The sequence below is a fragment of the Apis florea genome, unplaced genomic scaffold (assembly GCF_048593485.1).
Source record: "Apis florea isolate Af1SG1 unplaced genomic scaffold, ASM4859348v1 contig_1794_pilon, whole genome shotgun sequence".
Classification (NCBI taxonomy): domain Eukaryota; kingdom Metazoa; phylum Arthropoda; class Insecta; order Hymenoptera; family Apidae; genus Apis; species Apis florea.
This window is the reverse complement of record NW_028256482.1, coordinates 676,634-820,812: the sequence shown is the minus strand read 5'-3', so window position 1 is coordinate 820,812 and position 144,179 is coordinate 676,634. Positions and strand designations below refer to the sequence as shown.

At 21.1% G+C, this 144,179-nt stretch overlaps 3 protein-coding genes and 1 long non-coding RNA gene across 17 annotated transcripts; 1 reads left to right on the top strand and 3 right to left on the bottom strand.

The window, feature by feature from the left end:
* Positions 1-58,816: 58,816 nt before the first annotated feature.
* brm (ATP-dependent helicase brm) lies at positions 58,817-71,220 on the bottom strand. Its single transcript, XM_031917458.2, has 12 exons — positions 70,945-71,220; positions 67,204-69,134; positions 67,016-67,089; positions 65,998-66,250; positions 63,844-63,982; positions 63,607-63,768; positions 63,189-63,530; positions 62,675-63,103; positions 62,442-62,599; positions 60,371-62,345; positions 60,074-60,248; positions 58,817-59,984 (listed from the first exon to the last, which is right to left on the bottom strand). The coding sequence occupies exons 1-12, from the start codon at positions 71,218-71,220 to the stop codon at positions 59,839-59,841; spliced, it is 6,060 nt and encodes a 2,019-aa protein (XP_031773318.2). The 3' UTR covers positions 58,817-59,838.
* Positions 71,121-123,001, bottom strand: LOC100869715 (uncharacterized). 5 transcript variants are annotated; one of them, XM_086912917.1, is made up of 11 exons: positions 122,479-123,001; positions 122,339-122,387; positions 119,351-119,407; positions 119,220-119,264; positions 118,343-118,492; positions 116,211-116,400; positions 115,160-115,317; positions 114,084-114,365; positions 113,162-113,351; positions 112,118-112,358; positions 71,121-71,257 (listed from the first exon to the last, which is right to left on the bottom strand). In XM_086912917.1, the coding sequence occupies exons 1-11, from the start codon at positions 122,499-122,501 to the stop codon at positions 71,254-71,256; spliced, it is 1,389 nt and encodes a 462-aa protein (XP_086769043.1). In that variant the 5' UTR covers positions 122,502-123,001; the 3' UTR covers positions 71,121-71,253. The 5 variants fall into 5 exon arrangements, with proteins under 5 accessions (XP_086769043.1, XP_086769041.1, XP_012344006.1 ...); XM_086912915.1 differs by lacking the exon at positions 71,121-71,257 and adding an exon at positions 94,494-95,385; XM_012488552.3 differs by lacking the exon at positions 71,121-71,257 and adding an exon at positions 109,947-110,312.
* Positions 77,519-93,905, top strand: LOC116414644 (uncharacterized). Of its 6 annotated transcripts, none has more exons than XR_015293522.1 (9): positions 77,533-77,778; positions 77,875-78,065; positions 80,145-80,576; positions 80,701-80,954; positions 81,031-81,394; positions 86,293-86,457; positions 93,042-93,259; positions 93,413-93,615; positions 93,686-93,905. It is a non-coding gene; the product is annotated as an uncharacterized LOC116414644 (long non-coding RNA). The 6 variants fall into 6 exon arrangements; XR_015293526.1 differs by having other exon boundaries at positions 77,582-77,778; positions 80,234-80,576; XR_015293523.1 differs by lacking the exon at positions 77,875-78,065 and having other exon boundaries at positions 77,519-77,778.
* A 3,156-nt stretch (positions 123,002-126,157) lies between the features above and the next one.
* On the bottom strand, positions 126,158-140,291 carry LOC100869833 (farnesyl pyrophosphate synthase). Of its 5 annotated transcripts, none has more exons than XM_086912977.1 (8): positions 139,881-140,291; positions 139,659-139,736; positions 130,428-130,569; positions 129,005-129,145; positions 128,600-128,797; positions 127,336-127,503; positions 126,994-127,206; positions 126,158-126,914 (listed from the first exon to the last, which is right to left on the bottom strand). In XM_086912977.1, the coding sequence occupies exons 3-8, from the start codon at positions 130,509-130,511 to the stop codon at positions 126,705-126,707; spliced, it is 1,014 nt and encodes a 337-aa protein (XP_086769103.1). In that variant the 5' UTR covers positions 130,512-130,569; positions 139,659-139,736; positions 139,881-140,291; the 3' UTR covers positions 126,158-126,704. The 5 variants fall into 5 exon arrangements, with proteins under 5 accessions (XP_086769103.1, XP_086769107.1, XP_086769100.1 ...); XM_086912981.1 differs by having other exon boundaries at positions 139,960-140,076; XM_086912974.1 differs by having other exon boundaries at positions 139,659-139,801; positions 139,960-140,075.
* Positions 140,292-144,179: the final 3,888 nt, after the last annotated feature.

Sequence of the window (144,179 nt, the reverse complement as noted above, 5' to 3'; positions counted from 1 at the left end):
AAGCAACATTTTGCTTTGCAAAAAATTTTCGTTAGTTTCGTAAGGATTTATTAAGAAAAAACTGGCCTGTAAGCTAATTGATTAGGTAGTTATGTGATTATGTGCCATCGATCATGTAAATGTTGAAAAAAATATATTAAATATAACAAATATTTTTTTATCGATAAAAAATTATATCATAAATAAATTGATTAATTGTTTTTCGTATAAAACGAATAAATTGAATTTAAGCGTTATTTAAAATGAATAATGTAAAATTATAATATAAAAAGAAAAAATACAAAACTAATGAACAATTAATAATACATATATGAATTAAAAAAAATAATGAAAATCATTTTCACTCATCAAAAATTCAACTCAAGTTTTAAAAAATACCATTTCTATATTAAATTAAAAATGAATATAAATTAACAAGAAAAAAATTAATCATTTAATTGAAAATTCAGAAATTCAACTCAAGTTTTAAAAAGTACTATTAGAGCATATATTAAAAACGAACAAAAATTAATGAGAAAAAAATTAATCATTTAGTTGAAAATTCAGAAATTCAACTCAAGTTTTAAAAAGTACCATTACAGTATATATTAAATTAAAAACGAATATAAATTTACAAGAAAAAATTAATCATTTAATTGAAAATTCAGAAATTCAACTCAAGTTTTAAAAAATGCCATTACAGCATATTAAAAAATATATATAGCATATTATAAATTAAAATGAACATAAATTTACAAGAAAGAAATTAATCACTTAATTGAAAATTCAGAAATTCAACTCAAGTTTTAAAAAGTACCATTAGAGCATATATTAAAAATGAACATAAATTAACAAGAAAAAAATTAATCACTTAATTGAAAATTCAGAAATTCAACTCAAGTTTTAAAAAATACCATTAGGGCATATATTAAAAATGAACATAAATTAACAAGAAAAAAATTAATCACTTAATTGAAAATTCAGAAATTCAACTCAAGTTTTAAAAAGTACTATTAGAGCATATATTAAAAATGAACATAAATTTACAAGAAAGAAATTAATCACTTAATTGAAAATTCAGAAATTCAACTCAAGTTTTAAAAAGTACCATTAGAGCATATATTAAAAATGAATATAAATTAACAAGAAAAAAATTAATCACTTAATTGAAAATTCAGAAATTCAACTCAAGTTTTAAAAAGTACCATTAGGGCATATATTAAAAATGAACATAAATTAACAAGAAAAAAATTAATCACTTAATTGAAAATTCAGAAATTCAACTCAAGTTTTAAAAAGTACCATTAGAGCATATATTAAAAATGAACATAAATTAACAAGAAAAAAATTAATCACTTAATTGAAAATTCAGAAATTCAACTCAAGTTTTAAAAAGTACCATTAGGGCATATATTAAAAATGAACATAAATTAACAAGAAAAAAATTAATCACTTAATTGAAAATTCAGAAATTCAACTCAAGTTTTAAAAAGTACTATTAGACCATATATTAATAAAAATGAACATAAATTAATAAGAAAAAAATTAATCATTTAGTTGAAAATTGAGAAATTCAACTCAAGTTTTAAAAAATACCATTAGAGCATATATTAAAAACGAACAAAAATTAATAAGAAAAAAATTAATCATTTAGTTGAAAATTCAGAAATTCAACTCAAGTTTTAAAAAATACCATTAGAGCATATATTAAAAACGAACAAAAATTAATAAGAAAAAAATTAATCATTTAGTTGAAAATTCAGAAATTCAACTCAAGTTTTAAAAAATACCATTACAGCATATATTAAATTAAAAATGAACATAAATTAACAAGAAAAAATTAATCACTTAATTGAAAATTCAGAAATTCAACTCAAGTTTTAAAAAATGCCATTACAGCATATTAAAAAATATATATAGCATATTATAAATTAAAATGAACATAAATTTACAAGAAAGAAATTAATCACTTATTTGAAAATTCAGAAATTCAACTTAAGTTTTAAAAAATATCATTGAGTTATTTTCTTATATATGTGTAAGTTTATTACATAATATTTGTTATTAAAATATGCAAATGTTGAAAGCTAAAAACTGTTTATAATCTATTGTTGAATTATGCTGAATCTATATTCATATCTATAAGTGTTGAAAATGATGAAAATCATTTTCACTCATCAGAAATTCAACTCAAATTTTAAAAATATCATTACAGTATATATTATTAAATTAAAAACGAATATAAATTTACAAGAAAAAATTAATCATTTAATTGAAAATTCAGAAATTCAACTCAAGTTTTAAAAAATATCATTACAGCATATATTAAATTAAAAATGAACAGAAATTAACAAGAAAAAAATTAATCACTTAATTGAAAATTCAGAAATTCAACCCAAGTTTTAAAAAATGCCATTACAGCATATTAAAAAATATATATAGCATATTATAAATTAAAATGAACATAAATTTAAAAGAAAGAAATTAATCATTTATTTGAAAATTCAGAAATTCAACTTAAATTTTAAAAAATACCACTAAGTTATTTTTTTATACACGTATAAGTATAAAATGTATAAGTATATGTATATATATGTAAAATGATAAAAATACTTTTTAAACATTTTCAAAAATGGCAATCAATCTTATTGTTATAAATTTTTCTAATTGTAATTTAATATCTGTTGAATAAATTTATTTTATTTCTAAAAGTTATTGGATTATATTATTTATTTTAATTAAAAGTTGATTGCATTACATTGTATTCATAAAAAAGAAAAACTCATTAATATTATATTTTCATATTCAATTTAAATTCAATTATTATTTTTTTTATACTGAATTATTATTCAATAACTCATTAGAAATATAAAAGTATATTTAATATAATTTAATATAATTTAAATTACATACTAGGCCGAAATGAATTATAAATTAAATTAGAATTTTTTCTCATAAAGATTATTTATTTATTTTTTTTAATAAAACTCTATTCATCGAATTTTTTCTCAAATACTCCCCTTAATCATTATATTTACATAATGAATTTTTCTTCGAAATATATCCATTTTTAACTCATGTGTTAAGGTACTTAACTTAAAACTTTATAAAATGACATTCCGTAAGATCAGTGCTATTTTTGAAAGAACTATATATTTTTTAAAACCACTTTAGCTAGAATGTGAACATAATTTCGAAATGATAATTTTTTTTAGCCATTTTTAAACAAATATCATTCTTCATTCGAAGAAATTTATTAAACTTTATTAAAATTTATAAAACATTGGATCAATTTTGAGAACAACGGATCTATATGCAACATTCCTCTCCAATTTAATTCTAATTTATTAAAAATTATTATTAGAATTTTTTTAAGTTAAAAATCACATAACCAAAGGATAATGAACGTAAAAAAAGTCCAAATATTCTTAAAAATTAAAGGAAAGTTAGAAATTTGTGAATTTTTAAACTATTTGGATTAAATAAACTTTCAATTTTGTAAATTGAGTGAATTTTGTATCACAATGCGCATTTAACATGCGAACAAACATAGAATATTACAATATAATTGGATATTAACTTATAATGCTATGGAAATGCGACATCTGCGGCTCGACAATATCAAGAATTACATCAGAATGATCATTACAACACGAATAATCTAATGGAATGGAAATCTGTTGATACTATTTTGTCAATGAGAGGACATTACTGTTATCGCAACATAAGCCACTATCTAAAATAAGTTTCAATACAAGATAATGTGATTAATTATTAATTAATAATAAATAATTTCATTTTGTTCAAGTATTAATCGAATAACCGTTTTCATAGGTTATACTCGTACAAATATCTACAAAATATTATTCAGAATTATTCAACGATTTCAATATTCGAGATAGCTGTTGAGAAAAGAATTTCTCATTTTCAAATACGTATTGTATTTATACAGATGAAGCGCTTTTTATACGAGAACACAATTTCAGGAACGAAGAAAGTCCATTTACGCTTTGTCCATCGCAGTACAAGTCCATTTGTCTATCATTTTATGGCGATCGTATATGTTTTTGGATAATTCAATGTATAAAGTATTTTTAAGAAATATTTTTCCGGGACTCCTGAAAGAAATTCCATTAGTTATCCGGAAGAACATGATCTTTCAACACCATAACGTAAGAAATATCCGGATCTATTTATGAAATCTTTCGAGATATATAAATTGATTAGATAAGATTTCAGGATTCTGGATATGAATTTTTCGGAATTTTTCTTTTAGGGGATACTTAAGAATTCATCAACATCAGCAAAAAAAATGAATAACAAAAATTCATATTGTAACATCGACATCGATATCACGTAAAAGTTATAACAATAAGAGGGTAGAAGGATTATATCGAATCTCATTTATCATAAAAAAATTATCTCAATAAATTTGTCAATAAATAAGTTTGCTCGTCAAGATTAAGGAAGGCTATTCAAAAGAAGATAATATATTTCCAATTTTGTTAATTGGTGAATTGTTTTTTAATTTAATGTAGATGTAATGTATTTTACTTTTCAAATATGCATTATTAAATTGTATTATTAAATTTTGTAAAAAATGTGATACTATTCTTTTTATAATTTTACATTATTCATTTTTTATCAACTTATTCGATTAAATTTGTTTCATTCGTCTTATAACGATTAATCAATTTATTCGTCGTAATTCGATGTAGATTTTCATCGTTGAAAAAATATTTATTATATCGCGCTCTGTGATTGGCCAATATTTTCGTTAATAAAAAAGCGTAACGAAAATTTTTGCAAAGAAATCCGTTTCTTGAAATTACCTTAAAAATCTTCAGTTAATGACTGTTTCTATATTTTCTAAATACGTATATCCTATAAATATTAATATCAATCATTTAATGATGTACAACATCATTAAATTATGCACGAAATAAAAATGATAATGTATGATAATGTATGAATTAATCTCTTTTTCCTTATGTCAATTATCTCAATTATTTCAATTATCAAGAATCTTTGAGTTTCTTATATCTAACAATGTTTTGAATGAAATGGAATATTTTGTAGATCAATAACAGTTACAAAGAGACATCATAGTCAATGTTCTCAGTCAAAGCCAAGATACGATCCTTGTGTTATATTTTTTACTGGCCAATCAAATTTTCTTCTCTTTCCTAATCATATGTCATATATCATAATCAATATCTTTCAGATCTTTATCCAGATTAGATCAGAGTTTCAATTATTTTCACTTAAAAAGAAGAAATAAGACAATTCATATATCATGTATCAATGAGAAATTTAAGAAAATTATCGCATTCTTTAATTTCAATATTATTTTGATAAGTAAAATTATAAACAAAATTCGAAAATTCAGACTTAAATATTAATTTATCAAGGATACAATTCAACTAATTCTCAGTTCAATGACTTCTACAAGAACGAATTGATTCAAATCGACAAAAAAACTCATCTATTTGTTTTCGAAGAGAAAAGCATTGAATCCTTTGCTAATTCTTAGGCAAATTATCCTAAATTACTCGATCATACAATAAACTGTCATATTTAGACATTAATTTCGTTCCTTTGTGAATGTATGGATTTCTATTTTCTTATTTTTGAACATATAGAAATTTAATTATAAATTTGATTACATTTTTACGATGTAATTGTATATTATACACAATATAATTATATATGTAATAATATAATTGCATGTTATGTATTTTTAATTCTTCATAAAATTATATTTCTTATATTTTATATTTTTAGAATTATTATTAGATTATATTTAGAATGTTTATATGAAACGATTCTATCAAAATTATTCGAATTTTTTACTTTTGTAGATGAGAATTACTTTAAAAAGGAAGATTCCTTCAATATGATATAAAATGAAAAATGATTATAAAAGAAAAGTAACTGTTGTTTCTGATTTTATATTAAATTCAGTAATGAAAATTGATATTCGAAAAACGTGAATTAAAGAAAAATTAAAAAAAAAGCCACTTTGTGATAATTTATCTATAAAATAGAAAAACACTCTTAGAAGTACATTTTGTTATTGTATATTTTTTGTTATTATAAATATATAGATATAAATCCTGAAACTTCGAATAGTAAAATGTTTTCAATTTATATGTTAGAAAAAATCTATTTGATCACAAAGAAAAGAAACAGAGTTGTCAAAAGATCCGGATCAAGATTCAAATTTAATAATGCAACAATTCTCATTAATGAAATTAACATAACAATATAAATATTTGATTGAAAAATGAAAGGAGAAATTGTGATGTGCATCCAACATACTCTTCTTGAAAACAATTATATTTGGATTATTATAATTGAATTATTACAATAACTGTCAAATTTTAACTACAGAATCTTTTTCAACATTTTTACGTAAAGGATTGTATTACTGCAAATAGAAATAATTAATAACATACTGTTTTAAATAGTAAGAATGATGGAAATTGAAATAATATTTAATTATGGTACGGTAGTGATGGACATACAAATATTTGAAGAATCAAAGAATTCAACTATTTCAAACTGTTCTATTATTATAAAAATATTATTGAGATTTTCACTAATTAACAATATAATTATGGAATGATCATCACGATGATCTATATTAGATTTTGCAGATCATTGAAGTTATAATCTAGATTAAAGAAATAGCAAAATATATTCTTAAAAAAAAAAATATCAAGAAATTAGAAATTTAACAAAATTTAAAGCACTGGACTTTGACAATTACGTTAATTTTAATAGTTTACAAATAATATTATATACAAATAGATTAACAAATATAATCTTCTTATTTGAACATTACAATAAATCTAAAAAATTATCACATAAATTTTCATTAAAAAATGAATAAAATTTGTAACAATATATATTTAGTCTTTTTTTTTTGCACTTTCATTCTTCCAAAATTTCATATCTTACAAAATTAGAATAAATAATGATAAATAAAACAAAAAGAAGACCAAGAATTTTTTTCTTTATCAAAAAAAAAAAAAAACAATTATTTTGAAAAAAAATTAAGCTTTAAACTTTGACAATCTAATACTGAAGATAAGTTAAAATCTAATTAAAACCTAACATTTTTTTTTTTTGAACATAGAAAAAATCCTCATGCACATCCTGAAAAAAGAATCGAGGAAGTGTCTTAACAATTCAAAAATTCCCATAGTAACTTTATATATACCATAGGATACTATAGGATTCTAGAAATTCAAAGAATGAATTTGCAATCTTCTATAAAAGAATAGTACTCTCTCCATGCTTTTTTCTGATTTCCATCCATGGCAGTTGCGCAATTCTCCTTCAAATATCAAGCAATGAGGCAATGATTCCTTCCAATGGAACCTGCTTTCATGGACTGGCGTAGATTACGTTTCCTCCAGTCAATGTATTTGTGTATGTCATAGTCGTAAAACTCAAATCATAATATAATAAGTGCTGACTACAGATTCTTAATATTTGTGTACATCTTATGTTGTTGACGAGATATCTTCGTTTACTCTATTTATCGATCGAGTGAGTCTCATGCTTTTTCTATGCATTTTTTTGCATCACTAAGAATTCGCAGAAAGATGTCATCGTTTTCCATTTAATTTCTTAAAATAATAAAGCAGAAGTCTGCTCCAATTTCTCATTAAGGACATGGCGTATCTTTCAGACCTATAATTCAAGTTGGCCTTTTTCTAAAAAATATCCAACCTTTTTTTTGTGACTAAAGGATAAGGTTTTATCCAGTGATATCTAATATTACACATATATTTTATATCATTCAGAAAAGTATTGCAATTGTCATTATGTAAGTCATTGTAACAGATAGCATTCCATTAGCCCACATAACCTAACTTTAAACATTGCAACAGGCGATATTTTAAGTCCTTGGTCTTAGCCAGAATTCATAAACGTTTTACTGGCAATATTTTTCTGAGCATGTGATAATTTCAGGAGGAAAGATTTCCTCTCTACAACGTCATGTGCTGAAACTGAATTATCCAGTCCCAGCAAGTGCATTTCGGCCATTTTAACGAGGCGAATTATCCTGTTTTGGGCCAACAGTCTATTTCTCTTCCATTTTGTTTTTCTTTTGCCTCTTTTTCGTTTTTCTGGGTGGAAGAAAAGACTTATTTGATAACCTGGACATCTGTATCATCATTTTTTCTGACCACTTTTTTCCTTTTTGCTTTCTAACTATTATCTTTGCCCAGGTATCGATATCTCGTTCACTGATCGCCCTGTCAATGTGTTTGCATTGGACTTTTTTTGTTTTTCCTCTTTCGATTCGTCGCCTTCTATGACTGAGCCATTTATCCTAACTTTCTTCAATGAACTCTCCTATCTTATTTATACATATATAGACAGAATTGGTATATCTTCTTTTTATTAAAGAGAGACTCTATTGCTTCTTAGTGAATCTCTTTTCCTGTTATTTGCAATTAACGAGATCAACAAAGATGCAGATGGCTGGTGACTCCTCCAAAGATATTCCATCTTTACTGCTGTATATTATTTATAAATTCAATATTATATTTTCACTTATAGGTTCTCAATTTGGGATTTGAACTGTAAATTTTAAATCTCAAATTCAATTATTGATCTCTTTCTTGAGCTAGTTCAATAATCTTCCATACCAAGGCAATCTAAACACGATCCTTTCAGCTTCTTTGAAATGGAGGTTTGTATAGCAACTAGCCATAAACTTTCTCTTCACTAGAAAATAAAATTTAATGAGAATATTGTTATCAATTCAAGTTGCAATATTCCATTTATTGGAATTCCTTTTCTTTCTGTATAATTTCAAGCAACTGGCGCTTTGCTTACGCCAGTGTTACATATTTTAAAATTCTCCTTTGACATGATCGAAGATACATCAGAATCCTTTCGTCGTCTTTGATCATAAGCAAGAACAATATATGGTTAAATTAACATCAATAAAAATAGTATCCACTTCGATGTCGTTGGCACGATGAATCACGCTTCACTTTGTTACGTTTTTTATTTTTTATTAAATTTTTTTATGAAATTGAACAAATCGCTCATGCTAAACAGAATCCTTTTCAGAATCTTTAAAAGGATTTTTACGTCCGGATAGATGCATGAAAGAAAGAAGAGCATCTTTTCGGCCATTTTTAGCGTGTATTCTTTCAATTTTCAATTTGTTAAGCGCTTTGAGGTTACATTATATGAAATATTTATTTAACGAGGCAGAACTATCGCTTTTTCTCTGTCGTAATGTTCTTCGAACATTATATCATAAATAAATAAATTAATTATCGTGTAAATATTCATAAATAAATTAAACTCATTGTAAAAAGACATCTATTGGAAATAAAGGAATATCTTGTCGAATGCAACAATATTATATAAAATATACATAATTGTGTAGGTTTATAATATGCTGGAAGCTCAAATGCTTCGAGTTCATTAAACCATACTGCAGCCAACAACGACTGACGGAACTCTTGACAGAAATTTAATTTAACATAATTGTCGTAGCTCGTTGACTATTGATATTGACATCGTGTTTGCAGGGAGGTGTAAAAGAAAAAAGTTTTCATTTTCCAGTGTTTCGGTCGGTAAAACATGACTAGTGCAGAACTATTTTTCTGATTTTATCAATCTTTTATGATTTTGAGTGAAGAATAATTCTAAAGAAATTTTCTTTAAAAATGTTTTCGATCTGCTCGTCCAATTCTTTTCGTTTTATAAGTTATCGATGTGTTATTATGTATGTAAATTTATGAATAACGAAGATAGTATTTATCTATTCCTATAACATTTGCACACACACACACACAGTAATCCAATCTTTTTTTAGTTTATCCATCTTCTTAACAAAGTCTTTCGAGGTAAATTCTTCCATGTTAATTTTTGATACATATTAAATATTATTCAAATTATAAAAATGAACATTATTCGTATTAATGTTGTTTTTTTCTAAATTAACTGTAAAATATATCCAAGGAAGGAGAAGTTTCCCTGCTTCATAATCATATTTTACATGGAAGAAGATTTACAATATTATAATATTTTTGAAACATCGTATCCATTTTCGATTGATTACTGTTTTACAATTTTCACTTAATTTTTTAATTTAAATAATAATAAATAGAATAACGATGGAAGAAATAAAATTTTAAATTCACTTTTTTATTTTTCTTTATCAATTCACAATCATATCATATAATGCTTTTTAACACACTCTGTATATTTTTATATCATTGAAAATTCGTGTTAAATTTTTCCATATTCGAAATATATAATTCTTTTGAGATAGGAAAATGTTTGATTGTTACAGAGAGATAAACAATTTCTTTTAAATATAATCTGACGTATTCGCGCAACAACAGGTTGTCAGCTAAAATAATCTGCTAAACAAGAAAAAGAAATCATTAATTTCAGCAGTGAAATCGCTGTAGAAAGTTTATCTTTGTTCCGATCTCATATAATTTAGAACTTTAATTTAGAAATTGTTTAAAAATATTTTCAATATTTTTCGCGTGGATTGAAAAACAAACAAATTGTTATGACTTATTATAATTATTTACTTTTTTATTTTCTTTTTATTATTAAATTTTACTTTATTCATACTTCATAACATGCTAATTATATTATAACTTATATATACCAAATATCGAGATTTATCGAAAATTTTTTATTTATTAGGAATCCAGACAATATTATATTTATTATTATTAGTTAACATGTAAATCAAAGTCATAGAAATAGAGAAAATCATGCCTTGGATTTGATAATCCTTTAATTAATCAATCAATTTTGATCCTCAAGAAAGTTCAAAAATTCAACTTGCATTCACATCAGATCTCTCTTGACAGCATAAGATACAAAAGGTAGAATGCACAGAAGAAAGGTTCAAAAAAGATTCGACAAATCGTTCAAATAAGCACCAAAAATATACTTAAACATACATTTTTTGCTTCTCCTTCTTTTTCTCTTCCACATACCAGCAGATATTCATATATCAAAATAATGTAAACATTAACAATCATTGATCTAATAAATCGATTTACCATTAATTTAATAAGCATTCATTCGAGCCGAATTGGAATTCAAAAGAGATTACCTGGCTCATATCGTCCATAATATTCATCCATCAATAAACTACATAATACAATGAGAGAAGAGGGAGAACAATTTTAAAAGCTTTTAAAATTTTGAAATTATTTGACGAGACGTATTTAACATTCAGTTTCATTTTTTTTTAAAGAATCGTAAGTTCTTTTTATCTCATTATATAGTCTATAAAAATTAATTGAAAGATTAACTGGCATTGAAAGACTTCATTATCTAACCAATAGTATATTGACAGATTCCACAGGTATATAACTTTAAATGCATCGAAAGCCGAGGATCATTTCATTTGAATCTTAAATTCCACCACGTTAATTCATTAATAAGCAGACAGATAAAAAAGAAAACAGCACTATACTTCATACTACATAAATTTATCAACTCGATGGCATGTACATCAAATTCTTACTCAACTTGACAAAAATCTGTCTAAAATCACTTTCTTTTCTTCAAGAAATTAGATTATTTTATAATTGAAATTCTTGATAAATGAACATCACGAACACAGTAATTCAAAGTTATTTGAATTTATCAACTTCAGGAAGCAAGATCGAACATCAAGGACAATTGACTGAATAGAAAAACATGGTTAGATGAATCAAAGGATTGTATTGTTGAAGTAATAAATAATTATAGAAAAAATAAAGTATAAACTAAAATAAATTTAAATTATCTCAAATTATCTTAATTTTTGTAGTTAATTCTAATTTTTCCTCTTCATAAAATGATATTTGTTATATTTTTTTTGCTCATGATATATTATGCAAAATACGATGCTTGCGATAATTTGATACATATCAATCCTCTATTCATGTTTCGATAAAAATCTAAAATCTATTTTCCTACTTCCAAAATAAAACCAATCTTCGAAAAGCAGTAATTGCAAAAACTGCTTCAATTGTCTCCGCCAGGGGCACAATAGCAAGAATCGCATGCACGGTGCGTGCAAAAAATATGGAAAGAAACGTTATTACAAGCAGAAAACAAGGAAATAATCGAACAATTCACGAAAACACCCCAAAGCAAGCTAAACGTTCTTAAAATATTCTTTGTCTCTCTAACTTTATCCTGCTTCCGCCATTTACACCATTCTTTCGTCTATATACGAGATAAAATGAACAAATAAGCGAATAAACAAGTTTCTAATTTTTTTATCGACGAGTCCTTTCAATGTCTATCTGAATCTGAATCTCCTCCGCTTAGAAATGATTTTGCTAATTGCCATTTCCCGATCTAGAATTTCATAAACCAAAACATGTAGATTTGTTAATTTTTGGAGATATTATAATTACTTCTGTGTATTATACGCAGAAATAATTAAAATCGATCGGGAAAATTAATACGTTACAAAATGCGACTGAATCGAGTCTTTGGAGATACTCTATATTCTTGATAATTGATAGCACAGGGAACAATTCTTGACGCCATACAATTTTTTTTTAAATTATCTTTGCATGTGTTTTTTACTTATTCTTTTATCTTTTTCACCAATTTTTTCCATTCTGTATTTGCAACTTATTACTCGAGTAGTAAATTGTACGAAAATAAGCATTCAAAATATTTAATTCATACGTATATATTGGAAATATGGAAAATGAATACTTCTGTGTGTAAGTTTGCAACAAGTTTTTCAATTTATAAGCTCTAAATTGTTTCCCAATAGATTTGGCTTGTCAAATATGATATTATAAATGTCGTAATATATTTTATATATTAATATTATATTGAAAATTTTTAAATTGTTTCATTATTGATAAGATAAATATTCACAAAATTATCAAATGTCAATTGATCTAAAAATTATGCAAAAAGTGTTTGTATTGGCATGTATTATAATTTAAAATTATAAAATCTCCAATCTTATCGCAGGAAAATGAAAATACTAATTATTTTTATTAGATATTAGAATTAAAGTGTAACAAAATTAATGTACATATGTAAAATAGATATAATAAACAATAATCTTAGCACAAAATTCTGAAGTTCCTTCATTTTAAGACAATTTACATCGAGTGTAGCGTTCATGTATACTTTGAAAATAGAGATATTGATTGTCAAATGGTAAACACGATATGCATTCATAGAGTTCTATTTTAAGAATGAGCATACATTAAACGAATGACAGGTACACGAAGCAATAAGGAACATGCGCTCCTCTAGCGGATAACTACATATACAATAAATAACCTATCAGACCTTGAAACGACATCTATGGGATACTTTCTTAGCGCATGCGCAATAATTACATGATCTCGCGACGTATGCAAATAAGAAGTAATATCAATTTTGAAATAGCCAATTATTGAGTTTGAAATTTGAAAATAATTTTCTCATAAATCACGATTTCAAATCGATATTTCTCGGGATAATGGAAGAAGGTTTGTTAAAATAATATTTTTCGCATTTTAAAATTAATTAAATTCTTAGAAACATTTCGTTGCGAAAAATTAATTTCAATTCAATATCAAATTCTTCTTCAACGAATGAGCAAGCAAAAAAATATTTCTGAATGATATTCTTGAAGTGATTATGTAAGATAATGGTGAAAAAGGATGGAAATTACGCAGTATATATAACATTTAATGGATTATCGAAGAAAAAAAAGAATTATATATTTAATTCCTTGGTACAAATTTTTTTCATAGAGATAATTCAACGGTAAATGAAGAAAGTATATTAGAAATTTTTTGATTAATTATTTCAAACGTTAGAATTGTTTGAAATATTTGAAATAATTAGTCAAATATCGAAAGAGATTGCACTTTGTAGAGAAATCGTAGAATATTTTTTGGACATAAAAAGAAGAAGAAAAGAGTACGAAGAAAAAAAGAGCAAAAAAAGAAGAAAAAACGGAAGAACTTTTTTTTCTTCGGCAGAGATCGTTTATGCAACTTCTATGAAACTAAGAAAAGATCAGACAGTGTAATAAAATTATTAGTGGAATACATAATTTTTACTGATTTTAAAATATAAATAAATTTGAACTTTTTCAACCACAAATATCATCCGAAGAAAAATTATCTTTAATCCGTGTCAATTGAGGGAAATATATAATACTCTATGTTGTATTATAGAATATTAAAAGAAAAAATTATTTTATCAAAAAAAATTTTTATAAGCGAATAAAAATGTAAAATGCCTTTTTAAAATTGATTAAATATTAAACGAGTAAAAGTATAATATAAATTATTCATTTATTTTTGTGAAAATGATATAAATTTATTTTGAAAATTTTCATAAAATTTTCCGTTTTACAAATTATAAACAAAAATTAGGAAAAAATAATTATCTTTGTGAAAATGATATAAATTTACTTTGAAAATTTTCATAAAAGCTTCCGTTTTACAGATTATAAACAAAAATTAGAAATAAATAAATTTAATAACGATAAAAATTTCTTTGTTATTTTTTGTATTCCAGTTTCTTTGGATTCAATATTAATAATTCGATTATATTATAATATAAAAATTTTACTCAATTATTCACATATTTTTGCAAATTTATTCGGATAAAATGAATAAATAAATATTTTTAAAAATAGGAAATATATATATATTTTCTTCTTTTTTTTTTTTTTTTTTAATAATCAAGATCGATAAAAGTATGTATTCACTGGTTAATTGCATTCATACTTCATATACAGTACTATTTGTAACACCACTTCTGAAACGAGTTTAAAAGAGTCCATGTAAGAAAAGCTTGTTTAATCGTACAAATTAAGATTATCAATTCATCATATATTCCATTTTTTGAATATTTATTTCATATAAATTAGAGCTAAAAGATGAAAAGTTCTTAAGATATAAAAGCAGTTTTTGAAGAAGAAAGAAGATGATTAGAAATGAATATCTAATAATCGATATTTCCCAAACCAGTATATGAAACAACAAATAATGGAAATAATATCAGAAAATTTTTTATAAATCATAATCAAATTAGCTTCGAAAATAACCGATATAAACCGAGAATATCTAATAAGAAAATTTAAAACTATTCCATAAATTATTATAATAAATACGAGATAAACGTAGAAGAATTCAAAAATTATTGTTTATTGACTTGTCAACTCGTTCTTGGAGCTATGGTATGGTAATAACAAAATTGATTTATTACGAAGTTTCTTTGAAAAGGTTCCAGGTTTCTCTGAAAAGTTCTGAAGTTCAAAAGGTTCTGATGTTAAAAGGATTTTGAACTTACAAAAGTTTTAAGGTTCAAAGAGTTGCAAAATAGTTTGTTATTCGTATTTCGTTCACTCCTTTTTAACTTTCTTCAAGATTTTGAAATAATTTCGCGATTCTGAGCATGAAGCTATCGTTATTATTATTATTGATATTTTATCATCAATATTTTAAAATATGATATATAGTTTCTGAATTTGAAGCACGAAATTACAAAGTTATCAGAAGACAATAAACCAAATAACAGAAGAATTGTTTGATACTTTTTGATTGATTTTATAATATTTTGACAGTCAATGTATATATTATAATAATGACAGTCAATAATTTTATACTTTTCGTTGTTTTTTTATAAAGAAGTGGAAAAAATACATTCTTCCAATTTATAGAATAAATTTTTTTCTTTTCTTTTTTTTTTCATTTTATCAGATGTAACAAAATTGATCATACATTCTACTAAGATTGCTCTTCAAGGAATGAATGAAATCTTTGTCTCCTTTTGTAAATTTCTTCTGTTGTCTCTCCGAGAAAAAAGAAAATGCATGTTAAAAATTTGTTATAGATTATAGTTTTAGTTCAAATTATAGAGTTTAGTTTTTGTTTAGAATTTTTTATATTATTTGTTATTTTTTTAAATATAAAGAACAGTAGAATAATAATAGTATCATTTTTTATAATTTTTGACTTTTTTGCTATTTCTTATCATAGTTTAAATTAAATTAAATCTGTTTAAAAAAGAATATATTCATAGCAAAATTCAAAACATTGTGCGCTATGTAATTAAAAAAAAAATTCTTGAAGTAAGAAAGAATCAACTTCTTCATGAGATTCAACAAGCCATGGTAGATTATTTTATCTATTGAATGAGTTAGTAGAAAAAAAGATTAAAAAGAATAGAGAAAAGATTCTTTTCTTCTGAAGAAATAAAGGAATAATAAGAAATATCATTTATGATTTCTACATTAAAAAGGAAATTGTGTCAAATGGCTCTAAATTATTAACAAAGAAAAAATACATTTCTCATGGAATGCTCAGAAGATCATTAAATTAGGAAGCAACAATATTCATAAAGTTTTATAACAACACTAGATTATATGATAGAACATATAAGTGAAATTCATATAATCAGAATTCTATCGTGTATATTTTTCTATAAACATTATAATTTAATAAAAAGAGTAATAATTTAATAGAAAAATAGAGCATTTGTTTCATGTTTGTTAACTATAATTTTGTTATCTTCTTGTAATTGAAATAATTTTATGACTGAAAACAAAAAAAAGACTTGTTTTAAATAGATTTTTCACTGAAATAAATAAATACTCATGTATCGACAAAAAATGGAAAGCTTTAAATAACCAATTAATAGAAAAAATTTAATTTCAAAAAATTACATTGATACATACACTTCCAAATTGTTTTTTATTTTTGATTTTTACAAGCTTTTGTTGGATTATTTTTTGATTCCATATATTTAAAAAAATAAACGAAATATTTAACTATAAGAGACTTCCGCGTTTTTATAATTTGATACATTGTATTTTGCAGTAATAATATCCATTTTGTAATCGACGTTTCTTTTCTCTGTATATTATGAATGTATTGAAAAATATATTTCGTGCATTTTCTCAAAATAATAGGAATATATATTATTTGTTCTTGTTGTTCTTGAATCTCTCTCATTATTACATTCCATAATTTTTACATTCCAATATTTTGATTTTGATTTCGAAATCTTCCTATTTTATTATTTTTCATGTTTTGTGGAAATAATGAATACATTTCGCTTGTCTTTCGAAACTAAATTACAACTTTTCGTTGTGTATTCTTCCTTCCATAATTTTTTTGCAATAAAATCTTTTGGCATGTTACATCTGTTGTTACATGCAGTATCAATAATTGTTTGTTTTTTCAAATAAAGTTACGAATAGTTTAGACGAAGTGTTATCTAAAAATAAACTGCGTCTTTTATGTAATATAAATTCTGATTGTTGATTCCATTGCAATATTTTTAATAGCATTAATTTTGTTTCAGTTTTTTATATTTTAAAACGATAACAAAAATCAATATTTGCCTCGCATAATTTATAAATTTTTATTTCACTTGAATACACGATGGACGTCTTTTAAATTTCATCAATCATTTATTAATAGATGCATTTTCTTCTCTTTTTCCGTAAATTTTGCAGAACTTTTCATTTCAAAAATTGATTATAATCAATTTTATTTAATCGATCCTATCAGTTGTATCATTATTTTCGAAATACAAATATCTTGAAATTTTTAAAAATCTTGAAAAATGAATATCTATAACTTTTAGAGAACTCAAATATTTTAGATCTGACTTTTACAACCATGATAAGCGAAAAGTTAATTCTTGCTTTAAATATTCGAGATTTCAATAACAATAGATCATAATTGTATTCTTAATATTAGGAACTAAGATGTGAGTTACAATAGAGATTAACAGAACTATTCGAGCATCCACCGGACCTACCTTCTACCTGCCGCACCACCCGGTGCTCAAAACAAGCAGTACCACCACTAAACTTCGGGTGGTATTCGATGGCTCGGCAAAATCCTCGACGGGGGTCTCCCTCAACGACCTGCAGCAGGTCGGACCCCCAATCCAGGAGGACCTCTTGTAGATCCTGATTCGATTTCGAATGTATCGGGTGGTCCTGAGCGCAGATATCGAAAAATGTATAGACGCGGCTTTTGGGGCGAGACGCGACAATCTCTAGAGTCACACGACCACTCGGTTCCCCTTCTTATCACTAGCGATTAGACCTTCGAGCAGTTTATATTACCGATTACGTTTTCGGGCAGTCGTAACACGTTATAAACTGTGCCTCCGATCGTCGGACACGGTCATATCGAGTTGAAACACAGTTTCCAAAAAAGCCATCGTCCGGTGGAGTAGGCCCAACCTCAGCACCGTGACGAAACCATTGGTCAGACGACACAATAAAAATTTGAACATATTTTTAATTACAAATTCATAGAAATTGATAATTAGATATCGAGATTGAAAAGAATAAATCTTCAAAAATTCAGAAATTCCTACTTATATAATAAAATTTCTTAAAAATAAAAATATATAAAATACATATTTTGTTTCAAAATTTTTGTTTCAAAGTGTCGACAAGTATAACTTTTTGAATAATGTTAGAAAAATACATTCGAATACATACTTCTTCGTTACTATTTCATAATTAATGATTAATATAACAATTTTTTGACTAATTTAGAGGGTTAATTTAATAATTAATTTAGTGATTAAACTATTTCTTCTACGAATTACATAATGTCAACCATCGAAAAGAAAAAATACGAGAAGTTACTTCTGATGTATGTAGAAATATTGCAAACTTGCAAAAAGATGCCTCTTTAAAATACTTGCACATGAATTTGAACTTGTCATGTATAACAAAAATTGCAGTACGACAATAAATCATCGTCGAAGTGAATCATGTTATAACTGTAAAAAAAATTAAGAGAATTGGACAATAACTTATACGTGTATTTGTTAGTTTTTTGAATCAACATTAAGCAATATTTTAACAGAGAAGCTTGAATGAAAGTTGTGATAATTCATCAATCTATATATAAAATTGATGATACAAGTCTTTTTTTAATAGTAAAATAGAGATATGTAAATGTTCACTGAAGAATAAATTAATTCAAGAAATGTGCAAGAATGAGCACAAAGAAGTAAAATATGAAGAAAAGTGGAAATACATGGTTGAAAAGCTTCTTATATTGCACAAATGTTCCAAGTTAACAAGAAAGAGAAATGAATATAAATTGAATAACATTATATAATTATATATATTATATTATTATATTTATATATTATTATATATTATTATATAATTATGAGAAGAGATTTTTATTTGAAGAAAAGAAAGAGGAAGTAAATAATGAACTGGAAAAAGAAAAAGAAATAGAATACTTCGATTCATTGTCAATTTGAAAAAGCGAATGTCGCAAACGTTCATGTCATTGTCAAGCAATACAATTCAAAAACATGGAGATGCGTCAAAAGATCACATTTTGAGCAACGTAGTGATGTATGTAAAATGTGTGTAAAAAAATCTATATATAAAAAACTATTTAAAAATTGATTAAATTTGTAACAGTCATATGGACATCTTCATATATTTAACTTAGAACTCTGTTTGGATTCATTTTAAAAATCTCAATTATAATCTTATTGTATACTTGATTTCTTCATTCGCATCTTTTCCAAATATTGGATCTCGATCGTCAACATGTATCCATCTCTCATTATTATTCTCTTATTATTTCTTCATTAAACAATGCTCAATTTCTAGAATAAAATATTACAGATCAATCTTAATATAAATCGGTCCATGACTTATTTGTGCAAAAAATGTTCGAGTTAAAGTTGTGTAAAAAATTTTGTCACGATTCTTGAATCAAATTGATTTTACCAGAAAATAGACAATCAAGAAATATGGTACGAATTACAAATAAATGATCAGAAATAGTGTCCTTCTTCATCATTTTCTACTTTTCTTCTTATTTATTTTCTTCCATTTACTACTTTATTTCTTACTTTATTGCAATCAAATAATTGCTGACTACATTTGTAAATCATAAATAAAATTTGTAAAGAAAGTTCAATTTTGATGAAGATACGTTACAATTCTCAAGAAAGAAGCAGTCTATTACTCGCGAATAATATCTTTTTAGAGTAGAAATTAAATAAAAAAAAAATAGAATTATATAGAAAAAATATATATATAGAAAATGATTTGAATTGTACATTTTATTACACAGTATAAGTTTCCAAAAGAGTAAGAGTTCGCGAAGAATTTTTATTGAAAAAGCAAATATGGTATGGAGGAAAAGATATTAAGATAGCTGTGAAACATCGTGGAAGAAAAAGAAAAAATATAATATATCAAACGAAAATAGATAATATTTTAACCAGAAAAATATTGATAAGGAAGAAGGCATGTTACAAAATGTAATTTTTTCTTATCAACTGATAAATACTCATACCACTCAGAAGAACGGATTTATAGAAAATGCAAATTTAATTATGAACAAGATTCCATACCATACAGTTCAAATTAATTTTCAATAAAATTTTTATTTCAAAAAATCGGTAATGATTGATTAGTTAATTAAAGTAATAATGTTTTGCATGTTGATAACACGAAGAAATATGAATTGATACAATTAATAGTTAATGGACAAATAAGCCTGAAGAAAAGATACATATAAAATTGATAAAATATTGAAATCGAATATTCAAATATTAAGACTCTATGTAATTAAACTTTATAGAATTAGTTTCAAAATCAAGAAAAATAAAATTAAATAATATTGAAACGATTCACTGAATTAGAAAGCAATATATTACAAAAGAAATTATAAGTGAAATAAATCGTCAAAAATTTTATCAACAAATTAAAGACATCGAGAAAAACTTTTGGAAAAAAAATTGTTTGATGTAAAAAATGCTGGGATGAAAACTCAAATTTTGACAGCAACTCCTCGGATTCATAAAAAATTATAATTCCTTAATTTAATGTTAAAATAGTTTAATATTAAAATCTCTTTGTAATTATCTTGATGAAAATAACTCTAAATCCAATTATTTTTAAAACAATAATTAAATAAAATTTTTTATTTTTCATTATAAATGGTCGCGAGCATCATCGCGACCTGCAAATAGAAGATTCGGGAAGCTCTCAGATAATACATCATAATACCGGCGTCTAACTATTTCGCCACGCGACTACGTTAATTCAGCGAATACATTGGTCCTTCGAGCCGGATACTCCGAATAAGCACGGACTTCCGGTATTCACCTTGGCGGTTCCAAGGACGTCGAGAATCCACTATGAAGAACTCCAAGCCACGGACCTCGGCCTTCATCCAGCTTCCAACAGCGGAGACTGAACAGGCGATACCCGTCTTGATCCTATCAAACGTCCGGTGAGTTCAGAGTTTTGTCAATCTTTCAAGTCGGCTCCGTCTACCGACGAACTTCGTAAACTGGTGGAGGAACACGATTGGATTAAGGCGAGCCTGACACGGTTCAAGGCTTACTATGAAGCGAATCGTGATTTGGATTCATGTGACAACTCTGCGGACCTGCTATCGCGGGGAGGAAGGCCATCCACTTACAAGATTCGCGCCTTTGGGATGGTCTCTCCTGGCTGTGGCAGAAGGCCCCGTGCGCGCCGGTACCCGGTGAGGAACACGCTTCGATATGACTGAGTATAACAACTCAACAAGACCCAGAGTTTGATGCCCTTCTATCGTGCAGTCCGTGCACGACTTTCTGGGCGACAACCGACAACAGCTCCTACAAATTCGTTTCCACTCGGGTTCCCCTCTCACTAGGACAGAGATTGACCTCGCGGGGTGGTTACAGACACATACGTTTGTCAGAGAGATCGCGGACCTGAAGTCGAAAAGGGGACTGGCGCGATCCAGAGATGTTTGAGTCCCTTTCTCGACGAAAGGGGACTCCTTAGAGTGGGAGGAAAGCTACAACGAGCGAACCTACCGGCATCCGCTCATACTATCTAGGGGGGAATACCTCACGAAGCTTCTCTTGCGTTGTGAGCACGAGCGGCTACTGCACGCCGGATGCGAGGCAGTATTATCATCAATCCATTGGCCTCTTTTAGCTAGAAGTACACTGCGAGGTGTGATTCGAAATTGCAGTCGGACGGAACCACGGACTACCAGTTATCAGTAGCGAGAGTGCGTGTACAAGCACCCTTTTTCAGTACGAGAGTGGTCCTCATCAAGGAACGAGCCCGAAATAAGAGTACGTCCAAGGCCTAGCTGTGCCTGGCCACCAAGGCGGTTCACTTGGAGACGACCACTGATCTCACCACAGAAGCGTTCTTAAACTGCCTGAGCAGGTTTCTCGCACGTCGGGATCGATGTCGAGAGATCTGCTCAGATCAATTTTGTAGGCGCGTGCAATGAGCTACGTTGGATCCGCGAGTTCCTCTACCATCAGTTATCATGCGCAGTCACACGCACTTCGGTGGGCTGTGAAAGAATGCCGTTAAGTCTGCCAAGAGAGACACTTTCTGCGGGAAGGATAATTGGAGAGACGCGCCTCACATATGAAAAGTTATGCACCGTGCTGGCTCGGGTCGAGGCTTGCCTGAACTTTAGACCACTGCATCCTCTGTCTTCGAATCTCAATCCTTTGACTCCAGGACATTTCCTCACGGGAGGTCCGACTACTGATCTAATCCATCCTGACGTCACTGACGTTAAGGTAAGCTGCCTGTCCAGGTTTCAGCTATTGCAGGCGATACAACAACACTTCTGGCGGAGATGGGAGCACGATTATCTGCACCAAGTCCAACAACGGTCCAAGTGAAAGTACCTTAGACCTTTGAAGTAGGCACAATGGTCGTACTCAAGAACGAGAATCTATCGTCACAAAGATTAGGCCGCATAGTCAAACTGCATCAGGGACCAGATGGTGAGACGCGGGTAGTGCAGACCAGCATTGGCACCCTCACCAGACCGCTGGCAAAGATCTGCGTCTTATCTGTAGACGATCCAGCGCCTCCCAGCCACGCTGACTAGCAGATCCGAACCAACTACAGGAGTTGAACACGAGCGGTTCAAGGCGGGCGGAATGATCGCGAGCATCGTCGCGACTTACAAATAGAAGATTCGGGAAGATTTTGGACAAAGTCTTTCCCGCGACCACGCGACGAGGCATCGGTGAACCTAAGAAAAACTGTAATCTGTATCGCGCCACTATTAGAAAAAAAAAAAACACCTGTGGCTCTTTGTTTACCAGAACGTTCGCTGTGAACATCGAAAATTCCTTTTTGGCTAATATCGCAAATCTACGGTCATTATTGGTTAACGACATTTCCCACTCATAATTGGGACACTCCCAACTAGTCAGGAAGAGAGTCGACCTGAGCCACTTTTTTTCTGGTTAATCGTCATTAATCGTACAAACTCTCGGGCAGAGTAAGTCGTAATCAATTGTAAACCGTGCTCCGACCGACAACTCTAGCTAGACAAGTTCTCAAATAATACATCGCCCATCAGTTAACTAGTCCGCCACGCGACAACGTTAATTCGGCAGCGGCGAAACCAATAAATTATATAAAAAAAAAACTAAAAATTTTTTATCGAATCTAAATGAACTTATTTCGAAGAACATATTAAAGTGTTAAATTTTAAGAGAAAACTTCATTTTTTAAAATGAATCCGGGCAAACTATTGTATAATTTTTTTTTTTCGAATCGAAAATTAGTGTTTCTTTAATTCTAATGTGCAATGTATGTTTTATGATTTTTTTTTTTTTTTTTTTTTTTTAGTTACTATACCAAAAATGGAATTTTTCCATCTTTAGCAGAATTTTCGGAATTGGATACATTTCTTCAATGAATTTTTGATAAAATTAGTTGTCTCAATATATTGGATGTGTTAATTATTTGCAAAATTAGAGACATAACATTTCCAAAATGATAATTCGGGAAAAAAAATGAACGAATATTTTTTCAATAGATTTGAAAATTGGTTTAAAGGAAGATTTTGTTTTATTTAAATTTTTCCATACTGTCAAGTACGACAAATGTGAAAATCTGCAGAAAGAATGAAATTTTTTAAAGAATCTTCATATAAAATTAAAAAACATAGAATGATGAAAAATTATGGATGAAATGACTTTTGTTGTACAAGAAACTCTGTATTCAAGAACAAAGACGCGCTGCTAATCTTGTCAGTAATGAGGTATATGTTGGGAAAAAAAAATAAAAATTCGTAGAAAAGAAATTTTGGAAATTGATGCTGTGGAAATACCTCATTTTCTTACAAGCTTGATAAAAAAGCTTTAGCACATAAAGTACATTTTTTTAATCAAGTTTTATAAAAAATTAAACGTGCTATCATAGAGTTAATGAAAAAAAAAATTAATTTCAATGATTATATTTAAAGGACAAGGTGAATTAAAATTTATTTTTGAATTGCAATGAAAGTGCAGGATACAGCGTATATAAACAAAAATTTCTACCAAAAATAAACGAGTTCCTGTTTATAATTTCTTTTGCACCAGTTAAGTTCTTTAACGTTCAGAATCAAAGTCCATTTTCTGTTTTTTAAAATTATTATATCTTACAAAGTCTTTTTAAAAAATTGAAATAAAGCTAAAATTCAAAATCAAAAATCTCACAAAATTACAAATTGATGAAAAAAGTAATTCTGATAAATTATAAATTATTAATCTTGAAAATGGGCAAATGGTTTGCAACATACTTAGTAAAACGAATTCATCAAATAAGATTTCTTAAAAAGCTGACTTTAAATAAAGAAAATATAGAAACATTATAAAAAAAAATGAATTTAATTGTTAATAATCCAAAATCAGATTTCGATTCAAGTAATAATCGAAAATAAGATTTCTTTTTAAAAAAAAGATTAAAAATTTTTAAAAATAATATAATAATTATAAAAAAGTTACGAGATAAATAATAGTATGGATTACGTGCAATTTTGTATGCCATAAACCAAAATTTTCCTTTTTCTCATATTTCTAAATATTTATTTCTATAAATCTTTTTATAATTTAAGAAATTCTGATTCTCCGAGAATAAAGGCAATAACTTTGTGAAGCTATGGAAAGCAATTTGTCTTATTTGTACTTGCTTAACATTAATTTTAAATCTTAAACTTATAGCAAATTTCAATTCTTTTCTTCTCTATTCTACTCCATTATTAAAATACTTCATAAAAATTAGTGTTTACTTCAATTGTTGACTTGGAGAATATGATACTCACGAGTCTCATAGTTGTGTTAATTTAAGGATGTTCATTGTCAATCTTCAAATATCAAATATGAGTGAATCAATCATCTCTAATAAACCAATTATATAAAATAGACTTTTCTTGTCTAGTTTTACAAGTATTTAATTTGCCAATCTGCAAAAGGACTCGATTTAATTCTCTTTTCATAATTCTCATTGCAACAGCGAAAACGAATAATCAATTTTTTCAACAATAATAAAATTCATATTTTAAACTATTAATCTTAAAAGTTAAACTTTACTATTTCTGGGCGGATTTTAGGAAATCTTAGCGCAAATCTGCGACATTAATAAATGTCGTAATGAAAATTTATAAATTTCATTATTGCGATCACGTTAAAACGGAAATGTTATTCTTACAATTTTTATCGGTTCAGAAAACACAGAATGATAAAATTAGATATTAATTTTGATCTGTTAACATTGCGTTATTTCAGATTCATCAGTTTACACAAAATGCTAAAAAAAAAGACTTAGTTCATTAAATCCAGAAATAAATAAATTATTAAAAAAAATAACAAATAGAAAAAAAAATTATTAACACTATTAAAAAATCATCAGACTCGTCAGAATATCTTTCAAATAATTATGTATATTTGAAATAAAAATCATAGTTTTATTTTTTTCATAGTTTATTTCTGTTTAAATATTTATTGATTAATATATACTTTCCTTTTTATTCTATTCAGTAATTAAATACAATACTAATTTTCTTTTTTAAATTTTATCCAGTTATCATTTATATTTGAATCATTGGCCAATGTTCGAATTATTTTGAATTCATTTTTAAAAATAGAACATCGAATTTTTGATGAAAAGTAATTTTTTTTACGCGGATGTTCTACCTGTCTACATATAATATAAATAATTCAGATAGAGATAATAGGATGATAAATATGAGATTCGATCATGATTTTGATTTTAACCATCCTTCTGAATAACCTTCAAAAGATTTAATGGCAAATCATTACTTTTTAAAAATTTATATAACATTTTGCACTTCTCGACAAAATAATAGCTGCCTCGAATGATCGAATTTTCAATGTCTGAATAAAAATTAATATTTGGAAACATGATAAATTTCCTTATCTTTCTCTACGGCAAGAGTTCTAGACGTTTTCAGTTTTTCTGAATACAACAAGCTCTCGTCACGATCAAATCATCAACCGACGGGCAATCAGTTAATTGAGTAGAATCGTGCTTCGACCATCGACACGATACCAAAGTTGTAACCTTGTGGGAGACACTGCTCTCCAATAGTCACCAGCAGTGTAAAGGATCACGCTAACGTTGCTTCAGGCGCAAACATTGGTCCTTCGAGCCGGATACACTAACCAGCACTGGTCTTTCGGATCTTTGGTGAACTCAATCGACCACCAAGGATCCTGAGGAAATTAACTATTGTGGAGACTCAAGCTGCAAGCGTACATCCCACCAGAGAGAGAGAAAGAGAGAGAGAGATTCCAGACAATGAGGATTGATCCGCGCATCATGGAAAGACGACTGCACAATTTGATGAAATTCGAAAATTCATCAAATGTTACATGTGTTACATGAACAGTATGTAGCGTTCATGCGGGAATACACGACATTGGTCACGTGATCAAATTAACTGCAAATCCGCAATTAACGCGAACTCCCAATTTCTACCTGCCGCATAAATTAATAATAAATATATTAAACAAATAACTAATAACAATTTATAAAATATATTAACACTATTTGCGACATTTATAATTGATAAAATAAAATAATTTTTTTTATAAATCACTTATAGATTGTTAATATGTTCGTGTGGCATCTTTGGAAAGTATTGATACATGTTTGGATGATAAGTTAAAATATCGAAGAGAGATGAGGTAAGATTACTTTCATCTCGTTTCATTTAATACGAACTTTCATTAGTTATAATTTACTTTTAATAAAAAGACTTCAATCGATATTTTTGTATCGATTTTTGTATTTATTTCAGAATCGAAGATTTTTTTAGAAATTAACTCAGCCATTATCACGAAGGAAAGCACGAATAATCTTTCGTTTTCTCACGCTTGCAATCAATCACGATAATTCTTGGGTTTCGTTATTCCTAAAATATTTGGTCCCGATTATGAACTTTTATTTTGCACAGTAATACGTAGAAATATATTCATACATTAAAATTCGTAATAATACTATACTAGATCCAACAAAACGAGAAAATATAAACAAAACGGTTGGATAATTGTATAGAAAAAGTTTTAGAAATCATAAATATCGATTTTATCTTATAAATTATTAAAATATACACCAATTTTAAATTTATTTAGTGAGGGTGAAACAGCTTTTTAAAGGATAGGAAAGAAATTGTCGAATTGAAGAAGAAAGCCAAGTCAATCTACTATTTGAATGAAACTTGGATCAATTTTCAAGAAGAATTCAAAAAGATTTGATCGTAAAGTCAGCTCGAGCTGGACATTTCATTTTATTTGGATCCATCAACTGGTTTAAAAAATTCTTTCGTAAAAAAGAAACGTTTGATAAGTGACTTTATGAGAATTTTAGTAGCATTGTAGACTTTTAAATTAAAAAAAAAATTTTTAATTGGCAGGACAAAATGAACGCAGTGAAATTCGAGAAGTGAAGTTTTCAAAAGTGATTGAAAAGAATTTTCAATTGTAGTTGGAAAAAAAGAGATATTCAACAATGGCTATGAACAAGGAGGTATAATATTCGTAGATAATAGGAAGATAGAATTGCTGCATATCGTCAAACAGCAAAAAATAAATAATAATTATAAATAATTAAATATTTAATAATTATAAAAGATAGCTTATAAAATTAAGAATATCATTTTTAGTTTTTCGATATGAAAAAATTTATTTAAATGATTAATAACAATAAACAATAAAATAACACATAATGAAAAAATGCACGTTATTACAAATTTTGAAAACAAATTTTGACAATTAGACATGATAATTGAATCAACAATAAACCCATTTATAAAACTGTATCATAATTTTATAAACTATAAATTTCAATTTCAACAATTTTAACAATGACATTTTCAATCAAACAATTCAGAAATATTAATAAAAAAGTAGCCTTTGATTTTGTACTTTGTATTTAGCAGAGGATAGTATTTAAACCAATCCTGATTAATCCATGTGTCGGTCATATTTATATCTATTGATTCGTCTCGAATCTTGAATGAGTTTAATGATCTGTATAATTTTAATGTATAATTTTAATATTATTTTGACATTAATCTATGACATAATCTAAAAGTAAGAATGATTCTTTTTGTGTTCGAAAAAAATCAAGAGCTTCTGCGAAACTTTGTGGAAAATAATCTAAAATAATCATTTGGGAAAAGAATAAATATCTATTCAAATAAGTAGTTTCATTTATAATTATATCTTATCTTATCTCATTTATGTATTTTAAATTCTAATTGTGAAAATGAATAGTGTGCGATGCACGTGTTTTTATATGAATAAAAACGTCAAATCTTTTGAAAAAAAAAAATTAACTTATCAATGATGATATGACACGAGTCAATATTTACATTTTCTTTTTCGCATATTTTATTAAATGCTCTCAATTCAAGAATCAACATTTATAATTATAAAATTTTATTAATCAATTGTTCGAAATAAAATTCAAAAGAGAGTTTGTATCGAACATTCTTTAGGGAACGATAAATGGATAGAAAAATAAGATATAAGTCGAGATATAAATGGATAATCTATTTAATAGCGTTAAATCTTCGAAAATGTTAAAAATCTTAGAATTAGAAGTAATTATTAAAAGTAATAGGGATAGAGACATCAATTCTTGACAACTCTGTATCTCTGTTACGAAATAATTCGATTGACTCTTGAAATGTATTAAAAATGACAAATTGAAAAGAATCGAATGTCAAATGAATGTCAATGCCTGCTTAATTTTTATAAACGAAAGATAAATAAGATGTGAATTTCGAAATAAAACACTCCAAAAGTAATTCCAAGTATTGTAATCATACAAGTACGAACAACATTCTAAAAATCTAAATAAGAAATCACAACAATACTTTTCAATTTTTAATATATGAACATGTGTTATATGTATATCAAGATATTGAAAGGAAAGAAAGTGAAACTAAATATTTTCGATGGTTCTATGCAATATAAGTATAAATCAAGTGTGAATATTCAATTTTTATTTGTTTCACTAAGAATGTTGAAAATTATTCATGTATCGAATATATTAATTATTCGCTAATATTTCTAGAAGAGTAAGCCGAAAAAAAAATCATTGGGAGAAAAGTAGACGATAGTATGAATATTATTTTAAATAGATTTGGAAATTGATTTTAAAAATGATTTTGTTTTCAAAGATCTATTATCAGCGGATCTTTAAATAACAACAAATGTAGCATCAATGTGATATCAAATTCTGCAGAAAGACCAATGAAATTTTTTAAAAAATTTTCTTATAAAAAGAAATATAGACTGACGAAAATTATAAATGAAATTTTTATGTTCAAAAACGACGACATGTTGCTAATCTTATCAGTAATGAGATGTATGTTAAAAAAAAAAAAATTAAAAAATATAAATTTTGGAAATTGATGCTAAAAAATACTTCATTATCTTACAAACATAATGAAAAAACTTTAGCACATAAAGTATATTCTTTTTATCAATTTTTGTAAAAAATTAAACATGCTATCATAGAGGCAATGAAAAAAAATTTAAATAATATTACAAATAATATTGAATTATTGAATAAATTGCTTATTAAATTTCAATGATAATATATTTAAAGGACAAAATGAATTAAAATTCATTTATAAATAGAAAAAAAAAAAAGAAATGATTTAATGATTGATAAGTTGAAATTAAGTTTTGATTAAACTATTAAAAGTCATTTATTTTTTAATAAATATATTTAATTTATAAAAATAATAAATATATATAAATTTTTTTTAATAAATTATTTCTAATAAATTAAAAAATCAATTTTTTAAGAATTATTTGCGATTGCTTCATTTACGATTTCTCTTTTCTTTTTCTGTTAAATATAATACTGCCCTCTTGAGTTTAACTCTCTTACTTAATTAAGTATAACTTCTTTACCGATCTTTGTTATGTTTTTCCGTCTTTGATTTACTTTTCTTTGTTAATTCTAATTTCTTTATCCTTTTTATTTCCTAAAATTTTGCTCACATTTTCTTGTTATCTTCCAATATTTCAATATTCTCGAATTTTATATCTATCAATAATTTTTCTATACATATATATAGTTTAATAATATAACCCAAATATATAATATAATGTATTATAACATAATCTATAGTTTGTGTATCTATAACTATTTTTATTTTAATAACAAGCAAATTATAAAATATTCAAAGAACGAAATTATGTTGAACAAAAATAATAAAATTCTTATGTAATAATGAAATAAAAATTATAATTTAATCAAAGAAACTCAACAACAGAAAAATTTTATAAACATAAAAATAAATGTAAAATTAAACTGTTTGTTAAATCAATATACAAAAACTTTTCTTTTGATAATTACTTACAAAATATCTTATTTCCTATTTTATTATTCTATTTTTTTTTTTTTTTTTTTTTTTACATTTACAAAGACTCAATTATACATATATTTAATACGATTCAGCTCATAACAGCTAATTTATGAATTTATGTGGATAAAATAAGAGAATTAATGTTTTAGAAGTGGTTTAAAATAATTTGTATTCTTAAAATACATATTATAAAATAACTAACTTTATACAAAATGTCTTTGTTTCTTAGATAAATAACTATTCATTTATTCAACAAACTTGTTATTGATTGTTATGTATATATAGCGACATATTGATCGTATAGTCATTTATTATTGAAAACTCGCTCTACCATCTCATTCTATGTAACATAAATTCAAAATGCTTATAATTTATTAACTAATCCTTATCAGATATATCATCGAATCATAAGAAAAGAACTTTTTTCATTATTTTGATGTCTAGAATCTTTCCAAAAATGATGTTTTAGATTTTTGTAATTTTGTAATTTTCTTTTACAATCTTTTACAAAGCAAAGACATTTTATAAAATTTATAAAATTGTAAATGCTATAAAAGAAATGAATATAATGCAGATTATTATAGCTTTGTAAAAAAAAAAGCTTTTGCAAGGCATTATCAATGTTGGAATTAATTGAAAAAAACAAATTCAAAACAAGTATTTTAAACTTTAATAAAATAAAGTAAAAACAATTGATGATTATTTAATATAAATAAAAATATCGTTAGAAAAAATTGTTGCAAAACTTACAGTAAAAAATATAAAAATAAATTTATTATAATAAATTATAATAAATTATAGTTATAATATTTTAACTTCCAACTATATTTAATATTTAACTATCTAATAACATTAATTTAATATGATAAAGAAATATATATTAATTTCTTTTATTAGAAATCTTTTAAAATACTGAAAATCTAAATAAAATTGAAGAAAATATTTTTTTTTTCTTAAAAGTATTTTAAAATATGATATTAAAATAGAATAGAAAACACAAACATTATATATTATAATAATAACAATTTGGATACTATTAATTTGTCCATATGAGCATATATTGATATTACAATAACAAATTGAAACTCTATTAAAACAATTAAGTTTCTGTACATTATCGAAACAAATAAATATTTATGAGGCATCGAATAAAATAATATCAAATTTGATAATGCTGAAAAATGAACAATTTTCAAGCACAAATAAATCTATAGATTATTTATATTAAAATGTATTAAAATTACAAATTGCAACTGCAAATTGCAATCATTAACTGATCCATTAATTTCCTAAAATAATTTCAAGCAATTTTCTTTGCAAAAAATTTTCATTACGGCTTTTTTCGTTTTTTATTAACGAATTATTAACAAAGCCATAATGATTAATCGAACCGCAGTAGTGTTGGGTATATACTGTTGATCGAAAAAACAAACAAGTTCAAACAATAAACATTTTTTCATTATGAACAATGAATAAACTATTTAAGTAGAATAAATTATTTAGACAGAATAAATCGAATTTATTCGTTCAAAATGAATAACACGAAATTTATGTGATGAAAAAGACGAATATAAAACTTGTTTAACTTGTTTAAGTCATCGTTTAAATAAACGATGAACATTTTCAAACCCAATTTCAATATAATGATAAGTTACAGCCTATGATAAATTAAAAGTTAACTAAATAGATTAAAGTAATTCACCAAAAATTCAACTCGAGCCTTGAAATGTGCCATTCATCAAATGTGCATCAATCTTCATTATTCATTAATCATTCTCATTTTCATATTCTATTCTAACTAACTAACTTTTAATAAATCGTAATAAAATAACACTAAGCGGATTACAGATGAAAAACGTAATCGAAAAACACGTACAATGCATTGTCAAATCAACATATCTATCGTTCACTTCATTCCACGGTCAGCTAATTACTTGATAAATAATAAATAATTTAATAAATTCATCAAATTTTTTTTATCTTAAACAAGATATCCATCTTTTGCAATAGACACAAGCTAGCATTCTTATTATATGTTTATTCGATTTATTATTGGTCGATGACAATATATCTCGTTCTTTCAAATATCTCCAGAGAAGAAAAAGTCCAATTTATATCAGATGTCTGTGAAAAATTACATTATGGAACCGTCACAGTTTTGTGAATGTGATTGGTAACGTGATATGATAGTTATAGTTCAACATTATGAGAATTGCATCCAAATCATTATATTAATAACAAGGATATTCTCTATGCACAAAACATATATATATATATAGTTAATATATAGCATAGTTAATAATGATCTCTAAAATGTTTTATTTATAAAAGTTTTCTCTTTTAGATTTAGTTCTCGTTATGATTTTGAGTGGTAGAATTCGTATTAAAAATTTATGATTCTGATGAAAGTTGATCATGAAAATGATAGAGATTTCGCTATTGATATTGAATATCATTATACACATTTTTGTCTAGCTTTTGATTGATAATGAAAGATTATTGAAAATTGATATGATAATTCTATATTCATTAACAGAAGTTAATGAATGTTAAGATGTGATGACACAAATCGTTCCATAAGAAGAACATTGTGCATGAGATTTCACATTAACAGCAAATAAAATTCATAAAATACATTAATGTTTTTTTTAAATTATAGTGTTATTATAGAAATTTTGTAGATATTCAATATTGTAAGAATCATAAAATTTTATTAATCTTTATAAATATATTTTTGTAGATGCATATAAACATTATTATAATTAAATAAATCGTAATGCAAAATATAAGCTCTTCAAAATCTTTAAATGCATTATTATTAACGATTTATTCAGTGAAGATATAATTTAGAAATTAATGAAAATAATTAACTAGTAATATAAATAATTTATTATAAATTACTAATATTTGAATAATGATAAAAAATTAATGATCATCCATCGTATGGTATCTTTCGAATAATCAGAAACAATGTAATCCAATTTTAATGAATTTTGTATCCCATTGTTATCCTATATTATTGTTTCATTGCGTTTTTTTATGCAAATTTTATAAGCTCTTGATATTTTTTGCTTTAATATTGAATAGATATATTTTGGAAAATGATCATAATTTTGTGCTCGCAGTTTTAATAATATCTCCATTCGATTCGTTTTCAATAATAATTTTGCTATATCCTTTCTATATTCAGCGTAACTCTTCCTTTGTTTACTTATTATTTTGTGAAGGATATACGTATTGGATAGTTGCCACATCGAATATGCAAAGAAAAAATTTTTCGATATCCTTTCATATATTTTCTTATTACAAGAAAATAAGCTGATAATTACATTTTTAAATAAATGCATGATTATTCTAATCGCTTAGTTCTTCAATAACTTGTTCAACAGATCAAATTACTCTTATTTGTACTTTTATTAAATTATGAAATCCTAGGTTTCTTATAGTCACTCGCCATTACAAATCTACTCAAATGATTTATTTAAAGATATATTCAATTTGAATATATCTTTAGAATACTAAAAATTTGTTGGTCAACATTGACTTACATAATATAACTTTGTCAATTATGAAGATACAACAATGAAATTTACAGAATAATATGTATAAAAAAAAAAATATGGAATTTGATTAAGTATTTTACTCGAAAAAAATCTGAAACCCTTGCATCAATAATATATGTAATTGAGGATTGACTTTCTAACTTCATTTACTGAACATTGCTATAAAGAATTATCATCATATCTAAGATTTAAATGAATTGCGATATTTGTGATATAAATTTTTTAATATTATTTATGAAACACACTTATACCAAAATCTATAATTGACTACTTAATGAATTTTTCAGATTCAGCATCCGTAAATAAAGTCTTTATCCAGATGTATATATATCCAGTGAATAGATATGATGTTCGAACTGTAGAAATATTAATATTTCATAACGAGACAAATAAAGTCTTCGGTGAAGCAAACTTTATAACACGATCATAATGATTATTTCTATAATATCATTAAAATATTAATTACCTAATCGATGCAATTTGTTTATAATTTGTAGCTTTAATGCTGGATAATTAAAGATGTGATATTTCCAAAGACTCGATAATAACTTGTAATGGAACCAGATATCAAGTTTTGAACTTGGAAGAAACCTGTGAATAGAAATATCATCTTATTTTAATCTTAAGCAGTAGTAGTATTTAGAATACAATTAGTTAAAAATTTTATAGAAACAGTCAATTAGTTCAACAGATAACTTGTAATAAAACATAATTAATAATTTCAAAGTTTTGACTTCAATTAATGAAATAATGATAGGAATTAAATCTTTTTCAAAAATTAGATAAAATTTTGAGAAGAGTTGAAAAGCTTCTTTTATATATAATTTATATATATATTGAGAATACACAAGAATTTTGCTATAAAACTATTATATTTTAGTCTGTTGTTCTTTGTTTGTATCTTTATTATTATTATCTTTAAAAAAATTTTAATTTTAAATTTAAATTTCCATAATGAAAATAACACCATATATATTCTACAATATACATTTAATCAATAGAATTAAAGTATTAAAAAAAATAAATAGTCACTGAAAAGATAAATATCAGACTGTCTTATTCACATTGATTTTTAAAACTATAAGCATTCGATAGAGATTATTTTTGCAATTTATACAGTTCAACTATATTTGTATAATTTCATTGTACAATTTCTGTTTCTGTAATTTGAACTATTTGCAGATTTTGCAGTTTCAATGTACAATTTTATTTTATAAAGTGGATATTGTAAAGTGCTAATACTTGAAATCTAGAGACGAATTTATAGAGTATATTAAAACATTTGATCAGCTTTAAACATTAATGCAAACATCTCTGGGAATATGTATAAAAAGAACTGTTAGTTGTAATGAAGAAAACTATGCAAAGTTTACGATATTTTATTTTTCAATGAGAAATAAATTGAAAGTAAATCATTCATATGTATATTCGACAATAGATAACATTTATAATAATTATGATATATTTTTTGTAAAATAGAGATGTTAATAAAATATATCGATCATGCAAAAATAACTATACAAAACTATCTTTGAAGAAACTGTTAATATCAATTTCTTAACAATTTCTAACATGTTGCAGCATTTTCCAAGAGTTTTTCGATAGCTTCGATGATCAATTGTGCTACAAATTTCCAAAAGCCATAATCTAAAACCACATATACATAATATCGACTGACTATAGATTTGATGGATATTCTTGCATCATGTTTCTTTATTTACACATTTCTTTTACAATTAACACTTAATTTTTACATTTATTCATTTATTTATTTTTTTGCTAAACGATGTAATATTCGTTCGAAGAGCAGAGAAAAATTCCAAAAATTTTTTTCGTTTATTTAATTAATATTTCCGATATTAGTAACAAATGTTCCACACTATGATTGTCAATGCTTTCAATGAATATTGAACGATGCTAAAATATATAAACGAAACGATGAACAAAGCGAATGAAGCATAAACCATCGTATTTTCTTTTCTTCAAAAGATTCTATCCTTTCAAAGATGTTATTTCACTGTTAACACTTGGCGGTGTTTAAGGCTTCCGGACAATAGTCATATCCAAAAAAAAATATATTTCTGATGCTGATGTACTGCCTTTGAAAAAGACAATCTTACATATAAGTTGATTATTGATTACAAATGAATACATAGAATTGGAGCAAAGAATAATTGGAAATTAAATATATAGATTCAATCCTGGAGAAATTTGTTGAAAATTAAAATATAAGATTGTTCATTAAACTGTAATTATAGTCTATATATCGCGAGAAATAATAAATTAATTTATTTTTATTGTTTTGAGAAGAATTTCATTCAAAAACTTTTTCGTTTGATTAATATTTCCACAATAAATGTTATGCATTTTCTCTGTCGCAATTCACGTTGTAATGTTCCATACTGTGACTCTGTATAATATCAGTATAGCCAGGAGGAATATACTATTCCTCTGAAAATGTGTACGAGAAGAAGATAGACTTTTGTCAGAGCCAACTATATATATATATTATTTTTTTTCAGAAAAGCAGTAAAATTTTTAATAACGCTAGAAGCATTGTTTGAAACGATGATACTACGTCTGATTGCATAATGTTTTGCATTTAATGACTCTTGTGTGAAAAAATCTTGAATATATGAATATAACTATTTAAAGCTGTTATTTAAAATATGCGATATTTCTTTCGAAAAGAAATATAATATCTTATTTATAAGATTTTAGATTTATTGTGAAACGAAAGTATTAAGGAAAAAAATACTCGAAGCAAGAAGAGTAGTCAGAATGCAGGAGGAACACTCGTCTGAAACCTTTATTTAATCGGATTTTTAAATTTAAGATAATACTCAAAGAGTTTATTTCATTAGTTCGAAAGCAATCCTAAAAATTTTAATATCCCACAAGTTTTCCAAAGAATGATACTATTAATTATATTCCTTAACAGACAAATTGTCGAAAGAATATAAGAGATAAAAAAGTTGGAATCAAAAGTTGGGATTTTTATAACAACGCATATAAAACTTAAGTATTTGGAATGGCAAACGAATGCACGAGTGGTTATAATTCATAAATTAATTTACAAAAATTAAAAATTTCCTCCACACTTGAATTTTTATTCGATTTAAGTATCAATTATTTTTTTTAAATATAGCATCGGAAAATATCTTATTGGAACTGTAATAAATTAAAATTAAATATCTCGTGTTCTTTTTTTTATATCCTGTTTTGAAGGCTCAAGACAAGAATAGAAAATCTTGATAGAAAATCTGATTAGATTAATATAATGCTGATTAAAAATCAAAAAAATTAGAGAATTTTTTTCAAAGATTCCTGCAGAGTTGAAAAATAATTAGGATGATTTTACATGCATACATTCCATTTGATGTTTTTATATATATTTTTTATCTTTTTAATCTTTTATTATTATACTTATATTTATTTATTTAAATATCTTTAATATTACCATATATTATTCTTTATATTTTACTTATCTTTTAGCTTTATACTTGAATAAACTTCCATTCCTTTGAATTATTGAGATATTGATTACAATAAATTGGCTACACAAGTTCCGTACATAAATTTTTTATTGAACAGACGGATCGATCACGTTATATTATTCATGCTTATTCTCGGAAGTAGCGCTTTTCCCTATGCGGAATAAGGAATATACTCGTTTTACGTGTTTCGTGGAGATTGATTTTTGACTCGATCAACATCTGTTTGAAAGATCTCGCATTATCTATTGCTACGTAATCCTATATTTTTCTTATTTCGCGAGAAAAAAAATTAAATTAAACTTCAATTCCTTGGTTCATAAAACTTCGAAGCTTCGTGGTTACACAAAGGATCCTAGGATACAATCGTCACAGGATGGATGGATTGTGGCTCCAAAAAAGTTTGTCCAGGTGGGTGAAACAAGTAAAGCATCTCACTCTCCTTCTGAACAGTCATTGGTGCTTCTCACCCCTCGCTTGAGAAAGTCTACACTTGGCTACACTGTTGCCAATCTGGGAGGGGATACGCCGCCTCTATGTGGAAATCCATTGTCATTGGAGTTGTGAGAGGTTATCGTACGATTTCCTCCCGTTTCATTTGTCGACAATTGTCTCCAATAGCAGGCGAAGTGGTCATGCAGAAGGTAACAATGGGGAGACGAATGGCTGGACAGGGGATGATTACCCTTCGCGGGTGTTCACTTTGGATCCTTAGCTCCCATTGCAAGGGAACAGGAAGCCTGCTACTACGACGCAGCACACATTGGAGAACTGTGTGGCCTGGCGTGAAGAGAGCGATGATCTCTCCTTCTGTTGGCGCGCGCAGTACTGGCGGGGAGGGAACAGTGAATGTCAGGGGGGTGGAATTATAGCCTCTTTACGCCCCAATAGGAGCGTAATACACCCCTCTTACGCGTAGAAGCTGAACTCCCTTGCGAGATATTAGAGATATCTAGAAGAACTAGAGGTTCTGCTGAGTGACACTTATTTACCTCCTCCCCTGTCTTCTTTATTGTTTGAGGCTGTTCGTGTGACGACGTTCGTGGGGCCGTATGTTTCGCAGTGCGCTCTCTGCTCCCCGGTTGGGGGTTTCAGACTTCATGAATACGAAGTTCTAATTGGTAGTTACTTGTTGGCGATACTTGTGGATCGGATATGATAGGTTAAGTGGATGGTTCCTTCTGAGTCTTTCAGATGGGGGTATGAGGATTGTTGGATATGTTCTTCCTCTTGTCAATCATCGTGAAGGTTTAGGTAAGGATAAAAGATCGACTCGTCCAATCACCTGGAGGGATAGCATGTTCTATGAGGATTTCCCCCGTTTTAATTGCCTAGGAATTGTTAATTACAGTATTATTTAATGAATCGCAAAAAGAATATTTCCAATCCTCCTCTCCATAACGTATCTGTCTAAATGGATCATTAGTATGATAATATAATAAATTGTAATAAATGATATTATATTAATCACACTCGTAAAACGAATACATCTAATTCCTGTTTTAATTCGACCAACAGTGAAGGATATAAAAGGAAACGAGGAAGGAATCGTAAGAATTGTAAGAGCGATAAAATATATATCATAGCACGAATTTTGATGAAATTAGAAATGAGAATCGTTCAGCTAAAACTGCCACAATTGCATTGAGCATGCGCAATAAAACAAGGATCTTCATCTTTGATCTCTGCTTTGTCGCTTATCACAAATACCGACGAAGAGAAGTCTGATCGATCGTAGATCACTTGATCGAAAATCTAAAAAGCCAATGATTTCTCACAACAAGGAAATGTATAATGCTCTAACACAAAGCAGGCAAATTGTTGGAAATTATGTTATTAAAGCTTCAATGATGACACGGGCTATGATCATCGATTGAAAAGAGATTTAAAATCGACAACAATAGCAAGAAAAAGATACAGCTATGCATTTGTTCGAAAAGAATCATTATTAAGATAATGATTTTAAAAATTTTCGATTCGAACAAAGACGAATCTTCGATGGAAATCGCAAGCGAATCGAAGAAATAGCAGAAATGTACGTGCTGGGACTGGACAACTCCGTCTCAGCGGGTGTGCGAAAAAGAGATCAAAAGCAGGGAGATTCGATGATCCAAAAGGAGATCTCTTTCTCCTTGAATGAGGAAAATGAGGAAAAAATTTAAATCGATTCCATAAAGAGAAAAAAAGGAAAGAGATAATCTGTAAAAGAAAAGAAATTTCTCTTCTGGAGCTAAAAAATTCCTCTTTCTATGCAGAAGCATCTAAAAAGAATACAATTTTACATAGAGAATGCAAAAGATCTAAAAAGCATGGCAAGACTTCTATTGTTTGGAAAAGATAGGAGCCAAATATTATATATATAGTGCATCCCAGAGATGAAAAGAAAAATCAAATAATCACGTCAAAGTCAACGAAGATATTTTTTATGTTGAAACCTATAAAAAATTTATGAATAAAGATAAGAGATAAGAGAAAAATTTTTTTGAAATACGAATTAATTTAATAAAAATAAAAAATAATTAATAATCGTTATTAGATTAGTGTTGATTTTATATATCCAGCAAATGGAAATTTTTAAGAAAAAATTATTCAGCAGAGCAGTTTCATCAAGAAATCAAAAATCGTAATTTTTTTTAAATCAAAATATAATTTTAGATTATAACCTAAATGGACCATATAAATTAGAATCATTCACACATTTTTTTGATCACCAATAACAGTCAAGATATGATTTTATATTCAGATAGTTATATATCTCATCCTGTATATTATGAATATTATTTTTTTATTTATTAAATGAATGTGAAATTTTTGAAAAAATTAAAAATGCTCCAATAAAAGATTGATTTAACTATCAATAAAATTATATTTTTTATTGAAAATATTTATTATATTTTTTTCAGAAAATATTTCAATGCTTCTTTTTTCTAATAAGATATTTTTTTATCATATTTTGAGACTAACGAAATAACTTTAAATAGAATCCATTATGAAACTGGATAATATATTTTTGTTTATAATTATTTTGCAAGTCTATTAATAAGATTACACGTTGATTACGTTATAAATCTTAAAATTAATGAAACAAATTGAAGCACTAGTTCTAAACTTTAACAAAAACCATACAATACAACTCAGAATGAAGTTAATTATAAATGATTAAGGGAATTTCAAAAATATACACTATTATTGATTAGTTGAAAAACCATAATGGTTCAGACAAATTGATAGACAGACACTAATAAATTATAAATATTTGATGTGGAATAAAATAAATAATAGAATAATTAAACCTCACTTTACTAACGGTACGCAAACTGGACAAAAATACGTTTAATTTTTTGAAAACATTTGTTATAAAGATATATTAGTAAATTGGATCTCTCTGTTCTGGTAATCAACACGATGAATGTCCATCACATTATTCACATAATCTAATATAGATGCTCAATAAAAAATTTCCAAGTTGTTGTATTAGACTCATATCATCATATCATCATTGTCACAGTTCGTTAATCCAACCTTATATTTCTTGGTTTTTTCCTAAAATAAAAACTTTATGAAGAACAACCAGTTATAAACAACACTAGAAAAAAATATTAAGGAAAGAATAGTTACTATTTTTAATATCTGAAACTATTGAAAAGCTATTGAAAATTATATAAAATTATAGAATCTGTCACTTGAAAAATTGCAGATATATAAGGACATCATATTTATAGAAATCATAAATATGCTTATTTACAATCTCAAGTTTTAAAATTTTAAAGTTCAAACTGTTACTTATAAATGAATATATAATATCCATTAATATTCACTTATATATATATAGGAAGAAAAATCATACACATATACAAAAAATTTCAGAGATAATATGGAAAAAAATAAGACAAAAAATTTTTCTAAATATGAAAAGAATTCAGTTTTATAAATATATATCATTAAAAAACGATTATCATTAAAAATCGATGATCTACAATTATTGCATATTCATGCCATTTACAATTCAATAGAAGAAAATATTCCCTTATTTTTGAAGCCAATTGTCAATTTATTTAGACTTATCTTTGTTTGATAAAATAGCTTTCCTTAAAAAAAATAATATATATTCAATTGGGAAAAAATTGAAAAATTATAAAATATGCTGATTGATATGTAAAATAAATACCAAAACTATGACAGTGCTTAATTACATTTTTATTTTAGAACAATTCTAATGTTATGATTCAAAGTATATCGGTTTAGAACAGAACTCAAATATTCCATTAAATAATTAAAGTATTTGTAAGAACAACGGAGTTTGGAGCAAATTTAAAGGTAATTTGATTTCAAATAAAACCATCTATAAAATAAATATACAATAAAATTTTTGAAATGGAACATTAGCTAATGATATTTGATAAAACTTGTGGAAAGAAAACATCATTGATACAGCGAATGTAATGAAAATAATGAAAATTCTTTTACTAGTATGAAAATCCTTCTAGAGATTCTAAAATAAGAGCATATTTTTGGTTAAATAATTTCTGTGTTTAATGTTAAGCCTGACAAAAACATTAAAGACATAAAAGACATAATGCCAACGTGTAAAGGAATCGAATGCAATTAACTTCCAAAGAAGCAAAATTTATCATCGAAAAATAAAATGGATGATTGAAACAATACATAACGCAAGTATTATAGATCATGTTTATTGCATCACACGATAAACTCTTGAAAATTAAATCACTATATGACTTCTTTCTTGCACAATATTTTTGAAAAAAGAATAGAATCAGATGCAAAGTTTGCAAACTTATCTATACGAAAATAGGTTCAAATAATATACTATAATAATCAATAGAAATCCAAAAAATTAAATTGAATAATTCAAAAACTAAGTGCATATAAGTGTAAAGAAAAAAGTTATTCAAAATCAAGTTTTACAATATGTTTCAAACTGATTATTATTATGATACAAATTAAGAGGTTGGCCTTAAAGTAACGCGGTTTAAAACAAGACGATCGTATTGTAGATAGGAAATCTTTTAAATTTTCTTCAAGATTTGAGAAACGAAGATAATGTAATAATAATATCTGTATAAGCAGCATTCAATGTATTAGTTACGTCTAAATAGAAGCAGAATTGAATTATTATCGAAAAGTAATAAAAAAAAGTTAAAACTTAGATTTAGAATCCTCTCGTTCAATCCTTTAAATTAAGTTATGCTTTTAGAGTATTAAATTTTATCCATATCACATATTTCATGATGTCAAAAACTTTAATTTGCAAAATAGTTTAAACTTTTTTGAATGAAAATTAATGTATGATGAATCAACTTTTACAAAGCAAGGATTTAGAGTTAAATACGGGTAAAATTACAATATATTGATCTACTAAGAATCTTCGAAGCTTTGAAATATCGATCTTCATTAATCTTAAAAGATAAAATTAAAAAAGATTTTTCATTGATGACACGTTAAATGGCGAAAAATATAAGGAATTTTTTATCAACAAACTTTTAATTATTGGATGATGTTCCACATCAACAAGGAATATTAAGATCTATTAATATAAGAGATGAATACGACGTTTCAAATAGTTGATGAAAATAAACATGCGATATAAAGCGATATAATATTTTTTCTCGATATTTTTAAAATACTTGGAAAAAAGACATTAATTTGAATAACGTTTAACGTGAAAAAAAAGGGAATTAAATGTGAAAAATCTAGCTCAAGATTTTTTTTACAGAAAATGAATAAGAAGATAAAAATATAAAAATATATAATAAATTTAAAAAATTTACTTCTGAAAACTTATAATAATTTATACTAAAAATTTATAAAACACAACAAAACGAATTATTTTTAAAGATTGGCCTGGAAACTTGTTTAAGCGTTCAAGGAAAAATAATTAAAGGAAAGTTCTTCTTGTAAATAATTATAATATATTATATTTTAGCGGTAAAAATATTAGAAAATTTTCATCTTTTATATCTTCCTCCAAACACAATGACCATATGCAGTCTATGGAGCAAAAAATAATAGAGAATTTAATTTGTATTTTTAATTGAATTAGCAAAAAAAAAAATTGAAAATATAATATAAACGATTATATCGATCTTCTGGATATATATTGACATATATCTTATATATATAAGACAATATAATCGAAGAAAATATTAAAAAATTTTGGAAACACTTAAAATTAATTCAAGAAACGCAATAAATAGAATGTAAAGAAGTAGACAAGCATGATTCTGTTTTATTGCACAAATGTTCCAATGTTAGAAGAAGAAGTTACAAATTGAATAATTTATGGATAAAAAATGAAAAAGGGGAAAAGAAACAAAAAGAGACAAACAAATAATAATAAAAAAAAAAACGGAAAAAGAAAGAAAATAAATCTTCCGCTTGTTGCCAATTCGAAAAAGAAAATGTCTCTAGACCTTGTCGTTGCATGGTCAAAGCAATTTTTCGATCCAGAAAAAGCTTTAAAAATGTGTGTATAAATATGTATATTTTATAAAGATGAAAGATAAAGAAAAATAAAGATTTGTGATTAAATAAATAATTTATTTATTTTTATGAAAATATATATATATATTATCGGGCAATATTAGGATTTTTTGCTAGATAAATAAATTCATCTACCATATATTTCTTAATTAATTTATTAGAATATATATTATTAAGTTTCCAAGTATCATTTAATTTTTTTTTTCTTCTTTTTCACTAATGAAGATTATTAATTCATCAATCAGCGACATTTTGATCAAGCTTCAATAGAATAGAATCAAATCTATCAAAAAAGAACATTCATTATCAACGAATAGCAGCGAAATTATTCTTTGTATCAACCAAGATTAACATCATTAATTTAATTTGAAAATACATATAATCCTCAATAACATGGAAAATAAAAAAAACTTGAAGATTCTACTAATTTTTAATTAAGTTTGGATTATTTTATTTTAATTTATACACACTTCGAAGACTTTGAAAAGATATTTTTTAAGAAAAAATGTCACTCACGTTCATGCAGCTAATCACATATACTTCAAATACATGCTAACTTTTACATATGAAGTCCGATCTATGATGTATTCATTCAAAGATAAAACAACGAAATCGTATATCAAGTATATCAAACTTTTAAAAGAAGTTTGTAAAGAAAAGTACTTCAATCTTTAAATCTGTGATGATTTTAATTCTTTCAAAAATTATTCAATGTTTCATTAGAGTTATTCAAATTTGAAAAATTTTCAGGAAAAAAAAAGCATATTTATCTTTCCACTCTTCTATATGATATCTAGAGAAATATCTCTGAAAAAAATTATTTAACAATTCTGAAAGAAGAAGCTTTATGTTTCAAAATGAGTCAAATCATTATATGTATGATTCTTTTTTTATTAAGAGATACAATAGTTTAAAATAGTTTAAATATCGATAAATTTTTCGGCAAAAATCGAATCATGCTGCTTTAATTTTGCACATCAGTATATTTTTTCTTCAGAGTATTTAAGAAATGTGTCAGAATTGAAAAATAAATTTTCTAAACAGAATTAATTTTATGTTTAAATAGAAAAAATATATAAAGTGTTTTGTAACTATTATTACAATTAGATAGGGAATAAATTATTTCTGAATAAATAAATTATAAATTAGAATAATTTTCAAATATAATTAAAATTGACTATTTTTCAATTACATACAAATATTAATGTACCTAAAAATTTTGTTTTATTCGAAAACTGCAAGCATCAAATGAAGTAAAAATTTTATTCTTGAATACTTTTTCATAGAATCAAACCTTATTTAATTGTTTTTCAGTTATAGGATATCTTCTGTATTTCACGAAGCATTCGACATTTCATTCATTTATATCTCACTCAAAAAGAAAACAAGTAAAAATATTTAATTGTTACATTGTTCATTTTTTTAAGCATAAGTATTATCATCATTCAAATTGATGAAATGATCTCAATCGCATAATTGTTCAAATATGTTTCTCACAAAATGATACTTATACACGAATATAATATCTTAAATGCAAAATATTTCTCCGGTGGAGAAGAAATAAACTTGCAAAAAATATATAATTTATTTCATTAAATACAATAATTAAAAGATACAAAAAAAATATAGATAACGTATTGGAAATGTTAGAGAGAAAAATTGTCGAAAGAGAGAAATTTAATAAAAATTAATAAAATAAAAGATAACATTAATATTTTTGAAAAGCATAACTATGACAATGAAAACTATTTTTTTTTTCTATTTCAGATTTAATTATAAAAACAAAATATAGAGCAAGTGGCCTTTTTATACTGCAATAGCCTTGTGTATCTCGATTTTATTTCTTTTTTTTATTTAATAAAAGTGCAAGTAAGTTTCATTTCAAAAACTGGTTACGATTTTTCTATAAAAATCTATATAACTTTCTTATTTAAAGAACGACAATATATTAAATAATTGCAATTGATCTGCAATTAACATGAAATATATATGTATATATTATTTATTAGGAATATCTGACATTATATCTAATCCCATGTGTCCAGTTTTGATGAATAAAATATAAAACGATATAAATCAACGACATAATGAAATAGGAAATTTTGCCTTAAAGAATTTCTCTCTCAAATTTCATACAAATTCATAAACAGACTATGTAATAATGCAGATCTAGACATGCAAGTCACTGGATATCTTCCATCATATTCCTGTGCAAAAGAATGGGAGAGCTAGAAATCTATATTATTATCTAGATTCTAGAGAAGAGTTAGAGAAGCTAAAAATCTATATATTTCTATTCACACAAGACGAAGCATGGTAAACGAATGATCAATTGTGACAGAACTGGCACTTTAGTAGTAGAGGTCGTTGTTATCAGGCCTGTAGTAGTGCTGAAGAGAATTTCATACGTTCAGAAATTAATAATGAAATTCTCGTTTTTTATTTATTAGGAATTGATTCGAGTATAGCTTGATATGAATGAAGGAATAGATATAATAAAGAGAAACGAAATAGACATATTTTTTTGCTCGCAATATTTCTTTCATATGCATTTATTTTTTTTCTTCGTATTATATTTATTCTCTTTTTTTGTTTATGGAAGTACTAAGAGTGGAAATGAATCGTAGACATTTAATCGATCTTACTTATTTTAGTAAAAATGAACCGAACTACTTAATATTTCGTTACAATTATATATTTAGTTTCATAGAAATTCCTTATCAAATTTCAATGAATCAACGAATGATGTTCTACATTACCAACGACTGTTAATGTAATCATGTAAATTTTATATCAATCGAAAGTGTAAACTTTTCGGAAAATTTAAATTTTATCCATATTATGTTTCATTGGATCAGAAATTTTATAAAATTGATCTTCAAAATCATGTACAATTTTGTAAATGAAATTTACAAAATAGACAAAATAATCCAAATTTTTTTAAATATATTCTTATTAATGAATCAAATTTTCTAAATCAATAAAAAAAAATATAAATATAACATGATTTATTAAAAATCCTCAATAATTTAAAAATATCATTCAACAACTTCCTTGGAGTATTAATATATGGTATGATATTTTAAATGATGAAATTATCATTTTTCACAAAAAAAATTTTTTTTTAAATTATTGATGACATATTAAATAATAAAAAATAGAAATTTCTTATCAATAAATCTCATGAATTATGGATGATATTCCATATCAACAACAAATATCAATCATGTAATGGCTACTCAGTTCATAATCCCAAAAATATACTAATATATTATATATTAATAATAATAATATATTAAATGAAATATTTTCTAATCAATAAATTAGATATGATGCAAATATAACATAACTTGTAATAATTAATAAGCAAAATGATTGATTTTTTTCAGTCATTTGTTTTGATATTTCTCTTTTTCATCTTTATCAATTTATTTTTCATATGAATCAATCAACAACATCATGAAAAATATAAATCTGATATCTTCAACTAACTATTCGAATTTATTATAATTCCATATTTATTATAATTTATTTTTTCAGTTTGAGAGAATGTATTACATATCTAAATTGTTTAAATCTTTAAAATGTTTATAAATCTTTGTTCAAATAATCATATATCTAAAGTAATGAAATGAAAAAACATGATGTTAACAATACATCAAAAATTAAATATTTTTTAATAAACCGATATAAATATTATAAATCGATTAGAAAAAAAGAAAACTCTATGTGAAATTAGATCTTCCAGATTTAAAAAAACAAAAAAACTTAATACATTTTTATCTCGATCTGCTACAAGTGCAATTGATATACGACAAACATCGAAGAAACTTATACTGAATCAATTAATATAATATATGATTCAGAAAATGATAAAGAAATCGAAAGTAAACTCATTATTACAAGATCAATGATCATCAAATGACTTTAACATATTAAAATTAATTAAACTTTTTAAAGAAAAAGTTTTCTTCTTGAAAAAGAAGATACTTTTGACAATAATAATAAAATAAAATAATAATAAAAGAAAATCATCAATTAAAAAAATAAAATGATCAATTTTATTTAAAAAGCGAAAAATTCGCACATATATTTCAAATTAGTTGAACAAAATGCAATTCGAAATTTTAATATAGTTATTGCAAGAAACATGAGAATTAATAAAAAAAAATTTCAATTTCTTTTATTATAATTCTCATAAACATTATGATTATATATAATTATATAAGCCTACTACATATTAGACTGAATCAAATGAAATTCCATTTTCAATATCTTAGAAACATTGATACAATAAAAAGGTTTTTATAGATAATTAAACAATTTTGGATCATTATAAAACAATTAATAATAGTTAATTAATAATAAATTAATAAAAATTGCCACTGAAAAATACAATATAAAAAAATTTTACAATGGAAGATTTTTATGCAATATGGTTACAGTACAATTTAAATTTAAAGAAAATAAAAAATAATAATTATATGAAAATATTGCTTGAAGAGCAATATGTAATCAAGATCCTTCATCTACATCTATGAATGATGCTAAATAAGTTTTATTAAACAAAGATAACAAAATAGAACAGAATTATAGAAATTAATTTTTTCTATTATATTTGGATACATTATGTATTTTAAAAAATTTATATATTTTTTTTGCAACATTTAATTTTGCGTATTTTTTAAGAAACTTTACAAATTTTTATTTAAGATCAATATTAGAAATAAAAAATTCTGATATATTTATTATAATATATATTCAAGGAATATATAAGTTAGAAGAAATATAAAATATTTTAATTGAACTAAAGACACGTTTGAATATCAATAAATACTCTAGATATTGATAAGAAAGTTTAGCATCAAATAAAAAAATGAAAAAACTGAAAAATGAAAAATGAAAAAAATCGAAAAAAAGTTTCTATCATGAGTGATTCTGTAATTAAATTAATACAAATCTGAAAATATTTTAATTAAATAACGATTTTCTGATGAACCACAGATTTCAGCATGTGAAAATTTTTCAGAATATTATTGAAAATAAAAGAAAAACTAAGATAAGATTATTCAATTTTTTATCTATATAATTGAATCAGTATATCACATAAAATAATTTTATTATATTTTAAATTTAGGCTAGTCAAAAAGAATATATAATATTCCTTTCTTCTTTTGTCAATACATTATATAAGAAATATTTTCTAAAATATAAAAAAATTTAAGAACATGAAAAAATTATTTTTATCTCCAATATCTATAATTAAAATGTCTGTGAAGCGAAATATTTATCAAATATTATCATTATATAATAATATTTTAAAAACGATTATCGATTTTATATAAATCTAAAAAATGATGTAAATAAGATAATAGGATAATTAGGTAATTGAAACTTAAATGGTATAATATTTATAAAATATTATATATATAAAAATTTACTGAAAGTATTTTTTGATACGGATTTTTATTTGTATTTATTTAAATTAGTAGATGATTGTAATAAAGAGCTGTGAATAAATTTAACAGTCTTTAATTGTAATAATATATAAACATTTTTCTTAGCCAATAAAACTTTTATTTGTGAAAGAGAATCGTATAAACAAATCGTATAAAACTAAAAATGAGGAAGCTTTAATAAATTATTGATTTTTCATTATACATTTAATTTAAATGATATTAATATAAAAATTATTCAATTACATTTTATTATATTAAATGATAATATTTTATCTAATAAAAATTTCGAAATATTTCGAAGTGAATTTTGCGAAATTTGCAATGCGAGTTATTATTTACGCAAAAATTATTTATAAATAAAAAAATGAATTTGAATAAAATTACAAAAAAAATTTCTAAAATTGAATATTACCAATTTGATTTATCTATTCTGCATTTGTAGATTAAGTTTTTTGAATATCTCATCTATATTATATATGTATCGATTATTATTTCAAAAATGAAAAGAAAATAAAAAATATATTTATATAAATAATAGGCGGAGAATTTAAAAAGAATTTAAATCTAAGCGTTATTATAAATAAACCAAAATTGGTTTCAATAACGATAGTAAGTTTTACTATACTATAGTTTTAATAAGCCAGGAAGTTTTTTAATAATTCTGACATTGCAAATTAGAAAAATAGATAAAAATTTAATATGATTAAAATATAATTAAAATTGTAAATAGTAATACAATACTAAATACAATTAAAATACAATTAATATTTAATACATAAATTTTATGTAATTTTTAGAGTATTATCAAGTTACGAAAAAATAAATATAGATATATTTAATATATTTTTAAGAGAAACTTTAGAATTATATTTAAATAAATAGAATTGAAATTATATGTCTATAAATGTAAATAAGATTTTAATTTATAGTTATGATATTAATTTTTTTAATTTTAATCAGAATAAAGTTCTCTTCTAAACTTTAAAAGCTTAAAAAATTAGAAAATATTAACATTAATTAAATCTCACACGTAAAAGAAATAGATATGAATATATTTAATTTTCTTTATTCGGATCTCTTTATTTCATCATATTGAAAATTAAATTAAAAGTATTACCAAAAAGTTATCAAAAAGCAATATCATGGTTTTATTGAAATTGAGACTTCTTTAATAAGAAATAAGAAAGATAATGAAAATTAAGTATTTCGAACTATTAGTTCAAAAAGTAAATAATATTTTATAAATAATAAAATTTGTTAAAATTTTTTATTATATTTATTAATTTTTTTGTTAAATTTCGAATATTTTTTGTGAATAATACATTATTATTAAATAATATTAAATATTTTTTATTATTAACAATAGATTTTATTAAAAATTTTAAATTCTGCCGCATTGTACAATCTAAAATAATTAACTAACGAATTCAATTTGAATTTTTTTATTTTCAATGTTTTTCGATTATTTCAATGTTTTCCTCAAAAAACTTGAATTACTATTGATAAGTTTATTTGGAATTATTATGTAAGTATGACCAATTCACAATATTTGTTTACATTTTTTATTTCGAGATAACATTATTTATAGGTGACCACTTTTATTTTTGTCTCTTGATATAGCTAATATTCGTTAAACATGTTTTGTTTTGACAAGAATATGAATATTAACTCCAATATTTCGCTATTACTCTATGTACTATAAGAATATATAATAAATAAAACTTAAATGTAGTAACAGTAATATCCATTCGTTTAATATAAAAATAGTATTGAATAAAAAAAATATTAACTTTTTATCGATAAATATTTCTATTATTTGTCCACTTATTTTTATTCACTTATTATTTATTATTGTATCGACCATATACATATGTGCAAAATAGTAATTACATATTATCATATACTTTTCATAAAAATCCACAATTTAATAATAATAAAACGAATATTCATCAGGATTATCTAAATTTTCAATCAATAAACATAATTGCATAAAAAAATAAGATTCAATTCGTTTATTTAAATAACGCGAAAATATTCGTAATTTTCCTATGAAATGTAAATATTTCTTTTTTTATTCTATTATTTATTCTATTATTCTTTTATTTCTAATTTTTATTAAATAACTGCCGAAAATATTTCCTTTTTATATTATTATTGAAAAATAGAAAAATAATAATTTGAGATTGATATACATATAAGTCTTGACATTCAATTTTAAGTATAAAAACTTAAGATACATATTGTGAAACAAAATAAAAACACTTTTTTTTATCTTACTCATAAAAAATGTTTATTTCTTTTGCCTTTCATAAGCCAATGAAATAAAAGAAATTAACAAAATTATTAACAATTTTCAGAATATGTATCGTTCCTAATAAATAACGCAATCCTGTAACATTTAATCAGATACTAATATATTGATCAAACACTATTATTGATTTTATATTTATTAATCTTGAAAGTATTAATATAATTAAAAAAAGTAACAAGGATACTCTGTTTAATTAAATTCAATGTTCCAAAAATTAAGTTAAATTTCTGATAGAATTAAATTAAATTTTTGATTAAAAATTTAAAAAAATAAGAAATACTTGAATAATTATAATCTACAATTATAATCTACAATTTCCTTAAACAAATAAAAAATTATTATATAAATTATTCTGAACAATCTTGAGTAATTTTTGTAATTGAATAAAATTTTTATGATATTTATTATATAGTAAAACTCTGTTGTCCATTCAAATTTTTTTTATTATTTTTAAAATCAATATACATTTTATAAAGCATATATTTTTAAGGTAAGAGATATTAATCTATTGATTAAAACAAGATTAAGATTATTATATAATATATATTATATATATTTACAAAATTATTCATTATGAATATTCTGAAATAAATAATGCTACAAAATGATATCAATCTTTTTTCCTAATAATTTAATCATTATAATATTTATAGAAATAATATTTATAGAAATTAAAAAACAATAATTAAATTAATGTTTTTTTTATTTATGAAAAAGAAAGCTACTACTTTTAATAAAATAATCATAAATTAAAAAAAGTTTTATTCAGAAATTCATAAATTAATTATAATATTATAAATCAAATTTTTATAAATATGCTATATTGATTTATTATTATTAATTCAATCAGAATAATAAAAAATATATATGTATATAATATAAAATATAAAATATAATTCCATTATTAATTCAATCAGAATAATAAAAAATATATATGTATATAATATAAAATATAAAATATAATATCACTGCTAATTACTAAAAATAACCAAAAATAAAGTAGAAAAAGACTATCTAAAAAGAAATAATCATGATGAAAAAGAAATAAATTTATCAAAAATTTATTAAAAACAAGAAAATAAATATATATAATCTTATATAAGAAACAAGTAAAAAAAAAATTAGAAAAAAGTATCATAAAATTGTTAGTAGCTTTGTTAATTTCTTTTATTTCATTGGCTTATGAAAGGTAAAAGAAATAAACATTTTTTATAAGTAATAAGATTAGAAAATAATATTTAGAAAAAAATAAAAGAAAAGATATAAGATATTTAAAAAAGAATTTGGAAATGCAAATAAATATCTCATGAAAAATGTAAAAATTGATAGACAGGACAAAATGTAGAAAGAAAATAATAGAGTGATAAAAGAAAACAGATAGAAAATTAAAAAGAAAGGTGATGCAATAAAAGCAAAATTATTATGATACAAAGTATAATAATTAAATATGTAACATGGAAAGCAATAAAAAGCTGATAAGAATTACTTATTGCAATATATAAAATGAATTAAGATTTGTCAACATATGATTTTTATAATATATGGAATAACGCATACAAATAAAAAAATGCGTGTAAAAAGATTAAGTTCCAATTTTTGAAATTAATTAAAATAAATAAAATTTATGTTTATGTATGAAAAATTATAGTATAAAGAATATTTCTTTTATATATATTTTATAACTTATAATTTATAACAAATTTATAGCCAATTATATAATTATGTAATAAACAATTAGAATAATAATATTCAAAATATCTAATTGCTATAATAAAAGAAAACAAAAATTTTTAATGATATTCTTTATTTAAATTTGAGTTTTTATAAATATAAGATCAGTAAATTCTATAAGAAAAAATTTTAATTAATAACTTAAATTAATAAAAAATAAAATATAATAATGATATAAAAAAAAATATTAAATTGTTATTTCTTTGATTTAATTTTTTAAAAATATTAAAATCTCTACATTTATCTAAAATTAATTTAATTATTTGATGAAAATAATTATCTTGTTAATTTTTATCATAATCATTCTTGTTAATCTTTATCATAAATTCCAATATAAATATAGAATAATATTATGAAGACAAGATAATTTCCTAAACAATGAATAATAGTATTTATAACTTTAGAAATACTTATTTATTTATATTACTTAATTTCTATTATATTACTTTTTGAAGATAAAAAGAATATCAAAAATATCAAGAATCAATAAGTTGAATTTTAAATGATTTATATTTTAAAAAAAAATATAAGCTAAATTGAATTGTAACTAAATTGAAACAAATGTAAATTATACATAAGATATATCTTTTTTCTATCTTTCTTTTTGAAAAATATTATTATAGAAAAATAAAAAAAATAAATATTATTTATTTATTATAGAAAAATATTTTATATTATTATGAACATATTTTAAATTAATTTAAAATAATTTTAAGAATTATAATCATAAAGATTGTCATTAAGATTATCATGATTTTTCTTTAATGAATAAATTTTTATCAAAATATAATATATATATATATATATTTCTACAAAATATAAATTAAAAATTAAAATAATAATATAAATAAAAATAAAAAATATAATATATATATATTTAAAAAATGTTTACATTCCATCTGTGAATTAATATTAATTTAATAAAAAAATATTCATATTGTATTCAAATAAATATAAATATTAAATAATTTATTTAAATTGTATTTTTTTTAAGTTTTAGATTAAAATAAAATGATTTAAAATTTAATATCTCTTTATTTTTATTCGTATATTTTTAATATTTATTTCATTTTATTGAAATTATATTATTTAAATATTAATTTTTACTATTCTGTCCAAAAAAAATATTGTTTTCTTTTAAACGTTTTAATTAAATTAATAATTAAGTAAATAAATGAATAATAATTAAATAATTAAATTATAATTAATTAAATGAATTTATCAACAATTACAACATAAAAATTATACAAATGGGAGCAAAATATTAAATATAATAATTAAAATAATAATTATTATTTATAATATTAAAATAATATTAAATATAAATAATACAATATTTAGATAATTTTTATATAATTAATAATAATAATAAATAACACTTACGTTTTTGCAGATTATTGATAAATTTTTCTAAAATTTTTAGATTTTTGATATATTTAACTTATTGGCTGCTGATTCCACGAAAATTATGTTCAATTTACTTCGCTCTTACTAAATCACTTCATTTTATAATAAAAATATTAAAGGATATCTTTCAAAATACATTTGTGGCGAAAATTTCCAATCACGTGATACGAATAATATATTCCAGCTCTATCAGTATTGGCTAACAATTATTACGTCATCATACGAACTTTGTTTAGTAACATTGTAAACTAGGAGTTTCAGATTAGCAGTTATATTATTCTATCTTTTATTAAGAATTGTAGAATTATTCTGTCGATATCTATTTGGCTTTTTCAACACAATTAAATATATTTATTCTCACATATTTTTGAAAATTATTTTTTAGTTTAATTTTATTATAAAATGTAAATATTTGTAAATATTATTTATAATCTTTATATTTATATATAGTATAGCCTGGACAATCGGTAAAGTAGGATAATAAATATATTATTTATCCTAATGATATTATATCTTAGTTAACATTAATAAATAGAATGTTATTACATTAAATTAATTTACATATATATAATTATTCAATTTACATTAAATTAACGTAATATCATATCACGAACAATACTCTATAAACAGTAATGTTAATTTTCATGTACATGCTTCACTCAACGTTATTTCAAACAATATACAATATTTTCTATATTGAAAATGCAATATGCATTCTATAAACAAATAAACTGAAAATTTGAAGAATGGAAGAAGAAAAAAAGAGCTTGAATATAAAATTTTAACTTTATTAGTTTCTGAAATGCTATCAATAAAGATATATATAAAAGTAAATACGAAGGATTTATACGATAATTACGAAATGAAAATAATGGTAAGACAGAAAATTTGAAGATTATTAAAAGAAAATGACATCCTAATAAAAATTTAATATTATTTATAAGTGAAACAATAAAAATTATAAGTAAAATAATCAAAAAAGAAAGCACTCTTACATAAAAAATTCAATCATTTTTGGAAGATATTATTATCACATATAGAAATATTTAATATAATTATAAGTAATATATATATATATATATATATATATATATACACACTTTTATACAATAATATATGCTAATTAAATGCAATAAAAAGTTTTTGAAAAAAAATCATAAAAATGTTTTTGCCATCAGAAATCCTACAAATCCTGATAAAATAAATCACATGATTCGAAATAATTTTTGAATGAAGATTTATTAAATTTTATTTCAGATTCTAATTTAAAATATTTATAAGTATTTTTAGATAGTTTTTATTATAAAAATCAACAATTTATTATCTTTTGTTTAAAAAAAAACATTAGAAAAAACTGAAAAAGAAGTTTCATATGGCACTTATATTTGAAAAAGGCAAAAAGAGGTAAAAAATTCAGAAATTTATTGATTTTCAGATATTAATAAAAAAACTTTTAATACTACACATTAAAAATTATATATATAAACAGTATTAATATATTAATAATATACTATTTTCATTATAGTATATTTCGTATATTTATCGAGTTTTGAATAAAATAGAATAACCGATAATAACTAGCTATTCCACCTAGCTATTCTATAATCCACCAAAAATCTGATTACTCATTTTCAAGAAATTAAAAATATTTGATCAAATGCCATCATATATATTAATAACATATAACAGATTTGAATTGAAAAACTATTAACAAAACTATGATAATGCGAATAATAAGTAAATGAGTGATTTTTAAAAAGATCAAATACAAACAGGAATAGAAAAAAAACCAATGTATAAGTAAAAACATTTGCCACGCAAATGTGACAATTACACTATTTATTTTAGACACACTTCGAATAGAAATTATATATTGACTATTAGATTAGAAGTAATAATAAAATTTAAAAGGACATTATTAATATTTATATTAATATTTATAAGTTTTTATGGAAATTGAAATTTTTATATGGGATATTCCATAAATATTGAAATCAGTGGCGTCATTACGTCGCCAATTACTCTATGAACTCGAAATTTAACAATAATTATTACAAAAAACTTGTATAATTATACTTAATTGCATAATAATACATTGTATAAGAATACAGAATACACATTTGAATAGACAAAATTTAATATATTATCAATGTCATATATACAGTTTTCAATATATAATATTTGAAAGTTTTTCATTAATATTTTAGAAATCAATAAATTCCCAAAATTAAAATTTTAGATCCTTCTTCTCTTCAAATATCATGCTAATTCACAATAAAATTTTATTCCGAAAAAATAAGATTTCTGACAATAGATTACACAAATTAGAACATAAATCTAGTAGACTTCTCAAAGAAATCTTAAATCAATTCAATATTATAAATCTCAATGATTCTGATTATGTAATCCATCAGCAGAGATCCTGTCAAGTTATATGATCGTAATTGAACACTATGTTTGATTTCTTTCCTTATTTATTTTTATTCATCGATACAAAGCAATGAATTTTTTGAAAATTGATTTAATTTCTAATATTAGGATGACATAATATTAATTTCTGATCAATAAATTGTTGATTTAGTTAATGGAAATCGAATTAATATTGATTCTTTTGGACTCACTGAATTTCTTACATATTTTGCGAATTTAATTAGCTCGTCATATTATCGACATTGCAATCGCTTTCAAAAATATAAAGATATTGGATAAAATAGTTGAAATTTTTGAATCATTTTTCAAAAGAATGGTTCATTTACATTTATAGTTTCTTCTTCTTCTTGCTTCTCACAACAAATATATATGATGTAATAAAAAAAAAATTGACTTTGAAAATCTATGTCAAAATCTTTTTTGAAACAAAAACTTTTTATAAATCTCCAGAGAATTATGCTATTTTTTACTACTTCAGCTAGACTATTCGATTTATGTTACTATTACTGTAATGTATAATAATATACGTTATTGTTTATCATAAAAATATTGTTTAATTTAAATATTTATTAAATAAATGAATTGAAATAAATAAAAATTTTTCTAAAACAAATGCAGATAATTTAAAAATTAAAATACTATTTATATAATACCATTTAAATATATATCTATCACTATATGTACATTCTAATCATAAGAACAAATCATAAGAGAAAATATGTATGATATATCTATACAATCAAATTTGATTGCGCTTAAATGAAGATATAAATTGATTGTACTCATTAAATAAACTATGAATATAAACTAATATGATTTCTTAATAAAGTCAAAATATTTTACAAACATTAATTTTGTAAAAAAAATAAAATAAAAAATTTCTTTTCTATTCATAATTCTTTAACATTCTCTCTCTATTCTTCTTTTATTTTTCATTCAAAATTTTATGCTGATCTTACAATTACCATCATTTCTTTCTCTATCATTTTTCTCTAATGTATTCTAAATTATTCCAATTTATTTTTAGATATAATATATATAATATTTATGATATAGTAAATGTACTTATTTTTTTAGCCTAATTCATTCCACTTTAACTTATATATGCGAAACTAACTAATATGAAAATTTTTTATCAATAAATGAAAATTTATCAAATAAATTTATTATTGAAAATTTATTATTATAAATCTTCAATTGTAATAATTTTTTTCAATATAAATAAAAAATAAATACCATATTTTTTTATTTTTTATTTATTTACTTACATTTATACATATAAGGTATAATCATAGCTTAATGAAAAATCAAACTAATTATTCTGTCATGATCTATAACATCAATATAATCAGCATTTTATCATTCAAGAGACAATCACCAATGAAATATTCTAATCTATTATAATTTTTCCTTATAATATTCAATTTTATATTTAAATATTGGAAGTATTAATTTAAATACCAAAAAATAAAATATGTTTCTATCTATATAAAAGTACATTGTAAGATAATGTTAATAGCAACATTTTTAAAAATATTACTTATTATATATTTATATTTATTACTCAAAATATTAGACAATAATTAATAATATTGAATATAAAATAATTAAAAAATTTTTTCATAAATCAACATTATTTGTTATGTTCGAAATTATTTCAATTTTACTATCATATATGTTTCGAAATATTAGATAACATTTATATTAATTTTATTTATGAATATAAAATTTATTAAGTTGAGAAATATGTTTGAGAAATATTTATTGAGAAATATATATTCAAAATTTATTACTATTGTTACTTCAAAAAATTGACTACATTGTCATAAAATTTGAATATGATTATTTGAATATGATTATTATTATTGAAAATTATATATTAATATTTAATAATGTTAGATCTTACTGTTCATTTTATAAAATGCACATTCTTTGTTTCACAAATAAAAAATGATCTAGTACATATCTTAATTCATGTTTTTTTAATATTAGAGTTCAATTGAGTACAGTCGTCAAGATGTAATTTTTAACGACTATTTGTAGAATAGAATAACTTGACTACAATAATCAAGTTATAATATGATATATATATATGTTATATAGATATATATATATATATATAAAACATAGTCATATTCTTTTAAAATCTCATACAGTTTAATTATGTAATAATACGTACGTTCAGCAATTCAATTTGAAATAACTAAATTAAATAATATCTTAATTATTATCTTAGATAATCTAAAAATGCATCCAACATCTTTAATTATCATCAGCATCATCATCATCATCTGATATATATTTTTTAGTGACTCTTTTTCTTCGTCCTCCTCTACCTTCACCTTTTCTTCCTTTCAATTTAATTTTCATTCTAACACTAGAATCTGCATCTGATCCATCTTCACCATCTTATAAAAATTTATATATGAAATCATTAATATTAATAATTATTGTATATAATAGTATAATAATATTATATTAAATTATAATACTTTACCTTTATCATCTAAATCAGAATTATTTCCTTCTTCTTCGATACGTTGACGTGCATTTGTGAAAACAGATTGTAAAACAATGGAATCTTCATGTATGAGAGAAGCTTCTTCATTATAAATTTGTGCATTTTTGCAAAGCTGCATAAAGTCTTTCTCAAGATCATCAAAGTCGGCATACTATGATAGCAAATATAAAATAAATTTTATCATTATAATAATAGTTATAATACAATAGTTACAATAATATATGCTAATAAATAATAACATATGCTAATATAAAGAAAAAAAATAACATTTACCTTTCCTTCCTCAATTTTTTGAAGTAATTTATTGATAGTTAATGGCTTTTTAATAATTTCATAATAATCTGGTAATTCTCTTCTGGATGGTAATTTCATAAATGGTTCACTAAGGAGCCTACCATCTGTGCTATCAGTATAATTAACAACTACCATAAGTAATTTTTTCATAGCTCGTTTCATTTTTGGATCAATCGAAGATCCTGTTCCTCTTCGTTTTTTTGGCATAGGCTCATCATCTTCTTCGCCTTTTTTCTTTCGTTTTCGTGTTTTCTTTTTCTTTTTATCATCTTCCTCTTCTTCTTCATATTCAGCACCATCATCATCGATTGCTTTGAGCCATTCTTTTTCAGTTAAACTATCAGTATAATCAACTTCTTTTCGTTGTCTCGAGCCTCGTCCAAGGAATCTATCTTCATCTTCTTCATAAGTCCATCTTTCAACTTCATCATCATCTTTAACTAACCAATCGGGTAATTCAGCTTCCTCTAATAATCGAGATTTTCTATTTGGACCTAGCTTGGCTTCTTCCCTTCTTCGTTCTAAATCTAATTTTTGGAATATTTCAAATTCTCCTTCTGTTCGTGCAATCATTTGATTAACTGTTTCATCATCTGGTACTTCATTTTCTTCTTCATCTTCAGCATCATCTTGATGCAAAATACTTTGTAAAAATTGTTGTCGTTCAGAACCAGTAGATTTTTGATCGAACATTCCTGCTTGTATAACCTTTTCATCCATATTCAATTTATATCTTGCTGCAGCCAATATTCTTTCTTCAACTGAATTAACTGTCATCAATCTGAGTACACGTACTTCATTTTTTTGGCCAATTCTATGTGCTCTATCTTGTGCTTGTAAGTCCTGATGTGGATTCCAATCAGAATCAAAGATAATAACAGTATCTGCAGCTTGTAAATTTAATCCAAGACCACCAGCACGTGTTGATAGCAAGAATAAGAAATATTCAGAACCAGGATCATTAAATTTCTTTAATAAATCTCCTCTATCTTCAGCTTTTGTAGTACCATCTAACCGCAAATACATAAATCCTCTCCAACTTAAATAATCTTCCATAATTGTCATTAATTGTGTCATTTGACAAAATAATAATACTCTATGATTTGTTGCTTTTAATTTCGGAAGAATACGATCTAATAATTCAAATTTTCCAGATGCACGATACAAATCAGGACCAGTAATAACACCAGATCCTTGTGTACCTACATGTTCGCAATATTTTTCTTCAATAGCTTGAAACATAAATGGATGATTACATAATTTCCGCAATTGTACAATAGTATTCATTAAAGCTTTAGCGCCTCCTTTACCCTGTTTTCCTTTTTCTGAACCATCAGTTAACAATACACCTTTACTTTGCATGTGTTTATAAAGAACTTTTTGAAGTCCAGACATATCACATTTAATAATATATTCTACTTTATCTGGTAATTGTGATTCAACTTCTTTTTTTAAACGTCTTAATAAGAAAGGACGTAATACTTTATGTAATCGACGAATTATAAGAATAGTTTCTTCTTCATTTAATTCAACTTTTTCACCAGTAGTTGCGAATGGAGCATTGAACCATTGCTCAAAAGTACTGCAAGATTTGAAAATTGAGGGAAGTAAAAAATTTAATAATGCCCATAATTCGGGCAATTTATTTTGTAATGGTGTTCCTGTTAGTAGGAGTCGATGAGGAGCCAGATAGTGAGTATTTAACACTTGAGTTAGCTTACAATGATGATTTTTCATTCTATGTCCTTCATCAATAATCATGTATTTCCATTGTAATTTTGCTAAGACACCCTTGTCTTTAATAACATATTCATATGTAGTAAGCAAAACATTAAATTTAGTTGCTCTCATTTGAGATTGAATAGCTCTTCTACCAGCTGGTGAACCTTTATATGACACTACTACAACACTGGGAGCCCATTTTTCAAATTCCAATACCCAATTTGATAAAGTTCTAAAAAAAAATATCATGATTATAAATATAAAAAAATAATTTTAATTAATTTCTTATATATTTTTTTTATTTATTTTGGAATATAATAATACATACGATAATGGTACAATGATAAGGAATGGTCCGTTAACTTTTTTCTTCTCCATAAGATATGTTACCAAGGCTATTGTTTGAATAGTTTTACCAAGACCCATTTCATCCGCAAGTATACCATTGAGATTATTGTTGAATAAGGAAACTAACCATTCTAGACCCTATAATTCATATAAATTTTATAAATACATATTATAAAAAGTTTTAAATGCAAAACATATATATTTATATCAAACCTTTATTTGATATTCCTTCAATTTTCCATTCACCATAATAGATGCTTGTTCTGTTACTACTTCATGCACAGTATGTGCAATACTATAATATGTTTGTTCTTCTGTTTTGTATTCATCATCTTCTACTTTCGCTTTGTGTATTGTCTTTTTCACTTTTTCTTCTTCTGAATCACCAGTACATTTTTCTTTATTTTCACTTTTCTCTTCGCCTTCATTTTCTTCTTCTTCTTCATCTTCATCTTCTTCACTTTCTGATTCAATTGGTTCCCATCCTGGATGGGATTCTAAAAATGTTGAAAGTTGGCTCATTAGTGGAGCTTCTTCACCAGTTAATGTACGACCAGTAGCTGTTTCAATTACTCCAACACGAATATCTTCATTGGCATTTCCTTCTTCACCTCCTTCACCATCTTGTAGTTTCTTCTTTTTCTATTTAAGTAATCAAATAAAATTTATTGAACTGATTAATTTCATTAATTATATTAAAAAAAAAAATAATAAAAGATATGCATACTTTTTTACGTTTTTGTTCTTCCACTTGTTTCCTTTTTTGCTCAATCTTATGTTGCTTAACCATTTCAGTAAGATTACTAATATATTCGTCTGTCTGTGATAATAGAAATGCTAATCGTTTATCTTTCTTTTGATCAATTAGTTTCCTGTAGCCTTCTTCATCTTCTGCCATAAGACGCCTCATACGTTCTTTTTCAATTCGTTCTTGTTCTTTTTTCTGTTCTCTTTCAGCATTTGCATGATAATTGAGAACAGCTTTATTGAGTCTAGCCAATTTGGCCACATTGTTTCGGTGGAATTCTTTGAAATCTTTACCATGTTGAAGTACTGAACTAAGAAATTCCTTTTAAAATAATAATAAAAATTATAAATTATTTTTCTATTTAACGATTAAAATAAAAGATTACAAATTTAATTACTTGATGCTTTTGTCTACGTTTTCTTTCGGCTTCTAATTTTTGTTGTTTTTCAAGTTTCTCAGTAGCTCTAGCTTCTCGAAGACCTTGCCTTTTCGTACGCTTATAAGCTTTTACATTTACTGCAGTTTCTAAAGTAGTATCTTTTCGAGTACATGCTAAAATCTAAAATTAATAATAATCTAATTGAAAAAAATATTTATAATAATAGAATAATACAATTAATATTGTAATAATTACCTCTGATCGTAACTGTCTTTGAAAATTCAATACTCTAAGCATTCGTAATTCAATTTGCGCTTGAATACGAAGATCTTCTGGCATATTAGTTGGTAAATTGCTCAATTGTTCCATTCGTAATGCTATACGTGCGGCCACTCTGTTAATAATTTTAATATAATATTGACAAAATAAAATTTTGGGATTATTATTGAAAATGTATTTTTGAAAAAAAATTTTCATAAATGTGTTCAAGAAAATAATAAATGATATAATACGATTTTATAAGATATATAAGATATTTCATTTTAATTGATACAATGAAATATTTTTAAAATTATATTTTATATTATGCACTTTTTATGTTAAAAAATATTCCATTTTTATGTTAAAAATTATAGCAGTAATATTATATATATATATAATTGATTTTAACTGACATAAGTTTATAATGATCAATTTAGTTTTTTAAATAGGAAATCTTATTTTTTTATGATGAATTTTGATAAAAATCAAATACCTTTCATTCTTATCAATTTTTTAATTTAACTTTCTGTTCTTAAAATATTGACTTAGACATATTCACCTTTTAATCCTAATCAGTCAAGCTTTTAATATCAAAACTCTTTACTTAATTTAAATATTAATATATAAACTGCAGATATTATTTACATTATTATACAAAATATATATTTTTCATATTATGAATATTTTATATATTTATTCATTTATATAAATTTCATATAAATAAATAAATAATTATATATAAGTGAATGTAATAAATTTTCATTCTCCTATTAATAGATAAATATAAATAAATTTAATTATATTTCAAATAAAACTTCTCATTAAAATTTTAATAATATTGAAAATCAAAAAAATTTTGTAAATAATTCATTCATAGAAAAAAAAGAATAAATCTTAATATAATGAAACAATATATTTCATTAGATATTGCGATACAAAATAAAATTTTTTAATCTTTCTCACAAATAGTAATAATAATTTCTTAAAAGTAATATAGTAATTTATCGGAAAATTTTATATAATGTTATAATTAAAATTTTATAATAAATATATATAATAAAATTAATTACTTTTTCCAAAAATATTTTATAACTTGGCATTTTAAATAATGCCATATATTTTTATTACATATTAAATATTTGAACTTTTAATTGCATAAAAGTTTTCAATTTATTAATGAAATATTTTCAAATCAAAGATGTTATAGTAAGTGTCTTATTATAATTCTTATTATAAGAATTAATTTCCAAATCAAATATTTTTTCAAAAATAAAAAATTAAATTGAAAAAAAAAAATATATAAAAAATATATATAAAAAAAAAATTATCTTTCTTGTTAATTCATCATTAAGAATCATTATAACAAACTATCATAACAAAAATGAAATTTTCATTTAAAAAAAATTAACCATAGTATAGTTACAAAGTTCTTTGTGAGATATATTTTGGAGATGTTTTCATAATTTTATATTATAATGTAAAATAAATAACAAAATTAAAAAAATTTATAATTTAAAATTTATATTATAATTTTATGTAATATTTTAAGTTGTATTGAATTTTTCATAAAAATGAAAATAATTAGAATTTTAAATGAAAATTTAGAATTATATTATTTTTAAATTATCATTTCTTGAAAAAATAAATTTTTAATTTTTAAAATTTTATATATTTATTTAAATATATATATATTTATAAAGAATTTGACAAATGTTTCAAATAAAATGCAATTAAACTATTATAGTACTTTTTTATATATAATAATAATATTTATATTATTATATTTAATTTTATTATTTAATTTAAATTTATTTTTATAACTATTATTTATATTTAATTTAATTATATTATTTCAATTTATATTATATTATATATTATATATTATAATTATATTATATAATTCAATTTAATTTATATTTATATTTAATTAATTACTTAATTTATTATAAATGCATATTTTTGTTTATTTTTTATTTTATAAAAATTTTTAAAAAAGTATTAAATATTACAATTAAAAATATTAAAAATATAGTAATATTACTAATATAATGTAATGTAATAAATATAACTCTCTTCTATCTGATAATATAATTTAAATCAATTTTTTATTAAATTTAATAAATAGTTTTTAATAAATTTAATAAATACCTGTTTTCACGTTCTTGTAAAATTAACAATGGATCTAAACCAGCTGGTTTTGTGACACTTGTCACCCTGTTAGTTTTAGCACCTGGTTGAGGAGGTTGTTGTTGTTGTTGTGGTGTCTGGCAGCTTGGTCTTGGAGGAACTGTAGAACCAATTACGTTTGGTCCTGAGATTTGTGGACCTGTAGCAGGAGTGGGTCCTTGAGATGGATCTATAGGAGTTCGTTGTCCCATAGGTGAAGGAGGAGGAGCTCCACCTATTTATATATATTAATATTAAGCTTATATAAATTGCATTATAGTACATATTTATATAGTTGCATATTTTCATAATATTCTACTATTTTTATAATATGTTAAACATAATTTTTGAAAATTAAAATTTTAAATATATAATAACAATAGCAAACAAAAATCATCAGTTATGTCAACATAAATTAGTCATTATTCATAAATAAATTGTAGAAAATGATTTATTTAAATTGTAATTTAATATTAAATTTGTCATATAAATAAGAATTCAATGTATGTTACATGTATGTACACAAATAACAATATGCTATATATAATTATTATATATTTTAAATGACAAATATAATGTTCATTAATCCAATAAAAAAATAAAAAATGCATATCTAAAATATAAATTATAGTTAGATTTATTATAAGACCTTTAGTTTAATTTAATATAAACAATTGAATTTTTTTACCAAAAAAGTGATTAAAGAAAGTTTATATATAAAAATATTACCAAAACATGGATATTATTTTATATAATACATTATGTAACATTTCCAACACAAAATCAATTTATCAAATATATATAAAAAATATATAAAATATATAAAAATATATAAAAAAATATATAAAAAGATTTGTTTAAAAAAAATTTTTTAAAAATTAGTTTCTTTTTGGAACATTCTATACATATATTATACACATATAAAGCAAACAAAATAAAAAATAAAAAATAAAATAATCACTTAAAATATAAAATTAATAATATATTTTGTCTAATTTACCTTGTACTGCAAGTGCAAGTTGTTGCGATAAGGGTTGATTTCTTGCTAATAATCGATATGCCATTATCTGAACTCTGTAATTAATAACTTATAAAATATTGGACATATATATATTTTTACACAATTAATAAAAATTAAGTTAAATTAGTTATAAATATAATTAATTTATATATAAATAATTTATATACCGTAATTGTTGTAATTGTTGTGAACTCAAAGTTTGTTTTTCTCCCATATTGCCTTGACGCGCTCTTAACGCAAGTAATTGTGAATAACGCGGGTCTTCTTGAAGTCCTTTTTCTTCCATTGAATCAATAGCTTTTTGTAAAGCATTTAAGTTTTCTTGTCCAGCACCAGGTGGACCTCCAGGTCCACTAGGACCAATCTGACCAGGTCCAGTCTGACTCATTTGATTTACAGGTGCATTAGGTACAATTGGCGCTGAACCTCCAGGTATAATTTGTTGATTTTGTGAACTAGGTCCCATTTGACCAGAAGGTGATTGTCCAGCTGGTCCACTTAATCCCATTTGATTGGTTGTACCACCATGACTAAGCTGATTGCTTGGACCACCTGGTCCCATTTGATTACCACCAGATCCCATTTGATTTGTAGTGCCACCTGGTGGTATTTGACTTCCTGGACCACCAGAAACCATCTGTGCTCCAGAATTACCAGATCCTATTTGACCACTTGGGCCCATTTGTGCGCCTGGACCGCCAGATCCCATTTGATTACTTGAACCATTACCTGGGCCCATTTGTCCACCTGGCCCATTTCCTGGACCAATTTGACCACTAGCTCCACTTCCTGATGTCATTGGATTTCCAGAAGGATTTCCAGGTCCCATTTGATTTCCGCCACTTCCAGGTCCTATTTGCCCTCCAGTATTATTTCCTGGAGTTATTTGTCCTCCACTACTTGATCCAATTTGTCCACCAGGTCCACTACCAGGACCAATAGGTCCTCCAGGTCCACCACTGGAACCCATAGGCCCTCCAGGTCCACCACCCGAATTCATAGGTCCTCCAGGTCCACCACCAGAACCCATAGGTCCTCCAGGCCCATTACCTGGTGGTATTTGTGATCCAGGACCACTTCCTGGCATCATTTGTCCAAGACTATTCGGTCCTCCACTTCCTGGGCCCATTTGACTACCAGGTGGTCCGCCTGGTCCCAATTGACTTCCAAGTCCTCCCATTCCCATTTGTGATGAAGGAGTTCCCATATTCATTTGTCCAGGACCATTTGGACCCATTGGTGAAGGCCCATTATGTCCCATTTGTCCTCCTGGACCAACAGATCCCATGAGATTGGGACCCATTGGAGCTTGACTATTAGGGACCATTTGATTTGGTCCACCAGGACCCATTTGATTCGGTCCTAAGTTATGTGTACCAGGACCACCTGGCGGCATTTGACCCGGTCCTGGACCTAAATGATTTCCACTAGCAGTCATATGTCCAGGTCCTGGTGGACCATCTGCATTCATATGTCTTGGAATAGGCGGTCCAGTATTTAGATGATTTCCAGGAGGTCCACCGGCATTCATATGAGTCGAACCTGGTGGTCCTGTAGTATTCATATGTCCAGATCCTGGAGGACCAGTTTGATTAACATGTCCTGATCCTGGTGGTCCATTAGCAGTCATATGTCCGGGTCCAGGTGGACCACCTGAAGTCATATGACCTGGTCCTGGTGGCCCAGTAGCATTAATATGGCCTGATCCTGGTGGACCACTCATATGTCCAGGACCTCCAGGTACCATTTGCGAATTCGGAGGTCCTCCAGAACCCATTTGTGGACCTGGCATTGGCCCATTTCCAGGGCCCATTTGAGTAGGAGACTGACTCATATGAGGACCTCCTGGTGGTCCTCCACTTGTTTGTCCCATATGAGTTGGTCCAATCTGTCCTGGACCACCTGGACCTATTTGTCCAGGTCCACCGGAACTCATTTGCCCTGGTCCATTTGTATTCATTTGATTTGGACCAGATTGCATCATATGTGATGCTCCTTGAGGTCCATTTGGTCCCATTTGACCTGGTACTATAGGTCCTCCAGGAACTAATTGAGAACTAGAATTTTGGTTGACTGATCCACCAGGACCACTTTGATTCTGTAATATTACAAACATATTTCTTTTATTTATCATGAAATTATTTTTTTTTAAAGATATAATTCTTTATAATACAGGAAAATAGATAATATAGTTATTCATGAATAGTGAAAATAAATATATATGTTTATTGTTAAAATTTAAGAAAAATCTTTCTAACATAAATATTAAATATTAGAAAATATATTTATATCTATATAAAATATAAATATATTTATATTTATATATTATTTATTTTTATATTTATACATATATTTTATATTTAGAAGTAAGAAAATATATTTCTTCCTTAATGTAATATTTATAACATGAAAATTTTATTGAATAGAAAAAAATTTTATTTTATTTTATATAATTTTAAATTATCTTAATGTTTTATTTCCTATATCAATAATTCAGCACTTTATTTTTTTCAATATTGATTAAATATTTGATTTTTATTTCTCTCTTTAATAAAAGAAAAAACTAGAAAATGAAATTTGAAAAAGTACATATTTAATATTTATAAGTATATATTATCATATTAATTTAAATTAGATAAATATTTATGTTAAATATATATTAATGTCACTCAAATAGAAAATATTAATTTATAATTATGATTCGATATAAATTGATAAAATTACAAATAATGTAGGAATAGTTATATTTATTATATTCTATAGTATAAATATTTATTTAAATAAAATTACATGTAATAAATAAGACTTATTTTAATTATAAAATAAATAAAAAAAATTATAAAATAAAAAAATAACTAATTAATTTTATTCATTTATCAATAAAATCATAATATAAATTTAGAAGTATTTTTAAAAGTATAAATATAAAAGTTGGCATAAAAATATTGATTGTTGAAATATTTATTAAATTATAAACAATTGAAGTTTGCAAACAAAGCAAGAAGAAATAGATTAAGATACATATTTATTTATTTTTGTTAATACATAATTATATAATATTTTGTATAATAATTAAATTATCAAAACGCGAAAAAATCTAATTTTTAAATCCATTCAAAGTCAATGGAATTAAAATACATATTTTTAAATATTCAAAATTCAGAATTTTTTTGAGAGCTTTCAAAACAGAAAAAAATGCATGGATTGCAAAATTACATTGTTTTCTGAAATTATTCAATTTTACATTATATATTTTTATTAGCAAAAATTTATTATATAAAAATTTATTATATAAAATTAAAAATATATTAAAGAATAGATTTTTAATTATAATATATAATAATTATGAGAATATATGTTTTTTTCAAAAAATATTTTAGAAATAATTTTGCATAAGAAACATATATTAATATTATTTATTAAAATGGATAAAAATTTTTCACCAATATTTATCTCTTTGAAAATTATAACAATAAATGTTGTAGTATATATATTATATCATATAATATATAATGAATATGTAACTGTCTATTATGATCACATATCATCATGAACTTAGATAAATGCTTACAAATTTTTTAAAAATAAAAATAAAAAATACTAAAATTTATAATAATTTTATGTAACCCTTAAGAATTAGATACCATAAACTGTGTGTAGTCCTATATTTGAAATAGTCAACAAAAATTCAGGATATTCTATTTGAATACAGAAAATATAATTTATTGGTTATATTAACTTGTGTTCAAATTAATAAATGAACTAATGTTTCAAATTATTCATTTTTTAAAGATAAATACACAAATAAATTACTAACATTCATATATCTCAATTATTCTATTTATAAAAGAATTTTTTTTTACTTATTTATAAAAATTAAAAATTTATAATATTAATTGAATTTTTACCTGTGGACTTATAGAAGATTGCATTTGTTGTGGATGCGGTGGATAGTTCTGTTGTTGTGGTGGAGGTTGTTGAGGTGGACCAGACATAGGTATACCACCAGGTGGCATTTGTGGACCAGTTTGATATCCTTGTGTTGGACTATGAGGATGATGTTGTGGTGGACCCATAGGACTACCTTGTGGATTAGATGGTGATGGTGCTTGCTGAGGAGGACCCATAGGACTTGGTGTTTGCGGTGGAGGCATAGGAGATGATTGTGGCGATGGACTTGCCATACTGAAGTTTTCGAATTTGATAGTATATATAGTTTACCTAAAATACATAAAGAATTATAAATTGGTAATACTTATTTTTTAATCATATAATTTTTAAAATATAAATTGCAAATTATTATTTATATATTACTATATAATTACTATTTTTGTTATAAGTTAGAAATAATATAAGTTATCAGATTATAATAAATTTTATCAAATTATATAAAAACTTATTTTAAATAAAGTTTTAATTAAGTTTGATCTTCTATTTATTCTTTTCTTCAATTTAAAATCATTTTAATTAATTAAAAGTTGAAAATCTAGTAAATATTATAAATATATTCATCCAATAAAATAATTAAAGCAATATTTCTAGTGATAAAAAAATTATTTATACATTAATATTTTAATTATACATTAATATTTTAATTTAAATTCAATAATATTAAAAATATACAAAGTAATTTAAGAATTGTTAAATATTAAAAAATTAAATAAAAAATTAAAATAAAATACTAGTAAAATATTCTATTACTTTTTTTTAAATTTATACTAATTTTAAAATTATATTAATATTATAATTATATGATAAATATGATAAAATAATAATAATAATATTACATATAATATATATAAATTATTTTTATAAATATATTTCATGAAATTAATTTTTTTTAAATAGATATTTAAATTTACTAATTAGAACATATATTTTAAATAATTTATTTTAAATAACATTATATATAATATAATATAAAGTATAAGATTTATATATATAATTGTTTATTTATAAACAAAAATGTATAAAAAAAACCTTCATTATAAAATAATAGTAATCAATAATATATAGGATAATATATAGGATATCTATTTTATTTGGACATAATCAGGTATCTTAAAAAAGAATAAAAATAAAAAAAAAAAATGTTCATATAAAAAATAATTATTCATTATGAAGAAAAACTTGACGTTATATGAATATATTTTTTTTTATTGAAGGAATGAGAAATTTCAAGGTCAAATCAGTTTATAATTGGAATTACATTTGAATTAAAATTAAACTATGTTCTGTTTTGTATATAATATAACAATATGTATTAAAACAAATTTTACATGCTAACTAAATCATTTTATTCAGTGATAAATTATTAGGAATGTGTAAAATTATTAGGAAAGCAATTATTCATTTTTAATCTGAAAATTGCTTTAATTCATTATTTATGTTAATTAATTATTATTTACTGAAAATGTATTTATTATTAATTATCACCTAAAAATTTCTTGATACATAAACAATTTACAAATTTCATATAAAATTTCAATTTTATGCAAGTTTTCAAAAAATCAAGAATGCGATATTGTTATATATATTATATATACATATATATTCTTTATTTCATAATAAAAAGTATTAAAATTATAAATCCAAAATTTTGTCATATTAGTAGATTTACCAATCACATTATTATTTTGTATATATTCCATTTAAAAAACTAAATTTGACTTTGAAATCTCTTACACTATTTCACTGACAAAACACAACAATTATATATTATATCTTCCTTTATATAAAGTAACTGAACGTTTTTTTTTTTTTTATATATTTTGTCTTTCTTAAAATATTCGAATGTCAATAAAACAAAACATATCTTATATGTTTCTTAATACTAATATTTTAAAAAACCAGATATTTTCATGTAAAAAATTTGACAACTCATTTCTTTGAACAAATAAGAATATTCTATGCAATTACAAAATCATTATTATACACAAAAACTTATATACACACATACCGTTTCAAAATTTATTTTATCATAGAAGAAAATTTAACTTTAGTCATAAGATCTATTTAAAATGAAAAGATTAATAAAGATTTACAACAACTTCAATATAACTGATCAACATACGCTGCCGACCATTTTCTTGTTGTCCCTAGTCCCTAGCCATAATACGATAGTACATCAATAATCATGGCCATCCATTTAAAACTATTTTCTTTATTAATATATATTCTTTTAAATGAAGATTTATATTATATTTTACATTAACTTTGATTAATAAATATAATCATTATATTTGATTATCTAATTATCTCTTCTTCAATGAATTTGAATATAACTGTAAAAATTAAATATTGATTAGAATTGTTTAAAAACTTTAATATAATAGTATAATATATTATAATATCAATATTTAGAGATTCAATAATTACATTAATTTTATATTATTTTATAAAACATCATAAACATATTACACTTCGTCACTTAAAAAATTTTCATGTCTAGATACATTTATTCAAACTGAAACTTTTTAAAACCCTAGATTTCATAACTCGATTATAATAGAATAATTTAAAATATATTTTTTGTTATAATATTATTTTTAAAATCCATATTTATATCAATATAATTAAACAAAAATTTATAGATTATAAATAAATATTCAATATAATCAATAATATAATATTGATTTTTAAAATCATATTATGGCCTATTGAAATACAAATTATAGTGAAAATAAATTCCACAACAATGTCAGGATTCATGCTCAGTTACTAAGTTACTAGAAGTTACTAGAAGTTAACTTTTCCCGCGATTTTATGAAATATTTATTTCTAATTATATATGTTACAATAAATAAAATATACAAGAATATAATAAAATGATTCTATTAATCAGTATATATACATATTCGCATATAATATGAAAAATATAACGTAAATTTATATTAATTAATAATTAATTTCTTAATATTTATCTCTAATATTAATTATTTCTTTTTTTATATGATAAAGATTAAAATCAATTATTTCAAATTCTTATTTCACATTTTTTTTTAAATTTTATATATTATACAATATATAAATGTAATAATATAATATACTATACTATTTTTATATGTTACATTTTGTTTTTCTTAATTAAAATTTTATGAATTAATAATTACAATTAACATTTTGCTTAAGGGAATATTTTACTCAAAATAATATATATATATATATATATATATATTATTTTAATATTTTAAAACTAAATAATTATATTTTTATTTTTATATTTTCAAAAAAAAATGGAAATTGCAAAAAAAATGAATTAAAATTATCTTATAAATTATTATATATAAAATAATAATAAATTATTATATATATATATATATATATATATATATATATATAAATTGGAAATAAATATTGATAAAATTCATCTATTTTTTTATTAGATTTAAGTTTTCGAGATAAAATCTATTAACAAAATCATATTACAAACAGCAGAGAGCAGATTGCTGGCAGAAATCTAGTGGATCTCATATAATTTATCAGATTAAAAACAAAAAAAAAAACAGAGTATATTCTAATAACAAAAAAGAGATTCTATAATTTTATAAAATCATTTAAATTTTAAATGGAAATGAATATACTGTCATTTATGAACTCTTTAAATAATTATTTTTATTCTTATTATTATTTAGTTTATTATTACATATATTTATATATTTATTATGTTATAATATATATCTACAATTTAAATTATATTAATAATTATATTATAATTATTATATATTAAAATATATTATATTAATTGTATATTAATATATACAATTTAAATTTCATTTACAATTTTTATAAAACAATGTATTAATAATAAAATTTATATACACTATGAATTAGAACTTTAAAATAATTAGATATTTCAAGAAACGATAAAAAATTTAAAAAATTATCATTGATATAATATATATCAAAAATTTAGAACATTCGAATAAAAAAAAAAAATTGTATATTAATACATGATTTCTGGAAAATTTAGTTATAAATTGTATTAAATTGTATTATGTATGTAAAAATTATAAGTAAATTCTTATAAATATGGACAATTAAAATTTTCAAATATCTTAAATGTTATTGTATTTTATTTTCAATTTTTATGAATTGTGAATATGTTAAATAATCTCATTGATTTAAAATTCTTTTCATACACTTTGATAATACTATTGTAAATATGTTACAGATGATTGATTCATTTTCTCAAATGTAATTTTTTATTAAAAACACTTTTTGGAACTTCTTAAAAAATTTTTAATATACAATCAAGGAAAAAATTTTTGACAAATTAGAGAGATTAAAGGATTTTTGATGGAATCAAATTTAAGACGTGACAATTAAGGAAAATGCAAAATATTTGAGAAAATAAGAAACAATTAAAGAAATAATTCATTGATTAAATTTTGTAGTAATTAAAATTGAGATTTTTTTCTTGAAAAAGAATGAATTAACAAAAAAATAAATCTTTTTAATAAAAATGAATTTTTTTAATAATTTAAGATGAATATTTGAAAATTTTGACAAAGATTATGGAAAACTTAATAAAGAATAAAAATATATATTAGACAGTAATTGTGGCAAAAAGTAACATTAACTATTAATTTTAAATTATTTATAATGTTTAATTATTTTTCATCTATAATTAACTAATTTTTTAAAATTTTGTTTACAAAGTTAATTTATTTTGTAGTCTTAAATATTAATTTTAATTATTAATTTTATAATCATCAACTATTTTCATCATTTGATTATTTAATTCTGTCTCTAATTGGATATAAATAAAATTTGCATGTAGCAACTTTCTAATTAATTTTTATTAATTTCTAAATTTATTTCATAATTCAAAAAAACAATACTATTATTATTTTGACAATTTTTTTTTTAATTTTAATTAATTGAAATTTGATATTACAATATTAAATTTTGAATATCTTACTTTATTTTTATATATCTTATTTTATTATTTATTCCTCTAAATAAATTTGAATGGATAAAAGATTAAAAACAATTTGTTATCAAAACTTATATGTAAAATATTTATTATTAAGTTATAATTATAATATTATAATAATAAATTCTAAAAAAATTCATTGTTTTTCTCTTCTTTCATATTCAATCATTATATTTTCTTTAGGAAGATGTGAAATTTTATATTTAATAATATAATTATTATAATATATAATATAATTATTTAATAATATATTATTTTAGGTTGGTCTAAAGATACTGTTATAAACTTTTGCAATAATGTTATGAATTTTAGAATTCTAAAGTCAAGCATCTCTAAACAGTTATGTGATTTTTTCAAAAAAATAAAAAATACATTTCAATATTTATTCATTACTTTCTAAATTTATTTCATAATTTAAAAAGTTATATTATTTTTGTTTTAATAATTATTTTTTTTTTTAATTAAAAATGATGAATATTAAATACATATGTTATTTGTTTTTTCTTTTAAATTAATTTTAATGATTGATGAATGAATTAAATTAAAAATCATTTTTTTATCATAATTTACACATAAAATATTCATTACTAATTAATTTATATTATAACAAAAAAATTTTAAAATTATAATTATTAAAAGAAAAAACTAATAAACGTATTTAATATTTATTATATATTTAAATGTGAAATAATATTTAATATTATAATAATATTTAATATTCATAAAAAATAAAATATTTATATTTTTAAAAATATAATTAAATATAATTAAAAAAAAATAAAATTAAATTATATTGATTTACAATTAATTTATAATTATATTGATATAAAAGCATTAAATATTTATCTTATTTTATGAGAATTTTTATTTATACTACAAATTTATAAACATTTAAAATTACATTTATAAATATTTAAATCTTCCAAAAAAATATAAAATTACAAAAAAATTAATAAATCAACACATCACAAAACACAAGATGAACAAGAAAAAATATTTAAATTTATATTCATTAATTTATAATACACATTACACATCATTGTAGCAATTATTAAATTATATTCTCTCTTTATTGTTTCAAAATCATAATTTATTATTCTAACGAATTTTTTCATTTTCGACATTTATAACATTTATAACGATATAATGTTTGTAACTATTTCAACTATTTTACTCAGCATTTGACATTACAGTTAAAAGTAACTAAACATTAAATTGTGTGAAAATAGCTACATAATATCACGCTGTGTTACAATAAAGGACAAGATTTCCTACAAACATCAAATATCGAACGTTGCTATTTCAAGTAACTTCGTCAGACAGAGCTTTATTAATATAAAATATATTTTATTAATATTATTAATATTACTTACTAAGCTTACTAATATTTGTAGATTTTCAGTAATATTTCATTTTATTTAAAAGAATAAAGAAAGAAATTTATTAGAAACAATCATGATAGAAGATGGAAATTTAATTTTAAATTGATTTTAAAAAATAATAACGCGTATATAAAATGTTTTCACTAAAATAAATTACGATTTAGAAATAAATAACTAGAACATTAAATATCATTCTTCCTCACATTGTCATAACATTAAAATTATTTAATAATAATATACCGCGATATACAGTGAATTTATTTATTAATTATATACCGTGCTATATAGTGATAAAACAGTGTTAAAACAAAATCAAAATGTCATTTAATAAGAATATATCTTAACGATTTCCATGCTAATGAGATGCCAACTATGCAGGATATCCCAAAAATAGAAACATCCATTAATTGAAAATTTCTGAGGTAATTTCAATATTTTCAATATTTAACATTTTTGCAAAAACTTTTATTTTCGTTTTGTTAATGAATTATTAACAAAAACATACTAACTAATCACAGAGTGTATAGTTGAGTGTAGATCCAGGATTGTGGAATGCAAAAATAAAATATAAAATAATTCTTGGCTCAAATTATAATGATCGAAGTTATAATGAATATCAATATTTTAATATCGTTGTAATTTCAATTGTCCAATATAAATCCGCACATTGGATTTGGAATATTTTAAGTCTATTATAATCTATAAAAAAGTAACTTTTTAATCAATGTATTTATTATACATTTTGCTGTGTATAGGAATAGTAAATAAGTGATAATTGCATACAGATGTATATATATAGGAAAAATTTTGTATAATAATAACAATCTTTTTTTTACAAATATTTTGAAAATTAAAATTGAACAATAGTAACATGCAAAGGAAAAATCTTTTATTAAAAATTTTGTGCCCTGCAATACATTCAAAAATCAAAATTGATGAAGATTTATCTATTTTAAGTAATATCGAAAGAAAATTTATATAAACAAACCTTCAAATGCTTTAAAAAAAATTACATAAGAAATATGGAAACTAAAGACGAGTTTGTTATCGATATATCATTACATAATAATATTAACTGTATTTATGTTTAGCATATTGTGCGAAACCTATAGAAAATGACTAAATGAACGTCGTAAAAGATGATCAATTAGTTAAATAACGCATATTCTTTGATTTGAAAGATTTTACATTATTAAATTTTAACAGGCAACGATAAAAATGTGTCGTACAATAGTTAATTCAAAACGAAAAATTCATGATTTAATTGATACAAAAAATTTATGATTTAGTAAACTGAAGCAAAATAAGGTTCGAAAAATAATAAACTAAATTTTTCAAAGGTATTAAGCTTGAATTCGATTTTATTTTGAAATGAAAATATACAGAATTTGATTTTAATTTTCATATTTTTTTGTATAATTTTTTTATAAAGCAATTGAAAGCATTTACATAACATTTATTTCTTCCTTGTAGTCATAGAATATATTAGTAGAATTTATTTAAAATTAAAATATTCTATATAATTAGTAGATTTTTGTAAAAATGAATAATGAATAATGAATTACATTAATAAAAAATATTTTATTAATTAACACTATTTTAAAAATTAAAGTTGACTTCCTAAAATTAAACTTTATATATCAAACTATAAAAAAACTAAATTAATATTACATAATGTATCATTAAATTTTTTTAAACAACGATGAAAAGAAGCTCTTTTTCAATGATTTCAATGATTTTTAAATATATTATAGAAGAAATATATACATATATATATATAGAAATTCTAAATAAATTTTTTATTTAGAATTATACTAGGTCTTAATTTTCGAGATATTTGTTATTATTATGCAAAGTTTCGCCTAGATATTCGTGAAAAAATATACATCAATATATGATTAACTATTTATATAAAAACATCAGTTAATATCCAAAATGTATAATGTGTGAGCTATCATTACACAGTATCTGTCTATGAAGACTTCAAATTCGCCAAATACAAAAACAAAATATATAAAAATGGTAATTATGCAATTTAATTTTATTTTTTCAATTTTAATTATTTTATTATAATTTTTCTTAATTAGTTTCATTTTATTAAAATCTATTAATATACTATCAATTTTATATAAGGGTTAAATAATGTAAGAAACAGGTGAGAGATAATCCTTTTAATTTTACTTATTTTATTATAATTTTTTTTTTAAATAGCTTCATTTTAAAGGATAATTCTTTATGAAAAAATAAGAAAGAAATATAGAATAAAATTTTTTTGTCCAAGGTTAGTTTTTAAAGTAATCAAGTTTGAATATTTACTATGTTTGGTGTAAAATACAATGTCGATTTTGTTTATAATTAATACTTACAATATTCTATTAATTATTTCAATTGAAATCGAAATTTTAAAAATTATTTTAAAAATATTTTATTAAAAACATTTTACTATGATATTAATATAATGTCCTCACTCACACAATTATATTGTTTTTGTTATTGATATTTATACTCTTATTCTTCTTTATTAATTTTTGATTTTCATATCAATAAATAAAATTAATGCGTTCTATTAAATGATTTATCTTGAATATCTTAAATATTTAGTATTCCAAAAAATACTTTATATGATATCTATTGTTTTTTAGAAAATTTATTAAATTGTATAATAATAATTTTCAAATTTTATTATGTATTATTATTCTAATCGCGTAAATTATTTAGCATTATTTTTTTTTACACAATATTTTTTTTATGGAATGTAAAATTTGTAAATTTAAATTACATGATACAGGATGAAGTAATAACCGTAATATAACTAGACGAAAAATGATTTTGCTTGAAAAAATAAAAAAAAATTGGTGTAATATTTTTTACTCCAAGGTTTCATTTTCCAAAAAATCGATTTTGAAGATTAATAAAATTGGTAGAATCACCGTCTATTCAATGGTACAATTAATATTCTACATTATATACATATATGTATATGCAGTTCTTGGAAAAGAATTCAAGTTAAAATAAAACTTATATAAATAAAATATTTCTGAGTAAGAGATAATTTAAAATGATGGTAAATTAGATTGCATTAGATATATGCTACAAGTATTTAAAAATAAATGAGATTACATATTTATCTATGAATAATTTTTGAACAATTATTAATAATGATGCAAACGTGTGAAAAATTGCAAAGAACAAAATGTAAGAATATATTTTTTCATCAGTAGTAAGTATTTTATTATTTTTAAGATTTAATAACTAAATATAATATCATATAACCTATAATATAATAAAATTTAATATATAAATGAAATTAAGTTTTTTTAAATTCTAAAATAATTTATTTACAGATTTCCAAGAAATCCAGAATTAAAATAAAAGTGAATAAATAATAAAATATAATTTTGAGATTCATCTTAAGATATTATAAGATATTATATATTTAAGATTTATGTTCAAAACATTTTACAATTGTTTTGTTAAAAATCCTTGGAGTTCAAAATGATTATTAATTATATCAAATATATTATATGTACTTGAAACACAACATGCAACAAATAGATATATTTAATATTGTACAGAATGAAACAAAAAATGATCGCAGGTTATAATTTTATAATCAATATTTAAACTTAATTTCTATTGTTTTAAATTTATATAACTCTACCAATTTTTTTTAGTTTGAAAAATGATGAATTTGAAAATAATATATATATAAATATATATTAATATATGTTATTATATATATTATAAAATAATATATATATATTGTTAGTACTGATAAAAAAAATATAATATTTGAGAAATCTTTAAAAAAGAAATGAAAAGTTTATATTGGCGATTTTAAAAAATTTAATGTGATAAACAAGAAAAAAGATTGTATATACAAGATTATTACAACAATAATAGCAAAAAAAAAAAAAAACAGACAAATTAAAATATTACAACAGAAGACTTATACAAAAAATTAGAAATTTTTATTTCTTAGTGGATGACTTGAGAAATAAACATATAATTACTGAAAATATTTCTGTAATATTTTTGGTATGTATAAATTTTAATGATAAACATAAAAAAATTTTTAATGAAATATCTTTTTATCTATTAATATCTTAATATCTATTTATTATAACAAATTGTTGTGTCTGCATGTCTTACTAATTATTATTAATATAAATGTTTTATATTAAGTTATATATATTAATTATTTTTTTTTTTTTTTGTTTTTCTTTCATTTTAACATTTTAAAATAATTTATCTGTTTCTATTAAGATTTTATTTAAATAAATGAAATTTACTTATTAATTTAAATTTATATGAATATATAAAATCAAAATATCCAATTAAAAAAATTCTTTTTTGTGATGTTAATGCAATTTTTTGTAATTTTTACCAATTTTTAAGCTATATCAATTTCATTAGCAAAATTGTATAATGAGGAACTTATATTTTAGTGTACTTCTAATTTTTCTTTTATTTTTTTGATAGTTTTTTTGAAAATATTGTTTTTTATGGTTTCATGATCTTTTAGGAAGAGAATAAGATTACGGAATAAGGTTGGGAAAGTTAAAATTAAATTAAGAAAATTTACAGAAGTGAAAATATAAAAACATAAAAGAATAAAATATAAATAAAAATACATAAAGAAGAATTCTGACTTATACAACAAGTTATTTATGAATATTATTTTTTTATGAATTTATTTCTTTATTACTTTCTATGAAAGTATCTATACATCATATTTTTTTTTTTATTCAAAAGATTTTAATCAATCATATATGATGAAGTTCATACCAGTGATATTGATGAGTGTTTTTGCAAATTGTGTGTATTTATATATTTTGAATTTCAAGATCAAAATCATTTTTGCATATACTTTTATAAATCTTCACACCAAATCCAGAGAAATTAAATCATTATATTATTTTTTACACATATTTTTTATATACCTTATACAATGTGATGCTTTTTGTTATACAGATGACAAGACATTTTTTGAGTTTTAAAACATATTTCTCAAAATGTTGATATTAGGCTATAACTCTATGATTCAAAAATTTTTTTATATAATTTCAATATTTGAATTCTTTATCTTATCCACTCATTTCTAATGATATCAATTGCATCACTTTCTATTAGCGAATTACAACTCAAATAATTTATATGAGTTACTTAAATTTCAGAATAATAAACTATCTTAAAATAAAAATTCTATATTTAGAGATATTCCATTTTCGGACATCTTGAAGTTAAATGTTTTAATTTTAGTGGATTAACATACAGTATAAACGTCTCATGCAATTGATCATACAATATTTATATTCAATCCATTAAGATTTTTAAAATTTTTTTCATTATATATTCGTTTTTATTCTAAAATTAAAGAGCATTTTTTTCTCAATAAATTTATTATTGAAGTTTGCCTTCGAAACAAAATTATGAATAAATTTTGATGAAAATATCTAATCAGCTTTTATATAAATCAAGTAAAAATTAACAATTGTTTTTCTACTATTTTTTATAACAAGATTAAAAAATATACTTTGGCATTGATGAAATAAATTTTTGAAATGTCTCTGTCTCAATAGAACGTCCACGCTTAATTCACTCTTTAATTCAGTATTGTTTCTTATAAATATTTCATTTAATAATACGCCAAAGACTTTCACTAATCGAGAAATTAAACAATCTATATGAAAACTTTAATATTTTTTGGAAGAAATTTCTGCTTCATATTTTAATAGCGTGTAATATAGCATTGTCATATTGATAAATATTAAACACTGGAAAAAATTCGTGCCATTTTCTTGTTCTTGCAATGAAACTAAGTTTCGATAAATAATTTGCAAATTTAATGCAATAAAGTTGATATTAACAGAATATTATATTATCTAAGCCATCGCATTAATATGCGTAGTGTTTCAGTTGTTTCACTATTCCCTATTCTCATATAAAATTAAAAATGGATAGTGAAAACGTAAAAATTTTCTTACTTTGTGAATTTAAAGTAAGAAATATTGTAGTAAATGCTACAAAGCGTATATATATGTGGATTATATTAATAAAACTGCACAAAAATTTAAATGATTCAACAAAAGCAATGAATCGAATCGCGTTCTATTTGTTATTAAAGATGATGAACTGCGATAATATTTATGTGCAAATCCACAGAAAAGATGTGCAAATATTGCACAGATATTCGAATATACGGAGAATCTACAACTAAAAAGAAATTTCATTTACTTATTTTTTTGTAAAAAATAGTAAGCAAATGTAATATCTCACGTTATCATGACTGGCCAAAAAATAAAAAGACATTGAATGGAATGATTTGTTTCATACTTCTTACAGTTTTGATTTATCATCGTGACTATTATTTTTTTCTTATTTATATCGAATTTTCTTGCAAATAAAAATTTTAATGATTGTTAATTTGTTAAATAAAATGTGAAATCAATAATTAATTCGTTGAAAATAAATCAAGGAAAAAGAAAAAAGACTTGTAAAAAATAAATGATAATTACTTTATCAAATAAAATTATTTTTAAAATTTTTTAAAATTTTTTAAAATTTTTTATTTTTAAAATTTAAAAAAGTTTTAAATGTTTAAATTGTGACATAGAAATACGCACGAATTTTTTTTGGTAATAAATAAATATATTTAACACAATATTTTTTTTATTCGTATTGAGATATTTTCTTTTTTGCAATATTAATAAATTTTTTCCTTCAGAATCTGAATTATTCGGAATAAAATTTATTATTATTAAAAGTACTAAAAATTAACTTAGAATTTAGAAAATATAAGTGGTGAATAATCAAAATAATGTATTTTTTTATTTTGCATTTAATGTATTTTTCGATTTTGCATAGATATATACTTTATGTATTAATAAATGGCAAGGATTCGTTATATATATAAATGGCTGTTAAAAGGATATTATTTAAAATGAAATAACTTTTTTTTTTAGATATTAGAAGAATTAGTTTATTGGACAGTTTGTTAAAATTACAAAATTGATCGAAATCACAAAAAAAAAATTCACAGTGAATTTCGATATATATGTGATTCTCATGAATTTTGATGATTTTCTTAATCTTTTTTATTAAACCAAATTTTTTGATAAAAAAAATATTCAATAAAAGATGCCAGAATATTTTTGAGAAACTTTATAGCAATCATAAAATAACTGAAGTTTAACAAGAACACTCGATTGGGCAGCCAATAGCTGTGACCGAAGCTGAAATAAAAAAATTTAAAAAGTAATCGTTCTCGGCTGACATTGCAATTTGAAGAAAAATTTGTTCAATTTTTCGTTCAATTATCATCATCCATAATTGAAATACTATGAAATATATTTCAAGGAATGCGAGTGGATAGATTGGGATTCAATTTTGCTTTTCTTTTTCTTTCAATTTTAAATTGTTTAGTCTTATCTATTGTCAATATATTTATCTGACTTCACACATAAAACTAATTGATTTCATTTAATTTTTTTTTTCTGATTAGCAATTCTACGTTAAAACGCTAAGTTAACGACGATTGATAATATTTTTCAAATTCATTTTTTAAAATCGTGGCCTTTGTCACATCATATGAGACGATCAGAATTATAATAATTTACAGAGATATTATTGATAATTTTTTGATTGAATTTAATGTTTCTTTAATATTATGAGATAGTGGAAATATATATCTAAAATGATAACATATTTTATAATTTTCAATTTTCCATATTGATGCAATATGTCTAAATTTTGCATATATATTTATATATATGCTTTTTTCAATAATAAAAGAATATCAACTTTATTTTTTTTTTAAATTTGATTCATATGAAAAATAGATAGAACAAAATGATGACACAAGTATTAAAAAATAGACTATCAAGATTTTTTGAGAATGGAAATGTTTTTTATGTATTTTGATTTTATTTTGTAAATTGATTCCTATTTAATCATAAGAATTAATTATCTTAAGTTAAAGGGAATATATAGTATAATGAAAATATAAAATAATAGAAAAATAGATTTGATATAGATATTATATTTTTACTACATCATGTTTCATATTAACATACTATATATGATAACATTTTTACTTTAATTTATAAAATTGAATTTTAACTTATAAAATTTTTCTCATTAATACATTTTTAAATTTATGATAATATTCTCATGAAAATGTGATATATAAATATGATATATATGTATATGTAATAATATAATTAATTATTGATTTTAATAAAGTATGAAAGTTTATTAATATTTCTTACAAAACATAAAACATAGTTATAAATTTATATCATTTATATTATTATATAAATATTATATATTATATACATTTTTATGATTATACTATTATAGATATAATTTATTCACAAAAACAAGACGAGGTAATATTTACAATCCTGGACGAAATCATATACATGATTATGAATTTCAGTATTTCTCGATATTAATCCAAATTTTAAATATATATCTATATTTTTTTCTTAATAGAGAATACTTAAATACAATATAATTTTCTTTTGTAAATTTTATATAAAAAATGAATAAGATAAAATGATAATACATATCATAATGAAAAAAGAGATCAATGAATTTTTTTCATTTGAAGTTAAAAATATTTTTTATATTTATTTTTATATGCTTATTTTTAATAAATTTTCCACTTGATTATTATCAAAACCATATTATAACATTTGCTCCTCGTGTTCAACCTCTGTTGCAATTAAACAATTTTCATTCTATTTTTCCGTTGGAGGTTCGTTGGAATTTCGGATTATCAATATTTCATGACTTCATTCATTCAATTTTATATTACAAATATTCTCATACATTGAAATACAAATAATATGAATGAATATGAATGAATAGTTGAACGAATAGTTTTGCTTTTTGTTATTCTATTTTAATTATTACAATATTTTATTTTTCAGATTATATTCTTCTAAGGCTTTTAGTCTGATATGTTTTTGGAAATGTTTAACTATCAAACGGATCGAATTCTCGCTATTAACGATCGAAATTCTGGAAGACTTGGCTTAAATTGCTAAATACCTGATACAAGAATGCATTGATTGCATCACAAATATTAAATCTATGTAATAATTTATTCTCGGAATCTTACATAGAATTTGTTGAATAAGAAACATGTTGTTTTGCAATTCATAAATATTGCTAAAAAGTTGCAGAAAAGTTGCAATATTTTTATTTCGCCTTATAATATAATACTTTATCTTTTATATTGCGTTCTTCTAAGGCTTTTATCCTGATATGTTTCTATTACAGATACATTTTGGATCATTAATATTGCACTTTTTGTTTATCTTTTGCTTTCTCTTGTAATAGTATTTTATTTTTCGGATTGCATTCTTCTAAGGCTTGTATCCTGATATATTTTCATTACAGACACATTTTGGATCACTTTTTGTTTATCTTTTGTTTCCTCTTGTAGTATAATACTTTATTTTTCGGATTGCGTTCTTCTAAGGCTTTTATCCTGATATGTTTCTATTACAGATACATTTTGGATCATTAATCTTTTTGTTTATCTTTTTTTTCCTCTTGTAGTATAGTATTTTATTTTTCGGATTGTGTTCTTCTAAGACTTTTAGTCTGATATGTTTTTGGAAATGTTTAGCTATCAAACAGATCGAATTTCATCGATCGAGATTCTGGAAAATTTAAATTGCTAAATGTCTGATACAAAAATGCATTGACTGCATCACATATGCTAAATCTGTGTAATAATTTTTTTTCGAAATCACACATTCGTCCAATGAGAAATGTGTTATTTTGCAATTCATTTATAATTATTGCTAAAAATGAAGAGATATATTTTGTTTTCTTTTTATACTTTTTTCAGTATTCTGATACCATTAGAACGGAATTTAAGTAATTTTAATTAATAAATTTAATATATAATAAATAATAATTTCTTCTTATTTTTAAAATAATATTATAAACTATCAATATTTATCAAATGAATCATTCATTATTACATAAGATATATTTTGTTTTATTTAAGGAGATATTTTTTCCAATATTCTGATACTATTAAAACAGAATTTAAGTAATTTTAATCAGTAAATTTAATATATAATAAATAATAATTTCTTATTACAATTTTCCTTGTTTGGAATTTTTATGATCTCACACATATTGATTTTTTTTTGTATTTCCTTTATATTTCTTCAAATAGTTTGTCAATGGTTATTATAGAGTGTAAAATGAAAATTTATACCATAAATTAATAATTTATGTATAGCTGATATGCTTTGCTATTTATATATATTTTATATATATTTAAATATATTGTTTTATATATTTTTTTCTAACAGTTTTTTAAATCTTATTTTATTAATTTTTTTGGCATATTTTTTGATATTTGCTTATTATTTGTTATATTTGTACTTTTATCGAAATTATTAAAAAATCTCATTTCTGTCGTTTGTAGCTATCTAGATTTATATCTAGATTTATAACAACTAATAATCATATTCACTTTAAATTAATTTAAAATTTTTTTTATTATATTATATTTATAAAAAGTTTTTTATTCTGATCTTTTCTCAGTTGTTTTGAAAGGTATTCTGTAGAAAATATTGATATTAAAAGTTGATATTAATAGTTTTAAATTTAAGCTCAATTTTCTTAACTAAAACTTCAGAGAAATCTATCCTATTGTATCCTTTACAATACGATATTTGTACACAATTTTTGATATTTATGCACTTCTCAATATATCTCAAAATTAAATTCTTTGTTTGATTTAGTTTTAACGAAATTAATCTTCTTCTCATCATAAAATTCTACAAAGATCTTTTAATAATCTTTTTTCCCTCTAAATATTTCATTATTTAGTTTGAAGCACAATTCCAACCTGAAATTCATTAATACAATTATGAAATTGTTTAGCATAATTTTACTTATAAATAATTTTCATTTATGAATCTACTTCATAATGAAATTTATATGTTATTTTATCTTCAGTATATTTTTTTTATTGCACTTTCATAAATAATTTTATTAATCTAATCCGATGAATCAATTAAGTTTAAACTATCTTTAATGAATCGTGAATGCAACTTTATTTGATTTAAAATTTTTCCAGGCATAAATGATGAAATGATTCTGATCCTGAAATAAAAATTATAAACTACAATTTTATTAATTATTCAGAAAAAGAAATTATTACATGTAGAGTTTTTCATTTTTTTCTTAATTAAATAAAACTTAAATAATAAATTTAAAATAAAACTTTAGAATGCAAAATAGAGCAAAATTTTTCAAATAAAAAATGTTTAATTTTTATTATTCCATTGTTTTTAGTATTACATTGTTGTAAAAAAATTGACAAGTAAAATTGCATACAAAAATTGAAAGAAAGTTAAAATTTTAGAGATAAATTTCACTCTCTCAAAGAGAGTTCTTAAAAAAGATTGTTCCTGTTTATTTCATTTATTTTTTTTTTTTTATTTATGAAAAATATGAATTATGCATTCGAAAAAAATGAATCCATGAAGAAAACTATAATTCACGTAAACAAAAATTATCAATTTTATTGTAATGTTGCAAATAGAATAATGTTGTATGTGTAGCTTTTGTTAATGTATTAAAAAATTTATCATCTATTACTATTAAAATTAATTTAAATATAATATGTCTAATAGATCATTATTCAATATATTATTAATTGAAAACCTTGGTAGTATTATTTTGATGGTAAAAAGAGAATAATCTGAATAGTCTAGTCAGAATAGTCGAATTTTTTAATTCTTTGAATATTTATTTATTTATTGCATGTCTATTATACTACTATCAATTATAAACATTATTTCAATTTCTATCATATCTTACTATTTGAAACTAATTATATGATATATATATATATATATATATATATATATATATATATATATATATGATAAACTATATATTATTAAAATACAGTATAAATAAATTTAATATAATTATATTTCTATATAATTACTTAATAAAAAATTTTTTGGCTAACAACAAATGTAATGACAATATTTCATTTCTATTCAATGATAGTTATATATACTTAAAATATCAGAATTCTAGAAGAACTTTAGGTATTTATTTGTTAAAAGATATAAGATTATAGATTAAAGATTAAAGATTACAAAAGATTACATTTAAAATTTTTATATACTTGTTTTATAATTGCAAAAATTTTTATTTAAAAAAATCTCGATGTCTAATACTTTTATAAGAACTACTTAAAAATGGTCGTCAATTTCGAAATGTTAATGAAGCATGAATGGAAAAATTTCGATAAAAAAAAACATTCAAAAATTATAAACAATTGATTGAAATCATAACAAATAAAAGAAATTTCATAAAATAATAAGCATTTAAAAAATCGATAGAAATTATAATTTTGAATTTTTCTGCTCTGTCAGAAGAAAAAAAAATTTTTTTTAATATAATTACATTTTCATGGATGTGTTATATCATTTATATATAAAAAAAGTATAATTTTTTTATATCAATATTACAAAATACGGAAAAATAGATGTGCCTATATATATAATTTAAAAAAAAATTGTACCATTGCTTTCAAAAATTTACAACTATTTTAATTTTCCAAATTTCAAAGTAAATTTAAATTTCTAGCAATTGCTAAGCAGTAAGATCAAGATATAATATTATTACTAATTCTTTTCTTCTCTTCAAACTCCTTAAATTATAAACAAAAAAAAAAAATTCTTTGATCTAATAAGGTTTTCAATATTCACTTTTGAGAAGTTCATTCTATACTTATATCACATGGCATGTTACAATTATGATCTACGATATGAAGATATATATTGATGGATACATATTGGAAGGTGCATAAAGAATATGATAAATTAATTAGAGAAATAAGAGAGCCAAATCAGTGAAATATTGAAGAAAATTATTAAGAAAAATTATGTATTCATTATAATTGTTGTTGATCTCAATCTATCAAGTAATCATGAAATTTATGATCTAATCTTGATAATCATTTAATGAAAGTTTCCAGAATATATTATATTCCAGAAATTTTTTTCATCATTATTTCCAAGTATTTCGCTTTTTATTAAATTATGTAATATACGTTGTAGAATGATTTTGTTAAAAGATGATATTGTTTTTGAGTGAAATGTTTAGAGACTATTTAAAATTATGCATTTTTTAGAAACACTTACACCTTAGATTTCAGATGAAAATTTTCACCCAATATATATAATCTCAATGACGACCAATATCATTCTACACTCGAGGAAATTTATGAAAAACAGATTGTTATTTGAATATAACAGAGTTTTTGTGCAATATTTATTCAAAAAATTTTCCTTAATTTTTCAAGTTTTTTCTTAGTTGACTATATTTATCATGCAATGGCTTTATATCTCTAATCTCATTTTTGCGAGGAAAAAATGTGTGACACCAATGTTTTGTTATTCTCAATAAAACAAAGTATCATAGAACAAATTGGATTTACATTATTGGGGAAATGATTCGTTCAATTACTACTGTACGCCGCCATTTATCGAGAATCACAAAGAAGAGCCACTGATTTTTATTCATTTTTATGTAGATTCGTTTTTCACTGTTAAACTTACTCCATTGATACTAAAGTATCACTTATGATTACAGTTAATTATATTAATTATATTTGGAAATACAATTGGAGACAATATTTAGAATCTAGATAATTGAGTAAACATGCAACTTCTCTTTCTACTTCTGGGATCCCTTACTATATTTCAGTAAAAAGAAATGAGAAAGAAGATTCTGATCTGAGATTAGAAATCTATATTATTATATTCGGATAAAGCAAAGCACGGTAGAGAATATGGAATGGTTCATAGTGAAAATTGGCACACAGGTAATAAAGATTGTGAGGCGACAACAAAGAAATAGTTATCCAGGTTGTGTTATCCATTTGACTTAAAGAAAACATAGACTTCGCTAAAATAAAGTGATCTGACTTAATATTGATTGGATAAAAACTTAGATATCGCAAGTTTTTGTATAGTTTATTTATTATTGTATAAAGATAAATCATTTTTTTAATATCTAATTGTATCTAAGGAGTATTATTAACACATACACTTATTGATTTTCTATCCACCATTATTCTATTCGTGTGAATAATTATGCTTCTTTTTTTCACAAGTTATTTATAATATTATTTACAAAGATAATTTTGCAAATATTTTACATGTTATAAATATCTTTTAATAAACATAAAATATGGAATAAAATATAACTAAATATATATATATATATGAATATACAAATATAAACATATATAAAGTTACAAAAGTAAAGTTGAATAAAAAAGATCCAACAAGTTTTGAATATATGATATATCATTTTATTTGTTTTCATATGAATATGAATATTATATTCGTTTTTAGCAGAAATATATTTTCTAAAAACTTGTTAAAAATAATATAAATCTTGTATGTAATAATTAATCAATTTCAATAATTTTTTGATATGTTATCAAGATTACGTGATAGACATATTAATGAGAAAAAATATAGTATTCACATTTTGTAAAATTTTTTATAATTATAATTTAATAAATAATAAAATAAAATATTCATATTATTATATTATATTTTAATAGTATCAAATTTTAATTATCTTAATTTCGTTTTTATTTGATTTAATAATATTTTAATAATTAATAGAAATTTTAATAAATTTTTTTTCATAATTTTCATTTATACTACAAATTACAATCATATTCTAATTTTATTAAGTGACATATTTGATTTCCACAGTCTCGAATTTATCATATATTTTTCAAAATATTATAAAACAATTTAAAAAAAGTTATATAATGATTTTTAAGAAGTATTTAAAAGAGAAGTTTTAATCTTTAAATTTATACTAAATTCATTCATAAAAAAGAATTTTCTCATTCTCGTAGTGAATTTTGCATATTTGAATATGCAAAATTTTCGATAAAAAATCTTTTTTATACTACTTCTTTTTGCATAAATATTATAGAAAAAATTATGAAAGGACTCTGAAAGTAGAGACTTCATGTTTTAAAATGTTGTACGATTTTTTTTTTCAGTTATAATAATTTAAATATTAATAATTTTTTTTAGTAAAGATTCAAATATTCGCTAATTTATGGATATATATGTATTTAACAAAAACAGTTAAGCCAAAAGACACATATGTCTTTGAAATATGATAATCGATAAAAAGATATGTTTTCTTTGTTATATATAGGATATTATAGGATGGACTACTTAACGTGATCACTTCGATTATTTTCATTATTTACGAGTGAAAACCACCTCTAATAACCATTGATTCTTCTAAATTATTTGAAAGATAATGATGAAAAAAAACTAAGATCCGCAACAGTTTTCCAAAATCAGCTAAAATTCAGCATGGATACAGTTCGTTTCAGAACACAGTTAGAAGTGAAATGCTTCCAATTTCAAATATTAATTTCAAATTTTTGATCTAAAATCGATTCGATTTTAATTTTCTTTTTTTTTTTTTATCCAAAATGACGAATAATTAAATATTACAAACTTTTGAGATTCCAACCCTAAGAAAATTCCTCTATTGATTCTATGTTAAATTTCGGATACACTTTATCTACACAGAAAGAAAAAAAAGAAGTTAACAATAGACTGCATTTATTTATTCTTAATAGGATTGCTTGTAATGTAAGAAGAATAACAATAATTCATTTCAAAAGTAAAAACAAATGGTTCATTTAATTTCTTTTATTTTTCGAATGAAATAAACAATGACTTCGAATCTCGATAGATTTTTTCGAAGTTAGAAGGAAATTTTATAGAATTTAGTGATAACATTAATGATATAAAAATAAAGATTTTTTAAATTATTAATCACTTCAATTAATTAATGGTAAGTAATTAATAAAAATTATTTATATTATAATATATAAATGAACGATTTTTTTTATAATTAAACTTATAAACAAATTTTCTAAAAAAAAAAAAAATAATTTATTGTTTTTACCAATATTACAAAATATTTTTTTATGACTTTATGTTTCAGGTATTTTTACGTAATTCTATAAAAAAAAGACAACAACAATTTTAATTGCAACAACAAACGAATCAAAAAAGAAGCAAACATATAATTTTGTATATACTATTTTGTAATATACTATTGTATAGTATTACATAATATTACAATAATTCATTGCGAAAGAAAGAATATTTTGTTATCATATTTTGTTGTTGATAAAAGTTGAAGAGGTACAGTATATTTTGTTTAACATATATTTATTAAATAATTATTTCAACAGATTTTAATACACTGTTATAGATACACCTATAGATATATCTGATATTTACCTTTAAGAAGACAAATGATCTAACGAAGAATTGAAGAAATCTAGATTATCGATAATGAAATCTGTGATTACGTTATTTAACATCGACCATATTCAATGTTATAATATATTTTATTTAACTATTTACATTCAATGTTAATAAAATTATAGATATATTACAAATAATGAACAATAAAAAATTGATGCTAAAAATATTACTCTTTTCAGAGCGATCCTCCAATATATATAATAGTATATATATTAAAAATAAACTATATAAAAATATTAAAATAAAAAAAAATTAAATAATGAACAAATGTATACATAATTATTTGTTCATTATTTAATTCAATATTTTTTTACAATTTAATTTAACATTAGTTTAATGTTAGTTTAGTGCTAAATTAGTATTATTTAATTATCAATTTAATCTTTATTTAATAATTAAATATGTAAAAAAATAATAATATACAATTTTAATAGTAATTTTTAATAATATTGTTGTGTTCGTAATAGAAAATAGATTATGAAATGATTTGATTAAAATAAAAAATATGCAGTAAAAAAGAATATATATTTAATAAAATAAATGAGAATAAACTACGTTCAACATAAATATGAATCGTTCCGATGCCTTCATTCTACTGAGCTCACTAGATCGCGTCATATGGCGCGGCGGTTGAAAGATAGGGGGAAAGCCAAAACAAAGTCGTATAGCGATCGCGCGACAGTGACTAATTCACTCGCAAATGTACATGTAACAAAATACGAGTCGCAATTTATACGTATAAAACAGTTCAATAAGATTTTCTATTTCTTTATTTACAGATTTTTTTACAATTGTCATTTTTTCACTTACTTATCTACTTATTCACATTATATTTTTTTATAATATATAATATAATATGTAAATAATGTATAAACAAACAAAATATAATTTAAAATATAAATATAATATATATTATTAATGCATACGAATTATTTATTCTAATTACAAAGTTATTTGTTTTTAAAATTATAATATGATTTTTATTATAATTATATTAGATATTTTCGAATTTAAAATTTATTTTAAATAATTATAAAATTAAATTATATATCCGAAAATAATCGTTTTATCAATATTTGAGTTATATATTGTGTGCAATTTTTATTATTTATTATAATATATAACTTATTAAATTAAATATTAAGTTTTCTTAATGCTAGAAGATTGTTTGTCTCAATATTCTAATCTAATATTCTAATATTTTTTTCGTTTAGTGTCGTTGTTTCTAAAAAAGCATTTAATATCTGTTTTATTGTCGATACTTCAATAATATTTAATTTAATCTTTCATATCGTATTTATTAAACAAACAAGAATATTTTTTTAATCCTATGATTAATAGATCTTTTATATAGTTTTTTATATATCTTATATTTAAAAAAAATAACATTTTATAATTGATAGAATTTCGTGGTTACATATTGTTTTAAGCAACGTTTTCGCAAAATTATTATCTTCAATTTTTTTTTAAACTTAAATTGCATTGCAACCATATTGCGTAAAAATCTTCCATTCGCAATGCATTTCTTCAGTGGTAATTTTTGTTGATTTGAGGATTACTATTAATTATATAATGCCATGCTAGTGATCCAATCATTTTCTGACAAAATCCAAAAGGTTTTTCAATTATCTTGTATCAGCCTTTCTAAAATATTGAAAGTGTAATTCTGTTTAATTTTGTTTAATATTATTTTATATAATTATAGTTTTTTTATGAGAATTTTAATAGAAGGAATTCAGAATATTTTTACTATTTTATATATATTTATTATTTTTACTATATATACTATTTTTAAAATTTCTAATTGCATTTTATAATTAATTACATATATATTCAAAATTATTTTCTTTTGCAAAAAAATAATTTTTCTTCAAAATAAGAATATGTTCTAAATAATTTTATTATGAAAATATTATAATAATAAAAATTTATTATTAAAATCAATCATCCGTTGCAAATTCAAAGAAGAATTAATTTTCCATTCATATAATAAGCAAAATTAATTTTGGAATTCAAAAAACTTATAAATTATTCATTATATTCACATAAAGTTATTGCCTGTTATTGGAGACATTATTGAATCATTTTTTTTTTCGAAAATGAAAGAAAGGAATGTAATAATTATAACTATAACTATAACTTATTACACAATGCTTGAATGCTTTTCTTCAATGTGAATTAAATCGATTGGAGGATATATAATCAACAGGATGAGGCTACATCATATACAGCATATAATATGATCGAAAAGTTGGAAACAATTTTTTTTGCGTGAATTATAAAAAATAATAACATTGATTCATTCTCCTGATTTAACAGATTTTTTTTTATGGGAAAAATCTATGCAAACAAGCCAATTTAACAGCAAAGGATAAAATTTATGGGAAATTAATAGAAGAAATAATAGAAAAAAATGTTACAAAGAATTGAAAAATCAGGTATTTTTTAGGAAATCTCATATTTTACAGATAATTGGAACTAAAGAAATCATTCATAAAAAACATTTATAAACAACATATTTATAAACAAAATGCTATCATTTGCTTCTCGTATATTTATATATTATAAATATACGAAATATATTTCTGACATTTATTCTATTAATAGTAAAATAAAAATTGCTTATTTGAGATTAAGATTAAGATTTTATGCATTAAGATATAATATCAAGGATAAAAATATGTTGGCATGTTCAGACATATATATTAGTGAAATAAGCTTAAAATATTGCGTAGGATTGTTTAATTAATCTTTCATCAATACTTGTTAGAAGAGAATACTATTGAATTTTTAAAAATCACAAATGACTTTGAATATTGCATGAAATAGTGGCTAAAAATTAAATTCGATAAATCACTTAAAACTGAGGACGTTTATTTATAAGAAGGCTTATTTTGAAATTATATATTGAAAACTGATGAATTTTTGATTTTTAAAAGTATTTAATGATTCTTCCAGTTAATTATCTTTAACAAAAGTACAATTAATTAACAATAACGTGGAAAGAAAAGAATCGATTTCCAAAGATAGATTCTTATTGAATCATGCGTATCTGATAAAAATATTTGAGCAATATTATGCGCAAATATAAAGTACTTATATTAAATCAGTAATTGTTATTGTTTCTGTGCGTTTTCGAAGATTTGTAAATTTATGCTTGTAAATATCAAAACTGGAACTCTAAAGTTTTGAATTGAAATTCGAATTATTGTGATTTTATAAATCAATTCTGGTCGCTATTTCTATCATACAGCAATTCTTTTAAATTATTTTTATACAATTTTTTATTCTTTCTTTTTTTTCTTTATTACATATTTGCGTTTGATGATAAATGCAACATTCAAAAAATCAAGTTTAACGTGTGAAGCGAAGATAAGCCAAAACATAAATATTTTTCATTGACATCTCTTTATGATATTGCAACAATGTAGATGAGCCAGCATTATACTTTATCTATTATTGTAAAAGCTTGTTATAAAAAGGTTATGATACAAATTTCTTAATCATTCATAATGATATTGAGACGAACAAAAAATGACACATATAATGATGCACATAAATTTTCATTAGCATGGATATTGCTTTTGATCATTTCAAGTAGAACTTTATAGTAAATAAATTTTATTATTATAAATCATAGCTTCACGAAAAAATTGGAGCTAACATTTTAATCCTTCGAATTGGATATAACCAGGAACTTTAAAATGTGTAAATTTCGTGTTGTAACATGAAATTTGTCATGTTATTCAATGTAATATAAGAATTTTAAAATTGTTAAGATTATAATCATTAGCATTCAGAGGATGAAAACAGATTTGGTCAATATTATAGAAAACTATTCTATCGTGCTTGGAATTTTGTTTCTTTTTCTTGGATATTTCATTAAAAATGTACGCAATTATATTAGATAGAATAATATTAAATTATAATACATTGCAATTTAGTTTCGGCGTGATTGAACGTGATCTTGGTACTTGAGATGATATTTTCCAGTTATGTCAATCAGCGTTATCCTACATTTGAGAAAATTTAAAAATAAAAATTTTAAAAATAAAATTTAATTCTAAAATTTTTCCTTAAATTGATGTGACATGATCAAAGAGCTGATATGCTCTATCAAGAATCTGCAATTCTTGGAGAAGATCTCAAAGTTTCATTTGTTCGAGAAAAAATTAGAATAATTTTAAACTTTGAACTATTAATGTGTTTGAACTCGAACTTTGTAACTTTGAACAAACAGAATTGTTAGAATCTTTTAAATTCATTTCGTGACAAGGATAAACTTCCATTGAAATATGAATTTTACTTTTAATTGTTTAAGATAGAATTTCAGTTGACAATATAATTTTATAATTTATCATGTATTATAGATTATCATATCCATTATTAAGAATCATAACGATATAAATTACAGTAGAAATTAGTTTGAGAAATTATAATTTTTATAAAAGTTCAAAAACTAATGTAATTTTTTTATTTCTGCAGAAAAATTATATCTTTAAAACAATCTTTATTAATAAAATGAATATTTAAATATTTGCATTCTCTTTTTATACATTTTTTTTTTATATCAAATTATTATATTAATTATTATATATTAAGGAAATTAGTCACATTTGTTATAAATACATAAATTATATAAACAACAAACGAGCAAAAAAATTATAATTTATAATTAATAATAATAATATCCTTCGTAGAAATAAAAATATTCGTCATATTATGAACATCGTATAAAAGTTGATTCCACAAATATTGCATCAATATCGGAATCATGCAATTCTGCATAATAATAATAAAAATTGATACCATTCATCTAAAAGATGTTTAGTCAGAAAATGTGAAATATAATTACTGATCAATTACTCATTCATCAAAATAGTCACATAAATCGAATTTTTTTGACATGGAAAATAAACATATCGAATGATTGGAATAAAACAGATGATGACTTCAAAATTTATATTGGCATAGATTTATCCTATAGGAAGAGTGTTATTATATAGGAAGAGTCTATTGACAGAATAAAAATTTCATTAAATTTATTTATTAATTTATTTATTTTTTGTCTCTTAATGAAAATAAGTTCAAAAATAAATTAAAATCATTTTACGTCATTTTGAAAAAATTAATTTATGTTTCATCTTAAAAAGGATCCGATTTAATTTTAGAGTTATTTTCATCAAGATAATTATAAATAAAAACATATTATTTAAAAATTAAAATAAAAATTATATAATTTTCGCTTTTTCTTACATTACGAATCCTTTAAGGAGGCGTTATTATTAGAATTTTTATCTTCATTCAGATTTTCCATTAATTCTTCTATTAAACGATGTTTTTCCAATATCTTTTTTCAATATCCTCGATATGCTGGCAAAATTTTTCCCATGATGAAATTTTATTTATGCTTATTTTATAACATTTTTTAATTCAGGAAATGTTCATCATCAGTATCATTTGATTTTTCTTTTAATTTTCGACTAAGTTAACTTTATGATTTAATTTGCACATATATGACAATAATTTTAACATTTAAACTTCAATTTTTAAATTTTATCGATTTTATGTATTTTTTGGTTTGAGGTTTATCTTAATTACAACGTTATATTTTACCAATCATTAACGATATTTTGGTATATTTGATAGGAATTTTGTTAATACAAATAATAATTAATACAATTTAATACAATAACAAATAATAATTTGTTGATAATATAATTTTGAATTATATTATCTATGATTATAATATTTAGCGATATTTGGTATTAATTTTTCTCTTATACATTTCTGAAAATTTGTAAAATCCATTTATAGAATTTATGGGAATTTCATGTTTTTAGTTTTGAAAATCAAATTTGCAGTTTCTATAAATCCGTTCTTTCCATTGTGTGATGAATTGTACAAAATAAGTGATTTTATTATATTTATCAGCTGATATGCTTAGATTCATATTAAATATATTTTTGTAATTTATTTTTATTAATTATGCAATATAATTGAATACAACTAATTATGAATGTCTTATTTACTTTTATTTATAACGTATAATATGCAATATTAGAAAAAAAATAGAAAATATATATTTTTTAATCATGTATTTATGATATCATAATTTACAACTATCGGTATATATTAAAAAAATATTAAAAAATTCTGAGTACTATTGATTATAAAAGATAATTATACTGATTTTAATTTATGTATTAATTTAATTAAATATTACTATAATATTATAACAAAATAATAGATAACAATAATAGAATATAATTATTTTAATTTATTTCATGTTTATGATATCGCATTTAATAAAAGATTAATATGACAATACAACAGATTAGAACTGAATAAAATAAGATGGTGCCACATTATACTTAAGAATCAATTCTTGTATTCTTCTATATATGATATTCTTTTGTTAATAAAATATTTTATTATATTAGTTATTATATTAGTAATTGCAGGATCTGTTATATTGGTATATATCAACATATTAATTAAATCAACAACTATGTTTTGAAATGAATAATTTTAAAATTTTCTACTATAATTTCTGCAAAATTTTCTGTAATGCTTGTAATACATATGTTTTTTGTATCTTTTTTGAATTATCCAATAGAATAATATTTATAATTTTTAAATTATGAAATAACAATTTGTGAATGAAAACACGTAAGTATATAATATCATGAATAATTAATAATTTTAAAAAAGTTCAATTACTTCTTTTCTGTAATTAGAAAATGTATTTATATCAATTTCATTTAAAATTATACACGTGTAAAACAATAAAAAATCGATTTATTAATTTTTATCAATTTCTGTGATTTCTGAAAATATATCTGGATCAATGAAAAAATATTTTACCATGTTTCTTTCATTTATGTATCCACTTCCTTGTTTTGTGCATTCAATTAAATCTAATTTTATTCATTATTTCTTTTTCTTCTTCCTTTCCAATTTATTTTTAATTTTTTAATATCCAATTTGTACGATATATGGAATAGATTTGAAATATTTAATCCACATATGTAATATCGTTGAATTATGAGAATAATTACAGATTAGGTTTAAGATAATATAATAGAACGATATATATGTTTAACAGCGATTCTTTTCTTACTTTATTTTTACATATGACCACTCATGGCGTTGCAATCGCTTTCCAATTAAATTTAGACGGGATAATCATGCATCTACAAATATTGATAATCAAAATTGAGAAATATGTAAAAATATTTACATTTTCTGAGGCTTCTTTTATTGAATTCATAATTTTCAATGATTACATACATAGCAATTTTAAAATAATATTTTCAAAAGATAAATTGTAAAAAAAAAAGAACATTTTAAACTACTGTAAAACATATAAACTGAAAATTAATGTATATAAATTTGATTATTATAATTCATCATAAACTTAATGTCTAAATATTAAACATTAAATTTAAATGTCTAACTATTAGCAACATCTCACTTTTTCCATCAGCATCAATTTTCTGATGAAAAAATAACTTAAACATGTAACTATAACAATGTTAATGTTTCTTGTATAATAAATGAAAAACAGAATAATAATAATTAATGATTATTTAAATTTTTATTTATATATTATAACTTTTGAATTGATAATTGAATGTTTTCATTGTCTTATTAAATATATCCTCTAAATTATTTGTGCTACTTTTTACATGTTTTTTTTTTTATTTTTTATGAAACTATCATGCTTGTAACATTTATTTTTTTGATTCGGCAGCATAAATATTTAGGATACAAAATATAATTTTAAAGAATTTGTTTATCATATAGAGTACAAGATTTTATGGATTGTTGACAGCATCGGATACCATGGATATTTTTCCTTAAATATGCGATTCGTTTCAAAACAAAATGTCTTAAATTTTTTCAAATTAATTACGAATAGATTATAGTAATTAAATTATAGTAATTAAAATTATTTTTAAATTACAGAAGAGATATTTATAAAAGTATTTATATTTTATCTCATCTATATTATATCTATATTTATATATCTATATTGTATCTCATCTAATATTTTTATATTTTGAAAAACACGACCTGTATTTCCATCATTTGACTCTCCATTACCTCCTTGTTTTATCGACATTTCATGCTTGAATTTTTCTTTATTTGGTTTCTATCTCACTTACTAATTTTTAAATATATAAAAATGTTTTACTTTTTTCTTTATGAAACTTTCATAAATTAACATATTCTATAAGTAAAAATAATGTTATATAAATATAGATGCTTTACTTTGTTCAAATATTTTGTTAAAAAATTATAAATAAAAATATGAAATAATAATCGACTGGTATCGTTGATCGATATAACTAGTAGAAATAGGTTTATTTTAAAAATGTTATTATGAATTGATATCTACGAAAAATATAATCCATTGTACTAATTTCGTATTTATTTTTTTTAATTTCAATAAATATGATAAATTTTTTGTTTTAACTTCTAAGATATGTAATTTGCATTTAATAAATTTTCTCTTTTACAATTCCTCAAGTAATATCTAGTCGTAGAGACCAAGAAAATGATGCTATCCATCATTAAGCATAATTATTTAATTATTGCTATATTAATAATGTATAATTAAATAACTTTAATTGGATTCATAAATTTTAATTATTTTCTCCTATCAATTGTGGCTGCAATTTATTTTGTAGAAAGTCCAAAAGAAACTAAATAATTAATTTTTATAGTAAAAAATGATGTTTGAATATCTTATTATTACATATCTCTCTATATTACATTTGAATTGACTCATAAAACATTATTTCACAGACAATATATGAATTTTTATGATTTCACTGATGATGGAATTCATTTGATTTTTTTGAAAGTGTCTATTAGTATATATTTTCTGTTTTTATGATCTAAATCATTATTCAAATGATTAAGAAATTTATGTGAAAACATTACATTAGTGATACACATTAAAATAATTCGTATAAAATTCGAAATTAAAAAAAAAAATTGCAGGTGAAATTTACAAGCACTTATTAACAATTGTGTAAGTTGTCATAAAAAAATATTCAGTAATGATCACTTTTAATCATTTTTATATAAGTCAATTTAAAGTTTAAAATATTAATAATTTGATTCATCATTAATAATTTGATTATTTGATTCATTTGTTAATATGAATTAATATTAATAAATATTAACTATTATATATATCTGATTCATATAATATAACATAAATTTGTATTTTGATGTTGCATAATGCGTAATTAAAATAATTATAATCACATCGATCATTTTTTAATAAAATATTGCTAAAAAGATACAATTATAACAAACAAAGAGCAAAATATTTACAAAAATATATTTTCATATGTAATAAAGAATATCATTCTATATTGAATTAATAATAAAATTAACAAATATTTTATAATTAATGTTTATCAGAAATTAAGTTGGTATTATTTATAAATGAAATTGTAATTTTGTTAATCATCGATAATAATAATCGAAATATTTAATAAAAAATTTAATATCCTTTTCTTACAAACAGTCTAATATATTTAATATTAATTTTTTTTAATATTAAAATCTGTTTCATATAGAATTTCATTCCATACCTTTTTTAAAGTCAATTTCAATTTTTTATATCGTTCACTTTTTAGTATTTTTCTATCAAATTCGTTCCAAGACTCCTCAATTGAATTTAATTTGGGATGGAAATAATGATTATAGTCGATAAATTTTTTAACGATTTTTGAAGTATGTTTCAGATTATTATTACATATTATTTTTATTATGTTGAAACATGTATCATTGTCTTTGAATTTCTCAATTAATGGAAATAAATTTTTTTTTAATATTTTTATATATTTTGTTATTATATATATATATAATAACTGTTAATTCTGTAATATTAAATTTTATAATTCTTCTTTTCAAATTTGTTTTTGAAATATATATCTTTTTTTTTAATATTTTATCATATAATTCAATTTCAGATAAATATAATTTTATTTGAGTAATTGATAATTTTAATTTTTCTTCTATCTGTTTAGCATTGATAAATAATTTCTTTTTCCCTAAAATAACAATGATCTCGATCCTAATATTCTTTTTTTTAAATATTTTTACAAATATTTCCTGTATCCTTTTTTTTCCAAATTTTGTAGCAACTTGTTATAAAATATTTCCTTTTATTTTTTTTATCTGTCGTGTCTAAATCTCATCTTTGCATGCTACAAATAAATAATCATTAACAATAACTAGAAAACATTATATAAAAAAATAAGATAAATTATAAAATAATTAAAAAATTAAGTAGAAAAATATATGTTTAATTGTGAATTTTTATTAATAAGTGTAACATTGCTTTCTAAATCATGCATGACGTTTTTAATATACACAATATACATTTCTAGGTATTTATAAATTTCTATATAAATAAGAATAATTTAATGTATAAATTAATTTAATCGATAAATAAATTAATCGACAAATATTTTCGTATTTTTATCGGGAATTTTAAAAAAAAATTTATTAAGATAATTTATTAAGATAATTCATTATAACTTTGAATATTGCACTTGTTGCTATTTGGATAGATGAAGATGCATCCACTATTGTGAGTAAAAATTGATTCTAATTTGTTACTGATTGTTACTGATTAATGTATTTAAAAATCTAAATTTTTGTTAACTTTTGAATTATTTGTCTTAAAAACTTTATAAATTCGTGACTAATTAGTATATAGTAATATAGTATATAGTAATAGTAAATTTATGTATTTTTATTTGCATATGAATTTTGCATTTGAATCTTTTATCTAACTTTGTAATAAATTATCTTTATTATCATATACTATAGTTCTACAAATGGGTTGGAACTAATATAATGAAATATCGCGGAAAAATTTTTTTTCTATTTTCTTGCATTAATAACTTACAAATAAATAGTATTTATAATTTTAGAGCATCTTTGTTGGAAAAATATATTGAACGGAGAAATTTTGATTGACGTCTCATTATAAAATATTATCTAGCATAAAATTTAGTTTTAAAATTTAAAATAAAAAAAAAAGCGAAAAAACCTTTTATTTTTGAATTATTTTTTTCAAAACTTGAATTTTTCAAAAATTAAGCTTCGAATAAGAAAAAATTTTGTATTTTTTTTTTATTTTTTCAAAAATTATCTCATACTCACTCTATAACTTTTGATCACATTCTAAATTTCATTTTAAATGTTACAATCATAGTATTAATAATTTGGAATCCTAATTAATATTGTATGGCAATCATACAATATAAATCAAACAATATAATAAGTTCAATATCCTTCAATATATCAAAAATATTAGGAGTAAATATTAAAAAATCATATAGAAAAAATTAACATATAAAATTAAATAATAATGATAACTTCATTTTGAATTTCCAATAGAATTCCATAGAATCTCTATGTAAATAATAAAGAGACTGTTCATAATATAATATATAACTATTCATTAACAAATTTTTCAGATTTTAATAAAATATTCATCTTTTCTTAATTGTATTATATATATTTAAATATGTATATATGTATATATTTAAAAAAATATATAATAACAATTATAAATTATAAAATATAAATTAAATAAAATCTTTATTCAATTATTTATCCCATATCTTCAATATCTCCCTTGCTGCTAAATTACATAAGCTTTTTAATTTGTTGATTTGAAATTAAAAAAAATTAAATTAAAAATTAAAGTAAATTCTAATTATTTTTCAGTTCTTTTTCAAATGCTATAAATGCTTAAGAAATGTGAAGACACATCTTCATTATTACTTTCATTGCAATCTTTTTCTTATTCATCCTGACAATTTAAAATAGTATAATATTTAATTTTATTTTAATACTTAACTTAATTTAAACCTTCAATATTAATTTTAACAATATACATATCATAATCTTGCCTTTTTTTTTTTTGCTAGAATTAAAAATTTGACAATAGATATGGGCGACAATAAACATAAAATAACAGAATTAATTATTATCTATAATCCAATATAACATACATAAAATCTTTACACATCAGATATAAACAGGAAAAACAAGTACATTCTTGAAATTCTGAATTTTTCTGATTGAATATGATTTTTTCATCTTATTTAACAAGATAATAAACAAGTATATTATTTCATTAATCTGAAATCTTAAGTTTTAAAAACTGTATAAAATAATATTTATGTTTTAATTTTATTCTTTAAAGTAATTGTTGATAAATCAATTTTTTATATTGTTAAAATATTGTTAAAATATTATTTTTTTATAATTTTAAAATTTATCCATTTTTTAAATTGTCAGCATAGTTTTTTAATTACATTTGAAAATTAAACATTTAAATTTAAATACATTATAAAAAAATAATATTAATAAACATAGAATATTAAATAAACATTAAGTAAAAAAATAAATATTAATATTATGAATATTAATTAAAAATATTTTAGAATTTTTTTTAGAATACGTTTTTTTTAGTATTATTTAAAAAAATTGAAAAAATATGTAAATGATACAAATTAATTTACTTAGTATTTTTGTTAATATTAATAATATTTAATAATATTAAAAAATCTCAGAAATATTTAAATGAATAATTAATTAATTTTACAAGAAAAGAAGATAAAAAATAAATACATAGTGTTTATTTTACACAAAACTAAAACTGAAAACATTATATCTTTTACCTGAAAAATTTTTTTTGATATGAAAATTATACATAGTGTTTATTTTACACAAAACTAAAACTGAAAACATTATATCTTTTACCTGAAAAATTTTTTTTGATATGAAAATTATGTGATTATTTTATTTTTTCTTACATAAGAACTATTATCATTATCTAAGAATTATCTAATTAATATTATTAAAAAATGATAATATTATCATATATCATCAAAATCATATAATTATATTATATTATATTCTACATTTTTTTTATTATATTACAAAATACTATATATTACAACAGCTGATTTTTACACCTTTAAACTTAAAAGTTAGCATTTAAGTTATATTATAATATATATGTGAAATTCTTGAGATTATTTTCACTCAATTTTTCTGATAATTTAATGAATTAATATTTTAATCTCAAGAAATTTAATTTTGCAATTCATTATTTGATTCAATTGTTATATATTTATTGTAATTGTTATAATATTTAATAAATAAATATTTATTAATATTTATTTAAATATATCAATTAATATATTGAATATTAACATTTTATATAAGTCTATTATACAATTAATTCAATTAATTTTTATATCAATTAATCAAAGTAGAAGTTTTCAAATTATTTTATTACTCATTAATATATCAATGATGAAATAATTAATAACAATGAAACAAAATAATTAATATTTAATCATAAGAGTCAATTACATTAAAATAAAAAATTTTATATGAATTAATTCAATTAATTTATAACTTTTTATCATAAATTGATATTTACATAAATGAACATAGATATATTTTAAAAAAAATATTGCTTTATGAATAGTATTTGATACATTATCTATTTTTAAAAATAATTTTAAAAATATAAATTTAAGAATTAATTATATTATATAATTTTATTATTTACCATAATATATTTTATCTTATTTATATTTTAATTTATTTTATTTACAATAAAATATTTTAAAATATATATATATATATATATATATATATATAGTTTATTTATAAAATTAAAATACATATTTTAATAAAAATTAATTGATATATTTATACGTATATTTGAGAATATACGTATGTAATCGTAAATGTATTTCATTATTAATAATTTTTTTGTTAACTAAGATTTATAAAATAATAAATTAAAAGATTTAAAATTTATATATCACATTATATACACTAACCTCATTCAGTTTTATAACTTTAATTTTGCATTTAACATTATACAATTCATCTTTTAATAATAATATGCATGTATTTTATATATTTTATTTAATTATTTCTTTCATCTTGAGATCGTCACATTTATTATTTCACTTATCAAATATTTAATAAATACACGATTATTAAACATGTGAATTTAATACGAATTCTGATCCACAAACAATATGATCATGTTTCCAATCGCGATAATTCTTCATATTGATTCTTATATATATTTCAAGTTACTATTTATATTAATAAGGCAGAATTCATTTTATTGTCGTAAAAATTATTTTATCGTTATATCGGAAATTGCACATTCATTGTTACTATTAATTCTAACTTTTACACTGAATTTAAAATTTTCTTTTTAATGTTCCTAGATTATAGATATCTCTAGTGAAACGTTTATAGCTATATGTGTGACATCACTATATTACCTTCCTTCCATTATTTTATTTTTGTTTCCAATATATGAACAAAATATATTTTTTATATTTCTTTATGTGTTCATTAATGCTATATTTTATATTTTGCATACAATAACATCTCTAATATTTATGATTTTAATCAATATCTTTACTTTTTTTTTATATTATGTAAATATTATTATATTTATATTTATATTATTATATGATTATATATTATATATATTTAATTATCTTTTCAATATTATTATTGCTCATAGCGTTGTTGCTTTTTGTTATTATATAATATACTAGTGTGTTTATATTAACTTATGTAATAAATCCGTTCATCTTTTAAAAAAGAATTAAATAATACCAATTTTTAAAAATTTTTTTTAAATTTTTTAAAATTTGTCTAATTAATGATATATTTGTTCAATGATCACTTTGCTTTTTTAATAATAAAAAATAATTTTTAATAATAAAAAATTTTATATTTTTATTATATAAAATTCATCCTTTTTTATATTAAAAAATTTAAATAGATAAAATTTAAGATTAAAGCGTTCCATCAAAACTAAAAACTAACAATTTTTTTGTTATAAAAAATGAATATGTTATAATGAAAAAGAATATTTTTTCGTAATATGAATGTTATTAGTTTCTCGTATTATTTTTTAATAACATGAAGGCTAATATTATCGCACAAGTATCGATTGTTGTTAATTAGTTAGACAGTGAAAAGTGCAATAATCTGTACGCAGATATAAAATACATCGTAAATACATTTCTAGAAAATATATTTTTTCAATACTCTCCATATATAATATACAGGTATTCTGTATAGTATTGCATAATATGTTTTGAAAATATATACATAAACTCTTTTATAAACTTTAATGGTTATTCAATGTTAGATTAATATATTCAAGGAACATCTTTGAAGAATCGAAATCAGAAGCTAAATAAACATAAATTGAGATTTACTTATTTAATTATAAGCAAATAGAAATTTGCATAGATAAAGAGTTCTGTTACAATATCATTTTGCTCTATTTTACTTTGTCTAATATAAATTTAAATTGCTTATAACCAATTTTGGATATTATTTAAATAATTTTGAAAAAATTAAAATAATATTATTTTATTTTATTTGGCTATATGATTTTAAATAATCATGTGTTAATTTATTTAAATATACAATTTTTTTTTTAGATTATTTCTTCATTACTTATTTAAAATAATTTTATTTTTCATTTTTTTTCATTTTATCAAATATATTTTCAAATAAAATCTTAAATCAATTCTCTAATTCTATCATATCAACTGCAAGAAATATAGATTTCCATGTAATATCTTATATATATAAATTAAAAATACATACTATTGAAGAATAAATATTTAATTAATTTATTTAATTAATTAATTCACTTCAATATCTTATGTTAAATTATTTGTTTATTTTATTTTAGTCAAATATTTTGCAATAATTTATTTGAATAAAGTATAAAATAAAATTACTTTTCATATGTTATTTAAAATAATAATAATAATAATAATAATAATAAAGTATTTGAAATAATTCATTACCTTATTTGAAATAAAATAGGCTATTCTGCTTATAAATGATTATATAATCACTTATTATATATTTAATTATAATTTAATAAATGAATTTTCAATCAAAATTTTTATATATTAAATTTTTTTTTATTTTGATCTCTAAATTGACACTCCAAATGTGTCCTTTGAATATATTATTCTGTATAATTTAGTTCTATTAACATCTATTAATTAAAACTATTATAACTTCCTATTATTAACTTTAATAATATTTTTTTAATATTTAAATTATTTTTGAATGAAAATTCTTAGTTTTTTGATGATATTTAATTTTTATTAGAAATAAAATATTTTTACAAAAATTCAAATTTTCCAAAAACTAAGAATAGCAAATAAAAAACTATATATGAATATCTTGTGAATATAGCAAATATAATGAAACATTTCAATTTGTTAAATAATATAATTAACATTTTATTAATGTGTCATATTCTTAATTGAATAAATTTTATATTATACTTAAAATACTTTATATTTTTTTTTACATTTAATAAAGAAAGAAAGATATTAATATATATATATATATATATATTAAATAATAAATTTTTTATTTAACTTCTGAATTTTTGGCTTACTTTACAAATACTTCATGGACACAATGTACCAGGCAACATATAACTGGAAAAAATAGTTATTAAACTAATTAAAATTGATATAAATAATAATTTTATAATTGTTAATCAAAATTTTCTATATTCTATATCAATACAATATTAAAAATGTTATTTTTATATTATTTATATTATAGAAGATATCATATTTTATCATTTAATTTAAGTATGATCTCATTGAATTTTATATAATTATAATTTAATAATTAATGAAATTCATTTTATGAATTTATTTTATAAATTCAGAATTATTTAATTAAAGTATATTAATTAACTAAAATATTCTATATATTGTTCCAAGCATAAAATTAATTTTTATATTGATATTATATTTCATATTGATTTAAAAAATAATATCTAATAATTTTATTAATTTGACTAATTATATCTTTATATATTTAATTGCCTGTTATGTAATAAATCATAAATGAAGTTAAAAAAGATTATGGCTAAAATAATTGACACTTATATTTAATTAATATTAATTCTATTAAAGTAAAATTCAAATAAAAAATATAAATGTTAATCTGAATAAAATAATGCTTTAAATATTGCTTTTTTTATATAATTATTTTGTATGAACACTGCAAGTTTTATCGTAAATGAATTATATAAAATATTTGAATACTTTGCACTTTCTATAATTTTTCTTGATACATAAATTTTTATTAATAATAACAAAAAGATTATTAATTTAAAAATTACAATGGATAATCAAATTATTTTTAACATTTTAAAATTATCGTTTATTTTGAATATATGAAGATTGATAAAAAATGAAATTGAAACCAGTATGTATTTCTGTAACCAGTATGATAAATGAAATTTTTTTTGTATTTTTATCTTTCTTATAACATATTATAATTATTTTAAAGTTTACAATTTAAAAAATTTATACGAAATTAGAAAACTGAGTTAAAACTTATTTTCAAATTTAAAATAAATTGTTGAAATAAAATTATTGAAATAATATAATTAAAATAATAATATATCTTTTTAATGCTTAATAACAAATTACATAATCAATACTTTATAATTTTGGTTACAATTACAAGTCTAAAAATATATATTCAATTTTTTATTTAATGATTTCTTAATTATTTATATCATAAATAATAATTAAAATAGATGATTATTCTAAACATTAAATATTATAATACAATTATTTAATATATTAATATAATTATTATTCATACAATTCAATTCCATTATTAAATCAAAATAATCATTTAACAAACATTTAAATAATAATTAATAAACAATAATTCTATACAATGTAACAATAATTATTTATAAAATTCAATCTAACTAATAATGTTGATACAGTAATCAAATATTATTTTAAAAAACATCATTCATACAATTAATTCTATTTTCGATCAAAGTTTCAAATTCAAATGATTTCGAAATGTTTATAATTTGATCATCCATTGTAAAATGGCCTCTTCAAAAATGTGTACATTAATATCCTACATATATAAAAAATAATACATCATAAAAATATTCTATATACTATGCATGGCGTGTACAAAACATGGTATAATATTTGATGGTTCGAGTAATCTAATCGGAATTTTATATTTATTATATTATCACTAACGATAGCTACTATTTGAATCTCTAATTTCCAAATCGCAAAATATATTATTAAAATAAATATATTGTAAATAAAATATATTGTATATTGACAATATCAAAATGTTCAACTGAAGCATTTTATATATGTCAAATAAAATTAATTTTTTTATTTTTGTTTGTGATAATGTGAACTGGTTAGAAAATGATATAAATAATTTAAATAGAATTAAAAACCTTGTATTATATGTAGTATTATCTTCCATTGGAATAACTGGAAGTTGATAAGGAGGCTTCTCAGCCCAAGGTTTTTCAACTGGAACTATACTTTCCACAGGCTGGTAACTCAACTGCATAGTAGTATCCGATTCAAATGGAATATCCGATGGACAAGAAGAACGTACAGGTGCATATTTTTGAGGAGGTATTAATGATTTGAGATCATTTTCGAAATAGGAGAGTCTGTATGTAGTACAACCTGAAAGAAATATTAAATTTATTAATAGAATTAATAAAATAAATAAAAAAATAATATTTGATAGATAGATTGTGTGTGATCTAAAAATGAACTTGACAATTTTTGTTATAAATTGTTTAATATGTTTTGTAATATATAAGAGAATTTTGATAATAATTTATATAAGAGAATTTATAATGAATTTTAAAATAAACTCTTTCTCCGTTGAAAATATTTTTTTTCTAATTTATTTTTTTTATACACCGATTTTAAAATCGTTTTTAACACTTTTTCTAATAAAAATAATTATTTTTTCTCGTATTTCGAAATATTTATCTTTCAACGCATTAAATGTTTTAGATACGAGAAAAAATAGTTATTTTCAATTAATGATTTTGATAAATAGCATGGATGCGATATGAAATATTAATTTTATACTAAAAATTAACAACGAGATATGTGATCAATATCATAATGTAACAGTTATATATAAAAAAAATATAAAAAAATATATATAAAAAATAAAAAAAAAATATAGAATTTTCATTGATATTGTCCTAATTAATATGAAACAATCATTCGGATATAAGAATTTTTAATGTAATTAAAAACAGAGAAATTTTTCTTGGATAAATTATTTTACATTTTGAGGGAAATAATACGAATATTCATAAAATTAGGATAACGGTGTAAAGAATGATTTTTACTATAAAAATTAGGAATTCCATACTTTCTTTAGCCAAATTGCATAAATTTTCAAATACATAAAAAAATATATACATATTATTATTTTCCAGGATAGAAAATAAATTAATGTTACATACTTTCAATAGGTGAAGTTGCAGGAACAAGATTGTCATGATAACGAAGATCTGGGTCTAATGGTATATTCTTCCAAGTGTAATCATGTCTTTGTGTGGTTACATCTTGTATGGGCCCGCGACCTAGCCATTGTTTCTCACAAGGTAAAATTGGAGGTTCTGTTTTGAAACACCAATTACCTAAGAAACTCATCTGAAAAAAAAAAAGAACATAGATATAACTTGATTTTTCACTTCTGATAATTTGACAAAAAAATCGTTTCAAATAAAAGTTAATACTTTTTATATTTATAAATTTATAATATAATATAATTTAAAAAATTTTTTTCTTAATTTTTTTTTCATAAAAGGAGACACGTTTAAAAAAATGAAAATTTTATTGATATTGATAAACTTGAAATTATTTCCTCCTTGAATACATTAATTTTTAATTATATTATTATATATAATACAATTTTTTTAAATATATTATATATAAATAATGTATTTAATATAATAAAAAAACATTTAGAATTCTAATCACTTTAAAATATCATACTGAAGTTTTAAAGATAAAGGATTAAAATGTTGCGCATAAAGAGTTTCGCGATACATTAAAAATTATTCTTAAAAATCCTTCGAGAAACAATATCATATTTTTTATATTATTTTTTTATATGATTACTTTGAATGATTGAAAAAAATTATATTATACATTTTCACATTAAAATAAACATATTAATTAATAATATTACAACTCAGCATGTCAAACATATGTCAAACATTTTATGAATTAAATTAGTATTTCAATACGTGAAAAATGAGAAACATAAAAATAAATAAAAAATATCTTTCATCATATCATTTATCATTATGATTAAATATTTATACATCTACTTTATATCTATTAATTTAATATTATGTATTTTATATCTATTTTACTTACACGATGAGTGGTATCATAAGACAAAGGACAAGATGAAAATTCAATATTATTAGGTTGTACTATAGGATTTCGTTTGTCCCCTCCACAACCAAAATAACTTAGACGGTAAGTTGTATTATCATCTGTGCAACAACCAGCACTTAAAATATTATCATTTTCCGGTACTATTATTGGTGAACGTTTTTCTATTGTCTGTGGCCAGTAACTTAATTTATAAGTTGTGCAACTTTCTAGTGGTTCTACTGGTGGCATATATTCCTTTTTGCCCCAGGAAGGTTCTTCCTAAAAAATAATATAAAATGTTAAAAATATATTTTAATAATAATGTGAATATTAATGAATGTAAGTGACTGTTATCCAAAAATAACAACAAAATTAAATATAAAAAATATTTAGTTATATGTCTGAAAGATTAGAAGCAAAATTATAACATAAATGAACAAAAAGCAAATTTTAAAGCAACTTAGAAAATATATAAGATAACACATGGGACATTTTTAAAAATATGTTTAAAAAGAGACAGTGAATGAAATTTGTTATGAGATTATTATTATTTTACAAAAATTTCATATATTGCAATAGTATTAAACAGAAAATAGAAAATAAAAAAGGAATACTATAAAAAAACAATATTCAGAATTAAATAAATTTCCTTTATTTTTATTATAAATAAAACGCAAAATTTTTAATTTAATTAAAAAATTTAATTTAAATGCAAATTTAATATATAAAAGTGCAATAAAATTTGCATAAAAATAATCTCTTTCTTTCTTGCTCTATATAGTGCTTTATATTCAAATTATTGTTCAAAAATTTAAAAATTATATTTTTGTATGAAATGAAGAATTTCTTATAAATAAGATTACTTAAAATTTATGAAGTTATAAATATTTATTGACATTCATAATAATTATAATTATAAGAAAAAATTAATAAATTAATAAATATTACTATTTGTTTAATAGAAAAATATTCTTTCAAAAGAAGCTTGTTTTTAAAAAACATTATTAAAAAACATTAATAATTTGTAAATATATTATATATTTACCTATTTGTAAATATATTTGTATATTTACCTTTTTTGCTTCAGTTGGCCAATAACTAAGTTTATATGTTGTGTAATCTTCTATTGGAATATCAGATTTAACATATTTTCTTATGGGAGCATAAGATGGTGGAGGTATTTTGGAAGCACAATCAGATTCAAAGTAACTTAATTTATATGTTGTATCGTCTAAAAAGGATATAAAAGTTTAAATTAAATTGTAATATAAATTATCCATAATATATACAAAAAAAATAACAAGATAAAAAATAATAAAAAAATAAAGAAAAATTTAAAATTAGAATTATTTGTTTGCGAATTAAAAGTAATTTTTATAAATTTCAAATATCAATTCACAATAATTATAAGATACATTATATTATAAATTGTATTATAACGAAAATTTCTAGGAATTCTCTTTAGGAACATTATTATTATATTTTTGGCAAAAATATTATGATATAAGATTAGAAAAGAAGAATTTCTATTTAAAAAATAAGAAATTAATATTCATAATTAGAGAAATTTGTTTTATTTTTGCTACAAATAAAATATTTTAATATATAAAATATATTTTATACATTACACACAATTTAATGTATAAAATACAATAAAATTAGAATAAGTTTTTCTTTCTCTCTTTCTTTTTTTCTTCTCTGTTTTCTAATATTATTTGTTAAATTTGATAATGTTTAAAATATTTGATATTCAAAATATATGATATTTCATAATAAAATATTTAATATATTCTTTTTATTAAAATTATTAATTTATTATTATTTTTTTTTCTTCCTTTCTTCTTAAACTCTTTTGCAATAAAAACCAGTATCAATAAATATAAAAAGGCAATAATAATTTATTTATTTTCAATATTATTTTTGCAATTGATGCTGTTTAAATCTTTTTATTTCAAGAATAACTTGCAAACTTCTACAGACTAGTGATAATACGTATCTGATTTTGTTATTGTTTACTTGATCAATCAACAAAATGATTTGAAACTTTTTTTTTGAAAAGAGACTTCGATTGTCAAACTTTGTATATAAGTATATATTAATGTATATATGTAAGTATATATTTACCGAGTAACGGAGCAGGAGGACAGAATAAATTATGTTCTGCTTTATAAGATTCTACTTGCGGAATAGATTTCCATGTAAAATCGTGTTTCTGAGTTGTAACATCCTGCATAGGACCTTTACCAAGCCATTGTTTCTCACAAGGTATACAAGGTGCATCAGGTTTTACACATGGATGACTAAAGTAACTGGACTGAAACAAACATTTAAAAATATTAATAATATTTTCTTTACTTAAATTAAATAATCTTAGGTTTAATTTAAAAAATATTTGTAATAATTAATTTGTTCGACCAATTAATATATTCATTAATTATTTTATCCAATATCAGATTAATTAATTATCACATATATTAAATATATCAAATATATTATCAAAAATATATTTTAAAATTTATTAATTAATCTATTTAAATTATAACAAAAAACATAATTTTCATTGTCGATCACAGTAATCCGATTAACTATTAGTTTCTAACTAAAGTTTCAATTAGTTTTTGTGATTTAATTAGTTCTTTGATATACAAAAATATCAATTATATTATATTATATCTATTATCATATATACAGACATGAAGTGATATACTTATTCGATTTTTCATTACTGAAATCTTACAATCCTATTTTAAATCCTATTAATGATCATAATATAAAATGAATTATTTAAATAAATGGTTATTTAAATAATATAATTTTAATTATATTTTAGATAATTATATGCAAGATGTATTTTAAATAAGATCTGTTTCAAAGTTATTATCAATAGAAAGACAAAAAAAAGATATTAATTATCTTTTTCTTAACTTATTTATTATTTAATCTTATTATTAGATTTGTATTTATTATTGTACATCGATTTGCGATAACTGACTATGCTATAACTTAAAAAAGAAATCACTTCATCGATTTGGATTTATTTGAAACATATTGTCAAAATCATCATTTTGAACAATTTAGTTTCTAAAATATTTTTAAAAAAACTTTTTACTTAATTTCTGATATATTTTAAATTTTACTACTGAGTCTGAATTTATAAATAGAATTTTTTCCCTCATTATATTAAGATATTTATATAGAGAGATAATCTATTAATAATACCATCTATGTTCTAATATTCCACAAAAAGAAAGTCGAATTCAGTGTTACTGTATTTACTTAAAGGAATTTTTATTTAGTTACAAATAATGATAGTCTAATACTATTCTTTAATATAATGGAAAAAATATTTTCAGTTAATAGTACAAAGAAAATTAAAAAAATATATATATAATATATATATATATTTTTTTATAATAAACTCTAATACATATCATAATAGTATTTTCATTTATTATCACTACTATATATAAAAAGAATACAATCAAATAATTACTGAATTATTTAATTTAGAATATCGGATTTAATTTAAATTTGAATTAGTTTTAAATTTAATTAAATTAAACATAAATTTAGTCTAATCTTTTATAAAATCTACAATTTTATTTGACATATTTTTATGTATAACTCACAAATTAAAACCAAGTGGCAATAACATATGTGGTAATACAGGAAAAAATTGCTCAAAATAGAATTTCTATATATTTTAAAGCATCGAAATCAGTAAAATGATCTCTTTTTTCACCTAATTATCTTTACAATAAATGTTGCAATAAATAATTCCGTCAATTATAATGTTTATCCAATTATTTATTTTTTTAGGAAAAAAAATTATGCTACTGAAATTCATAAACAACTTTGAAGTTTATGTACCAAATGTAATTAGTAATAATAAAATGAAACGACAAACAAATATTTATGTCCATTAACAATGATGGCAGATGATTTAATGAAGTCAATATAAAATTTAAATTTTTCAAATTTTTACATTGTTTCACGTTTCATAATTAAAGAAAGCAAATAACAATATACAATGCAGTGTAAAGACTTTGATGACAAATTTTTTTGACATTAAAATGAAAAAATTAGTGACATTCCAAATGTATTCAAAATTTGAAAATCGCATGAATATAAATTTGCAAATATATTTTACAAAAATCATTTATTATGTGTCTATATGATTTTTTTTTAATTTGCGAACAGATTTTATTTTAAAAATATGTATTTCTCAGTTCAGAAATGTCTTTATTTTATCTTACTTTGTATGTTGTATTATCGGATATTTCGCCATCACCAGTAACTAACCAATCTCGTGGTCGAATAGGTTCCACACCAACGCTTGGACATTCCCAATATGAAAGTCGATATGTAGTATTATTATCTATTGGTAAACCTGATTTCCAAAAATGCTGAAATAATTTTGTTAGATTAATTGTAATAATAAAATAATATTAAAGAAATTTGAAATGAAAGAACTACGCTTCTTGAGAAAACGATAGTATAATTTAAAAATGTAATATTATCATTTATTTTTATCAAAAATGAAATGTAGATAGATTTTTAATAACTTCACTTGATTATATATAGATCTTTGTTTTTCTTTTGTGGTAGTTTTAAATAATTTTAAATAAACAAATTTTCGTTATATAATACAAATTTTCGTTATATTAAACAATATTTTTCGTTTAATAACAACAAAATATTGATATCAATTAAAAATTTTATCATATTAAAAAATTTATTAACAATGCAATATTCGTTTTTGATTTTTTGAAAACTCATATAGCAAATATGAAAAATTCATAAATAATTTAAAAACTATTTTTGTCATCATAAGTTTTTTTAAATAATAAAAAAAATATTTTTAAAAATAACACAGTCAAGAAATATTTAATTAAATGATAATCATGTATAAAAAAAATCATTTTAAAAAACTAATTTAATCTTGAAATCTTTTATATTTTTTCATTGACAAAAATATACATTATGTATCGTTTTATACCAAACAACTTTTTACATTACAAACTCTGAACATTTTTTTTATATTTTTAATCCTTGACATATTCGACCACATCTAAACATTGTGTATAATGACACATATCTAATGATAAATGCTATAATAACTTCTATACTTACACGAATTGGGCTATAGGATTTCGGTATTTCTGGCTGCACATATTTCTGTAAATAAATAAAGTTTTTAAAACAATGATTGTTTGCAATGATTATAATATAATAATAATGTATTATTTATAATTAGTACTTACATAACACACACGTTGATTTGTACAACAGCAGCAGTTACAGCATTCATCGTGATTCAACTGAAAAAATAAATATTAATATTTTAAAGAATTTATTGTTTTTATAATAATGCAAAGAGAAACTCTAAAGATTGTATATGTAAAAATAATATTAGACAAAAATATGTAAAAAAGAATATTAGAAAAAAGAGAATTTTTATTAAAACTTGATATAAAACTTTTGCGTTTTATGTAATACTTTTTCATGTAATAAAAATGATCCTGTTTTCATTTATATAATAAAATATTTTCAAATTTTATTTTTCTTTTCGTAATTACTATTATTATTCTTTTAATATTACTAATTTTATAATATTATTTGTCCGAATCAATCATTATTTATTTCTAATGGAACGAAGGTCACCACTGTAAATCAATGAAACATTTTGATAAATAATGAACAAGCTAAAAATTGAGCTATATACAAACAAAAAATTAATTGAAAAAAAAACAATTATCATAAAATCTTCAACTATTTTTTATGCAATATTATATTATACTGATAAAACTAGTATTTACAAAAAAATCTTCAAAACTAGATTAAAATAATAGAAAAAAGTAAAAGTAGAAAATTAAATTAATAAACTTCGACTACAGTTCAAAATCAAAGTATATGTCATAATAAAATATACTTTAATATTTACAATGGTAAATACAATTCTTATAATCTATAAATTTGCAATTCTTTAATTAAAAATATTTCAAAGACATATACAAAACAAAAACAATATTACATGTTCGATATTATCTCAGAAATTATATTAAAAATAGAAAAAGTAGACATTTTTATTGTAAATATACATAGATGGTTCACATTCATGTATCATGATTCGATGTTTGAAAATGTTCATTTCACATATCATATAAATTGAATAGTTAAGAAATGAAAAATTAAGAAAAGAAACTATAAATAATAAACAAAAAAAAAAATTCAAATAATGGAAATACAAAATGTTTTGTCGTGATAAAGAGAAACAATAATGATTACTTACTCATCATATACAATAATTATTCATTACCATTTTCTAAAATTATAATTCTTTATACAATATAGCACTTATATGGTTTAATATAAATATACAATAGTTACAAGAATTAGAATGAAAGGATTATATATGATTATAATGAAGGAAATTTTTATAAGAATATGATTTATTGCAAAAAGTTCATTTATTTTAAAAATATATATTACTAATGTAAAAAAAGATAGAAGAAAGATATTTCAAAAATTGTGAAATAGCAAATGTAAGCAAACTCATATATTCTCACTTTATAAATAAAGACATTATTGGCTTGAGATAAAAACAAAATTTCTTTAAGAATTTATAAATTTTCCTCAGTTTTATTTTATTTCATATACATGAAATATTGAATGAGCATTGAAAATATAATACAAAATTTTAAAATAATATTTATTATTATTATATATTATAATAATATAATATATATTAATATATATTATAATATAATACTGAAAAATTCCGTGAAGAAAAATTTTGATTTTAAAAGATACCGGATTTTCTGTTCAAAAAATGAATAACAAAAATAAATTAAATCTATTTGTATATAATTTTCTAAAATTATGCAAAAAATATGATAAAAATCATTATATCAATGTCCTTGTATATTAAGAATGCAATCACTTTTAAAGAAATAAAAAATAATAATACTAGTGAAATAAAGAATATTTTGCAATTAATTATAACGATATGAACAACAAATTTTATTATATTATTATAGTATTAATATAATTTATTATATTATTATATTAATTATAGTAAATTTAATATTTAATTATATAGTATATGATTTTATTTTATTTTATTTATTAAAATGCATTTGAAATTAACTAAAAAATAATAATTAAAAATAGATAATAAAATTACTTTCTTACATGAGCAAAAAAATGCAAAATTAGAATTCGTTAAAAATTATACAATGTAAGATGAAAATAATGATTATGATACTTTTAAAAAAACGTTTAATGTAAAATGAGTATTTTCAATATTCAAAGTTTGAATATTATTATTTAAATATTTAAATATTATTATTTATAAAGATAAAATCATAAGCATAAGTAGAAATTTCTGCAATGAAACTTTAATTTAGATAGCATTTAATTATAATTTTAAAATATCAATATGTAAAATTTCTACGTAAAATGTAAAATGAATATAGATTAATATATTGATCTTAGATTTTAAAGAACATTATAATTTGATTATTGAAGAAAACTGTAATAATGTCATTTTTAGCAAGAGAATAGTTAAAACTCAAAATAATTAAAAAAAAAAAAATTATGGAATAGTCTTCATGTTTCTTTAATCTGAAAAACTTGGGAATTTTATCACATATAATATATAAAAATAGGAAGCAATATAATATTAAAAAGTTAGAGAATACAACAAGTTATGAATGAAATAAAATCAAAAAACTTAATACAATAAAAAAAATAATATTTGAAATAATTAAAAATAAAAATAATATTAGTTATTAAATTTAGTTTTTTAAAATGAATTTAAAAATATTCCTATAGAAATTTCGTCATATTTCTGTTCATCAATTTTTTTTACTTTCTATTACTTTTTTTAATTATTTCTTAGCATTCCTTTCATCATATTATAATAATTCTTGATATTTTTATTAAAAATAATAATATTTTTATAAAAATTTTGTTTATTAAACGTTATTTTGCAATTCTTCTTTTTACGTTACAATATTTTCAGATATTCATTTTTCTATATTCAAAGATTATTTTAATTATTATTTATCATTAATTAAAATATATTGGAATAAAAAAATTACAAAAATTTTTAAATTCCACACTTGTTAATAAAACAGGTGATTTATATATTTTTGGAATAATTATTTAAATTTTATTATTTTGTTTTATTTGATTATATTTTTCACATGTACTAACCTAACATGTTTCAAAGTTCCATTTTACATTACCTTAATTTTTTTCGTTGCCTCGATAATTGATTGCGGTTGTGGTTTGCATCTAGAATACATTTTAATGTATTAAAATTTTGTTATGTATAAAAAATTAAATTTTAATTGAATTTATAATTTTAAATTGTATAATAACTTACAGTTCAGGAACACAGATTTCCATGATATTAATTATCGTTTATAATATCAGAATAATTAATAGACGGAATTAAATAAATAAAATATATTTACATTTTATCAAAAAGTTTCAAAATATTAATATCAAATAAAAAATAAATAATTTTACACTGTCACGATATGAAAGGTTAATACCATAGTAGGCAACGAAATAATAATTGTAAAATTTAATTGAAATGTCAATTTCTAAAAAAAGACAAAGAGAATACAAAACTCTTCTGTTCATATTTTTCTTGTCTTTCATAGTAGAACGTTTTTAAAATTCAAAAATATGTATTTCCAAAAATTATTATATATTTTTGTGTATGAAATTAAAATTTTTTATTATGTACGAAATGAATAAAAACGATATATAGTTTTATTTAAAAAAATAAATTTAACCTTCATATTTCTTATATGTATTCATTTATTTATCATATTTTTCATTAAAATTTTTAATGTACTTTTTGCTAAAATGATTAATTATGAAATAAATAAATATTTTATATTATATATTATATTGAATATTATATTAATATATATACTTAATGATGGTAAAACTTAATAACTTACATATAAATAATTTTCAAATTATTAATTAAATATTTTATGAAAATAAAATATGAAACAAATATTATATTTTCATATACATAAGCTATTAGAATTTTTTATTTTATTTATATTATATATATTTATTTTATATATTATATATTCTTATGAAAAAAAATATAGCTTTTTTTAATATTTTTAAAAAATATATATATTTTTCTATGAGTTTATAGTTTACATCTGTGTTAATATTAGTTATATGTTTTATTAATAAGATATTATTTATTTTTAACAGTTAAAATAATCAAATGTTTTTTAATTTAATCTTCTTGAGATAAAAATTGTAATACAACATATGAATAATTTTTTTCCTCTATTTATTTATTTTATTGAATCACATAATTGTATATTCAATTAATAATTTCTAACTTTTTTTATCTAAAATGTCTGAGACCATAATTTATTGAAATTTATTACAATAAAGATGCATTGATTGCATTAAAAAGATTTATATAATCATAATATCTAAATTTAATAATTACAATATTATTACAGTTTTTATTATAAAATCTAATGATTTCTGGAGACTTTCTAATATTTTTTGAATTCATATATTCTAAAACTCTACGTAATTTTCATCTGCCATCTATGTGTTCACATACAAACAACTTATATCAGAAATTACTTATTAACAGTTAACTATAATTTTTATATATTTTTGTGTATATTTTATTATTTTTTATTTTGAAACTTCAAATATTTTTTTTTTATAATATATGCGAATTCGTTTACAAAAAAAATTATTGTTCTGATTTGATTTTTTCATTCTTTGTTAACTTTTATGGCAATTTTATTATTAGCTTTTTATTGCATTTATTTACTATTTATATAAATCGTTTTTTATTTGCTGTTGTATTTTTTAGATATCCAGTATTTTTTACACATAAAATTATCAGAATCATTTTCAAACTTTTGTAGTAATATTGTTCTACCAGATAAAATTTGGTATATTTGGTATATATATATTCAATGTAACACTGATTTTTACGGTTAATATATCGTGAGTGAATGTTTATAATATTATTATTTTCTTTTAAATATTCAACATTTAAAATATTTCAATGTTTATTAATTTCGCAAGATTTTCAATTGATAAATAATATTTTTAAAACATTAATGAGTTCAGAAAAATTAGATAGCTAACAGTTATTTTATATGATGATTAATTTTTGAATTTCTAGATGTTTTTTCATGTAAATAATAATTAATTATCTGCAAGTTTTGGATTTGTTTTTTTTCAAATGTTATATAAAAATGATCTAAAAATCGATAAAAAAAAGTTTATTATTCATTTTATAATATATACTTTTATCTTATAGCATTGTACAATTTCTATTATTAACCTTATTTTAAATCATGAGACATTTGTCTCTTTGAATTAAGTACATTTGCTTTTTTTTATATGCCAAAATTAAAATTATATTTATAACTAATAATATCGAAAATTGTGATCAACAATATAGAAATTATTAGATTATAAAAAGGTACATATTCCAATAAAATTTCTAAGTTCAGATTGTCATAGTAATCAGTTGTTCATAGTTGCATTAAATAAATCTTTTGTATTAATTTGTATATAATGATTTTTTTTAATATTCATTCTTTTGTGTTTGTTATGCTTCATAAATTGTAAATATTAAAGCTAATACAAGTTATTTTATATAAACATTTTATTTAATGGAAATATTCTATTATATATTTTGGATTATTTTGTTAAAATTGTTTTAAATTAAATAAAAATATAAGCTGTATCAAAATTTGTAATTTATTATTATCATACTCTTCAATTTCTTAATATTTTTTCTAATAAATATATAAAATTATAATAAAATAAAATAATAAATATATTTTTTGTCTAAGAAAAAGTTAGCTATTCTATCAATGATAAATTCATATTAATTGCTAATTTTTAAGAACAAAAAATATTGAAACATTTCTACTGAATATAATATACTGAATACTGAATATAAATAGAATGAATATGAAATTATAATGTAAAATTATTTCTTTTATATATGTTTATGGCAATATATCCTTTAAGTATATAATAAAGAAATAATATATATAGCATATATATTTTTTTATATGAATCTTAGAAATGTACTTTAAATGATATCAGAATAAATTGACAGCTTAACAAAATACATAATATTGCATGAAATATATCTATATTTATATATTATAGTTTTCATGCTTTGCTGTTTTTTGTAAATAAATAATTTATATAATTTACTATAAAATATAGATTCAATTATCAGTATAGTTTTGATACATGTGCTTCATTTTCCATAACAATCTATTTTAGTTTTTGAATGAATGTGAATGTTTATATGGATAAGTTATTAATTACTATTAAAAAAATTATTAATAATTTTACAATTAATTATAAATAATAAAAATGTATGAAATCAATATAAAAAATAAAACTATTTTTATACATCTAAAATCGAGTTTTCTAATACATAGTACTAACAAAACTTAATGATTAGAAATCTCTTTAAGATAGAATTTAGCAATTCACGTTCTATATGCCAAATCCAGCCATCTGCGAATTGCGTCTATGATCCAAGAATTGGATTTGTTAATCCAATGATTAAAACAAAATTATATTATATGCCAAACAAGAATTTAAATTTTCAATGTGACATTATTTTCCGTATTTTTAAAAATCATTAGATAAAGAGAATTCTTCATTTATGTATGAAATTGTAATGAATAAACTTTCAAAATTAAAATTATATTCAATATGAAAAGAATTTCTATATTATAGAATCTATTTAATTATGCAATTGAAGAACTTTCAATAACGATAATTTTAATTATTGGTTTATTACAGTGAAATAAAATTTTCATGAGATATAATCATATATATATTTTCAAAATTATTTTTTTCTCACTAAAAATTGCAAACTTTGATCATCACATATCAAATCTTTAAGAATAATAGCATATCACTAAAAATTCACTAATATTTTCATCAAGTATTTGAAATGTTATTAACTTATAAGAAAACTAGTAAAGAAGACAAGAAAAAATTAATGATAAAATCATAAATTTCCAGCAATATGTTATATTTACATAATAGTAATTTACATAGTTCATAAATAATTTAAACAAATAAAATATTATCTTCATTATTATGAACTTAGTATTATAATAAATATATTGTATACATTTTATTATTTATTATTCATCTGAATTTTCTCTTAATATAAAAAAAAAATATAATTCCATTTTAAAAAATAGATAGATAAATAAGAATTTTTGTTTCGTTTTGAAAACAAATTTTTTTCGAAATTTTTATCATTATTCATTTTACATTTGATACCATAATAAATTTTTATTACAAATTTTTTTGTTACAAATATTTTTTTATGTATCGAACGAAATACCAAATAAAATCATATTTTATATTTATGTATATCTCATATTTTAAACTTAAAACAAACTTTAACTTTGAATTATTTATATTTCCATTGCTTAATAATATAAATATACTTCATTTTTTTTTATTTTTTTATTAATTATAAAATTAATAAATTTATCTTTTTACTTTTTTATTTATTTTTTTATATATAATAACTTAATTTATTATTTTTAATTAATCTTTTCGTCCTACTTTACTACATGATGTAGCGAGTAAGTATGAAAAATATTCAGTTGGAAGTTTCGAAGATAATTGCTGTATATATGCATTCAATAAATTATGCGTTTCTTCTTCGTAATCAGAATAGATATTTGATACACCTATCTCTTCATAAATTTGTTTCACACGTTTTATTTTTTCTTCATCAGCTACTCCATAACATTCCTAGATGATAATATTATTAATAATTTATTTTATTTAATAGAATATAATAAATTTGAAATATTACTAATGATAAGTTTACTTTCAAAATTTTCTTTTGTTCGGTTGTAGCTCGTTGCAAAGCAACCACAATGGGCCATGAACATTTTCCTTCTTGTATGTCAGTTCCACTTTTTCCTATAACTTCGCGCTTACCATAACAATCTAAATAATCATCTCGTACTTGGAAAAGATGCCCTATTTTTAGCAGAATATTTTCTGCTTGCTTATATATTTCTGATTCAGTTATTCCAGCCTATAAATAATATTGTAATTAAAATTGTAATAATATATATAGAAAATAAAGAAAACCTATACTTTTCTCAAATAAATAATACAATTATAAGAATTAATAAAATCAAATAGTGCAATTAAATATACTTACGAAACGCATAGCAAGAGTGAATGGAAGTACAAATGAATAATAAGATGTTTTATATTTTACTATAGTATCGTATTGGTCCATAGAAAAAAGATCAAAATTCGATTTCTTCTCCCAATCTGTTGATATCAATATATCTAGACATTCACCTTGCACTGTTTTTTTGTGATACTACAAATAATATAAATATTTGATAAATCGTTTTAATAATTGTTATAATAATTGTTATAAAATCATTATTTATACAGAAAAAAATGTATGCATATAGCAAAATTCAAAATTGTTGTACACATTCTTAAAAGTATATTGCATTATAAATATTTGTTTTGTACTATATTATTCTTTTATTTATTATTAAAATTTTTGACTAAAAGATTTTTACTAGAATTGATAAAATATCTATATTTTGAAAAAAAATTAAATTAAATAAAATCAATAACAATTTTTACTTTAATTTTTAATTTTTTTAATTTTAGTTTTTAATTTAGTAAAAAATATGTTATACATACTTGATCAATTAATATTATACTTTATAAAAAATATAAAATTTTATTAATTTCTATAAAAGTGTACAAAAAATAATATTTATAAATACGAAGATCAACTGAAAATCATACATAATTTTTTATATATCGAAAACAAAAAGAAATATTTATGAAAATCAAAATAGAAATAAAAATAAAATTCATTAACTTCAAAAGTGCTATTTTTCAATATAATTCATATGAGAATATAAATTTTCCCAATATATGAAATATTTGTTCACTGCGTTACTGAAATATATCGTTGATTTTAAATCCAAAATTTCATTATCTACTTCATTTTATTGTCTATAATGAAATGAACATTTTTATAAAAAATCCTTTTAGAAATGTTAAAGAAACTGGAAATCATAAAGTGCTAGAATTAATATTACATCCATTGTAAAATGCTAACCATTTTACATTTAAACAAAAGAAATAGTTACTTTTGATAACATATAATGTTCTTTTTATTATTATTATTTAAAATTATATGCATGTATGCACTTTTTAGATGACCTTCGTATAAAAATAAAAAAATTAAATTAATAAAATTATGACTGATAAAATTATTTAATTTTTTTTTAAATACATAGAAATTTATATGAAGAAATTATTATTATTATTACTTTTTTAAAAATTAAAAAAATAATAATTTTGTTTTTATTATGAAAAATTAATTTGTTAATAGAATAATTATTTATTATTTATAAATATTATTATAAATATAAAAATCTATTACTCACTTTTGAGAATAAATTTAAAATATCTTCAAAACAATCTTTCGATTTAAAATATTTCTTAACAAGATCATATATACATGTTTCCATAAGTAAAATATCATTAACTGCAGATAATCCAATTTTTACATGCCAAGTTGGTTGATTTCGTCGCATGTCTGTATGATCTACAATATCGTCCATCACTATGTAAACTGCTTGCAACTGTAATAATCATATATGCAAACAATTTTTTAAATTAATAAATTACAAAAAAAATAATTTGAATTTAAATTAATAAAATAATAAAAAGTTATATAAGATAAATTTCTTTTTATTGTAAATAAATATATATAAATATTAGTAAATTAAAAAATTACAAATTCTAAAATAATATAAAGTAAAAGAGAGAAATAAAATAAAATTACTAACTATTTCCATACACCAAGCTAGAATACGGGCTAAACGAATATTTTCTTCTGTTAATTGATCTTGAGATGCCAACAATTTATATGCAACAACAAGTGATATTGATCTTCGTCTTCCTCCTTTCGGAACATTATATTCCAATACCTAAAATAAAAAAAAATTGTTTTATTATTTAATATATTATTTTATTAATTTTTAATTTTCAAAATTTTTTTGTTATATCTATTATAGTAGACTGAAAATGATATGACTTTGAAATATGATTATATAGAAATTATTATGTAACAAAAATAATAACAAAAATTCTTATACAAAATTTATTAGTTATTTATCTAACATTATTGAATTATAATAGTTTTGCTTTCATGTTAAGTAATATTCAATATAATCATGTTAAGTAATATTATTAATAAAAAAATAGCAAACATCTCTAATCTGATCCGAGTCAGTTTTAATATAATTTTATATTAAAAAATTAGAGTGTATTATAACATTAAATGAAATTAAACAAAAATAATCAAAGTGATAATTTCAAATGGATCACATTGTATATATAGAATATCCAATGAATAATAGTATAACTATTATAAGAATGGTTTTAAATGAAAATATAAGTCAAAAATATTATTTATAAAAGTTTATTACTTAAAAAATTTTCAAACTTGATTTTCTCGAGAACCAAATTGCGAATGAAAAAATTTTATTCTATTATTTTTATTTTTTTTTATTTTTTCATGAGAAATCACTCTATGCACCATTTATATATTATTCAACCAAATCTTACATAATTATAGTTATAAGAGAAATAAAAATCCAGACTACACCAAAATTGGTAAGATCTCTATTTTTTTATACTATATTCACAGTTGAATTTTGGATTGATTGACAATAAGACACATCTTATCCTGAATAATGTATTCACGCCTATAAGATTATTTACGTAATATATTTATTATAATTTTTGGCATTTATTTTAGAAATTTTTCTAGATATTCGATCATGTATATTAGTTACGTATTTTTCAATTTATTTAATATCTATCAATAATGACAAGTTCATCTTTAATTTCTTTAAAGTAAGAAATGAATTTTTTTTTTTTTTGCTTGCTTCACGATCTTTGGGTTCTTATGAATTGCAATTTTATATAATGAAATTTTTTTTTATACATTTATATTTACTCATTAGTATTTTGTGATATATCAAAGCGTAATGTAAACAAAAAAAAAAAGATGTAATGCATTACTTTTTATGCCAACTTTTAATGAAACAACAATTATAATTTAATTATAATTTATGTTCGAGTTTCAAATTGATAAAATTTAATTTCCATATTTTACACATAAATGATTCATGCAATGAAAAATTATATCATATGATATAAAAACTGATGATGATATGAAAATTAAAAAAAAAAAGAAATAGATACCTTTGTTTTCCATTCGTTAACATGTTGTAATTCTTGATCATTATTTTCTGTTAATTCACGTACAATATCCGGCCAAATAGTCATTAATTTATGACTTTCATCTTTGACCAATGAATCAGTATGTTGTCGTATATCATTTGATCTAAAGTAAAAAAATATTAATAACATTTTGTTCATTTTTAGATTTCACTTTTTTAGTTAATAACAATTAATTGTTTAATTCTGTCGTTTCGCAAAATAACAATTTATTTTTAACTAAGTTTTAACTTATTTAAACAAAAAACTTATTATTACGAGTATAATAATAAAATTTTAAAAGCTTCGATAGATTTGAAATATCTAATGATTTTTAAAATGACATAAAGAGACATCACTTTCTAATAAATTTTGAATATATTTTAATTTTTATTTCTAATTAAAAATATTTTTTGCTTATTTCACTAATTATTCAACTAATTTTCTTATATTATATATGTTAATGTTGCTAATTTTCTTATCTTATTTACTTTTTATCTTTTAAATAATTCAAAAAAAAAAAAAAACAAACATATCTCTCATATATCTAAATTATGAGATCATGTGACTTTCAAACAACATTTACATTGTATATAGTAATATAAAAGTATAATAAAGTAAAAATAAATTTTCTATTCGAAATAAAATTTCGTAGATATTTAATATATATTATATTATTAAATATAATAATTAAATAATATAATATTAAAGTTTTATCAAAACAAAATTTTTATATTGCAAACATAGATTTCTATCTATTTTTATCCTCTATAGATATGTATTGTGCAACAAAATTAAAAAATATAATATAACAGATTGTTTAGAATATTTGCCATCGTGAATGTTTCAAAACTATGTATCTATTACATCATAAAAAATTCATCTTGACATTCATCAATTTCAAATCAACAATTCAATTTCAATATATATAACTTCCAGAAGAAAACGTTTGTCATTCTGTTATTCTTTATGTTTCTTATAAGATAATCTTTTGTCGTAGTTAGTATAGTATATTCGTATTCAATATTTCAAACATCATTTGTATTTGAAATATTTTTTGATTTATTCGAAATCTCCAACAAATAAAATTTATTTATTTATTTTAAATATATATATAGAATCATCTTCTGCTTACTGATATTATTAGTTACATAATATTTTCGTGAATATATATATTAATATTTTGAATAAATATCAAATGTAATAACGAAAATTTCATCTAATAATAATTCTACGAATAAAACAAAATTCTAAATTAATAAATTAATTTAATAATCTTGAAATTTTAGATTTAAATACAAAAAAATAAAAAATAATGGAATTATAGTATACATATAGAAAACGTAAATATAAACGAGAAGAATTGAAAAAAAGATTAATTTTCATGAATTTATAAAGTTTTAAACGTGGCAGAATAAAATAATATTTATTAATAAAAATTAAATTCAATTTTTTTTATTCAACAAAAACTGTAAAATATATGTATAATAAAGTAAAATTTGAAATTAAAAATTTAAAATGTGGTGATGAATATTGCAAAGATTATAGATAAAATTTATTGATAGCATTCCTATAAATAATAATAAATGTATAAATAAAAAATATATAAATAATTAAATAAATATATAAATATTTTAAAATAAAATTTAATCAAAAGCATTAATAATACAAAAAATAAAATAGTTTTATTAAAAATAAAAAAAATGATCCAAAACACAAATCATCATCAATTATTATAAAAAAAGATTTATCATATAATTCTATATAAAACTATCCCTTGTCTTTTCTTAATAAGATTTAAATTTGATTATGATTTTATATTTTATTTTATTTACGTTAGTTAATTTACAATATCTATTACGTTCATAAAGACAATAAGAGTTAAAATAATATTTATCAGAAAAATAAGGATGTATTAGATGTATTAGATGTATTAGAAAATGATTTAAAAAAATCAAATATTAAATGATTAAACATTTAAAAGAAAAAAATTATTAAACGAAGAAGTATTAATGGCAAGCATTAATATTTCAATAATATTAAAAAATATATTATTCTTTTATATGTAATTAATTTAGATCGAGCGCAGTAATAATAGAAGGACAAATAATAATAATAATGATAATGATGATAATGATAATAATGATAATAATAATAATAATAATAATTATAAGAAGAAGTTGAATATTTCAAAACATAAAATTTTAAATATATGAAAAATAATGTTTAAAATATACTTATCTTTATCAGATAATATAGATAACAGATATGTATAATATAACAAAAAAAAAAACTTTTTGATATTCTAAAGTAATTATTCTTTATTGATTTAAAATTGTAATATAAATAACTTTGCAAGTAGTTGTTTTTTTTATTTTTTAATCTTTTAAAATTAAATATCATTACTTTAAATTTATCTACTATATAACATTTATTTTTTATTTAACATTTTTAAAATGTCTCATTAAAACGTTGTAATAATGTTAATAAAAATTTAAGTTTAAATCGTTTATAAAAATTTATGAAAAAAAAAAAATAAATAATGATTTATAATTAAAAAAAAATAAAGGATAAAAAATATTATTGTCTTATTTGCTTATTATCAAATACAAAACTTAATGCAATGCATTGAGCATTGCAAATTTAAGCATAAAAAAAATAATTTATATGTTTACCATAATTGATATAAAAATAATTCTTAATTTAAAAAAAAAATTTATAATTATTTTTAGCTTTTTTATACATAAATAAGATTATTTTTGCTTAATTTCATTAATTATTAATTTGATTCGATAAATACTTTAGTTTTTTAAATTAAAATTGAAACATTAATAAATTTACATTAAAATTGAGTTAAAACCGATCTAAAATCACATATAATTGTAACATTTTCTTCGCTTCTCAGTTTTTATTAACAATTTGGATATTATTTGAAGTAAAATGAAATTTTTATAATTCAATAATATCAGATAAGTAATATATTTTCATATAAGAATTTTTTAATAATTCCTGCATATACATACATTCATAATAATCATCCAAAGTCAAAGTTAAAGTTACTATCAATCCCAATTTATTCTATTATTTATTTTATATCTACTTATATCTATTTTAATATTCGAATATTTATATATTTTTTCATATTAATTTGTTATATTTTAATTCGTTAATAAAACTCTTAAAACATTTATTAACACTTTTACTGTTATACTAAAATATTCAATGTTAAACTTTAAAAGTGTTTGCACAATAATTGCTAAATTGATAATTTATATAGTACATTATAATTTTTATAGTATAAAAAATAGAAGAATAAATATGTAAACAGATACGTAAGAAAATACAAAAAAATTACAGGATATGATTCATCTAAAAATGTTTTAAGTAAATTTTATGTTTTTAGAAAGTTTAATTTATTTGAATTTTTCATCATAAATCTGCTAAAATCTAATATAATAATATAAAACAATACGTACTTTGAGTTCATTTCTTTTCAAAAGATTTCTTGAGATTAAAATAATGTAGAATATTGTAGAATATTGTGACTGGTTTATATTACACTATTTTTTTTTCTTTTCAGAAGTAGATCTCTCGAGAATAATCCAAAAGAATACTGTCCAATATAAAATACTGTAGAATACTATGAATAGTTTATATTCCACTCGATATATAAATATATGCATAGGTAAATATAGTTCATGAAAGAAAATACTGATTCGTTGATGACCTAATGTATTTATAAAAACAGATAAACTTATTGGTCGAAATGTTGTCTATAGATAAAATCTAAAAGCAAAAGTGGAAGAATATTTCTTTTTCTTTTGTCCATTTCGAGATTTTTTCCAGTCAATATTTAAATTTTAATATATTTATAAGACATCTTTGAAGAGATATAAAAATAAACATTTGTAAATCATTGTAAAATGTATTTATATAACTCATAAATATGAAAAAAATCTACGTCAGCAACCAGTTAAAAATTGTAAAACGTCAATAAAAATGTAGAATATCAATAATCAGATTTAAAAGATTTTAAAATGATGTAGAATTATGTTATTGGTGGAACCAGTGAAAGATTTCAAGATTTTTCAATAATACTTTAACAAAGCCGTAACAAAAATTTTACCAAAGAAAACTGTTGGTTAAAATTACTTTAAAAGAAATCTTCAATTAAGGATATTTCCATATTTTTGAATATCTTGTCATATATTATAAAGCGTAAATTCGCTACATTCTCCATGTACATCTTCATAAAAATGTAATCTAAAATCATTATTTGGATAAATTAGAGTAGAATTTGAATTGTATTAGATTTTTATGAGGAAATAATTCGTTTATATTTTCATTTATGAAAAATATAATTGTTTTAAAAAAGATATTCAAATCATTCAAAATTTCAATTTCAATCATTCAAAAAATTTTGTTTTTTATCTACTCTCTATATAAAACATAAAATATCTATCTATTATATGTTTAAGAAAAAATTGTTCATGATCATGAAGTCGACAACATATTTCAAGATCATTAAAATCTTGTAAAGTGATTCAATTATTCTGCATATTTATTGTAAAATTAAATTACTCATAATTTGATAAATAAATTTTAACTCATATTTTATATTTCTTTCAATATACAGAATCGATCTCTTAAATATGTTCCACGTATTTTGATTAAACAATTATATTTGATTAATTAAAAATCTTTATCATACAATCTTAAATTGCTTAAAACTTAATAAATAGCTTCAATCTATTTTTATATACTAATTTTTTATATATTAATTTTTTAGAATCGATTCTTTAAAATTAATTAATGAATATATTAATTTTCAATATATAACTGTACAATTTTAAATATTTAATTAATATTATAATTTATAATTTATGAAATTATAATAATAGCAGCATATAATATTTAGAAAATGGATATGCTATATTTTATATATAGATGCAAAAAAAAAAAAAAAGAATAACTGGAAAAAATTTTAATTATAAATTTCAAATATATCATTTAAAGAATAAAATAAATAATAAATATTAAATTTAAACTAAATAATAATAATTTAGTTTAAAAATTTCATAAATTGAATAAATGACAAATAATGTAATGTAAGTATAATAAATTTAAATTGAATGAAAACAAAAAAATTTAAGAAACTAGATAAATATTATTTTACTTAAAACTATTTCAAAACTTAAAAATATTATAATTTAATATAATATAAATTTAATATAAATATTATAATCGAAAAAAATTTATAAGAAATAATAGTTATAATAAAATAATAAATTATTATAAAGTTAATATATAAATACATATGTAACAGATATAATATTTATTTATAAATAAAATTATAATTTAAAAAGTAGAGCATATAATATTTAAATATCACGATTTAAATATCATGATATTAGTTACGAGATATTATATGGTCAAATAAAATATTTAAAATTAGTATTAGTATTTAAAATGTCAAAATATATATTTTTTTGCGTAATGATTATGTCAAGACAAAATTATAAAAATAAAATTACAAAAAATATGTTGTATAATTTATGTATATAATTTACATTTTTCTAAAAAATTATCGAAATTTCTATAAATATATGGAAGTTCTATAAAGATATATCATAAAAAAATAAAAAATGTCTTTTTTTGATTATAAGTGAAAAAATAAATGAATTATTTCTTGTATATTTTTTCTGGAACTTTATTATAATCTTAACTCTTTATTTTTTTATATATATAAAAATCAAGCAATGTGATAATCTAGTTTCATTTTTATATATAACTCGTCAACAGATATTCAAATTACAATTTAAAATTTTGCAGAGAAAAAATAATTAATTTACTAATCTTCTATAAATCATTTCTATTCAATATCTTTTAAAAATTATTATATCACATGTATAAAAAATAAAATTTTATAAAAATATGTGATTTAAAGAATCAATGATTTCAAAATACGAAAAATTAAAAAACAAGATAACAACATAGAAAAAAAATAATGAATCTTAATTTATTGTTTGAACCAAACAATGGTTTTGACATTATTTTTCATATCGTTAAATGCAATTAAGATATTAAGAAATATAAAATAAACAAAATATAATAGCTAAAATATTTTATGTATAAATGATCAATAAAGTTTTGAAAAATTTTATAAAATATTAATTTTTTTTTATATATTTTAAATATTATATCTTAATATTTTTTGAAAATAAAAAAGTAATACGAAAAAAATGAAAAATAATATGTAAAAAAAGAAACATATAATTCTATTAAAAAAAAAAAAAAATTACATCTTTTGGATGTACTTATAAAAAAAAATGAAGTCAGAAATAAATAGATTTGTCTGTAATATCCGAATTTTTTGTAAAGATCTTTTCAGGCCTTTAAGTTATAAGAGATATGAATTTTACATGAGTTATTTTTTTTATTTATTCTTTTTGATCTTTAACATAGTATATTATAGAATTGTATTTTTATTCAGTTATTTGTTATGTAAAAATATAACTTTTATAAGATATTTCTATATTATTTCTATATTTTTGTATATTTTTCTATATTTCATTATATAATATAAAATATTTCTATTTATTTATTTGGTACGTATAAGTACATATTTACATTTATTATATAATTTTACTAAAACAGAAACATTAAAGAAACACAAAAAAATTAAAGAATAATATAGTATAATTATAAATAATTAATTTATATTTTTATTAAGATCTTTCTATCAATTATAAATTATTATAAATATATTTCAAAATTAAAGAAATTATAACTTTCTAGAATATAACTTTCTAGAATGATAAAAAAAATATAATGACAAAAATAAATAAATCTATTACGATAATTCTACTTTAGATAGTATAAAACGATAATATATCGTAATATAATATAGTTGGCTAATAATAATAATATGAAGTAATGAGAATAAAAAAATTTTATCAATATTACAATCATTTCTTCATAATCAGTTTTAAGAATTTATTATAAGATAATAATTTATATATTATATTTAAATCTAAAATACGAAAAATACTTTTGGATATAAATATTTTTTTATATACAAAATTTTATTTTTAAGTTTAAATTTTCTTTTTATTTTAATTTTATTTTTAAATATTATTGCTTAAAAAAATTTAGAAAATTTAAAAAAAAATTAACTTTAATAATCAGTAGAAAATTTTAAGAAAAAATATCATACAATTTTCTTTATTAGTAGAATAATTAGATTCTTCAGTATGTAAACATGTATTTTTAAAATTGTAATAGTTATAAAAAAAATGAAATGAAAATTAATAGTTTTATATACGTAGTTTTATAAAGAATAAGTTAAAGTTTATTCATTACTCATGATATAATTCGATATAATTTTTTATTGATATTAAAATAATTGTTATTGATAAAAATCAATTGATAAAAAAATATTTATTATATTTCCTTAGACATATATTGTTTGGATTTATAAAAATAGCAAAATTTTATAATAATTGTAATTTTTAAATAATATAATGATCAATAAAATGATCATTTAAATCTCATTTAATTTCATATAAATTATATATTTCACATTAAAAATTTAAGATATGAAAGTAAAAAAATGATTGATTTAGCATGAAATGATATACACAATATATAATTTAATAATATACAAAATATACTATATGTAGAAATTTTCAATATAATATATAATACTTATTAGTATATATATATATATATATCTAACATATTTAACATATCTACATATAACATATTTAATATAATATTAGTGCAATATATTTTTTTATAATATATTTTTATATAAATTTACAATAAATATAAAAAAACAATAAAAAAAAATAATTTTTCTTATATATATTATATATACCAAACATTTTAAAAATAATTTTAGAATTTAAATCAAAAATTTTTTTTTAGAAACAACACAAAAATTATTATATTAGAAAATCATAATTAAAAACAAAAATTCTTACAACTTTCCTTAATGTTTTAGAATTAATATGTATTTTATTTTATATTATTATAAAATATTATAACAAAACATTTATTATTTATATTTACATAAAAGTATTTATAGCAATGAATATTTTTCTATAATATATATTTATAATAAATTGTTATTATAGGAACTTAATATTTATTATGAAAATTTCTTTCAAATTTCAAATGTTATGAATTATAAATATTCAATAATAATAAATTAATTTATATTATATATATTTTATATTATACTTAACTTTGAAAATACGATGATATATTACTTATATATAAGCTAAAAATATTTATCAAAAATTAGTGAAATATTTGAAATATATTTTTTATATATTTCAACAAGGACTAAGAATATTTCTTACTTTGTAAAAAATTCATTTTGTAAGTAATTTTTCAAGTATTATGTAATATTATTTTATTATATACATCAAATATTTATTAGAATTAGAATATTTATAGAGTAACATCTTCAAAAAACTTATCTTTCTAGAAAAAAAAAGGAAAGTAAAAAAACAAAAAGCAATATTTTAATTATTATATTTTTTTATATATAAGAATTTATATTAAATGTTTATAATATAAAAAATTTAAAAATTAATAAATAATTTTCAAATAGTTTTCATAAGTCAAAAAATTTTTCTATAGATATGATACGTTAAATATAATTATAATTGAAAATAACAATAACAATAATATAACAATAAAAATTATTATTATATATTATATTCTCAATTATTTATAATCATATTACTTTAAAGAATTTAATTATTATCCAAATATTTTATTGTATGTAATATAAAAATATATTTTATTGTATATAAAATATTATTTTATTTTATCTTTTCAAAATTATTAAAATGATAATAAATGTATGTATATTTATTCAATATTACTTAACCTATATGAAATAAAAACCAAAATTTATGTTATGAGTTATATATCCCAAAAAAAATTAAATAACTTAAATATCAAATTATATAATTATAAAAGAAATATACTTAATAATATATAAATCATAATGTATCATATAATAATATTATTACATCAATTAAGTATATATTTAGTTAATTATTGTCTGAATAACATGATAAAATATAACGCTTTATAATTAAACATTAATATTTTTTAAGAGGTAAAATTGAATAATATTTTATACTTACAATTTATATATATAATAAAAAAAATTATATAATATAAACATTTTTTACTTACCTATATTTTAAAGAGGGTATATTTATTTTATAACAAAAATATTGAATTCTTGATTTTTGGCACCATAAAGAATTTTTTCTAATATTTATAGCAGTAAAAACTTTTTGTGAAATACTTCGTTCACATAATGGTAGAATAATATACTTTGGCAAAATAAAAAACATTTTCATGTATATATATATATGTATGTATATATATATATATGAATATGTTTTTTATAACCTTAATTTATAAAATAATGAAGTAATAAATCACTATGTAATTTTTATAAGATTGTTCAAAATGAAATCAAAGTAATTACTGGAGTAAGTATTGGAATCTAAAATCACACAAAGCAACATATGTTTATACGTTCGTATAAGACTAAAATTTAAGCAACTCATGTTACGTGTTCATATTAGACTAATCTAATGCGAATATATAGTATGTGCTATATTTATATTTAAAAAAAATGTGATAATTTATTTATTAAGTATTAATTTGTTAAGTAAATTATATAATAATTTATTAAGTAAATATTAAAAAAACATAAAATTCAATAATAATTTTAATAAATGTAAATGAGGTGAAGTGAAAAATAATAAATATTTTCTATATGAATATCAATATGTTCGATGGAAAATATACTTTACTTCATATATATAATATTTGCTTATAACTTTATAAAAAAAAAAAAAATATTTATTACAGAATTTTATATAATTTTATATATTTTTTTTTCTTTTAAATAAAAAATAAAATTATTATATTAATAATAATTTAAATTTGAGATACTTGTGTATGTGTGTGTGTATATTATATATATATATATAAACATAAAAACAAAATATACAAAATATTTTTGTCGTTTTTATAAAAAAACAAATATCTACGTACATTTTAAGTTTAAATATTTTATATATTATAATACAAGATATATGTTAAATATTATTTTTGCTAAAGTATTAATAAATAATTATAAATGATATAATAATGTTTTCAAAACAGATAAGATCGATAATTTTATACATTTAATATTATATATTTTATAGATATTATCGATATCAAAATCATCAATTTTTTGATAAATACATATATAAATACATATATTTTTGATAATATATATTTGACACACACACATATAATTTTAATTTTTTCTTGAGTTAGAGAATTAGTTGCTATAAATGTCATTGTATGTATATAGTTAACATTTTCATAATTTAAAAAAAATTAATATGAATAAAAAATCTTAACTATTATGTTATATTTAACATAAATGCATTCATATCAATATATATATAATATAAAATAATAATTATTATAAATTAATATGAAGCTAAATTAGGCATTGATCAAACAATGCATTATTCTATTGCTTAAATATTTTCATTTTTTGTTATTAATTGTTATTATTTTTATTTCTATCATTTCTATTCTATTCTATTTATATTTCTATCAGTTATTACTATCATTTTTCTATCATTTTTATTTTTTGGTTTATCTTTATTTTTATTCTATTAAATTTTATTCATATTATATCATTAAAAAACAATTTTTAACAGAAATTTTATAAAATTTTTTGCAAATAAAACATAAATTATATTTATTATAATTTTATATTTTATTTATTATAATTAATACATATTACATAAATTTTTAAAAACCAATGAAAGTATTTCTAATTGTCATTAAAAATATTTAATATAATAATTACTTATATAAAACTTATATAAAAGTTCATTGTACTTTAAATATATTATAAATTTAAAATAATTAATTAATAGTATACAAATAAAATAAATATTAAAATTAATAAATGTTAATAAAATAGTATTTTTTACAGAAAATCTAGTGAAATCCTAAATAATTAAAATGAAAAGAAATATATTTTTTTGTTAAAATTATCAATGATAATTAAAAATTTATTTATTAAAAAAAATATCATCACATTCATAATCGTACAATATAGACAATTATTGAAAAATAAATATAATTAAAAAATAATTAAATTAATGTACCAATTCACAATTATAAAAGATTTTAAAAAATAAGTTATAAAATTAAATTTTCTTTACTTTTTTTTTCTTAAAGAATGTATTTGATTATAAAATACGGAAAGAGGATTATAAAAAAATTATAGAACTCTTTTATATTATATTTATAAAGAATCGATATTTCTTTCAGTGATACAAAATAAAATTTAAAAAGTTATAAAAAGTTATAAAATTAAAAAGTTTTTTATATATTTTTCTCATTATATTTTAAAAGTTAAAATATTATTAAAATATAAGTTTCTATCTTACTGGTTGAAAAAAAAATTAATTTTGAAAAATTCCTTTAATATAAAAAAAAAAAAAAATAAAGAAAAAAATATCCTTATCCGTATAAATACTCACCTATTTTATTTAACACAAAACATAAGAATTTTAAAGCAAACAAATATTTCATTCCTTCTAACAAAATTACAAAAATCATAAAATAAAGTAATATATATTGTGTAATGATTATATAAATGCCAATATTTAATATAACTATCAATATTTAATATTGACAACATAAATACAGATGAATTTTTTACATAATTTATATTAGATAATATTCTATATAATATTAAGTCATTCATTAAAAAATATAATATATATACAATGTTTTTTTTTAAATTTTAATATTTTTAAAATATTATCTTTCTTTTCTTTAATCATAATTAAATAAGAAATTAATAATTAAAATCATAAATGTTTTATTGATAAAGTATTAATATTTAAAACTCAATTTATAAAAATATATGTTGATATAACAATAAACAGAACTTTTTATAAAGAAATAATTAATATATATTTATTATTATATGTTTTTTAAGATAAATTCAATTAATATTATATAAATAATATTGGATAATATGAGATAATATTATCAATATTTTTAAATATTTATAAAATGAAATATAATTATTGTCTTTGTCTTTTTTAAAAAATTTTTATTCACACTTTGCAACAAATTTCAAATTTTTTATTTTTTCTAATACTATTTCATATATTTTGTCACTTTTTCAAAATAAAGAATTTTTTTTTAAAAAATCGATATTCATATTAAATATAATAAAGTTTCAATGTAATAAAATTTTCTATAGATATAATATTAATATAATTTTTTAAAATAAAAAATAAAATATTTTTCAAAATAATTTTTGAAATTTTTAAATAATATGCTTTATCGAAAAATAAATTTGTATTAAAAAAAGATAATGCTACACATTCTGAGATTAATTACTACAAATATTTGCTAAATTTATACTCATACTTAATTTGAATTCTTATTAACTTCTTTATATTTATAAAGTAATTATAAAAATCACAAATTTTGATATAAAATTGGAGCAATAAATCATGTTTTAATGTACAAATTAACTATAAATACAATACATAATAACTATAAATACAACCCTATAATTTCTATAGTTTTATTATTTAGAATTTTTCAAAAAATAAATATTTTTTAAATATATATATGTTTGCTTTAACACAGTGAAAAATGTTTTAAAATATTTTTAAAAAATTTAAAATGAAAATAATTACTTTAACTTTAACTTCTTAAACTTTAGAAATTCAATATAATCATTTCTTGATTATTTTTGTTTTACTGTATTTGAGCAGAAAAACAGTTTTAATTTTAATTTCTAAAGTTTTCATAAAATTTATATAAGTGATCAAAAATCAGATTTATTAATTTTTAGTCAAATCTTTTAAAATTTTTAAATATTTTAAATGAATTATTGTTGATATAATATTATAATCATAATAAATTCTTTAAACTTTATTTGTTAATTTACAATTTTATAATAACTACAGAATTGTTAATGTTTATTTCTTATTTCAAAATTTTTTTATCACAAATTATTATTTTTCATATATAATAGTAATTTCTAATTTTTCAACTTGTTTTTTATTAGACTAAATATAATAGTATTTTACTATCCGAAGAATAATAAAAATTATTTTGATGAGTTTTCTTGGAATACCTTATGCAATTTGATTATTAAATCCTTTAAATTATATATTAATAATAACAATAATAATTATGACATGATCTGCATCTCGATGATAGATATTTATCCAAAGTTGCAATAAGTTTCATATTCATAAAATTCTCTCTTTATTATTTCAAATTATTCAAATTTGATTCATTAAGAAAGTTGAATTTGTGAAATTGAATTTGATAATAGATTTTTTAACTGCATTTTCATCTATTGCTAGATAAAATTGATGAAATTATACAAAATTCTGTAATACTGCAAAAAAAAGTTTATCTCAAATTTATAAATACATTGAAATAAATTCAAAATTATAAATATAATCGAGAAATATATACATATTTTTTACTTTCCTTTTGCCATTACACCAAATTTGTTTTCGTAGCTTTTTTGCTTTTTTTTTGATGAAATGCTTCATGCAATTTGATTACTTTTTATTGTTTCTTATTTATTGAATTTTTACCTGCATCGATCATTGGATTTTTTCTTTTTTCTCCAGAAAAATTCATCTA

Coding starts and splice junctions, on each gene's coding strand:
- LOC100869833 (XM_086912962.1), bottom strand. CDS start 139,828: ATGAAAATGTTTTTTATTTTGCCAAAGTATATTATTCTACCATTATGT. Junction 127,207..127,335: donor TCACTCTTGCTATGCGTTTC/GTAAGTATATTT, acceptor TATTATTTATAG/GCTGGAATAACTGAATCAGA. Junction 126,915..126,993: donor AACAAAAGAAAATTTTGAAA/GTAAACTTATCA, acceptor ATTATCATCTAG/GAATGTTATGGAGTAGCTGA.
- LOC100869715 (XM_012488550.3), bottom strand. CDS start 122,501: ATGGAAATCTGTGTTCCTGAACT. Junction 114,366..115,159: donor GGCCAACTGAAGCAAAAAAG/GTAAATATACAA, acceptor ATTATTTTTTAG/GAAGAACCTTCCTGGGGCAA. Junction 112,359..113,161: donor TGCAACTTCACCTATTGAAA/GTATGTAACATT, acceptor TATTTCTTTCAG/GTTGTACTACATACAGACTC.
- brm (XM_031917458.2), bottom strand. CDS start 71,220: ATGGCAAGTCCATCGCCACAATCATCTCCTATGCCTCCACCGCAAACA. Junction 62,600..62,674: donor TGAAGGAATATCAAATAAAG/GTTTGATATAAA, acceptor TATGAATTATAG/GGTCTAGAATGGTTAGTTTC. Junction 59,985..60,073: donor TTCTGATTTAGATGATAAAG/GTAAAGTATTAT, acceptor AATTTTTATAAG/ATGGTGAAGATGGATCAGAT.